This window comes from Ovis aries, chromosome 18 (assembly GCF_016772045.2).
Source record: "Ovis aries strain OAR_USU_Benz2616 breed Rambouillet chromosome 18, ARS-UI_Ramb_v3.0, whole genome shotgun sequence".
NCBI lineage: Eukaryota > Metazoa > Chordata > Mammalia > Artiodactyla > Bovidae > Ovis > Ovis aries.
The window spans coordinates 60,253,577-60,397,755 of record NC_056071.1 but is presented as its reverse complement, the minus strand read 5'-3'; positions in this window follow the sequence as shown (position 1 = coordinate 60,397,755).

Sequence of the window (144,179 nt, the reverse complement as noted above, 5' to 3'; positions counted from 1 at the left end):
TGAATCCTCCTGCAATGCAGGAGACACCAGTTCAATTCCTGGATCAGGAAGATCCACTGGAGAAGGGCATGGCAACCCACTCCAGTATTCTTGCCTGGAGAATCCCTATGGATAGAGGAGTCTGGTGGGCTACAGTCTATGGGATCACAAAGAGTCAGACACAACTGAGCTATGAAGCACAGCACAACACAGCCATCCTAGATGGTTTCTCCCAGGTGGTTTAAGTATTGGATAAAATATGGTGCTTAAATAGCATAACCAACTCGATGGAATGAATTTGAGCAAACTCCAGGAGATAGTGAAGGACAAGGAAGCCTGACATGCTGCAGCCCACGGAATCACAAAAAGTCAGGCATGACTTAGTGACTGAACACAAAGTATGGCTTAATATCCCTATCAGCTTCCAAGTCTTAGTATAGTACAGTTATGCTAGCAGGCACATGAAGTGGCAAGAGGTGGAAAGGAATTGTTCAGAACTATCAGAAGGAGCATTTTAGCCCAGTGGTACTGATTTTAGACCTCTGACTTCCAAAACTCTGAGAATAGCTTTCTGTTGCTTTTAGTCAGCAAATCTGTGCTCATGTATTACAGCAACCACAGAAAACTAATATCAGTATGTGTTAGTCCCTCAATCGTGTCTGACTCTTTGGGACCCCATGGACTGTAGCCCGCCAGGCTCCTCTGTCCATGGGATTCTCCAGGCAAGACTACTGGAGTGGGTTGCCACTTCCTTCTCCAGGGGATCTTCCTGACCCAAGAATCAAACCCACGTCTCCTGCGTTGCAGGCAGACTTTTACTGTTTGGACCACCAGGGAAGCCCCAATATATAGGACTATATTCTAATACTACAAATGAGGCTTTTAAATGATGTCATTAATGACTTTTCAGATAGAGTCTAGTCCAACTAATCAGAGTTTCTAGAAAAATCGTGTTAGCTGAAGATCTGGGTCCACTTCTCACTTCCCTTTGCGCAGTCTCTACCACCCATAAAATATCTGTTTATGGATCTCATTTCATATCTTTGAATCTGAAAATTGGGTACAACAATTCCCACCCTACTTTCCTCAAAATGATGTTACAAAAAAGTGCTGAAGCCAGCTGGGAAGTTTTCCTTGAGGACGTGACACTTGATGTCAGCTATAAAATTCAGACTGTCAGTAAAGGATAAGCACCCTTGCAAATGAAATATATTCTCTTGATTTCTCTATTTTTGCAGGATACTTAGCCTCACCTTCATGGTATATACATCTCATGATTGATTTTTGATTATTTATATATAATCTGTCCGATTTCAGGAAGCAAGTTGCTCCAAAACAACTCTTTGTCTATTTTATTCACCAGTGAAATTCCAGCACCTAAATTATGATAGGTGCTCAATAAACATTGGCTAAAGAGTTGAATGGATGAATGATCCATCTTCAGTTTCCATCAAAACTACAAGTATTCATACGTCTTCTTTTCTTCCAATTTTCTTTTCTTTCTTAAAAATCTTTAGCTCCTACATTTGTTCCTTATGTCTGTGTCTCTATTTCTGATTTGCAAACAGCTTCATCTGTACCATTTTTCTAGATCCCACATGTATGTGTTAATATATTTGTTTTTCTCTTTCATTTACTTCACTCTGTATGACAGTCTCTAGGTCCATCCATGTCTCTGCAGTTGGTACAATTTCATTCCTTTCCATGTCTGAGTCATATTCCATTATAGGTATGCACCACATCTGATCTAAATGGGAAGGAAAACCTAAAAAGAGGAGATGCATATATACACGTGACTGATTCACTTTGCTGTACAGTGGAAAATAACATAAAATTGTAAAGCAAGTATACCCCAGTAAAAATATATTTTTAAAAAAAAGCAACTTTAGTCCAATTCAGTGGTGAGCTCCCTGATGGACCCTAGGTTAACAGCATTGCGTGTCTGCTCTTGAAATGTCATAATGGAGTGGGAACGAAAGAAAAAGAGATATAAACAACAACAATAAAAATATTATGAGATTGGAGAGTGGGAAATGAATATTGACAAAAGACTTCACAGGGGAAGTGTGGACAGAGGAGTTTTGAAGACTGAAAGGGAGTATGGCAAAGAAGAGGAGGGCAGACCAGGCAGAGGAACGTGCGGAAGAGGAGACGCTCACAAGCAGTTCAAGCGCAGGAGAATGCAACGGCTCACATCAAACATGGTGGCCTGGAAGCAGCTCTATAGAGCTGCGAAGAGCTGCCAGCCGGGACCACATGATGCAAAGAAGGCTTGTCAGAGCTGGGATGGCGGAAGTTAGAAACACGGACTAGGATGATAAAGTGCTTACACCCCAGCTGTCCACTTCCAAGTAACAAAGACAATACCTCCAGGAGGCATGCAAAAGCCTGGTTAGACTTCCTGTCCCAACAAAACTATCAAAACATCCCTCACCATATGCAAACAATCCCAGTTAGGGTGACAGATTATGTGGTCACCCATTCCCAGGTGTATGCCTAAACTAGTTAGCTTCCTTGACCCTCTAGTTTCTTTACTGTGAAATCATCAAAATAAATAATACTGCTCTACAGAATGACTGTGAGGTTTAAATGAGACAATTTGCATTAGAAAATGCTGAATTCTTTGTAGCACATAGTACATGAACAATAAATGGTAGTGTTATTGTATACTATTTGGAAGAATCTTTATTATTATTATTATTATTATTATTATTATTTGTCTCCAGACAGTGTCGAATCATTTAAGACTTTAACAGAAGAGGCACATGGCCAGGTCACCCCTATGTGGCTTATGGATGATTCATTTGTCCAAACCTCATCAGAGACTTGTCTAGTTAATTTCCTCATAGCTTCATCCATCCACCCATCCATCCATCCACTGGTAAAATCAGAAAGCAATATGTCTTTACAACTTTTTATTAACCTGTTGACCTTGAAACAGCCATCAGCCTACTCTGAGCAACCCTTTCATGATTAATAAAACTACTAAACTTGCTATCACACAATGTTGTTGCAAAGATTAAACGAATTAATAATAAGACTCTTTGTGACCCCATGGACTGTAGCCTACCAGGCTCCTCTGCCATGGGATTTTCCAGGCAAGAGTACTAGAGTGGGTTGCCATTTCTTTCTCCAGGGGATCTTCCTAGCTCAGGGATCAAACCCGGGTCTTCCACGTTGTAGACAGAAGCTTTACCGTCTGAGCCACCAGGGAAGTCCTTAATAATAATCATAGTAAAACTTAAAACAGTGTTTGACACATGTTTCCTACTACTATTAACTTTTTTTAGAATAAGGACTCACATTTGTTACTTGCTAGATGCCAAAGACTTGGATAAGTTGCAGACTCCGTGAGCTCCAACTGACTCATCTGCAAAGATGGAGGTGACAGCCAAAATCATGGTAGGTTTGATCATTCCATGAAAACAGCATGGAGACTTTAGGAACAGAATAACTGCTCCTTTGCATTGCATGCAGGCTAAATTTCTTCAGTTGTGTCCAACTCTATGCAACCCTATGGACTGCCGCCTGCCAGGCTCCTCTGTCCATGGGATTCTCCAGGCAAGAATACTGGAGTGGGTCGCCATGCCATCCTCCAGGGGATCTTCCTGACCCAGGGATCGAACCCACATCTCTTATGTCTCCTGCATTGGCAGGCAGGTTCATTTCCACTAGTATACCCTGGGAAGACTCTCCTCTTCATTAGTAAGCCTTTATTCACTAGTAGATTTGCAAATTGCCTTTCTATCATCGCTCCCCAAGTTACTTAGACTTGACTTTAGAGATAATTTATATGTGTTTTTAATGCATTTAATAGAAGCCACCCAACCCACTTCATAATTTCAAACATGGTACCATGTGTAAAGAAGGTGAAGTCACTAGTCTCAATCTGCACAGAAAGTCAGTTGCTATGCTAGGTCTAGAACCCAGGTCCCCTTGTCCACAGTCTACGATGCTTCCTTTCTTTCTCACAATTTTACCTAAGATTTTACAGATGGAACCCCTTCCATAAATAACATGTTCTTGTGATAAGCTGGATCAGAGAACGCATTTGAAACACAACCATTTGTGAATATCCATTTCTCAAAAGTATGTGGAGGCCAACCATCCAGCCTTAAACTTGGAGAGAGCCCTCAGGTCTAGGTACAGCAAAGCAAGCTAAAAAAAAAGGTGCATAGGTTTCCTTCCACTACTCAGAAGCTCCCAACTCTATGTGAAAACGCTTATTTTTGGCTCCAGAAGTCTCTCTGGCTTCTAATGCTGCCGATCACCTCCCTCCTGGATTTCTAGCTTACTTGGTCAATACAAACAGAACAGCTGCCCAAGTGACGTGGAAACTTTGATGCTTTCTGTCGTTGTCAGCGCACAAAAGCACTTGGATTGACCTACTTCCGTGTGCCTTCCCTCTCCATTCCCCAGTAAGACTCTGGCTGTATTTACAGATTCTGGAAAAAAAAAAATGGATTTAGATAGTGCTTCCCTGGGGAGAAATATTAGCACTAATCCTTGTCTTGGAACAAAGCAGCCTTTCGATGGGATAATGGAGCTCAGACACCTCCCGCACCAGATCTGCCTTCCAGCCGTGGGTCCCAGCACAACAGCCACGTGTAAATCCATGCTGCTCCCTGGCAAGGGTCAATGTATTAATATCGTAATTTATGACACTTTGCCAATTATGTTATTTTTCTAGCTCCTCATTTCGTTACAAAGAGATTAAGGAATATTTTTCTACTAATCATGTACGGATGTGAGAGCTGGACCCTAAAGAAGGCTGAGTGCTGAAGAATTGATGCTTTGAAATTGTGGTGTTGGAGAAGACTCTTGAAAGTCCCTTGGACTGCAAGGAGACAAAACCAGTCCATCTAAAAGAGAATCAACCCTGAATATTCATTGGAAGGGCTGACGCTGAAGCTGAAGCTGACGGGCTGACTTCCCAGATGTTCTGGGTCAGCTCTCCTTTGCTCTCACACCCTAGGTCGCCCAGACTTCTGTTGCAGGCCCTTTGTCAGCCTGGGGTCTTCATTTAAGCTCTTCCTCTTTCCCTACTCCTCATGCCTTTCTGGTCATTTCTTACCCATGGTTAAAGTCGCAGGAGCCATTCCCCCAAAAATCTTCGCTGACCCTCTGCAACCAACACTTACATGTGCTTGTATTATTTAAGCTTCCCCAGAGAAATAAAACAATGTAATCCTAAAGTGACCAGTGAAGAAACTGAGGCACACTGATTAAACCTTGCCTGTGCTCACACAGGTAGTGAGTGGAGCTGGATCCTTGCTCCTGTTACACTATTTTTACACTCACTGTATCTCCTCTCACGGTCCTCATCTTCTGTCTCTCCATAGTAGTATCATAATAGTGTGAACCAGCTGGTACCTGCACTTATTTATTTATTTAAGTATCCATCCAATCCATCCATTCTTGTTGTTCAGTTGCGAAGTTGTAGCTGACTCCACAATCCCATGGACTGCTGCACACCAGACTCCTCTGTCCTTCACAATCTCCTGGAGCTTGCTCAAACTCATGTCCATTGAGTCAATGATAATATTTAACCATCTCATCCTTGGCTGCTCCCTGCTTCTTTTGCCTTCAATCTTTTCCAGCATCAGGGTCATTTCCAACGAGTCAGCTGTTTGCATCAGGTGACCAAAGTATTGGAGCTTCAGCATCCGTCCTTCCAATGAGTATTCAGGGTTGATTTCCTTTAGGATTGACTGGTTTGATCTCCTTGCAGTCCAAGGGACTCTCAGGAGTCTTCTCCAGCACCACAATTTAAAAGTGTCAATTCTTCAGTGTTCCGCTTGTATATATACATCCAATATATCCATTAAACACATCCATTCAACCAGTATATCCAACCAATCCATCTATTCATTCAATCTATCCATCTACCCTTCCATCCATCCAATCCATCCATGCATCCCAACCATCCATCCAAGCATCCAGCCATCCATCCATCCACTCATCTCTCCATTTCTGTCTATTGCCCATCTGTCTATCATGTATCTATTTATCACCTATTTATATTCTGACTTCCTCCAGAACTATCAACTCCATCCAGAGAAGGCTCCTACCTGTTTTGTTTACAGTTGTAGACTCATAGTTACTACAGTGCCTGGCTCAGGGCAGGCACTGGATAAATACATGCAGTGTGGTCCAGTGAATGAATGGCCTTGGACTGCAAGGGGATCCAACCAGTCCATTCTAAACGAGATCAGTCCTGGGATTTCTTTGGAAGGAATGATGCTAAAGCTGAAACTCCAATACTTTGGCCACCTCATGGGAAGAGTTGACTCATTGGAAAAGACTGTGATGCTGGGAGGGATTGGGGGCAGGAGGAGAAGGGGACGACAGAGGATGAGATGGCTGGATGGCATCACCGACTTGATGGACATGAGTTTGATGAACTCCGGGAGTTGGTGATGGACAGGGAGGCCTGGCGTGCTGCGATTCACAGGCTTGCAGAGTCAGACACGACTGAGCGACTGAACTGAACTGAACTGACTGAAGCAGGGAAAAGCTGAAGAAGGTCCCTGGACTTGAAGAAGTTGCAGAGGGCTGAGGAAAGGGACTCCATCGTCATAGCATGCTGAGAGACAGGCTGCTGTGGGAGTCAGAAGGGGGGAATCTGGTGTCTGCTGAGGTGGTTAGGAGGGATTCCTGAGGAAGAAGTCTCTTCACAGTCGAGTTGTGTCTGCTGACCAGTGCTGCTGACTGATATTGACTAGAGCCTCCAGGCTTTTTCACACATCTGTCTGAAGAAAGAAGGATTCAGGGGACACAAGGCCCGTCTTTCCATATTGGAAAGGCTGTCATTTATACAAAGGAGCTTATTCAGGCTGCGTGGCCCCAGGAGTCAGAAATCACAGATTTTGTCTCAGCACACAATCCACTTCTGAGTAGCACAGCAGTAGAAGCTTCTCACTGGCTTGTGGGGGCTCCCAGGCCCCGAGAGAGCTCAGAAGAAGGTTAGGGGGTCCCTTGTCATGGTTGAAAACTTGGAGACTCCCACACTGGGGACCAGTGGGGAGATGATCCTCAGAGTTTCCTTCCAACAACTCTAAAGCACTGTTTTTCTGGGCTATCAAAGGTTTACAGGGCACTGAGGTGCTATCCAAAATTACCTTTGTGTGTAATCTACATGGAGAAAGGTCAGATTCCCAAGGGGTCCACTGGGTTTGGGGAATGAAGTCACTGTTTGTGTTGGCCTACCACAGAGAACCCAACATGACCTACTTATGTTATCATCTTCAAAGGAACAAGAGACCCTTTCATGATTTTAAAAGTTGTAACAACATCTGTTGTGTTCTCAAACACAAACAGATATGTAATTTAGAAAACATAAGCAAGTCATAAGCCAGAAATAAATTTGTCCATAATCTTCTCACCTTGATAAGTCTATAAACCTTTTCACATATCTTATTTTATTCATGTATTTTATTCCAGTCCCCCTTTCTATGGTCATACATGCATAAATTTATTTTAATCCTGCTGTTTCTCTTTAAAAACACCGTGAACATGTTCCATGTCATTAAGTAACCTTCTGAGACATGATTTTTAATGGCTGCTTAGTATTCCATTTTATGAATTCTTCATGAACAAGTTAACTACTCCATTACTGGGGTATTTAATGTGCTCCCAAGTTTCAAGAGCATAAATAATGTAATAAAATTGCTTGGATACAGACCTTTCCCTCTCTCTGACTGTTTCTTTAACAAAAATTCCCTAGAATTAAACTTGCTAAGTCAAAAGGAAAGCCCATTTATAAGGCATTTGAGGGGCATATATCACCAAATTATCCTCAGGAAAAGCCTTAGCGATTCACAGTCCTGACAGTAGTATTCAAAAAGGCTTGTTTAGGATCTCACATAGAAATTTTTGCCTAGAAGCTTATTCTAGCTGCAAGGTGGACAAGGAAAGCAGACACTGATGCTGTATCAGTATAAAGCTGATACAGTACACAGACACTGATGCTGAGAAGCAAAATCCCAGTTCTGGAGACAGAAGGTCTGGGATCAAGTTATACCTCAGTTGCCTCCATAAGCCACTCAGCACTTCTGGGAGCCAGTGCCATCATCTGGAAACAATCATAAAAGGAGCATCATTGGAAAAGAATAAAAAGATTTGATTCTCCTGGTAGGACTTTTAACATGTTAGATGGTTCAGAGGAGACTTCCTACATCAAGGGAGCTAACGGTAAATGACTCATCAATCAAACAAACAGAACTGACTGGTGATGAGAGGAAGAACTCTGGACTCCAACTCTCACCTCAGATGTAACCCTGAACCTAGTGTTTAGCCTTCCTATGATCAGTTTCCTCATCTGTAAAATGGGTCCATAATAAGGATAAAGTCAGTTGGTACCTGTACAGGCTTCGACAGAGTGGCTAGTACCCAATAAGCACAGTGTTAGTGTGTTCAAAGGAATAAAGGAAAACTCTATGCGACACACCTTAAGGTCTTTACATTATACGACTGATTCCTCAGGACCACTCACCTTGAAACATCACTATTTTATTTTCATTTTCTGAATGAAGAACATCAGATAGTTCAAGCAAATTGTCCAAAAGTTGCAAAGCTAATACACAGAAGAGCTAACATTGAACTTGGGGCTTGCTATTTCACAAAAAATCCACTTTGCTTTGAATAAATGAAAAAAATTCCAACCGGGCACCCACTGGGTCCTGGGCATTATGACAGATCCTTTCACAGAAAGCATCTCCTTTAGTCCTTTGCAGTCTTTCTGTTTCTTCCTTTGTTAACTTATCAGGGTAAAATGTGCCTTCAGTACAATTCATCCCTTTAAATTACACTGTCCTAAGCAGTTTTTGCAAAAACATCCAGCCGTTAACCACCAACACATCAGGACAGAGAATATCTCTGTTCATCAATGTTTCTTCCAGCCTTAGCCTGAACTTCTGGCATTCACTGATCCGATTTCATTCCTGAAAGTATTGCTTTTCCTTAAATATCATATAAGCAGAATTGTATAGTACGTGTTTCAATTTGCTGCACGCATCAGTAATTTGTTCCTTTTCGTTTCTGGCACAACAACCTTTTGAGGTAAACACCATTTCTACCTGACAGCTGAAGAAACCGAGGTTCATGGGCATCGAGTCCCTTCCAACAGGTCACGCAGCCGTGGTGAAGCCTAGGTCTTCTTCCATATCCTGCAGTTTATTTACTTATTTATTATTTGTCTGTGTTGGGTCCCAGTTATGCACACAGGATGTTTTGTTGTGGCCTGTGGTCTTCTCTGGGTTTCCTATGTGGCTCCGTGGTGAAGAATCTGCCTGCCAATGTAGGAGACGCAGTTTCCACCCCTGGGTCAGAAAGATCCCCTGCAGGAGGAAATAGCAGCCCACTCTAGTATTCTTACCTGGAAAATTCCACATACAGAGGAGCCTGGTGGGCAACAGTATTTGGGGCCGCAAAGAGCTGAACACGACTGAGTGACTGCAAACACGAGTGGGCTTCTCCAGTTGAAGCACGTGGGCTTAGTTACCTCATGGCATGTGGGATCTTAGTTCCCTGACTAGGGGTCAAACCCATATCCCCTGCATGGGAAGGTGGATTCTTAACCACTGAACCACCAGGGAATCCCATCATATCCTTCAGTTTAATGCCGTTTAATACATTATTGTTTATATAGCAAATGGGCAAACAAATCTAGACAGCATGTTAAAAAGCAGAGACGTCACTTTCCCAGCAATGGTCCACATAGTCAAAGCTGTGGTTTTCCAGTAGTCATGTATGGTTGTGAGAGTTGGACCACAAAACAGGATGAGTGCTAAATAATCCATGCTTTCTAATTGTAGCGCTGGAGAAGACTCCTGAGAGTCCTGTGGACTGCAAGAAGACCCAACCAGTCAATCCTAAAGGAAATCAACCCTGAATATTCACTAGAAGGACTGATGCTGAAGCTGAAGTTTTAATACTTTTGGCCACCTGAGGTGAAGAGCCAACTCATTGGAAAAGCCCCTGATGCTGGGAAAGATTGAGGGCAGGAGAAGAAGGAGGTGACAGAGGATGAGATGGTTGGACGGCATCACTGACTCAATGGACGTGAGTTTGAGCAAGCTCTGGGAGACAGTGAAAGATAGGGAGGCCCAGCATGTTGTAGCCTTGGAGTTGGATGCGAATGAGAGACTGGACAGCAAGAGTGCTGCTGGGCACGCCCCCACTCCTTACACAGCAAGCTCTTGGAGACAGAGACTCTGCTCAGCTCATCGCTCTGTTCCATATCATGACAAGATACCAACCCAGGGTGTACACTCTCAGCAAGCATTTGCTAAATTGAAGGACATGGGCGGAGGAGAAGACATTTGAGAAAGTTTAAAAAAAATGGTAACAAGACAGCTGTGCAACACATATGTCAAAGCACTCTCACTTCATTGTGATGTAGAGAACGATAACACAAGTGGGGCCAGGTATGTCCATGTGTAACCCACGTGACTTCCTGTTACCTTATCAAAACTGTCTGCAGATCCCCAGTGATGAAGGGGGAAAGCACATGTGTCTCCGCAAGCGCCAAGAAAGTCCTCCCTGAGTGATGGAGTTCCTCAGAAAGGGACCTCAGGACCTGGTCGTGTCACAATTGCCCAGAAAGCTAAGACTATCAGATGCCACTTCTCTGGTGTGTCAGGGCCCCAGATGAACACAATAAGTGGCCCCCAGTGTCTTGTAGGCACCTGGCCAGGTAGGCATCCTTACCTCTAAGTAGAAATCAGTGGCGGTGAGACATCATGACCTGAAGATACAGACACAGTAAAACAGAACTGAAATTCAAACCAAGGTCAATCTTATTCCTCTCTTATTGAGGAGAAGGGGAGAGGATTCCTGAAAATGCCTGCTATGAATCTGTATCAATCCAGAAATAGTCATTTCACTGGAAGCAACCCAAATATTTATTGACAAATGAATGGATACACAAAATGAAATACTAGTCAACAACAACAAAAAACATTAAAAAGTGAAATTCTGACACACAGGCTACAACATAGATGAACCTTGAAGGTGCTAAATGAAACAAGCTGATCAAAAAGGGGCAGATATTCTATAATTTCATTTATATGAGGAAGCTAGCATAGTCAAATTCGTGGAATCAGAAAGTAGAATGGTGGGTGCCAGTGGCTTGGCAGGGGTTATGAAGAGACACTGTTTTAATGGAGTTAATGTTTGATATTTTGCAAAATGGAAAAAGTCTGGAGATGAGCTGTGGTGATCACTTCAGTCAGTCAATCGTGTCTGATTCTTTGTGACCCCATGGACTGCAGCATGCCAGGCCTCCCTGTCTATCACCAACTCCCGGAGCTTGCTCAAACTCATGTCCATCAGTTCGGTGATGCCATCCTACCACCTCATCCTCTGTCATCCCTTCTCCTTCTGCCTTCAATCTTTCCCAGCATCAGAGTTTGTCCACTGAGTCAGCCCTTCACATCAGGAGGCCGAAGTTTTGGAGTTTCAGCTTTAGCACCTTCCAATGAATATTAAGGACTTGATCTCCTTGCAATCCAAGGGATTCTCAAGAGTCTTCCCCAAACCACAGTTCAATAACATCAGTTCTTAGGTGCTCAGCCTTCTTTATGGTCCAACTCTCACACCCATATATGACTACTGGGAAAACCATAGTTTTGACGAGACAGATCTTTGCCGGCAAAGTAATGTCTCTCCTTTTTAATATGCTGTCTAGGTTGGTCATAGTTTTTCTTCCAAGGAGCAAGCGTCTTTTAATTTCATGGCTGCAGTCACCATCTGCAGGAAGATGGCTGCACGGTAATGTGAATGTATGTTGATGCCACTTAAAGATAGTTCAGATGATGACTTTTATGTCATGCATATATCGCTATAACTAAGAATAACTGTATAGTCCATGGGGTTGTGAAGAGTTGGACCCAACTGAGTGACTTTTACAATCAAAATCACAAGAATAATTTAAGTCATCTCAGACCATTGTACATTTTTTTCCTACTAATACATTTTCCCAGAGAAAAGGTTCAAGTCCTCGAACAGATACTATAGAATAGAATAGGCCAATAAAGATGGAGGACAAAAAAAAAATCTTTTTAAAAAAGGTTTAGAATTAAAAATGAATCAAGAAAGGGAGGGACAAATGAAAAGTATGGGGTTCATAGACTGAAATTGCTATACATAAAATAAACAGGAAATAAGGATTTACTGTATAGTAGAGTGCATTTCCTTCTCCAGTGCATGAAAGTGAAAAGTGAAAGTGAAGTCGCTCAGTCGTGTCCGACTCTTAGCGACCCCATGGACTGCAGCCCACCAGGCTCCTGCATCCATGGGATTTTCCAGGCAAGAGCACTGGAGTGGAGTGCCATTGCCTTCTCTGATAGGGATTTAGACTCAGTATCATATAATAGGGCTTCCCTGGTGGCTCAATGATAAAGAATCCATTTGTCAGATGTGGGTTCGATCCCTTGTCAGATGTGGGTCTGATCCCTGGTCAGGAAGATCTCCCAGAGAAGGAAATAAGAACCCACTCCAGTATTCTTGCCTGTAAACCCGTGGACAGAGGAGTCTGGAGGGCTGCAGTCCACTGCACCACAAAGAGTCGAACATAACTAAACAGCAGTAGCAACAATTTTGTGAGAACCTGTAATAGAATGCAATCTGGGTAAAACTGAATCACTAAGCGGTACATCTGAGACTGATGCAGTGTTATAAATCAGCCACCCTTCAGTGAATTAAAGAATGAGGACCTAATCCGACAACAGTCAGAAAACGAGGATCATGGCATCCGGTCCCGTCACTCCATGGGGAATAGATGGGGAAACAGTGGGAACAGTGTCAGACTTTATTTTGGGGGAGGGGCTCCAAAATCACTGCAGATGGTGATTGCAGCCATGAAATTAAAAGACACTTACTCCTTGGAAGAAAAGTTATAACCAACCTAGATAGCATATTCCAAAGCAGAGATATTACTTTGCCGACTAAGGTCCGCCTAGTCAAGGCTATGGTTTTTCCTGTGGTCATGTGTGGATGTGAGAGTTGGACTGTGAAGAAGGCTCAGTGCCGAAGAATTGATGCTTTTGAACTGTGGTGTTGGAGAAGACTCTTGAGAGTCCCTTGGACTGCAAGGAGATCCAACCAGTCCATTCTGAAGGAGATCAGCCCTGGGATTTCTTTGGAGGGAATGATGCTGAAGTTGAAACTCCAATACTTTGGCCACCTCATTCGAAGAGTTGACTCATTGGAAAAGACTCTGATGCTGGGAGGGATTGGGGGCAGGAGGAGAAGGAGACAACCGAGGATGAGATGGCTGGATGGCATCACGGACTCGATGGACGTGAGTTTGAGTGAACTCCAGGAGTTGGTGATGGACAGGGAGGCCTGGCGTGCTGCGATTTATGGGGTCGCAAAGAGTTGAACACGACTGAGTGACTGAACTGAACTGAATCAGACAAGGGCTTGCAAGTGAGTCCTGTGATTCAGTGGCAGATGGAGGGCATTCTCTGAGAGTGAACCGCACACTGCACACTTTCTCACATATGATCACATTGTGTTCACAAGAATACCCTGGAATCTGCACACTTAGCCTCCTTTTCAGATTCAGAGAGCAACTCTGAATTTAAGTAAGTTGAAAATTTTCGAAGGTGCCCAGCATCCTGCTGGCAGTCCCCCAAGAGCCATGAGGTGGGACCTCTACAGACGTTGGTGGGCCCTCGTCAGGCATTTAACGGAGATCATGTCAAGTGGTTCCTGAATCCTGCCATATTCCAGGCACCAATCTGGGGCCTGACGCAGCAGGGCTGGAGGCACACATTTCAATACCAAGTAGTCCCTGCTTGCAGAAAATTCATACTCTACTGGGAGAGGAGCTATCACACAGATGAAGGTATGATCTGACTGAGAAGGATGTAGTTATAGAATTGTGAATCAGTTGTGGTGGGAACACAGAGGAGAAAAGATTCCTTCTGTCTTGGGGAGCCTTAGAGGCCTTCAAGGAAGAGCCCAATTTGGGGTTCTCCTAAGCTTTTGAGGGTGTGGTTTGGACAAGTGGGAAGGCAGCTGGAGCTCAGTCACTCAGTCATGTCCTACTCTTTGCAGCCCCATGGACTGTACCCTGCAGGCTCTTTTGCCCATGGAATTTTCCAGGCAAGAATACTGGAACGGGGTGCCATTTCCTTCTCCAGGGGATCTTCCTGACCTAGGGATCGAACCTGTGTCTCTTGTGTCTCCTGTATTGTCAGGCAGATTCTTTACCATCTAAGAAGCCAGAGGAGCAGTTGGTTTGAGGCACAGGAAAGAGCCTGAGCAAAGGTTTTGGGGCCAAAGGAACATGGAATGGGGTTCTTGATGGCTTGGTTCTCTTGGCAAGAGCTGGAGTGGATGAGGCCTTACACAGCTGGCTTCCAATGGCCTCTTTGGGGCCCCACATGAAACGCTGCCTGTGGTCCATGGGAGCTGGTGGGGGAAATCAAAGGGGTGAAGGGTGTGGTCCAGAATGAGACTTCAAGTGAGAGGGAAGATGAACAGAAGGAAAGAGGTTGGAAGCTAAACAAAGATAGAGTGGCCGATAGGAGACAAAGCCACCACGGCTGTGCTGGCCTCCCCGGCTTGTGCGGGAGGAGCGGCAGGTGGGCTCCAAGCGACAGGGGCAGGGAGAAGCCCAGGTGCACAGAGCGTGGGCCTCTCTTCAGTCTGACGGCGCAGTCAGCCTGCTTATGCGAGGAGCTCGCTATGCTAAGCAGAAGGCCGTCTGTTTAGACTTTCCTTTTAATCTTGAAAGAGAAGAGAAGCAGTAGCAAAGGACTCCCTTGTCAGATCCTAATTCAAGTTGAACTTCTAAAGGCTCGGAGGAGGCATTTGTGACACCAAAGCTTTTCTAAGAGTGCTGAAATGAAAACTTGAAGGGGGTGAAAAAGAGTGTTCTCGCTTGTGTCTTTGCTTGCCTTGAGAGCCATAAGCTATAACTCGGTTCTGATTCTGTGATGAAAATGGTGTGTGATATTCATAGTCGTACTTGTGCGTATGATGAACCACGGGTGAGGGTCAGGCTGCCTCCTCTCATTGATGGGGTCTGAGCCTCGGAGTTTCAGGGACCTCACCAGGCTTCATGATCTAAGTGGCAAAGTCAGAAATGGAGGCAGGGTCTGCCCTTCTGGTCCCAGAAATGAGAGGCGGTCCTGGCCTCTGATGGAACAAGCCAGGAACTTCAAAATGCATCCTGGATTGAGTCCCGGCTTCACTCTTTTGGGAACCAAGTCATCTATCAGCTCTGATGCTCTATCTCCCAAGGAACCCAATATCATTGTTTTGAGGATTAAAGGGCCCCACACACACAGCATGGTACTGGACACCTAATGTAGCTATTTTCATGGAGTGGTAAGGGGACACAGACAACAAAGTGGGTGGTTCCAAAGAAACAGCCTCTCTGGGAATGGGGGGTCCTGGCTGGACCCTCCTTCCTCTGCCAGGTGACACTCCTGAAGCCTCCCCTCCACCAGTGTGCCAGGGACTGTGAAGACTGCAAGGAACAGACAAGGGGCCGAGGTCTCCGAGGTCTCTGCTCAGTAAGAAGCACCGCCTCCATCCTCTTTAGATTCAGAACAAGTGGAGAAACACGACAAGACAGACAACAGATCAAGGCCAACATATCGCTTTCATTACGATCAACTCAGTCAGAGGACGGAGCTCAGAGTAAAAGGCAGACGGGTCTGCTAAGAGAAGCTCAGAAAGGAATGCACTTTCACTACCGTCCACAGGCCCTGTGGAGCTGGAGGAATTCACTCATCCATGATAAGAGGCTGCGGAGGACCTCTGTCAGGGAAGCTGGGGAAAAGGCTGCTTAATGTACTCATTCCCATGTTCACTCATCAGTAAAGAGGAAACAGGAAGCCAGGAGGGAGGTGGTAAAAGGAAGGTTTCCTTCCCTGGAAGGAAACACAGGAAGGGAAGAGGCATCGCCCTGACTCCCCCTAAATGAGCATGTTCGCAACACAGTGGGCTTGAAAAACAAGCGTTGATCCTGCTGTTCCCGGAAGGGGGTCAACAGAGAGAGGGTATCTTACTGGTCCTCCCCACACTCGTGACCTGATGCTAACCCCTGCTCCTCTCTGTGGCTCCCAGGGCCCCTGGGAAACTGTTTAGATTTTGCTGCAAGAAGGCTCTGATATGGGTCAACAAGCCTTATTTCACTGAGTCTAAACTTGACTCATTTCTCTCTTCCTGTCCCAAGTGATCTCCAGCCAGACTGTGTCCCCATCAGAAGTTCTGTGTTGAGACAGAAGGAAGCAGGAAGACAGGCTCACAATTAAATGCACAATGGCACTCCACGTATCAAATGTCAATATCAGAGCTGCTCAGCTACAATATAAACCCTTCTCAATATCAGTTGGGAAGGTGTAGTTTGAAGATGAAATCCTCTGGCAAATCGAATCTCAGAGAAATGAAAGATTTCTTGGGACTTCCTTGGTTGTCCGGTGGTTAGGACTACATGCTTCTACTGCAGAAGGGCCACAGGTTTGATACTTGGTTAGGGAGCTATGATCTCTCATGCCTTGTGGCTCAGCCAAAAATACACACACACACACACACACACTCACACACACACACACACACACACACACACACACACACACACACAGGTATCAAAGATTTCTTTAATTTTAAAGATTTGGGGTTTTTGTTTCTTCTGAGTTAAAAGTCCAAAATTCAAAATGTTTAGGTTAAAGTGTCAAAATTTTTTTCCCTGGTTTCTTATACATTTCAGTCTAGATCTGAGGAGTTCTTTAATCTTGAGGGGAACTTGGGATTCCTTATTCTGTTACAAGCCTGGTTCATCTACTAAGTTAGGTGTGGTTTCTCCAAATAGTGCTTTAGTTTAAGATCAATTCTCTTATGAATTTCTGGTAATTTAAGTGTTGAGGAAACTAATAAGAGGAAGAGAACTGACAAGATTAGCATTATTCCCAAATGCTGAAAACATTCCCATCCCAACCCTAAAGTTTTTTTTTCTTAGTTATCCTGGGAAAAAAATGATGTTCCCAAACCTAACTCTCAGTGATACCAAAAGGCTCTTAAAGCTGCTCTGTGGAGGAAGGAGTAGAGGAAACCCTGCCAATTTGAGTCTCATCAAGTTTCCAGTCTAAACACATCGCTGTCTGCATCCCCAGTGGCAGGGAAGTAAACTCAAATGTGGAAGATCTCCCATCAGAAAATTTTCCATCAGCCTCTGAAGGTAGTCTCAAGGAGGAGTGTTCACGGCCAAAGTACAGCAGATCCCCCTGTAAGGCCATCCCCAGAGTGGAGTGGCCTGTATCCTCATCAGGAGTAGTGGTGTGACGTTTCAGATAAACCTCCAAGCCCACAAGGAGATACACAGGTCAGTCCTCAACACCCCTTGCTTTCCAGGATGCTGTCTTCTGAGTACACACAGCTGCATAGAAGATCAAATATTGGTTTGAAGATACTTCATTTAGCAATTTCTAATTGATCATATGGGCTTCCCTGGTGGCTCAGATAGTAAAGAATCTGCCTGCAATGCAGGAGACCCGGGTTCGATTTCTGGGTTGGGAAGATGTGCTGGAGAAGGAAATGGCAACCCACTCCAGTATTCTTGCTTAGAGAATTCAGTGGACAGAAGTAATGGGATACAGTCCATGGGGTCGCAAAACAGTAGGACATGACTGAGCGACTAACACTTTCACTTTTTCAATTGAGCATCTACTTGACACTAGACCCCGTGTTAGGTATGGAGGACTGAAAGATAATTAACACATGGGACTTGCCCAGTGAATCTCCTATTGGAATGAAGGTCACTGACCCTGCTTCTGCAGCTCAGTTCTTCAAGGAGGAAGTGCATTAGTATCCATTAGCCTTTTGAAGGTACTTGACACAGAAATAGAAACTCCATTTTAGGGAAGGGAGAAGAGATACACTGAAGGATAATCAGGGCCCCAGAGTATGGGCTTCTCTAGCAGTTCAATTGGTAGGGAATCTGCCTCAAGTGCAGGAGGCCCAGATTTGATCCCTGGATAGGGAAGACCCACTGGAGAAGGAAGTGGCAAACTCCATATTCTTGCCTGGAAAATCCCACGGACATAGAAGCCTGGCGGGCTTTAGTCCATGCGTGACAACAGATGGACACGACTTAGAGACTAAACCTCAGAGTATGGAAGGCCTCCTGGGTGGAGTTGAGGGACTTGACTTTACCCTGAGGCCCACAGGAATCTATACAGGGTTTAAGGAAATAGAGTAGACCACTTCTGTTTTTGACTTAGGAACCTCCCAGTTTAGTCTGAAATGTGTTCCTTCAAAATTCATCTATTGAGTCCTAATGTCAAAATATGACTGTATTTGGAGAAAGAGCCTTTACAGAGCTGATGAATGTAAAAAGAGGTCATTAGAGTGGGCCCTAATCCAACATGACTGATATTCTTCCAAGTCGAGATGATCGGGACACGAACAACACACAGACCGAGGGGCAACCTTTTGACGAGACAACAGCAGGTGGCCATTCTTAGACCAAGAAAAGAGACCTTGGAAAATACCAGACCTACCCACACCTTGCTCTTGGACCTCCAGCCCCTTAGGCTGTGAGAATATAAGCATCAGTTATTAAGCGTCCTTAGTCTATGCCATTTGTCATGACAACCCAGCAAGCTGATAGCTCCAAATTCCTGGGACTGGTGGGCAGGAGGGAGTTAAGGTAGGAAAGCCAGTCAAGGCCATGGAAACATTAACCAAGGTAAGAAACCATGGCGAGGTCCCTCCCTGGAGATGCAGAAATGGGAAGAAGGGGCAGACTGAAAAGAGATGCACAACGTAGACTTCCCAGAGTTTGGGGACCCATTTGATAAAAGAGTAGCAGTGGAGAGAGTCCACGGATCACTCCCAGGCTTCTCATTTGAGTGACAGGATACATAGTGGTTCCTTTTGTTGAGATATGTTCTATGGTGAATGGAACACCTTCCTACAAAAGTCTATGGTCCTATTGTGAAATCTGGTTTCAGAAGTATTAATATACCATGCAAAGTCAGGTTAGACCCCAAGATAAGTTGTCAGATTCTGTGCAAGAAATTTGAGTCACTTCCTCCCAGCCCCCACCCCTCATTCCAGATTGTGGGTTGAGATGAGTTCCCATTTGGGAGCTTGTCTCCCATTTGGTTTCCTGTGAGACTCCCTTCCTTGCAAACAGTTGGAATACCCTCGAAAATTTATCTTGCTGGTGGCTCTGCCTTGCATTAGCGTAGGGGGAAGAAGGGTAGGGGATTTAATGCTGAATGGCGATAGCATTAATTTTCTTAGCTAATAGCCAAGTGTCTCTAATCCAAACCAACTGAACTAATTGAATAAAAAAGAATGTTAACAGTCCTGGCTACTAGACTGTATTTAAAAGCAATTGTTCTCAATCAATCAATGCTGCCGGACTGTTTGATTTCATTAAAGATGTATTTGTTACCAAGCAGCTGGTACCCAAACAGCTGCTTTAGATAGGATTTCCACCGCTCCCCTAGAAGATGTACATCATTGTATTTGCACACTTCCAGCCACAAAGACTGTGACAAATGTCTGTGGCACAGGGATGAGACCTGCTGACTTGCCCCCGTTAAACATCCCAGAGGCTGAGGGAGAGGGGGAAGGCTTGGGGCTTTGCTTTCCAGAAAGCACTGAATCCTCTGGGGGGCTTCACAAGTGTGGGAATGGTAAACTCCATGCATAAATGTAAGAGTATACCCAGGTAACTTGGGAAGAATGCACTGTATTCTTCCAGCTGCTAATCCATCCATGCATTTATTCGGTAAACATTTCCAGTGAGCCTGCTTCTCTAAGAAGGTAGTAAAGATAGAAAGTAATAAGCATAGCTGACATGTGTTGATGGAGGGCTTTTTAATCACAGGTTCTATGCCGGGTGAATTACCCAGATTATCTTCATTTATCCTTACACAAGAATACCAAGACTCTACTTTTACTATCCCCTTTTCCAGCAGAGAAAAGTGAGACGCAGAGAGGTTACTCCCCGACTGTCCATCGTAGTGATATGTTTATTCCGTATCTTCTTTGCACTCGTCTCCCCTCCTACACTGATATCTTAGAAGGCTTTGGCTGTGTCTGCTACATGCGCTCCCTGGAGCCCGGGCCCATCACATAATGAGTCACAAAAGATAGTATCATTCAGACCTTCCTGCCTGGGCTCTGCACTACCTGGATTTAAAGCTCAGTCACGTCTCACCAAACCACTAGTGGTGTTCTTTTTGCTTTCATTTCTTCATCAGGACAGGTACATAGTAATAACATCTCATAGATTATTGCAGAGATTAAATGTCAGTGGAGGCTGTGCTTGGAGCATAGTAAATGCTTAACAAAAACGTACTATTGTGAGTACTATATCAAGGGTCCTACAAATCATGACTGAATGAAGAAACAAATGAAAAGCTAAGGCAGAGATCATTACAGAATATTGAGTAGAGATTTCTGTGATATTCAGTAGGTTCCTGTTGATTATCTATTTTATATAGAATAGTGTGTGTGTGTGTTTATCTCAAGCTCTTAATTTACCCCTTTCCCACATTTCCCTTTTGGTAATCAGAAGTCTATTTGTGAAATCCATGAGCCTGTTTCTGTTTTGTAAATAAGTTCATTCATATAATTTTTAAAATTAGATTTAAAAGTGATATCATGTGATATCTGTCTTTCTCTGTATTACTGCACATAGTATGATAATTTCTGGGTCCACTCATGTTGCCGCAAGTGGCATTATTTCATTCTTTTTAACGGCGAATATGCTGAAACTAACACAACATTGTAATTAAATCAATTATACATAGATTAAATGAACAAATAAATATCTTCAGAAATCCTATATTTGAATGGATCCATGTATATTATGGTTGAGTCCCTCCACTGTTCACCTGAAACTGTCACAATATTGTTAATCAGCTATCAGTTCAGTCGCTCAGTCAAGTCCGACTCTTTTGACCCCATGGACTGCAGCACCAGTCTTCCCTGTCTATCACCAATTCCCGGAGCTTACTCAAACTCACGTCCATTGAGACGGTGATGCCATCCAATTATCTCATCCTCTGTCGTCCGCTTCTCCTCCCACCTCCAATCTTTCCCAACATCAAGGTCTTTTCCATTGAGTCAGTTCTTCTCATCAGGTGGGCAAAGTATTGGAGTTTCAGCTTCAGCATCAGACCTTCCAATGAATATTCAAGACTGATTCCCTTTAGGACTGACTGGTTGGATCTCCTTGCAGTCAAGGGACTCTCAAGAGTCTTCTCCAACAACACAGTTCAGAAGCAACAGTTTTTCAGCGTTCAGCCTTCTTTATAGTCCAACTCTCACATCCGTACATGACTAGTGGAAAAACCATAGCCTTGATTAGATGGACCTTGGTTAGCAAAGTAATGTCTCTGCTTTTTAATACGCTGTCTAGGTATAACTAGCTATACTCCAATACAAAATAAAAAGTTCAAAAGAAAAAAAATACCATAAAAGAATAAAAAACCAAGTTTCCAAAAAAATTTACGATGATTTTAAAAAATGTTAAACCCAAAGAGTCCTTGGCTTATCAGAGAAAAAAAAAAACAAAAAACAGAATAGATAGACAGCCCAGGTCAAGGGAGTGAAAGATGGATCCCCAAGCATTGACCTGACTTAACTACAGGCCAACTTAACTAACTTAACTGACTTAACTGTAGGCCTGTAGGTCTGACCGTGTGGAAGGCACATTTGAGCCTGGTCTTTACTGTCTCCAACTAGACAGGGGCAGTTTCTCCAGGAGAAGGAGAACATCTGGTCTTTTTCTTCCTCCAAACCCACACCCCCAACTTCCTCCAGGAAGTCTTCTCTGATGCCCCCACTTGGAGTTCATCATGCCACCGCTGTCCCCTCCCACCTGCCCGACTGCAGGCTCTGTGCTGTCATCAGTGGATCAGGTGGCCCTGCAGAGCGTGGGCATGTGTGCCCCTCACTGGACCCTCAGTCCCTTACTGATATGACGTCCTAAATCTTCTTCCTCGGGTGTCACCTGCGGGGACCAAAACAGAGCTGTGTGTTTACATAATGCACAAGAAACAGCTGCAGAAACGAATCACTGATTCTCCAGTTGGCAGCAGCATCCAGGACAAAAAGCCCCAAACTCTCTGATAGAGACACAGAATCTACGGGAAAGATTCTACAGGGCTTTTTCAGAGCCGTGGCGGGTGGGAAAACTATGACTTTGGAGTCCAATAGAACTGCGCTCAAATACAACTATAGAACATTCTCCATCACCTCCTTCTTCCTATCCCCCCATTCATCCAAAGCAGCCTCTAATGAAGTCCTTTTCCACCATTGCCCTCTGGGAGGGCCTGGAGTCCCTCCTTCTGGCTCACAAGAGCTGGTGGTGCTCATCTCTCCTGGAATCCAGGTTTGGTGACATCAAGTAGGAAGCTTGAAATGGGCCACAAATTCCACAGAAATTGGGAGAAAGATACCAATCAGGGCTGTGTTTTTTTCTGAAAGCTAATTGTTAAATATTTGCCAGCATTTTCTGCTAGCTTTGCGGCTTGTTAATGTCATCATGGCTAATAATGAGGTTGATCAGCGATAAAAATGACAATAATAACGATCTTGAGTGCATTTTGCCCTCTGCTTTTCTTTAGAGTTCGTAAAACTTCTAAAATGCATGTTCAACATATATAAGCCCCATCAAGGTAGAAAACGCACTTATCTAGTTCCCTTCTAGGAAGTCTTAGTCTAGTCTCTGCTAGGCTGACCATGTACAGCTGGGCAGTTTGGACATCACAAGTCAAGGAATCAAAAGGAACTAAAATCCAGCTAGTTGAATCATGATCCTATTAAACTCTGTCTGCTCAAAGCTTTCATATTTGTCTAATTTCACCAAGTTCCAGCTGATCTATATGCTCTCTGGCACGTGAAAAATATTCTCTGAATAATTACTGCTTGAATGTATATACACATTTGGGCTACATGGCAGCCTATGAATTCGGTATTGTAAGCTCCATTTTACAAGTGAGGTACCTGATTTATGCAAGACCATCCTCTAGTGTCATGATTAAAAGTGGGTTCCTGGAGCCAGAGCGCATCCTTTTTCCTGCTCCAGTGCTGTGTGACAGTGGCCGGTGGTTTAACCTCTCTGTGTCTCGGGCACCAACCTCTGTTTTGTTTTATTTTTCCTTCTTCTTTTTTAAGGTTTTTTTTTTTAACTGGAGGATAACTGCTAAGTATCAACTTCTTAGGGTTGCTATGAGGATTAAGTGTCTTAATAAGCACTTTGCATATTAACTGACAATTATTTATGTGTAAGATTATGCTAAAAGGCTTTTAGGATGAGGAGGTTAGAGTATTTTTTGAGTACCTTGGAGAGGTTCCATTCTGGGACTTTATATTGGATTGGCCAAAATGTTCTATAACATCGTATGGAAAACCCTGAAGTAACTTTTTGGCCAACCCAAAATATGTGATTGTCTATTCTAAAAATAAGCCAATGTATGGTTAGCAAAGAGGAAAGGTTGAGGAGAGGGATAAAGTGGGTGTTTGGGATTGCTGTGTGCATGTAACTGTATTTAAAATAGATAGCTAATAAGGACCTACTGTATAGCACAGCCAAGTCTGCCTAATGTTCTGTAATAAACTAAATGGGAAAAGAATTTGAAAAAAGCATAGATATTCACATATATGTATAACTGAATCAGCTTGCTGTACAACTGAAACTGACAAAGCACTGTTAATGAACTCTATCTCAATATAGGATTTTTTTAAAAATTAAATTTAAAAATAAGTATCTAAATTGGACATCATTTTTCTCATTTACAAGTGAGGAACCATCAGGATAGTAAGTGGTTAAAGACTGCATAGTAAATAGTTATTCATCAGCATTAAAATCTATGTGTAGATAAACTTGGTAAATGTGCACGCTCAGTCGTGTCTGATTCTTTGAGACCCCATGGACTGTAACCCACCACGTTCCTTGTCCATGGAATCTTCCAGCCCAGAATGGGTTGCCATTTCCTACTCCAGGGGATCTTGCCAGCCCAGGGATCTAACCTAGGTCTCCTGTGTCTCCTATATCCCAGCCTGGGGATCTAACCTAGGTCTCCTGTGTCTCCTGTATCTCTTGACTGAAAGGCGGATCCTTTACCGCAGTGCCAACTGGGAAGTCCTAAAGTCTGTGCATAATCTTTCTCTATTTAAAGCGACATGGTTTTATTCTCAGTCTCGTAAGAAGCCAGTCACTCTGAGTACACTTATTTTCTAAAAAAACTAACTTTGTTGCTCGGTCACTCAGTGTGTCCAACTCTTTTTGACCCTGTGAAATGCAGCATGGCAGTCTTCCTGGTCCTTCACCATCTCCCAGAGACTGCTTAAACTCATGTCCATGGAGTCAGTGATGCCACCAAACCATCTTGTTGTCTGTCGTCCCCTTCTCCTCCTTCCTCCAATCTTTCCCAGCATCAGGGACTTTTCTAATGATAGCTCTTCACATAAGGTGGCCAAAGTATTGGAGTTTCAGCTTCAGCATCAGTCCTTCCAATGAATATTCAGGACTGATCTCCTTTAGGATGGACTGGTTGGATCTCCTTGCAGCCCAAGGGGCTCTCAAGAGTCTTCTCCAACACCACAGTTCAAAAGCATCAATTCTTCAGCACTCAGCTTTCTTTATGGTCCAGCTCTCACATCCATACATGACCACTGGAAAAACCATAGCCTTGACTAGATGGACCTTTGTTGGCAAAGTAATGTCTCTACTTTTTAATATGCTGTGTAGGTTGGTCATAGCTTTCCTTCCAAGGAGCAAGTGTCTTTTAATTTCATGGCAGCAGTCACTATCTGCAGTGATTTTGGAACCCAAGAAAATAAAGTCTCTCACAGTTTCCATTGTTTCCCCATCTATTTGCCATGAAGTATGGGACTGGATGCTCACTTAGTGTTTTGAGTGCTGAATTCTAAGCCAGATTTTTCACTCTCCTCTTTCACTTTCATCAAGAGGCTCTTTAGTTCCTCTTCACTTTCTGCCATAAGGGTGGTGTCATTTCTATATCTGAGGTTGTTGATATTTGTCCCGGCAATCTGGATTCCAGTTTGTGTTTCTTCCAGTCCAGCATTTCTCGTGATGTACTCTGCATATAAGTTAAATAAGCAGGGTGACAATATACAGCCTTGACATACTCCTTTTCCTATTTGGAACCAGTGTGTTATTGCATGTCCAGTTCTAACTGTTGCTTCCTGACCTGCAGGTTTCTTAAGAGGCAGGTCCAGTGGTCTGGTATTCCCATCTCTTGAAGAATTTTCCATAATTTGTTGTAATCCACACAGTCAAAGGCTTTAGTGTAGTCAATGAAACAGAAGTAGATGTTTTTTCTGGCATTCTCTTGCTTTTTCTATGATCCAACTGATGTTGGCATTTTGATCTCTAGTTCCTCTGCCTTTTCTAAATGCAGCTTCAACATCTGGAATTTCTCAGTTCAGGTACTGTTGAAGCCTCACTTTGAGAATTTTGAGCACTACTTTGCTGGTGTGTGAAATGTGTGTGCAATTGTGCAGTAGTTTGAGCATTGTTTGGCATTGCCTTTCTTTGGGATTGGAATGAAAACTGACCTTTTCCAGCCCTGTGGCCACTTCTGAGTTTTCCAAATTTGCTGGCATATTGAGTGCAGCACTTTAACAGCACCATCTTTCAGGATTTGAAATAGCTCAGCTGGAATTCCATCACCTCCATTAGCTTTGTTCGTAGTGATACTTCCTAAGGCCCACTTGACTTCAGACTCCAAGATATCTTGCTCTAGGTGAGTGATCACAACATCGTGGCTATCTGGGTCATTAAGATACATTTTGTAGAGTTATTCTGTGTGTTCTTGCCACCTCTTCTTAATATCTTCTGCTTCTGTTAGATCCATACAGTTTCTATACTTTATTGTGCCCATCTTCGTGTGAAATGTTCGCTTGGTATCTCCAATTTTCTTGAACAGATTTCTAGTCTTTCCCATTCTATTGCTTTCCTCTATTTATTTACACTGATCACTGGGGAAGGCTTTCTTATCTCTCCTTGCTGTTCTTTGGAACTCTGCATTCAGATGGGTATACCTTTCCTTTTCTCCTTTGCTTTTCACTTCTCTTTTTTCTTATCTATTTGTAAGACCTCCTCAGACAATGCTTTTGCCTTTTTGCATTTGTTTTTCTTGGAGATGGTTTTGGTGACTGCCTCCTCTACAATGTTACAAACCTCTGTCCATAGTTCTTCAGGCACTCTGTCTGTCAGATTTAATCCCTGGAATCTATTTGACATTCCCACTGTACAATCGTGTCTTATTTAGGTCATACCTGAATGGCTTAGTGGTTTTCTCCATTTTCTTCAATTTAAGTCTGAATTTGGCCATGAGAAGTTCATGATCTGAGCCACAGTCAGCTCCCGGTCTTATTTGTGCTGACTGTATAGAGCTTCTTCATCTTTGGTTGCAAAGAATATAATCAATCTGATTTTTGTATTGACTGTCTGGTGATGTTCATGTGTAATAGTTGACTCTTCAAATGCAGGAATGTTCTTGTTTTTGACCATTTTTTTCTCTTGAAAGAAGATGGTTCTCCAGAAAAATGATACTCCAGTATCTCAAGCATACGTCATGCACAGAGGTTTGTTTCCAATCCCATCCTCCAATAAAAAGAACCAGAGATATATTCTGATTCTGATTCTAGGAACGAAGCAAGCAATATACAAGATAAGAATGGAATACCTTGTGGTGTTGGGAAGTAAGGAAGTACTCAAAACCCAGATTAATAGGGTAAGTTAAACACACGCACACAACTGACAGATCTCTTTGTCATCTTTTCTAGCATTTTTCCCCTATCATTGGCTGTGTTCTAGATAGGAAGGGTAAGAGAAAAATTCAGTTCCAGTTAAGGCTATAAGGGCATTCCTAAGCATTATGCTGACCGCACTTTTAAAATCTCCCCTCCACCAAAATATGACATTTCAGAGTTGATTCCCAAATCCTCTGACCTGAGTTTAATAAGTGAGAACCTAAAGAGACCCTTGACGACATCAGTATATGTTCTTAAAGGACAGCCTTTTGCATGCACACGACTCTGCATCTCTCCCCTACTCGTCAGCTGGGAGTTGGCACCATGGATAAATTGGGTTGGACAGTACAAGCCCCAGCTGCAACACTCAAGTCAAACTGAAGCCCCAGAGAACACTGCAAGTGTTAACTTCAGAGAATGCATTTTGTTTGCACAGTTCTTTGCTTTCTGATTTTGATCAGGACTAGGATGAGAAACTTGATCTCTTGCCCCTGGTGAGGTGTCAATGACTTTCATATTTGCAGCTGCAGAAGAGTTTCTGATTCCTCAAACATCCTTCGAAGCCAAAGGTGACTGGGAGAAGATGGAGGTAAAGTCTGTACCTGTGTGTATGTCTCTCTTTATCTCTGTCTTTCTCTCTCTCTGTCTTTCCCTCTCTTCCCCTCCCTTTCTCTTTCTCCCCCACCTTCTCTCTCTTCATTTTCTTCTGTTCATCCTACAAATCCATAGTCCTTTTGCTCATTTTATCTTTCACGTGTGCCTTTGTGAGCATCTGAGTCCTCTAACTCTAAATCTCACTTGTCTGTCCGAAGAGAGATGACAATACTCTGCTGATGAAGTCTTCATAATGAATTAACACAACGTATTGCCCACTTAGGCTGTAGGGGCTCATATGAAACTGGTGTGCCCTCTTCTCTCTTTGAATCATGGTGTTTTGTGATCTCACCATCTCCCAACCAGTATGCCCAATTGTCCCACCAGGGTGATTGCAACTTCACTCACCCTCCCCTTTTTGTGTTCATAAAATATGCATCTCTGCAACTTTTGCGAATTAAGAAGAAAAAGCTAGAAAAGTCTATGCCTTCTGCCCCATTTGATTCCAAACTTAATGATCAGAGAAACTGTTCATGCTGCTTTCTTATTAAGCTTGAAGATGACCCTGCAGAGAAGTGTTTCCGGCCGTGTTTCCAGCGAGGATTTGGAGAGGTGAAGTGACTTGCCCAGGGTGATACCATGAGGCATGGTTAGAATCAGGACTCCAACCCTGCTGTGTCTGTCCCCTGACCCCTGCTTTTCCTACCTTATTTCACACTCAATGTCTCCATGGAACCTCCTTCTTTTAGGTTTTGTTCGAGTACCTTCTCTGCCGTCCAAGGTGCTGGCTGTGGAAGAATGAGCAAGGCATGCCCCTCAGGGAGTTCTGATCCAGAAAGGTGGAGTGGCCGGCAGTTGGAGAACAGCACTTTTCATCTTTGTGGATCACCTTGTCTCTGTCACAGCTACTCAATTCCACCTTTAGAGTGTGAAAAACAGCTGTATACATCATGCAAATGCTAGGTATAGCTGTGTCCCAATAAAACTTTATTTAGAGAGACAGTGGGCCAGAGTTAGACTGAAGCCCTTACTTTGCAACCTGCAGCCTGGATCATAGCAAGCATTATGATGGGCATCATTGCTAATATTTAGAATAATTTACATCTCACTTGGTAAGACTTCTGTCTCTGCCTCTGCCCTGCTCCCTTTCCGTAAAAGATGATTTGGGTGGCTACCTGCACTCTCGGTGTCAGTATACTCCGCACTCTTGTCTCTGCATCAAGATGCCTCACACAACATGAGCGTAGCAGGATATGACCATAGCATCAAGATCCCCCAAACATTGCTCCTACCATCCAACCTCATGGCCAAGTACCCCTGGAAGGATATTGCTTCCAGAACGCCTTGGTCCCAGCACCACATTGACCTGTCACTTTAAAAAATATCAGCTGTCCTCCTCCCTAACTGGCCCTGACGTTCACAGTGTGGATCTTGTCACTATGTCTGCTGCCCATAAAGAAATTATGAAAACATGATTAAGGGAGAGAAGTGGAGAGAAAGCCACTGTGGTTTGGGGGGAAAAATGTCAGCCTGCATGTTGTTTAAACTAGAAATACCCAACAGAGTCATGCACTTCGCAAAATAAACAGTGACAAATAACAGCTTCATAATCCCAAAAGGCTTGATTTGAAATTTTGCAAAAGTTCAGGAGTTCATGCTTTTTTTTTTAATTGAATTATAGTTGATGTACAGTGCTGTGTTAGTTTCAGGTATACAGCAAAGGGATTCAATTGTATATACATGTACACAAACACACACATATATTCATTTTTTCTGTTATAGTTGGTACAGAATAAAGTGTAGAGTTGCCTCTGCCATACAGTAGGTCCTTCTTGGTTGTCTACTTTATATGCAGTCATGTATATGCTAATCTCAAACTCCTACTTTATCCCTCTCCCACAACTTTCCCCTTTGGTAGCCGGTAGTTCATTTCTTATGTCTGAGTCAACTTCTGTTTTGTAAGTAAGTTCATTTGTATCATTTCTTTTAGATTCCACATATAAATGATATCACACAATATTTGTCTTTCTCTTCCTGATTTACTTTGCTTAGTAGGATAATCTCTAGATCCACCCATGTTGCCACAAATGGTATTGCTTCATTCTTTTTTGAGGTTGAGTAATATTCCATTGTCTCTCTATATATATATACATAGACATCAGATTGCTTTTATCCATTCAGCAATCAATGGACATTTAGGTTGCTTCCATGTCTTAGTTATTGTAAATTGTGCTGCTGTGAACATTGAGGTGCATGTATCTTTCTGAGTTAGAGTTTTCATCTTTTCCAGATGAATGCCCCAAGTGGAATTGCTGGATCATATGGTAACTTTTTATTTCGTTTTTTAAAGAACCTTCATATTGTTCTCCATAGCAGCTGTACTAGTTTACAATCTCACCAACAGTTTAGGAGGGCAGAAACTCATCTTGAAGGGAAGAAAAAGGAAGACTGGATGAACACCTGAGAATCACATGGTGTGTAAAAACATCTTATCTCTGCTTCTGTCACCTTTCATGAGACTTTCCTGCTCTCAAAAACTCTTGAGTGAAAGGGTGACTCAGTTCAACTCTTTTTAAAGAGAATTTACTCTCTTCTAAAACATATTCTCAAACATTTTATTACAATTTTAATTTAAAATGCAATTACAAATTTAATACAAGGGATCCATTAGAAATCATAAATAATAAAACAGCAGGCAAAATGCACATAAGTACAGTTATAAAGACAATTTAGTCTTTTTAAATCACAGTCTTTAGAATGAGCAGATCATAAACCTAACAGTTCAACTCAGGACTACAACCAAGAGAAATACTTAGATGAGCTTAGTATGTGGCAGAGTGTTCACTGTAGCAGTATTTATTTTAGATAACATTTTGAAATATCTGGAATTCCTGATAGCTGAGAACTATTTAAAATGATATACTGCATCCGTATAATGGAAGAGTTGATAGCCATTAAATATCATGTCTTATTGGACTATTGAGTGAACAAAGAAAATGCCCACAAAACAGATTATAGTATGACATCACTATGTAATTCCAATTCTAAACATTTTTTTTTAAGGATTATATTCCTATTGGTAGCTGGAGCTGCACCAAAATGCAGCAGTGATTTTTTTTTTTTCTGGTGGAATTCAAAACATGTTTAGTTTTGTAGTTTGCATTTCTGTATTTGTTTTTAAAAACTTTCCCCATGAGTATATTTTTTCTCTTAAATGCCAGGGAGAGAAGAAATAATAAATATTGTTGAAAGCATACAAAAAATGTAAAAGGGAAATAATGTTAACATCTTTAATCTGGGAAGAAGCCTTATAAATTCAGGAAAAGGCATTTCAATATATAACCTATAAAGAGAGTAAACAGAAAATACACTCACGAAAAAAATCCATAACCAAAAAGATCTTTAAGAAACTAGGAAACATGAATCTCTATTAATATTTATCACTGCCAATAACCCAACAGAGGCAAGTTGAACAAAAAATAGAGTACTATTTTTTAGCAATTATACTGTCAATATTGGAAAGTTTTCAATCAGGGTTGCTGAAGATGGATGACTCAGCTTCTCACACCAAGCAGATTAACATGTAAATGTGTCCGTCCTTTTATAGAAGGCAATCCATAGTCATCATGATGCATGACATCACCAGTACTCAGTTTTTCCAAATAATTTTACCTCCAGGAATGTTGCTGGAGGAAATAGAGAAGGATGCTTGCTACTTTATTTAGCATAGTATTTTCTTTGTAAAGATGAGAGCAATAGAGGTAGCAAACAGAGGGAAAATAGGGAAATAAATTGTGATAGAGACCCACACACAGGAGAAATGATTACATAGGTATCAAAATAATGTCTTCAGGAATTATATGAGGATATAGACGCATGCTTTTGTAATCAAATGAGAGGAGCATGATATCAAACGCTCTCTAACATGTTCAAATTTAGTAAACTCTCAGTGCATATGTATTAAAGAACTAGAGTGGAGGCTGCAGTGGGAACACTGGCTCTTGACATTAAGAGCAACTTTAACTCTGTATCTTCTAGATGAAAAATGAGCCCAAAGAAGAAAATGAGTGTTAAAAGAGACAAACAGAAAAGCGTGAAGGAAGGAAAGAAGGAGGAGGAGGAGGAGCAATAGAGGGAGGAAGAGGAAGGGGAGAAGGAGGCTGGGAGGGGGCACTGAGCGGGGAAGGAAGGAGCGGGGGAGGGGGAGGGAGGAAAAGAGGGGCCCACCCCCACTCTCTGCCTAGCCCTCACTTAAGAAAGTTCTTCGTGCCTTTATTTAAAGAGCACATATAAAGTATTTAATTACACACAGTACCTGCCCTGAGGTTCACAGTTCATCTCTTTCCACTCACCTTCAAGCAGCAGTTGACTCACTTTCGTACGTTTCACATGTAAATATTTCAGGGCAGTACTTGAACCTTCTGAAGACAGCATCATAAAGATCCAGGCTCCTTATCTCCTCCTCAGCACCATCAGTGTCAAACAGCCCCACCAACAGCAACCGTTGGCCAGATTTCCCTCATTCCCTTCTCACTGGACTTCCTCCTTCCTGCCTAGAACGCAGTAACAGGTGGACCTGACGTTGGAGCCACTTTGGTTTTCAGATGGAATTCTGAGTTCTTCTCAACTCTGGCTGAGTGTTGGGATACCTGGGGAATTCTTAAGGTCTCCTGATGCCGAGTTCCACCCAGACCTACTAAACCAGCACCTCTTACCCCGGCTCCCTGGCATTCATAGTCATCAAAGCCTCCAGGGAAACTCTGATGTGCAGATCAGGTTAAGAGCTGCTATGTTCTCACGGGCACCTGTCTTCCTTCAGAAGAATATTTCCATGGTGAGAGAAGGAACCCACCGTGAACCCAACCCCATCACCTACATTTGTCTATTGAGGACCCATGGTCCTATCTGAGCTCAGAGATCACCCCGAGGCACAGAATTATGATGTTATTTATAGTTCAGAGCATCAACTCGGAGAGGTTAGGATTTCCTGAACTCAAGTAGCATGTGCTGTGAAAAGTAAAGTAAAAATAACAGAACTCCCTGGATTGCACTCTGGTCTCAGCTGTGGGGTCTCAGAGGCATCCTCTCTGCTTTGTGCTCAGTGATCTCTGAGATCCCCTGTTTATGTCTCAGTGGTTCTTGCCTGGGGACACTGGCTGAGGACCCCATTGGTTGTCATCCCCGGGGGAAGGGGATGCTACAAGCATCGGGTGGATAAACGAAAAGGATGCACCTAAACATCCCTCCCCCAAGACAAAGGATGAACTGAACCCCAATGTCAAGGGAGACAAGGGAGAAACTCTGCTTTAGCTACAAGAAGTTAAGAGCATTTGAAAGACTCTTCCCTGACATGCTCAGACCAGAACCCAGCACCTGACAAAAGCCCAAGAAACACGCCAGCTCCCTTCTGTCCCTCCTGGGGGGCTCGGTCCTCTGTGGGGAAAGGGGTCCCCCTGGATGTGGGCAGGGAGCCCACATGAAGCCGGTTCTCTCCAGCATCCCTGATGGCAGTGAAACCCCACTGAGAAGCCAGCCTGGACAGACCGGTCCTTGGTGGCCTTTTTGCTTTATCAGCCACCATCCTCTAGGGCTGAACGGTCGAGTGGGAAGCTGCCCCAAGCCGGGTGACTCCCTGAGATGGCAGAGCTGCAGCCCAGCTTGCCAGGGCCTCACAGGCACCGTGAGAACCTGACTTTCCTCAGAAGAGGAAGCTGGGGGCCCGGGAGCCAGCTGCCCTTATCACTTCCTCTCATCTCTGGTCTGTTGAGTTGCTCACCTCCGAAGTAGGCCACCCTGCATGCAGCGGGCCTTGCTAGGGGAGGAACCAGCAGGACAGGAAAAAGCAGTTCTGCTGGCCTGGGAGAGCTGATAGCCAGACAGCCCCAGGGCTGCCCATGGGCCCCCGTCCCCCACCCCAAGAAGGAATCCCATCAGGTGCAGAGTCAGAGGGGTGGGACTGGAGGCTGAGCGGTCACCATGACAACACGAAAGGGGTCTTAGACAAAGGATCCCACAAAGTCTAGATATTGCGGAGCTGCTGCTGTAGCCTCAGACCCTACTGAGCCCTTTATGGAGCCTCTTGATGGAGAGAGACATGAAGATTGATTCTGCAACCACCCAGGCTCTTGCTGGACCCTGCCTCATCTGGGAAACTTTCCATAAATAAATGATCTGTTTCACTGCTGTGACGATGGTGGCTCAGATGGTAAAGCATCCACCTGCCAAGCGGGAGACCCAGGTTCAATCCCTGGTTCAGGAAGATCTGCTGGAGAAGGGAATGGCTACCCACTGCAGTGTTCTTGCCTCGGAAATCCCATGGACAGAGGAGCCTGGCAGGCTATACACCATGGGGTCAGGAAGAATCGGATATGACTGAGCAACTAAGCAATGACAGTGGAGCTAGAGATAGCACCCCCTCTCTCAGGGTTTCCAGAGCGACTGTAACAAAGGAGCATCCTCCCGTCCTCTGCTCCTCCCCCAAGACCCAGTCTCAGGAAGCCCTGGGGAGCAAATGATGACCCCGCAGTCTTTTCCCACCCACCCCACCCACCCAAATACGAAGAGGAACTGCGACTCTCTTAGACCTGAAACCAAGCATCTCTGCCCTCCTGCAGGGATGGAAAATAGAAAAACTTCCCTGCCTTCCCCAAGATCTTCTAGGGTCCTTTTATGGTCCTTGCACGCATGACCTTTGATGTCCATCTGCTCCTGAGTTGCTGGGGAGACATGCTGCTCCGAGCCCTCCCCTCTCTCTGATTCCCCAGCTCAGCCCAGATTCCTCGAGGCAGGAGATAAGCATGGCTTCACTGCGCATCCCCTCCCTTAGATCCTGCTCGGTTTGTAGTTCAGTTGCCATCCCTTTAACAAACTAGAGTTAACCTCTGACCTCCCATAGAAACTATCACCCCCAAGTCAGTCCTCTGACCTCCCAAGAAAGCCTGAACTGTCACACCCCCTTTTGTGAGGCTGGGAACGGAGGAGTCCCACTGCTGCTCTGCGTACATCTCAGCACTTGAGAGTCCACTGACATGCATACGGATGTGCCCGAGAGGAAGGCAGATTAGACGCAACACCCACCGGCAGCTTGCTCTGCAAACCCAGGTAGCACATTGGTGGCTCAGGAAAGGTCACCCTGCCCTGCATACGGGAGGAGACTCCCAGCCACACACCTGCTCCTCCTCAGCCCTGAACTCACCAGTGGGGTGTCGGTGGCTCCACCAATGATCTGTCTCTGTCTTGTTTTCATGCAGCCCTAATCTGAGTTGTAAATCCTTAGAGAATGTTTATTTACAAATATTAAAAATCTGATTTGCAAAGCAGCAGAGCTGCCCTCATATCTAGTTAAGCACACTCCTCTTTTTATTTTTCATATGAGAAACACAAGAAGGTAGTACAGGTCAGTTCAGTTCAGTTGTTCAGTTGTGTCCAACTATTTATGACCCCATGGACTGCAGCACGCCAGACTTCCCAGTCCATCACCAACTCCCAGAGCTTGCTCAAACTCATGCCCATTGAGTCAGTGATGCCATCGAACCATCTCATCCTCTGTTGTCCCCTTCTCCCCTCACCTTCAATCTTTCCTGGCATCAGGGTCTTTTCCTGTGAGTCAGATCTTCACATCAGGTGGCCAAAGTATTGGAGCTTCAGCTTCAGCATCAGTCCTTCCAATGAATATTCAGGACTGATTTCCTTTAGGATCGGCTGGCTTGATCTCCTTGCAGTCCAAGAGACTCTCAAGAGTCTTCTCCAACACCACAGTTCAAAAGCATTAATTCTTTGGCGCTCAGCTTTCTTTGTGTTCCAACTGTCACATCCATACATGACTACTGGAAAAACCATAGCTTTGACTAGAGGGTATTACACTTAGAGTTTAGTTTTGCCCAGCTCTGTAACTTACAAGGCTTGTGATTTTTCAGGAAGAACCAGAAAGTTACATTTTCTGTTTAGGTTCTAATTCTAGTCCTTCCTGGTTCATTGCAGGCAACCAATGGTAACAGCTCCCACTATTGAGTACTTTTGCTCAGTCGTGTCCAACTCTTTATGACTCCATGGACTGTATAGTCCGTGGAATTCTCCAGACCACAATATTGGAGTGGGTAGCCATTCCCTTCTCCAGGGAATCTTCCCAACCCAGTGATCAAACCCAGGTCTCTTGCATTGCAGGTAGATTCTTTACCAGCTGAGCCAGCAGGGAAACCTACATTGAGTACTTTTCAAGGGGTCCAAATGAAACACACAGAGAACTAAAGAATCTAATATGTACTGCATGAGATATCCATCCCTGTATGTGTTCATACAGATGTTGACAATGAAAGTAGTGCATACGATGGTGACCGAGAGCCTGGTGTGCCTTCAGCCTTCCTGGGTTCAAGTCTCAGCTCCACAGTGGACCAGCCCTATGACCTGGGTACATACATCCCCTCTATTCAAAATGGGAGTGACCATGTTAATTCCTGTTCAGGTGATGCTCCTGGGGGCTAGGGGCACAGCCTCCTGAGTCAAGCTGCTGTCATTGTTCAGTTGCTCAGTCGTGTCTGACTCTTTGAGACCCCATCACTCAGATCTCAGGCCTTGGCAAAAATCCTGACCCTCTCTGAGGCTTCATTTCCAAGTCTGTGGTATAAGGGTAACAACTGTGAACAAATCCTGGGATTACTTTGGGATTCAGATGAGGTCATGCATTCACTGGGCTTCCCTGGTGGTTCAGATGGTAAAGAATCTGCCTAGAGCATGGGAGACCCAGGTTTGATTCCTGGGTCAGGAAGATCCCCCGGAGAAGGCAGTGGTTACCCACTCCAGTATTCTTGCCTGGAGAATTCTATGGACAGAGGAGCCTGGAAGGCTACAGTCCATGAGGTCGCAGAAAGTCGGACAAGACTGAGCAACTAACATGTCTTCATACACTGCTCTTGGAGCAGTGCCGGACACACACACACACAGACACACACACACTGTCTAAGGTCAGCTGGGTGGATTCATGGGTGATGCTTAAGTGCACTTGGAACAGTGATGTCCCCGGTCAGGTCCAGAAAGTACCATCTGCTGTCCTTCTTGCAGAGCAGATTTTGTCACTGCAACTTCCATCTTCCACGTGCTTTAAGGTTCCAGATATATAGTTTTGGAACAATTTGAATCGTTCACAAATATATAGCTTGCAAACAACACACACAAAGTAGTTCAAATGACTCATACCCTGTCTGGTGGATCAGGGACAGGAAACCAGAGGAGATTTAAAGGCCGTTGTTCTTAGGAATCCTGCCTGCTGGTTGCCACAAGAGCCAGATTTAAGCTTGGACTAAAGGGGATCTTTTTACGACCTTTTATTAGCTTTCCACAGCTCAAAGGAGAAAGTGAAAAACATTTAACAAGACCTTCGAGGCCCCGGGTGATATGTGCCCTGCCCAACAATCTGGCTTCAGCTCCCAGAATGGTCTCTGTCATCCTCAGCTCCAACCATACCTCATTTCAGCTTTTTAAATAAGTCTAGGATCACAGAGTCGGACACGACTGAGTGACTGAACTGAGGATCACTCTTGCTCTGGGTCTTTTCTCATCCCATTCCCCTTTCTGGAGGGCAAATGAGTGACATATGTGTTCAAGTCTCCTTTCTTCTCCATGAGACTCTCTTATTAATTTGATACTTTGCTCCATAAAAGAAACATCTAAGGGGTGGCTCAGATGGTAGAGAATCTGTCTGCGATGCAGGAGACCCAGGTTCGATCCCTGGGTCAGGGAGGTCCCTTGGAGTAGGAAATAGCAACTCATTCCAGTATTCTTGCCTAGAAAATTCCATGGGTAGCAGAGCCTGGTGGGCCACAGTTCATACAATCACAAAGAGTCAGACACAGCTGAGCACAAACACATACACAAAAGGGGTTGGAGAAGCAGGTGCTATGTTGGCACCTGCGCTTCCGAGGTTCTGAATCTCCCTGAAGTCAAAAAAAAAAAAAAAAGGCAAAAGACACCAAAATGTCAGCATGTGCAAGGATCAGCCTCAGTGTCAAACTGTCCACTTTGAACATACGATCACTGCCAGAAATTGTGCCCAAAGGAGTCTGCTGTGAGGATTCAGTTCAGTTCAGTTCAGTTGGGTCCAACTCTGTGCAGCCCCATGGACTGCAGCATGCCAGGCTTCCCTGTCCATCACCAACTCCCAGAGCTTGCTCAAACTCACATCCATCAAGGCGGTAATGCCATCTAACCATCTCATCCTCTGTCTTCCTTTCTCCTCCTGCCTTCAATCTTTCCCAGCATCAGAGTCTTTTCCAAGGAGTCAGTTCTTCTCATCAGGTGGACAGTGTATTGGCGTTTCAGCTTCAGCATCAGTCCTTCTGATGAATATTCAGGACTGAATCCTTAAGGATAGACTGGCTGGATTTCCTTGCAGTCCAAGGGACTCTCAAGAGTCTTCTCCAACACCACAGTTCGAAAGCATCAATTCTTCGGCACTCAGCTCTCTCTTTTTTTAAAAAAATTTTTAAATTAATTTATCTTAATTGGAGGCTAATTACTTTACAAATTATGGCCCGACTCTCACATCCATAGGTGATATTCCCATGACATCAACAAGCCACTGAAAGCACTGAGAGCATTTTTGCTGGGACATGCTCTTCGCCACTGTTGGGTGCTGGGCTAGAACAGTCCTAGGAAGCTGCGCACATCACTTCCTTTATCCCTCCTGGAGACTCTAGGACTATCATTAGTCCTGTTTCACAGTTGGGGAAACTGAGGCATAGGGAGGCTCAGAAACAGAAGTGAAAATGACAAAGCAACACTGGAAAAACTGGGGCTCGAAACTAGATCTGATTTCCTTATTCAGCTACTGATTGATTTGACAAGTGTCTATTGAACAACTACTATCTGCCGTGCCTGGCTGGAGATCATGAAATGCGAACAGTGATCAGCAGACATAAGGAGACTATGCTGATGGAGCTCCTTATTCAGTTGGAGAGGCAGATAAGTTGTGCAAAAGTATACAAATGTGACACAGTACAGAAGAGAAACAAATAATTCATCAAGTCATTGTAAATGACTTTGGCAATGTGTATCAGTTAGATCTGCTGTGTAATAAACCAGCTTGGAATTTTCTGATCTAAGAAAGCAGCCACTTAGCCCACACGTCCTTAGGCTCACAGTGTGGGCTGGACAAGCTGGCGCTTCTTCTAGGCTGGCCTGGGCTTCCTGCTCATGGATCTGGGGACTCTGCTGTGCTGGCCTGACATGGCTGATGTATGATGACCTTGTCTGGGGTGACCAGGACCTCTCTGTGTTTCATCTCCTCCCCTCAAACAGGCTACTCCAAGCCTGTCTGCACTTTAGGCACAAAGTTCCAAGGGGACAACCCTGATTTCCAAGCACTTTTTAGGTCTTGAGTTTAGGTCTTTTTTTTTTTCATTGTATGTGAAAGTGAAAATCTCTCAGTCATGCCTGACTCTTCGATCCCATGGACTACACAGTCCATGGAATTCTCCAGGCCAGAATACTGGAGTGGGTAGCCTTTCCCTTCTCCAGAGGATATTCCCAACACAGGGTTTGAACCCAGGTCTCCCGCATTGCAGGTGGATTCTTTACCAGCTGAGCCACAAAGAAAGCCCAATAATACTGGAGTGGGTTAGTCTATCCCTTCTCAAGTGGATCTTCCCCACCCAGGAATCAAACCAGGGTCTCCTGCATTGTAGGTGAATTCTTTACCAACTGAGCTCTCAGGGAAGGCTATATGTACTATTATTTAATTCACTAAAGCCAGCCACATGGTCCAGCCAGAGTCAGTGTAGGAGGGTTCCAAAGGGCCTGAACACAGGGAAACTTTGACAAATCAGGTCTGTTACTCAAACCCATCAACGATAATGTTACATGGATACAGGAAGTTTGATAAGGACCTACCAGCAGAGAGGAAAATTTGTAGAACATCATGGTAGCTGCCCTGAGCAATGACATGTAACATGAACTGCTTTCTCCCATGGTCTCCCTAGGTCAAGAGAAGCTACCAGGCTCCCCAGAGGAAGGGGATGACCCAGCCAGGTCTAAGCCAGGCACGGTTTGGGCAGCACTTTGACAGTCTCAAGAACTGCTAATCAATGGGGACCCAGAGAGCATCAGCACCCTCCCTGCCCCCACCCCCCTCTGCAAAGTCAACCTCCCTCTAGCAGGGGCCAAACTGCACAGTGGTTTGAGTCTGCCAAGCAACACTCAGCATGACAGCCAGGGGTTAGGTTTCCCATATATTACAAATCAAAATTAAAGATAGATGGGTTGGGGGTGGTGCTTGGAGAGAGGGGGTAGCGGGAAAAGCGATCTGAGGTTTTTCTCTTTAACTTGGCAAATGCGAAGTTAAAATGTTTCTTTTAAGTCAAAACGACCATGTCATTCCACCCCCTGCCCTGCGAACCTGGTTCTGATTATTAGCTGAAGTGCAGCGCATGTCAAAGGCATTTCTGGTTCGGCCGCCAGTGAACACTGACCTCGTTATTCAGGGAGGGAAAACCAGGTCTGACGCCTCAGTGAGCCGCCTGGCTCTCGAGCATGGGGTCAAGACCATGTCAAAAGGTGTTCTTTCTCCAGGGCCAGGGCCCCATGGCTCCGCATCCCTGTGAGTTTCCCCAATCAGGCAAAACCACTGGACCATTCGTCCCCAGGGGCCTGGAACAAGATCTGGGATCTTGAGCTGCAGCTCAAAACGCAAATGTGGCAGTCCTCTGCAGGAACTGCCTTTTGGCTGCAAGAGGCGGAGGCGGACGAACCGCTCGAGAGAAGCAGCATCTCATGGATGTGTGGCTGTGATGAGCATCCTGGATCTGGGACTGAACTCCCCCTGGGCCCTTGGCTTGCAGCGTGGCTCCAAGTCTCTCACTTCACCTCTCTGAGCCTCACAGATCAGAGAGCCATGCTGTATCAATGGATCCTAGATCCACAGAGACACCGCAGTGGATGGGAACAGCATCAAGAATAACCCCTCGTGGGCATTGCCTCCATCATAACTGCCAGAGATCCGACACCCAGTGAGTCCTGGCTGAGGACCCACACGGCCCCGAGCTGAGCAGAGGCCTGACCAGATGGACAACATGTCCCAGGAACAGGGCCATCTCTACACAGCCCAGCCCGGGCAGGCTGTCTGCTGGACTGCCCTTCCTCCTGAAGTCCCCAGTGGACCTGCGTCCTGTGGCTGCTCTAAAACATGACCCAAAACTTAGTGGCTTAAAACAACACAGGTCCATTCCCTTACAGTACTGGGGATCAGGGGTCTAAAATGTAGGTGTCCACAGGCTGCCGTTCCTTCTGGAGTGTTTAGGGAGAATCCACTGTTTTGCCTTATGGCTTCTAATGGTGACCTGGACTCCACAGTTTGTGGCCCCTGCTTCCACCTTCAACCTTGGCTTCAGTCATCACGTCCCCTTCTCTCTCTTGACTTTTTGCCTCCCTCTTATAAGGATCCTCAAGATTACATCATCCTGGATCAATCACCTCCTATCTCAAGATCCTTCTCTTAATCACCTCTGCAAAGCCCCTTTTGCCCCTTTTGCCACATAAGGGGCATTTACAGAGTCTGGGGATGGGGCCATCTTGGTAGTGTGTGGGAGGGCATCCTTCAACCTACCTCGTCCAGCATCCTCTGGCAGCCTGCACGCCATCCTTCAGTGGGTCCTTTTGGAATCAGTTGGACCTTCCCCAAGCCCTGGCCCTGAGGACAAGTGGGGGGTTAAGATGGATTGTCATGAAAGGGCCTGGGCAGAAGTGGCCTCAGGGACGAACGGGCAGGGGCCTGCAGCTGGCCATTTATAAGGGAGGGATGAATACACTTGTGCCCCCAAGGGCAGGGCTGGCCAGGCACAGCTAAGGCAGCAGGGAGCTGTAGCCTCTATAGTAGGGGTTCTGCAAGAAAGCCAGCAGCAGTGAACGCCCTCTGCTTACTCAGGAATTGAGTGAAAAGAAAGAAGACTCAGGAGAATGAGAGGCGGCTTGATCAGAAGGAAAATAGACTGCCTGCCATCCCCTTACCAGGGTTTCTGAGGTGGTTCAGGGGTGAAGAACCCACCTGCCAATGCAGGAGATGCAGGAGACCCGGGTTCAATCCCTGGGTCGGGAAGATCCCTGGAAGAAGAAATGGCAACCCACTCCAGGATTCTTGCCTGGAGAATCCCATGGATAGAGGAGCCTGGCGGGCTACAGGCCATGGAGTCACAAGGACTCAGACCCAGCTGAACACACACGCAGGCATCCCCTTACTGGTGAGGGTAGCTATCTCTTGCACTCACTTTTGCCTTCCTAACAACTAGAGAGGTGGATAGACTTAGCAAATTGCTCTCAGGGCACCCAGTTAACTTTGAAAGTCAGAAAAGCAATGATTTTTAAAGTACACATATGTCCCCTACCATAGTAGAAACATATTTATGCTAAAATGTCTGGTTAAAGACATGGAATCTAAAATTAACTGATCGTCTCTGTTGTATCTGACAGCCCTACGCTAGCACCAAGTTGGCATGCTCATCAATGCTGTAGGAAAGAAAATGCCATCACTGTTATGAAAGAGAGCCTAGGCTACGGGCTTAGCAGAGGTTTCGAATTTAATTCTCAAAACAACCCTCCAAGGTAATCATGACTATGTCTAATTTATAGATCCAGCAACTTACCCTAGAGAGATGCTTTTCAGGAGAGCCAATCACTGCCTGACTTACTTCTAACCCAGGTGCTCCTGCAGTCTTGAGAAGTATGGGCTCTCCGAATGGATCTCTGTGCCAGTATTGGCAGTGAGATTTTGTGTGGCCGTGATGGAGCAGACCTGAAGTTTCCCACCTGCCAGGCCCTCTGAGCTCTTCCTGCCCCTTCCTGCTCCCAGAAAAATAGGAGCCCTCCTTGGTCTGCACTGTCCACCCCCAGGCCCTTTCAGGAGCCCCACAGCACAAGAAACCAAGGGGCTCCATGTAGCGAAGGGCTTCACTGGGAGCCCAGAAACCAGTTCATCCCCCTGCTGGCTCTGGCTTCAGAAACTTGTTCCAGGTCGGGCCCAAACTGCCTCTGAACATTCCTCGTGACTTTGTCCAGGTGGTTAGACTCACAGTGAAACCCAGGTGGAGTGGCCTAAACCCACTGTCAGCAGAGACACCTCCTCAGAGGGAGGGCTCAACAGTCAGACAGAGATGGGTCTTTCCTGGGAGCTGTGGTTTCCTATCGTGTGTGTGTTGGCAGCTCAGTCCTGTCGGACTCTGCGACCCCATGGACTGTAGCCTGCCAGGCTCCTCTGTCCATGGGAATTTCCAGGCAAGAATACTGGAGTGAAAAAAAAAAAAGAATACTGGAGTGGGTTGCCAATCCCTTCTCCAGGGGAATCTTCCCAATCCAGGGATCTAACCCAGGTCTCAAACCCAGGTCTCGAACCCAGGTCTCCTATACTGAAGGAAGATTCTTTACCACTGTGCTACCTGTAAAGCCCTGGTTTCCTCCTATGTTGGTACAAAAGTAATTGGAGTTTCGGACCATGATTTTTAAATCATAGCTAAGCTCAAACACATCTTTTTTATTAATCAAAATAGGAACCATTACAATCAACACTTTTTGCCAACGAGAAATAAGTCTGTAGTGTAAAAATCCATGATTCTGGATTCAGCAGACTCTTGGAAAGTGTTTCCTGCATCCTGCTGATTGTAGAAGCATTTTACCTGCAAAAAGTTGTCAAGATGCTTGAAGAAGTGCTAATCAGTTGGTGAGAGGTCGGGAGAATACGGCGGATGAGTGAAACTTCGTAGCCCAAGCCGTTCAACTTTTGAAGTGTTGGTTATGTGACGTGCTGTTGGATGTGATCGTGGAGAAGAACTGAGCCCTTTCTGTTGGCCAGTGCCAGCTGCAGGCATTGCCGTTTTCCGTGCATCTCATTGATTTGCTGAGCATGCTTCTCAGATGTCATGGGTTCACCGGGATTCAGAAGGCTGTAGTGGATCAGGCTGGCAGCAGACCACCAAACAGCAGCCTTGACCTTTTTTTTTTTTGGTGCAAGTTTGGTTTTGGGAAGTGCTCGGGAGCTTCTTCTCAGTGCAGCCACCGAGTGTGTGATCTTGGGCAAGTGACTTTGTTTCTCTGGGACTCAGGCTTTGCATGTGTAAAACGGGGATTCTTTCTCAAGTTCATGGAAAAATTCACTGAAACATTAACTGCAAATCATCCTTCCTTAAATAACTCTTTGTGTGTGTGTTAGTCATTCAGCTGTGTCCAGTTCCTTGTGACCCCACGGACTATAGCCACCAGGTTCCTTTGTCCATGGATTTCTCCAGGCTAGAATACTGGAGTGGGTTGCCAGGCCTTTCTCCAGGGGATTATCCAGATCCAAGGATCAAACCTGGGTCTCCTGCATGGTAGGCAGATTCTTTATCAACTGAGCCACCAGGAAAGCCTCACATTAGCAAAACGACACCCCTTGTGGGCTTGGAAAACAACACCCCTTGTGGGAATGTTCATTCATGTTGGTTAAAAAGAAAGGGAAAGGAAAGGGAAAGAAAAAGAGGCAAGAGGGTTTGGGAAGGGAGAGGAAAGAAAAGAAACAAAAGAACCGCCAGTTAAAGGGCATAAACAAATGAAAGAGAGCGGCCATGCCATGCTATTTTCAGTTTCTGCGATGTGTACATTCGTGGCGTCTGTGTTCCTCTTTTCCTCCTGCTGCCTATCACTGGGTTCTTCCTGATTGCTTCCAGGCAGATCCAGGGCAGAGAGCAAGTCGAGCCCTGGAGGCAGCCATTCCCCTGCTTCCAGAGCTCCTTTCTGTTTCTCCAGGCCCCCATGGGGGGAAATTACGACTCTCCATTTCTCAAGGACAGAGTCATTGAAATTCTCTGTCTGCATCCCAATTTTCCAGCTGAGAACTCTTACAGTTGTCGAGACAGAAAGACCCCAAATAGGCACTTTTCAAGATGACCATGAGTGTATAATTAGTCGATTAAAATTGTCAAGATGTTACTTTTGGTTAGTTAGGAGATGCATCAAACTCATTCCATTAAAAGTAGACTCTGTAATGCGCACACATATTTATGTGTGTAAGGATTTGTGCATGTTCCAAAAAGGGGTGATATGAAAACTTCATCAGGCACAGAGGGCTGACATGACAACTAACCATCTTGACCATCAGCCACTCTGGCTGAGCAGTGACCCTTGGAACGCTAGGAGCCAGCCAAAGCTCTCCTCTTCACTCCGAAGTGCCCTGGTCTTCCTCCTGACTTTCTGAGTCTCCCACCTCTTTCAGGAAGGGATGTGCTCTTCAGATCTGAGCAGTGTTCCAGCCTCTTTCTTCTTTCCTAATTGCTCACAGGCGGATACCAGGCCCTCTGCATATTATCTGGGGACACTGGGTGTTTGATTTATCCTGGCTTTGCTCATGCATGAGGTGGGAATCGAACTGACTGCTGCAAGGATGTGTTCTGCAAATTAAATGTGATCCAAGAATTTAAAAAATGCCGCCAGAGGAAAGGTATGTCATGCACATTGGTGGGATGTAAAAGTCTTGCTCACATCCAGGCCTAACCCCTTCCTTGCCTTCTACTCCATCTTGTTTGAGAATGCTATTGAGAGAAAGTGAAAGAAAGTGAAGTTGCTCAGTCGTGTCTGACTCTTTGCGACCCCGTGGACTGTAGCCCACCAGGCTCCTCCGTCCATGGGATTCTCCAGGCAAGAATACTGGAGTGGGTTGTCATTTCCTTCTCCAGGGGATCTTCCTGACCCAGGGATCGAACCCAGGTCTCCCACATTGCAGGCAGACGCTTTAACCTCTGAGCCACCAGAGAAGCCCAGCAGAAGCTAATTCTGGGACCTTGGGACACCTCACTGCAAAGCTTGAATAATTCAGCACTGTAACCACTGTCCCCTGCCCAACAGGAGAGGGGAACAGAAATAGCAGAGAACATTGGGCGGTCAGCTAGATCTGGGTTTGCATTTGGTCTCTGCCTTAGTAGATATAAGACCCTGGTACATCCTTCTTTGAATCTCAGCTTCCTCATCTGCAAAATGGGACTCATATTACAAATGTGCAAGTCTATAATGAGGGTTAGATGCAAAGAAAATGCAAGTATAAAGCTTTTAGTACAGTGTCTTGCGCAGAGTGAGAAGTTGCCCATTTTGCAGGATAATACTTTCAAAAATCACTTGAGGCACCCCCAACTACCATATACCACACACACACACACACACACACACACACACACACACACACGCACACACGGGTGCCCACTCACATCATACATGCTTCCTGCATTCTGAGGCCTCTCAGTCCAGTCCAAGCAACCAGATGCAAGGCACCCGCTGCACTGGAGAAGACCTGTCACAGCAGACCTACAGAACCAAGACATCAAAGCTTGCATTTGAGTTTCAACAGCTTTGGTGTCCATGGAAGTTGGAAGAAAGATTAGGAATGATGACTAGTCAAGTGGGACCAATTCTTGCTACCATCTCAAGATTTAAACAAAGAAAAAAAGTTTGTATGGGCTGTTATGGGGTGAATTGTGTTTCCTCCCCAATTTTTTGTTAAAGTCTTTATCCCACAGTACTGCACAAGGTGACTGTATTTCAAAGGGGTAATTACATTAAAGTGAGATCATCAGAGTGGGTTCTGGCTTCCCAGGTGGCACAGTACTAAAACAATCTGCCTGCCAGTGCAGGCAATGCAAGAGACCCTGGTTTGATCCCTGTCCTGAGATCATCTGGAGTAGAGAATGGCAATCTGCTCCAGTGTTCTTGCCTGAAAAAATCCCATGGACAGAGGAACCTGGTGGGGAAAAGGTGATCCCAAGGAGTTGGACACAACTGAGCACAGCATAGCAGGGTGGGCTCTCACCTAGTCTGACTGGTGTCTTTATAAAAAAGAGAGCAGGACACAGACTCATGTACAGAGGAGAGATCTTTGTGAAGCATGACACAAAGGAGCAGGCCAAGGTGAGAAGCCTCAGAAGAAACTATGCTTGCTAACGCTTTATCTTAGGCTTCTGGCCTCTCAAACTGAGGAAGTAACTGTCTGTGATTTAAGGTCCCCGAGTCTGGGATCCTTTGCTACAACAGCCCTGGAAAACTGATGTAGTGGAGAAGGTCTCTTTTACACCCCAGAGGACGGGTCTCATGCCCTGGTTTCCCCTATGGGCCGTAGATTATGAGTGAGGGCAGTGAAATTCCAAGATGAGTATGAGGAACACAAAAGTCAGGGAGACCTTGAGCCCCAGTTCATTTCTCCCTGGAGACAGTGACCCCTACACATTTGGGTGAGCGGAACATGACTGCAGGTGGGGGAGCCCTGCATCTTGTTCCCCAGAGATCAAATCGCCAACATCCATCAGATCATTGAAAAAGCAAGAGAGTTCCAGAAAAATATATACTTCTGCTTTATTGACTATGCCAAAGCCTTTGACTGTGTGGAGTGCAACAAAATCTGGAAAATTCTTAAAGAGGTGGGAATACCAGACCACCTGACCTGCCTCTTGAGAAATCTGTATGCAGGTCAGGAAGCAGCAGTTAGAACTGGACATGGAACAACAGACTGGTTCCAAAGAGGGAAAGGAGTACATCAAGGCTGTATATTGTCACTCTGCTTATTTAACTTCTATGCAGAGTACATCATGATAAACGCTAGGCTGGATGAAGCACAAGCTGGAATCAAGATTGCCAGCAGAAATATCAATAAACTCAGGTATGCAGATGACACCATCCTTACGGCAGAAAGCAAAGAAGAACTGAAGAGCCTCTTGTTGAAAGTGAAAGATGAGAGTGAAAAAGTTGGCTTAGAACTCAACATTCAGAAAACTAAGATCATGGCATCCGGTCCCATCACTTCATGGGAAATAGATGGGGAAACAGTGGAAACAGTGACGGACTTTATTTTCTTGGGTTCCAAAATCACTGCAGAAGGTGACTGCAGCCATGAAATTAAAACACTTGCTCCTTGGAAGAAAAGTTATGACCAACCTAGACAGCATATTAAAAAGCAGAGACATTACTTTGCCAACAAAGTTCAGTCTAGTCAAATCTATGTTTCTTTTTTTTTCCAGTATTCATATATACATGTGAGAGTTGGACTATAAAGAAAGCTGAACACCAAAGAATTGATGCTCTTGAACTGTGGTGTTGGAGAAGACTCTTGAGAGTCCCTTGGACTGCAAGGAGATCCAACCAGTCCAGCCTAAAGGAAATCAGTCCTGAATATTCATTGGAAGGACTGATTTTGAAGCTGAAACTCCAATAGTTTGGACACCTGATGCAAAGAAGTGACTCATTTGAAAAGACCCTGATGCTGGGAAAGATTGAGGGCAGGAGAAGGGGATGACAGAGGATGAGGTGGTTGGATGGCATCACTGACTCAGTGGACATGAGTTTGAGTAAGCTCTGGGAGTTGGTGATGGACAGGGAGGCCTGGCATGCTGCAGTTCATAGCACTGCAAAGAGTTAGGCACAACTGAGCGACTGAACTGAACTGAGGGTAGACGGATTACCACCGCCTGTCCATGTGCCTGGAGTGACAGGTCTGTGACTCTAGGAGCAGGTGGATCTGGAGAGGCCTCAGCGAGGTCAAAGAACACAGTCAGAAGATGAGGCCCCTGAGAGTGCAGGTGTCACAGCTCAGTTCAGTCGCTCAGTTGTGTCTGACTCTTTGCAATCCCATGGACTGCAGCACGCCAGGCCTCCCTGTCCAGCACCAACAGCTGATGCGCAGATGCCACAGTGATGTGCAAACAGGTAGGTAAGAACCACAGAGCAGATCCCACTAGCCCCATACCTCAGGGCCATTAACAGTGGCTCTCAGATACAGCTTTAGGGAGAAAAGAGAAGGACCCTAAATCCACTGCATTTGCCCTGAAGAAATGAGGTTTGGAGTTTTATAGCTAAGGAGAAAAGAGCTCCAGATAGAATGGAAGCTTAATGCATAAGGTGGGCTGGACCATGCCCCCTACCGTGAAGTGCCCATGTTGTGATCCCCAGAACCTGTGGATAGTTTGCCTTACATGGTGAAAGGGACTTTGTAGACATAATTCAGGATATTGAGATGGGAAGATGATCCTGATTTTCTGGGCAGATCTGATGTAATCACAGGGCCCTTGTAAGAGGAAGGCAAGGAGGCTAAAGGCAGGAGGGTGATCTGATGATAGGAAAAGAGTGATGTAGTCACCAAGGAAAGATGGTCTTCCCTATGGTTCCCAAGAGGACTAAATGAGCTACTTTGTCAAGTTCAGTGAATGGCTGTGCTTTACATATTTTTGGCTTAACAGACTAGACAGTCAGACCCCCAGAGGGATTTTAAACAACATTCTAGTTCAATTTAGTGTGACTGGCTTGACCAGAAACATCTAGGAGGCTGATGGGAAAATAAGCTGGAAGCGTCTGTTGATACTGTGTGTGGCCCCGTAGGTCGTGAATGAGCACAGACATCCAAATAAGGCATAATACTCTCCACTGAGGCTGCCCTGGGGGCTCAGTGGTAAAGAATCTGCCTGCCAATGCAGGAGACGTGGGTTCAGTCCCTGAGTCTGGAAGGTGCCCTGGAGGAGGGCATGGCAACCCACTCCAATATTGTTTGTTGTCTGGGAAAACCCATGCACAGAGGAGCCTGGTGGGTTACAGTCCATGGCGTCACAGAGTCCTACACAACTTCAGCAACTGAGCACCTCACACTCTCCACTCAGAAAACAACAGCGGAAGGCGAGTGTTCCCTCCTGAAAAGAGGAGACCAAAGGGAAACAGCAAGATGTGTTTTCCAGTTTGGTTGAGTTACATCTATTTTACTGACCACCTGGGACCAAGGACTCTGAGGCAGAAACACTCACCCTGGTGTCTGGAAGTCATAGAATTGCAATGGGACCAGTCATCTCCTGAAAGGACGCCGGACACTGAATTGTCAACTTGCACCCAGACCCAAGAGGGAGGGAGGTGCTGACTTTGGTTCCCAAGGTTGTTAAAGATGAACTACCATTCAAGGGCAATAGATAATTCTTGTCCAACAGAAGAGAACAGAAAGAGACAAGCCAGATATTTTTATGATCTTTGCAGTCACCTGAAATCTACCACAAATGTGTCACTTTATGCCACCCATTCTACAGCAAGGAAAATAAGAAATACAGAAATTGAAATCAAACAAGTAGTTGTATGTAGGTTATTTTCGAAAAACTTTACAACAACCCTGTAATCCCATACTAGGATCCCCCTTTCCCAGAAGAGGAAACAAAAGTCTAACGAGATGCAGTATTTTCCACACAGTGTCCCATCCATCCTTTTCAGAAGATGGATTCAAGCTAAAAAATGCCAGGCAGATACATTTTGCTTGAGTCTTACACAGAATGCAACACTTGATCCTATACAAGTCCTGAAATTATAGGACCCTTGGTTTTCCTCCTCTGGAAAGTGATGACCTCTTTGGGTATCACCTGCTCAACAAGTCTTGGGATGTGTGCTGATCATTTAAAATAAAAAGGATCCAGAGAAAAGCAGGAAATGCTGATGGCAGGACCACGGTGAGTGTACCCCACATGCAAAGCTTTGCAAGCAGAAGCAAGTTTAAGGCAGAAGCAAGTTTCACCTTTTTTTTCTTTCCCCAAGTTATAGAAACCCTTGCATATGGTTGTCTTTATTTTAATGTGCATGAATAAAAGATATTCCTGTGAACTGATGCCGTCCCCAGGCTTCTGAGATCAAACAGTTTTCTACTCCAGGTGAAATGTGGGGATGACAGATAATGTTGTCAATATGCTATATTTTTGTTAGGTTGAACAGACATGGCCAGAACAATCATTTTCATCATATATATGTGTGTGCCTTTGTGTGCATGTGTGTGTGTCTGTGTGTGCGTGCGTGTGTAGGGGTGGGGAGAGTATATAAAGCACAAGATTTAAGGGAAAAAAATCAATAAAGGCAGAATTTTCCATAAAACCTTCTGTGAGAAATGTCCCTCCCTCTTTCTCATGTTTATTAAAGGGAATAGAATTTGCTGACTCGTATAATGCAATCTAGAGTGATTACTGGAGGCACCCGAGGTGATTAAATAACCACAACATTTGGAAGTATCTGGAAATAAATATCCACATTCTGGAGCCCGTGCAGAGTCAGTGAGAAGGTAATGAAGTCATTCTGTGAGTGTCGGAGGCTATACCTGGAGCACAGACGGATGGCATGTGAACGATAGGTTGCACTTTGTATGTGGAATATGAAGTGCACAATGTATTTATAGCTAACAAGGCAGCATGAGTGGGGTGAATGCAAACTTTGGGGTCAAACAGATGCTGTATTTGATGGGCTCAGGTAAATAACCTAACTCTTCTAAGCCTAAATATTCTTATCTGTGCGATAGGAGTAAATACTGCCAGCAGAATCTGTTCTTTACATTATTGCAATTATTTAGTTAGTGTGGCAATAATCACAGTCTATCTTTTCTTGAGCATTCATACTAAGATATCTACTGAATTCATTCATGAATTTAATTCTCACTACAACTCCATGTTAGCATTTTTGCGGAGATTGGAAGAGAAATTCACAAAGCGTGGCTAGTGACATTCATCGGATCCAAGTTCCTCATAAGACGCATCATTGCTTTGTGTAGCATGGAGAGACAAAGACGTGCCGACAGTTTTCATTGTAAGATGCCATCAATCGTGAGATGCATTCCATTTCAGATTTTTTTAATTGCCTTAGAATCAATACATGATAGTTAATTGCCTAAATCACCAGTAATTGGTAGGATCAGGATACAAACCCAGAACTATAAAGACAAAAAGCTAAGAATTTGTCCGCATGTTCCAAAGACAGTGCCTGAACTCTCTTTGGAACAAGAACAAAGACAGTTTGCTCTCTGAAAGGATTTGAATCCACTTAAACATGGATTCCCCCCCATAAGCATAGTACCTGTGGCTTCATTTTGTTCTTATTGTTGTTGCTCAGTCACCCAGTGGGACATGACTGGGCCACTGTCTGCGACCCCATGGACTGCAGCACGCCAGGCCTCCCTGTACCTCACCACCATCTCCCAAATTCTGCCCAGGTTCATGTTCATCGCATCAGTGATGCTGTCCAGCTGTCTCATCCATCCTCTGAGTCCCTCTTCTCCTTCTGCGCTTGATCTTTCCCAGCATCAGGGGCTCTTCCAGTGATTTGTTCCCATCAGATGACCAAACTACTGGAGCTTCAGCTTCAGCATCAGTCCTTCCAGTGAATGTTCAGGGTTGATCTCCTTAAGATTAACTGGTTTGATCTCCTTGCTGTTCAAGGGACTCTCAGGACTCTTCTCCAGCACCATAGTTTGAAGTCATCAATCCTCTGCCATTCTGCCTTTTTACAGTCCAGCTCTCACAACTGTACGTGACCACTTGGAAGACTGTAGCCTTGACTAGATGGACCTTTGTCTGTAGAATATGTCTCTGCTTTTTGACACACTGTCTAGGTTTATCATCACGTTCCTGCCAAGAAGCAATCGTCTTCTGATTTCATGGCCGCAGCCAGCATCCTCAGTGGTTTTGGAGCCCAAGAAGAGGAAATCTGTCACTACTTCCACCTTTTCCCCTTCTATTTGTCATGCAGCAATGGGGCCGGATGCCATGATCTTAGTTTTTTAATATTTAGTCTTAAGCTGGCTCTTTCACTGTCCTCCTTCACCCTCCTTCATTTTACAGATCATTAAATTTCTTAAGTATGGGGGAAAGTTTATATTTGATTAGAGAGCACAATAGGTGGAATCAAAAACCTGGATTATTTTTTTTTAAGATTTTGTTCATCGTGGACCATGTTAAAAGTCACTTTCAACTTTGTTACAATATTGCTTCTGTTCTACATTCTGGCTTTTTGGCTTCAAGGCACAGCTCCTGGACACGCAATCAAACCCACACCCGCTACACTGGAAATTCAAGTCCCAACCTCTGGACCACCAGGGAAGTCCCAGAACTAGGGTTTGAATTCTGATTCTATCCTCATGCCCTGGAGTGAGTCATCTGTTCCTTTGTTTCTGAGGCAGAAATAACAAGAGCATGGATTTTCAACCACGAGGAGGTCTGCAGCCCTAACCCCCATATCTATCAAGGGCAAATGCACTTTATATTATAGGTAGTCATATTCCTATATGCTACCTAGAGTCATATGCTACCTTAGAGTATCTTACATACATGTGTGTGTTTGGGATTTTTCTTAAAATCATCATGAAAGAGGAAATAAATCAATTATGTACATGCTTTTGATCAAAACAAATTCTGGAAATTCTCTTGGGAATGAAAGGCAAGATAAGCTAGACTAACATCACCTGTGAGAAGAAGTTCCCCTGTGAGCAGGAGTTAGTGTCTCTGCTTCTTAGAACATATATAGGAGTAGATTCAAGCAATATATATACACACACACATATATAACATGTTTATGTATATGTATAATATATATTATATAAATATTTTGTATATAATATACAAATATATGCTTTATATATACATGCACGTGTATGGGTATAAATTTATAATGGCAAATTTCTCTTGAGATATACAAAATATTGGGATTGACTTGCTACATGAGGATGAAATTAAAGCAGACTCTGCAAAGTGGTGGTTTAAAACACGACCAGTTAGAAGGAGTAACAATTAGATTGACCAGATCATTCATATTCTAAATTCATGCCATTTTTAAGTGCCTATTGCTTAAAAACTTACTGTGCGTCAACAGCAAGGGAAAGCTGACCCTGCCCTCAAAATATCACAGAGCCTGAGTGTTACAGGTGGAGCTCTGGATGTGGTGATGCTAATTCCCCAGTTACTAAATCATGTCCACTTCAGGGGTGGTAGCCTGCAGTTATAACCCACATGTAGTTGAGAGCTTCGGGGTTTACCCAGAACTACTATGTAAATAGCAGCATTGCAGCATCCTACAATCTTCTGGAAAGTGAGCAGTGTTTGGTCCTTGTTTTATGGAGGGAGAAAGGGAGCCTCTGAGAGGTCAGAGGCTGGTCCAAAGTCCACATGGAGGGAAATGACCCCAAAAGTGTGGAGAAGCCCTTAATTGTTTGTGTCAAATTCTAGATAATCAAGGTAAGGAAACTGGCCGTTTTGGTCCTTTGAAAATTACTCACACTTATCAACAACTGTACTGAAAGGACCTTCCAAGCACAAAGAGATGTGAATGATCTCAGGTTTGCAAAATGTACTTACACACATGGCTTCGTTTAATCTTTCAATGTACCCCTCCTTGTACAGGTTGGAGACTGAGATTCAGAAAGGGCAACTAACTTAGCAGAAGCCACCAGGACAAGAAAACTGAGCATCTCCCTCCCAGTCCAAGCATCCTTCTAGCCCCATCACATTCCCCCTCTCAGATTGAGAGCATTTAACCATAGCCTCAGTAATCCTCACATTCAGGTTTGTTTGGTAGTGAATAAGAATTCACTATCAGTAAGGGCTGATACAAGTAAGATTCTCATTCTTCTAAGGGTTCTTTTAAGGAGAGAATAAGGACTCAGGAGATTTGACCAGGTATATTTCATGTTAGTATAACTTGAGCTAAGAGGGCGACTTTGGGAAGGACAGAGAAAATAGTATCTCAAGCAGAAATTCACTGGAACTCAGGAACAGAGAAGTCTAAGATAAGGAAGGAAGGATGGAGTGTTAATGTTTATAGGGAAGCCTCTCTGGTGGCTCAATGGTAAAGAATCTGCCTGCCAATGCAGGAGACGCAGGCTTCATCCCTGGGTCGGGAAGATTCCCTGGAGGAGGAAATGACAGCTCAAGTACTCTTTCTTACCTGCAAAATCCCATGGACAGAGGTTGCTACAGGGCTACAGTCTATGGCGTTGCCAGAGTCAGACACAATTTAGCGACTAAACAACAGAGAATACTCTCTGCATCAGGACCCTGGATAGATGCCATATGTCTTGGTCTCCACATTATCAATCAGTGAGGTGGCTATGAATCCAGGAGGTTAAATATCTGCTCCAAAGTCATCAGCCAAGATGAGCTGAGCTGTGTCTTTTGAGTCAAAATGACTTGCCTCTGTCCTCCTAACCAGACTGCCTCCGACCACTCCTGCCTCCACCCTAGGCCTTTAGAAAGAAGCCACTTCCTGGCCACACTGCTGGCATCTGAACAGGAGACAAGATGAGCATTGAAGGTCAGTTTCCTGAGGTCTCTGAGACTTGCTCTCCTGGGCCTTCAAGGGGCCTCACAAGGGAGGCTCTGATGCCATTTATGTCCCAAGCAATCCCTTACCTGAACCTATACCCCAGCTTCTGTCAGAATACCTCTTGAAGTGTTTCAGCTTCCCTTCACAAAATCTGGGAAGGGAGAAACTTTTGGATGTGCTTAGCTGAGAGCACTGGCAAATGAGCCTGGCCAGGGAGGTGGACGTCATCCTCTGCCTCCCCATCACAACAATGTCTTCCTTCTAAAATGAAATAGGTAGGCCTGTGAGAAGGGTTAGTTCTCCCCTTTAAAAGTAAAGTGAAGTAAAGTCACTCAGTAGTGTCCGACTCTTTGTGACCCCGTGGACTGCAGCCCACCAGGCTCCTCAGTCCATGGGATTCTCCAGGCAAGAATACTGGAGTGGGTTTCCATCCCCTTTAGTCTATATTAAATGTTGCGTGTAACAAATAAAATACAGAACATAAATGAGATGAGCCAGGTCCTGACACCCAATCAGATGCAGGAAACAACAGCAAGAGACACGGATGTCCCCACCCCTCCACTCCAGGAGACTAGAAACCCTGGGGCAGACAGTCTTGGCTTCTTGGTTCATAATGCCCTGAAATTTCATTCTAATGAGCCCAAGTACACAATTCCAGAAGATGAGGCGGCGAATCCAGTACGGCAAGTGAATCACAGTCTTGTTGTAGTCCTCTGTCTTTGTCTCTTTCTCTCTTGTTCACTCTCTACTGGCTAAAACTAAGCTAAATAAGGGAAGGCTTGATTTCAGAGGTACAGCAAACTGCAAGGCATGCCCTCCAGGAGGCCCATAGACTCAAGCTTCGAGGGTTCCTACACACGCTTGAGTCCTGCTCCCCTTCCTCTGAGGATGCCAGCTCTGAGGCCTTCCCAAATGCAGCAGAAGAGGGCTGTGCTACTGACCGAGCCCTGAGTTCAGAACATTTGCACATTCACAGTAAATCATCTTAGCTTCACTGCAAACGCTCTTACTGTCCCCAGGGCCCTTCCTGGTGAGTCAAAGGTCTCATCTTTCATTTGACAGCATGGCCCTTTGACTTTTGCTTTTCCAATGTAGAGAAATGTGTTTGTCTCTGGAAATCTAAAAAACATAATGCTAGTGTAGACCTGCAAATATGGTTCCTTCTATTTTTCTCCCTACTCTAAAAGTTACAAGGCATAAAGTATGGAACTTAAAAAACAAAAAAAAATGCAATAGTGTGAAAATAACTACATCTCAAAACCCAATCACACTTTTTACTCAGTGGGTATATTTGCCCATTTTTTTTTCTCTTGTGCATAGGGTCCTTTGTTTAGAATCCATGGATAAGCTTACTTGATTAAGCTGCAAGGTAGACAGTTGACCCTGGAACAATGTGAGGGTTAGGGACACCAACCTTCAACACAGTTAAAAGTCTGCATATAATTTTAATCAGCCCTTGTGATCATAGTTCCACATTTGTGAATTCAACCAACCTCGGATTGTGTAGTACTATAGTACAGACTTTATAAAAAAAAAAAAAAATCCATGTACAAGTGAAGCCATACAGTTCAAATCTGTGTTGCTCAAGGGTCAACTGTGTATATGTGTGTATATATGGCATGCATGCATGCTGAGTTGCTTCAGTCGTGTCTGACTCTTTGCAACCTTATGGACTGTAGCCTGCCAGGCTCCTCTGTCCATGGGATTCTCCAGGTGAGAATACTGGAGTGGGTTGCCACGGCCTCCTCCATGGGGGTTTCCTGCATTGAAGGTGGTCACCGGGGAAGCCCATGTGTATGCATATAATTTTTTAAAGTAATAGATGTTTGATGCAGAAACTGGTGAAAACAAAGTATAATGAAGAAAACTCCCAAAGTTATTGTCATTTCTGACATATAGAGTTAACGACCAAATATTAATGTTGAGATACTCATCCTTCCAATTTCTATTTTTGGATCTAAATGGATTTGCACAGATGAACTAGCTCACTGACAGTGTGTGTCTTGGAGGCAGACCTCAAGGCCGATGTCAGCTCTACAGCTGGGTGATCAGGAGCAGTGAGCTTCCCTACCTGAGTCTCTATTCCCTCGCCATCAAATGGGCACAGAGCCATCTACTTCCTCAATTTGACTGAGAACCAAGTGAGAGTCATTCACGGAAGATACATTTTTCAATAAGTGCTCTCATCATTGTGGGTATACTTATTGCTATAACATTGCATACAATGCAGCTCTGCTCAGACTCTATAAATACATTATATGTACAGTTTTCCATTTATTATTATATCAAGAGCATTGCTCAGTGTTTCCAGAAAAAAATCTTTGTAATGAAAAAGGCTTTGTAAAGTAACTTTAAGTTCTAAGTAGTCTTCTGCCAAGAATTGCCTATCTTACAGAATATTCAACTGCTTCTTCCTTTTTTTAAAAAACTTGTTCAACTATGAGGTTCTTAATCTTTCCTACCTTAAGTGAAAGTATGAAGACTTGTGCAGTCTTTCCCTCCCCTCCAATATTTACAGGATGTCTATCTATGGGTTCTTAGAGTAGAAGTGGAATCTTTATGTCAGACAACCTGGGAAATCGAAAGTTAAGGACACATCCTGTCCATTTACTTTCCCAAAATGGAAGCACATTTCTCCTCCCAGTGCAGTGGGTGAGGGGCTTAAGTCTCTGTAGAGTTTCTCCATCTACAGATGTAGATTTAATTTGCTTTGATGCCAGAAATCAGTCTCTCTGGGGCTTCTGGAGTGACTGATTTTACCCAGTAATGGCCAATCTCTTTGTTTAGCTTAACTGACAACATTAATCAAAATAGCTGCTCTGGTTTCATAGGCAAGGGCTGTCTGTGATGACTGCACGTGGCACTCGTGGGTTCACAAGAACAGTCCACGCAAAAGCCAGTGTTGCCTGAAACACCATCTCTGAAGGGTTCCTCGGGAGCCTAGGAAGGCACTCAGTGTGACGGCTTTTTCCGTTAAAATTCCCATGAAGCCCCTTGACAGAGGCAAAGTGTGATAGAGCCAATTCTCCATCCATCACATTGTTTTACTTCCTGGGCTCCCAGGAAGGCATTTCCCAGCTGCCCCGTGATTAGGCCAGACCAGGAACGTGGTACAGAGCTCTCCCCAGTGGGGAGTGAGCAGGAGAGATGCTCCTCTCTCTAAGGAAGTTAAGAGCAAGTATCTGTTCTCCACCACTCTCCCCCTCTCTTCCTCCCTCCATCTCTCTGTATCTCTGTCTCTCTCTGTCTCTCTTCCACATTGTGAACTGAAGAATTGGAACAGTTTTGTGATTTGTCCATTGCAACAGCTAGAGTTCCTTATCCCACTGTTAGCAGAATTGGTCTTCAAAGTTAAATTACCTGGGGGTTCTCAATCCCTTTGCCAGATCCTCACGTTGCGGAATCTGTTGTGGGCTCTACGACTTTTGCAACAATACAAAACCTTCTTCAGGATAATGTTCTCCAGTTTGCGGGCTGTCTGCTCAGTGGCTCTATGGTGGGCTAATGACAAACTTCTCCAAGGGGGCTATGTCACACACTGTGCATCCCAGGTCTGCTAACACCCTCTTCCAACAACACAAGAGATGACTCTACACATGGACAGCACCAGATGGTCAATACTGAAATCAGATTGATTATATTTTTTGCAGCTGAAGATGGAGAAGCTCTATACAGTCAGCAAAAACAAGACCAGGAGCTGACTGTAGCTCAGATCATGAACTTCTTCTTGCCAAATTCAGACTTAAATTGAAGAAAGTAGAAAAAACTGCTAGACCATTCAGGTATGACCCTTACGATTATAAATCAAATCCCTTATGATTATACAGTGGAAGTGACAAATAGATTCAAGGGATTAGATCCGATAGAGTGCCTGAAGAACTATGGATGGAGGTTCATGACATTGTACAGGAGGCAGTGATCAAAAGCATCCTCAAGAAAAGGAAATGTAAAAGGGCAAGATGGTTGTCTGAGGAGGCCTTACAAATAGCTGAGAAAAAAAGAGAATCAAAGGCTAAGGAGAAAAGGAAAACTATATCCGTATGAATGCAAAGTTCCAAAGAATAGCAAGGAGAGATAAGAAAGCCTTTCTCAGTGATCAGTGTAAAGAAATAGAGGAAAACAGCAGAAAGGGAAAGACTAGAAATCTCTTCAAGAAAATAGAGATACCAAGGGAACATTTCATGCAAAGATGGGAACAATAAAGGACAGAAATGGTATGGACCTCACAGAAGCAGAAGATATTAAGAAGAGGTGGCAAGAATACACAGAAGAACTATACAAAACAGATCTTAATGACCCAGATAATCACAATGGTGTGATCACTCACCTGGAGCCAAACATCCTAGAGTTCCAAGTCAAGAGTGCTTTAGGAAGCATCACTATGAACAAAACTACTGGGGGTGATGGAATTCCAGCTGAGCTATTTCAAATCCTAAAAGTTGACGCTGTAAAAGTGCTACACTCAATATGCTAGCAAATTTGGAAAACTCAACAGTGGTCACATGATGTGAAAAGGTCAGTTTTCATTTCATTCCCTAAGAAAGATAATGCGAAAGAATGCGCAAACTACCACACAACTGCATTCATCTCACACGCTAGCAAAGCAATGCTCAAAATTCTCCAAGTCAGGTTTCAACAGCATGTGAACCAAGAACTTCCAGATGTTCAAGCTGGATTTAGAAAATGCAGAGGAACCAGAGACCAAATTGCCAACATCCATTGGTGGTTTAGTTGCTAAGCCAAGTCTGACTCTTGTGACCCCTTGGACTGTAGCCTATCGGGCTCCTCTGTCCATGGGATTCTCCAGGCAAGAGTACTGGAGTGGGTTGCCATTTCCTTCTCCAGAGGATCTTTCTCACCCAGAAATCAAACCTGGGTTTCCTACATTGCAGGCAGATGCTTTACCTACTGAGCTACACTTGATCTTAGCCAAAAGGCCAAGAAGTGACATCCATTGGATCATACAAAAAGCAAGAGAATTCCAGAAAAAGCATCTACTTCTGCTTCATTGACTATGCTAAAGGCTTTGACTGAGTGGATAGCAACAAACTGGAAAATTCTTCAGGGGATGGGGATACCAGACCACATTACCTACCTGCTGAGAAATCTGTATGCAGGTCAAGAAGCAACACTTAGAACAGGACATGGAACAACAGACTGGTTCCAAACCAAGTCAAGGCTGTATATTGTCACCCTGCTTATTTAACTTACATTCAGAGTATATCATAAGAAATGCCAGGCTGGATGAAGCACAAGCTGGAGTCAAGATTGCTGGGAATAATATTAATAACTTCAGATATGCAAATGACACCACCTTTATGGCAGAAAGTGAAGAGGAACTGAGGAACCTCTTGACGAAAGTGAAAGAGCAGAGTGAAAAAACTGGCTTAAAACTCAACACTCAAAAAGCTAAATCACAGCATCTGGTCCCATCATTTCAAGGCAGATGGGGAAACAATGAAAGAGTAAGAGACTTTATTTTGGGGGGCTCCCAAATCACTGCAGATGGTGACTTCAGCCGTGAAATTAAAAGACACTTGCTCCTTGGAAGGAAAGCTATGACCAATCTAGATAGTATATTAAAAAGCAGAGACATTACTTTGCCAACAAATGTCTGTCTAGTCAAAGCTATGGTTTTTCCAGTAGTCATGTATGGATGTGAGAGTTGGACCATAAAGAAGGCTGAGCACTGAAGAACTGATGCTTTTGAACTGTGGTGCTGGAGAAGACTCTTGAGAGTCCCTTGAACTGCAAGGAAATCTAACCAGTCAATCCTAAAGGAAATCAATCCTGAATATTCACTGGAAAGACGCATGCTGAAGCTGAAGCTCCAATACTTTGGCTTCCTAATTGGAAGAGCTGACTCATTAGTAAAGACCCTGAGGCTGGGAAAGACTGAGGGCAGAAGGAGGGGATAAAAGAGGATGAGATGGCTGGATGGCATCAGCAACTCAATGGACATGAGTTTGAGCAAGGTTTTGGCGTTGGTGATGGACAGGGAAGCCTGATGTACTGCAGTCCATGGGGCTGCAAAAAATTGGATATGACTGAGTAATCGAACTGAACTGAACTAAACTAAACTGATGACTACCTGAACCTGTTAGTGAAGAAAGAACACGACATGGACAGATTCATTGGGCCAGGTCTTGGAGAGATGAAGCAAAAAAGACACCAGATGAGGAAACACAGGTTCTGGAAGCAACTTGAAGTGAAAATATTTGTATTTCAATGATGGTCTCTGGCTAACCTGAAAAGCACCTAGAAGGCTCTGCAAACCCACCCTCACCCACACATTCTGCCACAGGTATGGATATGACTTACTCACTGTGAGGAAAGTGGTCCCCAGGACCGGCATCTGTGCAGCATCCTCAGTGAAGGTGCCTGGATAGATTGTTTGAGAAGGTGCAGAGATTGCACCCAGTCACTTTCCATCCTGCACAGAGAAGCACCCAGAAGTGACTGTCCCTAAGTTGCAGATTAAGTGGTGGTTGGGTTTCAAGTCCTCCCCTGACTCCCAATGTCAGATCAGAAAAGTAGTGTAGGAAAAACTCGACAACATCCTCCAGTTTGAAAAGACTTTTCTTTATCAAGACTTTTTCAGAAGGTTCGATACCCACTGACTCCAAATGCCAGGTGTGTATTGTGCCCCTTTCTAAAAGAACACATAGAGCGTTCTTCTACACTTTCTGTCGGGGAGCTGAGCAAGAGTGACCTCACTCTGCCCCGCCCGCATGTGAGATGTGGCTGTGAACTGGTCCCAGTAGCTTTTCATGCTTGTTCAACCCAGGTTTGGGGGGATCACTTGGAACAAGGGCTGCATTCACAACTCGTGGTCTCAGGAGCTAGGTATCTGAGCATCTCAAGGCAACAGTGGTGGGATCCCTTCCACCTGCTCAGGAATAGATATGGCAAACTGCCCACGATGACAAATCAGCACTGACCTAGGTGCATCAACTCAGAGGCAGGAGCTTTATCTCTGGCCTTTCCTGTACATGACAATGAAGTTGGCCAGACGTAGTGAAAGGTCGGCATCCAAATAAAACCCTTGTCTTCAAAAGGCTGAAAGTTTTAGTTGAAGAGTCAATATGTAAACATGAGGGAAAGCTTATTCACATGGAATGCTAGAAAGAATGTGGAAGGAATCCAGTAAACTAGACATGATCCTTAGGGGAAGGATGGCCAGGGAATATCCAACAGACACACTTTTCTGAGCTTAGATATAGCTATAGGACCAACCATGACAAAACCGTCTGCTATGGCAAGGGACCAGCAGCAATCTAAATGCCCGGCATTAGGGGCCTGGTTAAATAAAGATGGCGCATGGGAATGTACTGCTGTTGTTACACAGAATGAAGCAGATATAAACGGATGCATGCATATAGATAAATGCAGAGCTTTGCTGGGCTCAGCGGTTAAGAATCCCCCTGCCAATGCAGGAGGTACACGTTTGATCCCTGGGTCAGGAAGATACCCTGTGGAAGGAAGTAGCAACTCAATCCAGTATTCTTGCCTGGGAGATCCCATGGACAGAGGCGCCTGGCGGGCTACAGTCTGTGCCTGCGTGTATGCAGTCCACGGGGTCACAAAGGCATTCGTCAAAACTTAGCAACTAAAACCAGCAACAGATATATACACGCAGATACATACAACTACTACAAGACAGGCTCCAAGTTACACTGCTCTGTGCATACTACAAGAACAAAGCCATGCCTGCACAATACCAACTCCCATATAAAATAAGGCAGAGCAGATTATCACAGATTCTCTCTTGAAGGTTATATAAGAAATTGGTTCTAGTCATTTCCCATGGGAGGTGGTCTGAGGAACTGGGATCAATGGTTAGAAGGAAATTATATTATTTTGACTGTGCACATGTTTTATTAAAATTGAAATTTTACCATGTGGTGTATTACGATTTTCAAACAACTTGAAACATCAGAAAAAAAGAAAATGATGTGAAACGTATTAACAAATATTAACTGAGGCTAACCAATGGATTAAACTGTTAAACTGTGAATGCTTGCTTCCTGACTGGCTCACCTTTGTCCCCTCGCCTCACCTCAGTTTGCTTCTCTGTCATATGGGTATGCTGATGAGTCAATGGTGAGGAGCAGTAAGACCAGCATGCAGAATGCTTGGCTGAGAGTCCAGCGGATGGTGGTGATGGAAAAGGTAAAAGTGGTGCCGGAGTTTGCTGCAGGGGATGAAGGAGGACCATCGGGAGCACACAGAAGTAGGTGCATTCTACAGCAAACTAGAATCTTGGAAGGTGGCACATCAGCTCCACCAGCAATTCAAAGCTAAGCCCACAGGCTGTGTTCATTTCCTCTCCTGGGAAAGATGCTCCGGACCTCCATTAGAGGTTGCTCTGGCACTCACTGAGAGTGTGTCTCTAGGGGTCTGGTACAGGGTGGATATTTAACTAGGACTCTCTGTGATTTTTGCCTCACCTCCTGCCCTCACAGGTAATAGGACTTGGTTCTCAGGATAAGAAAGAAAACAGTACTAAAATCTTCCCTCAAAGGGTCAGATTCCAAGGACCTGTTTGCTGCTCTGTCCTGCCTGGAAATAATTGCATGAGTGAAGTGGAACATGGAAGTCAGTGGTTCCCAAACTTGAAGCTGCATCTGAATTGCCTGGAGGGCTTGTTGAAACAGATTACTGCCCCCTGCTTGATGGCCCCAGAAATTTGCATCTCTAACACAATGATGCCACTGCTGCCAGTCCTGGGAGCTCATTTTGAGAACCACTGGTGGAGGAGACCTGGCCATAAAAGGCAGCTGTCCATAAATGGCTGTAAGAGCTTGACCAAATTACTTCTTCCTATGGAGTTTAAAATGTCTTTATATATTATGCAGGAGAAATTTGCATGGATCAGATCAGTTTTTGTTTTGTTTGAAACTGTATCCACAACAGCCATGTACATGTGTCAGAGGTGACTGGGGTCAGGGGGATAGCAAGTGAGGTGGACTCTGGCCTCTGGCCTCCATTCCGTGCCCCTGTTCTATGAACTGTATTGACACACACTTGGTGTAAATGTTGGTGGACGCCCCTCACCAAATTCGCATGTTGAAATTCTGAAGCCCAACATGATGGTGTTAGGAGACAGAGCTTTTAGGAGGTGACTGTATCACAGATGAGATTAGTGCCTTATAAAAGAGACCCCCTTCGGATGTGGTTGCAAGAAGTCTAGGATCAGAAAAGGGCCCTCACCCAACCATGCTGGACCTGATCTCAGACTTTCAGCCCCTAGGACCGTGAGAAAACAGCTTCTGTTATTTACAAGCCATCAGTCTATGGTATTTTTGCTATGGTAGTCTGAATAGACTAAAGTAAGTTAAGACTTGATTTGAAGAGAAAATTCTCTCATTTAAAAATGAGCAAGTCAAATCACTTGGGAAACTCTTGGCTTCATATTCTACCCAAGGTGACTTTAAGCGTGCATGACTCAGGTTCCAGGAGGATGGACCTTACCACTTCCTAGAAGGCCAAACACTGGAGTGCAGCTGACCCTTGAGAGTCTCTGTGATTCTGAGGGTCCTGGACCAGACAGGTGATGGACACAAGTGCCCTGGACGGTGTGGCTTCTCAGGGTTCCGCACAGACATTCACACAGAGCCGTCCACATGAGAGCCTCCAAGACTGGGCTTAATGCTCCGCAGTGGCTGTCTTGAGATGCTTAACCACTTGCCTTTGACCTTGTGGTCTGTAAGTGGATATGTTCATCCACCTTTCTGCTGTTCCTGTGAATACAGTGATCACCACGTCCATGAGCACAGAACCCCCGTGGACTCCTGGTGTGTGGGGGGTCACAGAGACTCCAAGTGATCCCAGGGTCATTGTGCTTCATCTCTGATTCAGAGGAGAAGGGCACAGAAGCTCCTAACCCCACAGGGCCACGCTTTCCATTCAAACCAAAATTGCCTTAAATGCAGAAAGAAGACAATAGCATTCTAAAGACTGGCACCATCCAAAGAACCTTATCACACTCTTTCTTACTCGTGGGACTTCTCTGTATTAGGTAGGCAATCACCACTGAAAATGATGACGTAGAAGAAAAAGGAGAGATTTCTCACCCTACAGTTGTTCTTTTCAAGTCTTCGCTACTCATCAGGGGATGGGATAGAGCATGTTTGCAGACTGTGCATGGAATAAAACCAGATGTGATTGTTTGCGCAGTGTTTCCACTGTTCTGTTAAGAACCAAATACATGTGTACAGAAGAACTACAAAATACAAATTGTGTATTTTTTTGGCAATTGCACATAAGAGTTACATGCTGCTACCTTTAAAACATGTACACACAGCTATATTCAAAATTGACAATCAACAAGGACCTGCTGTATAGTACAGAGAACTCTGCCCAGTATTCTATAATAACTTAAATGGGTAAAGAATTTAAAAAGGAATAGGTCCATGTATGCATCTAATCAAATCACCCCACTGTACACCTGGAACCAATGAAACACTGGTAAACAACTATACTCCAAAATAAAATAAAATATTTTTAAAAATTAAAAAATATATATCCCATGGGGAAACAACAAAACAAGCAAAAAAACTAGCACTCTACTGTAGAAAGATGATTTCGTAAAATCCATGCTAAGCATTTAGTTTCAAATTTACTCATAACATCATGAAAAATAAAAACTACTATGACAAGTTAAAAGTTTGCTAAAGAAAAGAAACAGCTTCGTATTTTAGTACCTTTAATGATATTTTTTCCTGCTTTTTGGGTGAAGCCCCGACAGTTTTATTTTGCACCAGACATAGCAAATTATGGAGTTGGTCCTGTCTTTAAGTTTACCAAGTTAAATACAGATCCTCAGAGATACAAAATAAAAGGAAGAAATCTTTACTTCCTTAAGAAGTCAGTTCTCCATCATGTCCCCAGCTTTGCACAGTTCCCGAGATTAGCCTTGAGAAGAATGTAGTAGGAACAGGCCTATGAACTGGAATTATTAAATCCTCATTCCTACAGTAAGTGAGGGCTAGACTCAGTCCTGGGACCCACAGGAACATCAGCACATGCAGCTGTGCAGGCTGTATCCTACACAACTCCAAAAACAACACGGATATTCTTACCCCTCACACAGCTGCACACCCTGACCATGGGAACTGGATTACTTGAATGGACTCCAGAGTACTGGCCTGCCCACCAAGCCCCATCCCTTCTTCAGGCCATCTTCTCTGAGGTCAGAATACTCTTCTCGAGCTTCTGATGCAACACCCCGACCCATGCTCAGACTGTCCTTTATCCATTGCCCCTAGGTTTATTGGGCTTGGCTCTAGATATGCCTCTGAAAAAAACAGCTTCTTTGCAAAGCAGAAATAGAGACACAGATATGTACAAATGTATGTACACCAAGGAGAGGGAGTGGGGAGCAAACTGGGAGATCGGGATTGACATCTATATACTATTAATACTATGTATAAAATGGATAACTAATGAGAACCAACTGTATAGCACAGAGAACTCTACTCAATGCTCTGTGGTGACTTAGATGGGAAGGAAATACCAAAAAGAGCGGTATATGTATACACATCACTGATTCACTTTGCTGTGCAACATTGTAAAGCAGCTATGAGTGAGTGAGTGAAGTCGCTCAGTCGTGTCCGACTTTTTGCAACCACATGGACTGTAGCCCTCCAGGCTCCTCCATCCATGGGATTCTCCAGGCAAGAATACTGGAGTGGATTGCCACTTCCTTCTCCAGGGGATCTTCCCGACCCAGGGATCGAACCCAGGTCTCCTGCATTGCAGGCAGACGCTTAACCTCTGAGCCACCAGGGAAGCCCCTATACTTAGAAACAATTTTTTTAAAAAGAACAGTTTCTACTGTGAATGAACTGCTTAGAACTAGTAGCGTCATCTAGTAACCCCCATGACTCACACCTGTCACCCACCACCAGCTTGATGACTTAGGAAATAGATGACATCTTTATCAAGTCCTTGATCCCTCTGCCCTCTTTGGTTTGTCCCCATCATCCCAGGAGTCTTTCACTTCCAGATTCTCTACTGACAAAGATCCACACCCTAAACACAGCCTACAGTTTTGATGCCTCTTGTCTCTCTCTTCCTTCCATTCCAATCAGCCTCAGCCCTTGAACTAGCAAGGTCCTCCTCCACACCTGCCTGCCTTGACAGAGGACCCCTGGTATGAATGGGGATGGAGTGTTCAGAACCATCATTCAGAACATCCCTGGTTCCTATCATTCCAATCCCATATTTGAGGGGTTCTGACTTCTTGGTTCCCGAAACTGTGGAGGTGTTAAAATACCCATCCCCAGATCTCACCCCTGAGATATCTCACTCTGAGATAGTCTAACTCAGAGTGTCCTCCCAGAAGACAGAATAAAGTTATAATTAGACACATTGACTCTAGCATCAGAAAACCTTCCTTGTCTCTGCCATCTGATATCCATGTGACCTTAGGGGATGCGTTTATATTTTCTCTTCTCTGTTTCCTTGTCTATAAAACTCAAATGAGAGTGATAATATAAACATCTTCCAGGAGGCACAGAAAAATTAAATGAGTTTATATGAGCAAATGTTTAGAGTACCACCCAGCACAAGGTGGACATTTAATGAAATTTTCATTGCGTCATTGTCATTGTTATCCAAAACATTTACAGATGTGACTTTGGCCTCTAGTCTGGTTCTCAGCGCCTAAGTATTCTTAGTAAAGAACTGCTTTAGCTTGGTCTTGGCCAAGCAAACCCAACCCTGACCCTGGCTTACTGGTATGACCATCTTGGCTAGATTCAGCCCCTCATCATCACTCGAAGTATCTTTGACTTAATTTTCTGCAGCTTTCCTGTCTACATCAGCAAGGAAATGCTTGCTCCTGATTCAAAATCCAACTGAAATGTCTAGTCCTTTCCTAAGTCTTCTTCCACCTACCTCTGTATTTTTGTGCTCCTAGAATTATTGATTCAGCACATTTTATCTTAACTACTGGTTACTTGCATAACTCTGGCTTATTATTATAAGACTAGCAATTTATTTTTCCTCTAACATGAGGTCCTAAAATGGCACATACAGTAGATGCTCAATAAAAGATATTTTTGCCAACAAATATCTACTATGTCCTTTAGAGTCTGATTTCAAACTCTTAGAGAAAACTCTGATTTGGCTTCTTTCCTGAGGAGCATAATTCTAACCCTTTTTCACCACAGTCCACATTTGTTCTTCTGCCCCTGGTTTTCATGTGAAATAAGAAGTGAGTTTCAAATGTGGCATGGAATGAAAGCCAAGCCAGAACTTGAGCCCCATGGATGAACTTCAAACAGGGACTTGAAACACACAAAATAAGAACCAGCTTTGCCAGGACAGGGTAGAAGATGCGAGGCACTTGGTGACTCCCTCAGATGTTCTGGAAATGCACTTTGATTTCATATATTTTGAATTAAATTGATTGAAATTCAAAGCTAAAGCCAACATACCACATTTCCTTTGGTCAGAAGTGAAGTGTGAAAATAGTGTTTTGAATTCTCGGTTGGATGCACAGCTCTGGGTTTGAAGTGTGACAGACTGTGGAGGTTTTGGGTTACTGGAAACTTCAACATTCCACTCGCCCAGTCTTCCAAAGGAATTAGAGAAATTGCAAACATGGAATTGTAGGGTACTGGAATATCAGAAGAGCACTGGTGTGGATTCCTCTAAGTTCTGTGAATTGCCAGTTATAGTCACTCCCACTGTGGCCGCCACAGCCACCTGGTAAAGTTCCTTATGGAATGGACACCAGAGTCTTTGCAAGCCTTAGGCTGTAAGAATTCCAGTCAGTGGGAATGCAGTCCCTTTCCACTGCTGATAGCAATACAGTTTAAAAAATGTATGCATGTTTATAACAGAATAGAGTTAGGGCTTAGTGTGATAAACAGAAGGAGCACTTCTAAAGGCTAGCGGCCTCTTAAGAGTAAACTTTTGTAATTTATCATGCTACAAATCTACTGAATTTTGATTTTTATAAGTACATGGCAATTGGTCATTGTATTCAATTTCAACTTTATGTTCCGTATTGCACTTGAAACCTTACTTCATATGACGGTAAGGAGCCATCTCCCTCTTCCTACCAAGAAAGCAAAGAAGTGAAAGTGAAAGTTGCTCAGTCCTGTCTGACTCTTTGCGACCCCATGGACTAATACAGGCCATGGAATTCTCCAGGCCAGAATACTGGAGTGGGTAGCCGCTCCCTTCTCCAGGCGATCCTCCCAACCCAGGGATCGAACCCAGGTCTCCTGCATTGCAAGTGGATTCTTTACCAGCTGAGTCACCAGGGAAGCCCATGAATCCTGGTGTGGGGAGCCGATCCCTTCTCAAGCAGATATTCTTTGCCCAGGAATCAAACTGGGGTCGCCTGCATTACAGGTGGATTCTTTACTAACTGAGCTATCAGGGAAGCCCAAGAAAGCAAAACACAGGATGAAATATAATGAATAAAATGTAAATATGCATACATTAGTTCAAAGGAAGAGAAATTTCCAGGTTTCAGAAATACAGAGGGAACTCAAAGCCATATATAAGCTGCTGCTGGCTAAGTCGCTTCAGTCGTGTCTGACTCTGTGCGGCCCCATAGACGGTAGCCACCAGGCTCCTCTGTCCCTGGGATTCTCCAGGCAAGAACACTGGAGGGGGTTGCCATTTCCTTCTCCAATGCATGAAAGTGAAAAGTGAAAGTGAAGTCGCTCAGTCATGTCAGACTCTTAGCGACCCCATGGACTGCAGCCCACCAGGCTACTCTGTCCATGGGATTTTCCAGGGAAGAGTATTGGAATGGGGTGCCACTGCCTTCTCCTAAATTATTCTTGCTGCTGCTGCTGAGTCGCTTCAGTCGTGTCCGACTCTGTGCGACCCCATAGACGGCAGCCCACCAGGCTCCACCATCTCTGGGATTCTCCAGGCAAGAACACTGGAGTGGGTTGCCATTTCCTTCTCCAATGCATGAAAGTGAAAAGTGAAAGGGAAGTTGCTCAGTCGTGTCCGACTCAGCGACCCCATGGCAGCCTACCAGGCTCCTCTGGAGTGGAGTGCCATTGCCTTCTCCGAAATTATTCCTGAGTAAACTATAAATAGAAAATAACTACAATGTACAACACTTTGTAACAACTTAAAAGGGCTATTTACATTTAGAGTATGTATTTTAAATATTATCAAAACAGAACTTAATATATCAACTTTATTAATTATATGTACATAATTTATACAAAAATGTTAAGGATTCCCCCCCCCATGGTTATAAGGACACCTCTGATCAACTTTTTTATAAGTAGCTGACACACATTCATATAATACAATTAGTTTTATTAGCCTAAAAAACTAAGTGAAATATAACCCCAAATAATCACCATCGACTTAGGAAAACAATTAAAATACTATCTGTTGTGTAGTCAACTATTTATTGAGCATGTCCTATTTTTCAGCACCAAAACACATTTATTACCTTACAGAAATCAAAAGAAAACCATCCTTCGTCTCTTTCTTAGTTGTCTCCCTAAGGTCATTACCATGTACACGTGCTTAGTCGCATCCAGCTGTTTGCAACCCCATGGGCTGTAGCCTATCAGGCTACTCTGTCCAAGGAATTTTTTAGGCAAGTATACTGGAGTGGGTTGTCGTTTCCTACTTGAGGGGATCTTTCCAACACAGGGATCAACCTGCATCTCCTGCACTGGCAGGCAGATTCTTCATCATTGCACCACCTGAAAAGCCATGGTCAGCACCACCTACCTATAATTTCTTTTAATAAAATACATGTAAGTGGGAAGGTATAAGAATTAATCTATTATTCTGGAATTTTAAAATGACATGCGCACATTTAAAGGTTCTACATTTTAAATAGATACAAGCTGTTAATTCCTAAAAAATTATTTTAAAAATTAACCTCATTAAAATTTTTGGTTTGTAAAAATAACTTTAATTGCAGGGTGTCAAGTTTAAATAACTGTATTATGATGGTCAGCTACATATAAGATACATACTCTTTCAAGTTTAAAGTACCTCTTCTAAGAATTAGGCCAATGGTTGATTCCTTATTTTAGTTCAACTGGAATAAAACCTAACAGGAGTATTTTCCGGTAAAATACAAAAACTATTAGTCGCTCAGTCATGTCCAACTCTTTGTGACCCCATGGACTATAGACCTCCAGGCTCCTCTGTTCATGGGATTCTCTAGGCAAGAATACTGGAGTGGGTTGCCATTCCCTTCTCCAGGGGATCTTCACGACCCAGGAATCAAACCTGGCTCTCCTGCATTGCTGGTGGATTCTTTACTGCTTGAGCAATTAGGGAAGCTGTATAATACAAAAAATTATAGCCAAAGGTCAAGCAACACAGAATTTAATACATATTGAGAAGAATCTAACAGGTAATAGTAGAAAATTCTAGCCAGCATCTACTTTTGTATAAGATTATCATACAGAAAACTTGTTCTATTAAAAGTATCATCTAGAAAGGGAAGAAACTATAAAGAAACAGACTATGTACGATCTAGTTAAGTGCCTTCTTTCTACAAATTAAGAGACTGGGACTCAGTCTTAATAAGTAACTTGTCCAAGACACACCTCAGTGGTACAATCAGGACTGATTCCGGAACCTGACTTCTAATCTGGGCTCCCATTTACCATATCTGCGTTCTCTCATTTTATGGCTAAATCATATTACTTATTCAGTATTTAAATTTGGAATATGTATATGCTAGAGCTGAAATTTTGGTGGCCTACAGGGCTCTGATATGTTTGTGGGTTTTAGTGAAAACTAGATGTTTAATGCCCACACTGGGGCAATAGATGAGGCCGTAAGCCTTCTGTTGTTGTCATTTAGTCGCTCAGTCATGATGGACCCTATGTGACCCCATGGACTACAGCACGTAAGGCTTCCCTGTCCTTCACCATCTCCCAGAGATTGTTCAAACTCAAGTCCATTGAGTCCGTGATGCCTTCCAAACATCTCACCCTCTGTCGCCCCTTCTCCTCCTGCCTTCAGTCTTCCCAACATCAATGTCTTTTCCAATGAGTCAGCTCATCATATCAGGTGGCCAAAGTATTGGAGTTTCAGCTTCAGCATCAGTCCCTTCAGTGAGTATTCAAGATTGATTTCCTTTAGGATTGACTGGTTTGATCTCCTTGCAGTCCAAGGGATTCTCAAGAGTCTTCTCCAACATCACAGTTCAAAAGCATCAATTCTTTGGTATTCAGCCTTCTTTATGGTCCAACTCTCACATCCATACATGACTACTGGGAAAACCATAGCTTTGACTATACAGACCTTTGTTGGCAAAGTAATGTCTCTGCTTTTTAATATGCTGTCTAGGTTTGTCATATATTTTCTTCCAAGGAGTAAGTGCTTTTTAATTCATGGTTCCAGTCACCATCTGCAGTGATTTTAGTGCCTAGGAAAATAAAGTCTGTCGCTGTTTCCATTGTTTCCCTATCTATTTTCCATGAAGTGATGTGATCAGATGCCATGATCTTAGTTTTTTGAATGTTGCATTTTAAGCCAGTTTTTCACTCTCCTCTTTTGCCTTCATTAAAAGACTCTTTAGGGGGCAATCCTAAGATGGCAGAGGAATAGGACGGGGAGACCACTTTCTCCCCCACAAATTCATCAAAAGAACATTTCAACGCTGAGTAAATTCTACAACACAACTTCTGAATGCTGGCAGAGGACATCAGGAACCAAGAAAAGCAGATCATTGTCTTCAAAAACAGGTAGGAAAAATATAAAAGAAGAAAAAAGAGACAAAGAAGGTAGAGAGGGAGCTCTGTCTCGGGAAGGGAGTCCCGTCCTGGGAAGAGAGCCTTAAAAAGAGAGAAGTTTCCAAACACCAGGAAACACTCTCACTGCCGAGTCTGTGGCAAGCCTTGGAAGCACAGAGGGCAACATAACAGAGAAGACAAATAAATAAATAATTAAAACCAACAGATTACAAGCCCAACGGTAACTCCCCCAGCAGAGAAGAAGCACAGATGCCTGCATCTGCCACTAGCAAGTTGGGGCTGGGCAGGGAGGTGCGGGCTGCAGTGCTTTTTAAGAATTGGGCCAGAATGTCCCTAGTGTAACCAGAGCGAACTAACTTGGGTGAGCATACCAGACTGTGGGATAGCTACCACATGAAAAGTTCTAACATAAGACACCACCAGGACCATGCACAGAACAAAGGACGGAACAGAAATAGCCAGCTGCAGACCATCCCTCGCTGGTGACAGACAGCCAGAGTTGTAAGTGCTGGAAGGGGGCAATCGCAGCCCAGGAGAGACTTTACCTACCAAACTGCAAGCAGGCTTCTTTGCTAACTAAGACTTCTTTGGATTCTGGACAGTCAACATCTGCCTGACAAGGGGCGCCAGCGGTACACCCAGAAAACTGAGCAGCAGGGAAAGGCAATAAGTCGCAGCGACTGCTCTCGCCAAACACCTGAGCTACTCGGTCCTGGGAAGGGGACAAAACTCAGGCCCAACCGAATCTGCACCTCTGAGGGCTATCTGAGAGCCGATCCTGAGCGGCTTAGACCGGGGAGGTGCATGCAGCCCAGGGCCGGCCTCAGACAGTTCCCGGTGGAGCAACGCAGAGCCTGAGTGGTGTGCACCATGTGCAGGGGCATGCCCAGCATGGATGAGACACTGCGAGCACATGCCAGTGTTATTTGTTTGCAGCATCCCTCCCTCCCCACAGCATGACTGGACAAGTGAGCCTAAAAAAAAAAAAAAAAAAAAAGTGTGCACCACCGCCTCTCTTGTGTCAGGGCAGAAATCAGACACTGAAGAGACCAGCAAACAGAAGAAGCTAAACAGAGGGAACCAACTTGGAAGTGACCCCACACTGCCCACAACACCAGAGAAAGTCCCAGAAATATCTTTAATATTTTTGCCACGATTCTCTTTTTTGTTGCTGTTGATGTTGTTGTTTGATTGTTTTTTCTTCTTTTCTTTTCTGTCTCCTTTTTTTTTAACTTTAAAAAATTTTTAAGTCCTCTATTTCTCCTTTAATTTTAATTTTTATAACCTACTAGCACTTTTCAAAAAAAAAGACCCTATTTTTAAAGCATTGTCATATATATATTTTTGTGGTTGTTGTTGTTGTTGTTTTAATAATTCTTGTGACTTTGTTTTTTCTTCTTCTTCTTCTTTTCTTTAATATTGTATTTTTGAAAATCCAACCTTTACTCTAGATTTTTAATTTTTGCTTTTTGGTATTTGTTGTCAATTTTGTACATTTATAAACCCAATGTTCAGTACCCAATTTTACCTGAGAGCGAGATTACTGGCTTGACCACTCTCTCCTCCTTTGGACTCTTCTTTTTCTCCACCAGGTTGCCTCTGTCTCCTCCCTCCCCTTCTCTTCTCTATCCAACTCTGTGAATCTCTGTGTGTTCCAGATGGTGGAGAACATTTAGGGAACTGATTACTGGCTGGATCTGTCTCTTTGCTTTTCATTTCCCTCTTTTATCCTCCTGGCCACCTCTGTCTACTTCCTCCCTCTCCTCTTCCCTATATAACTCTGTGAACATCTCTGAGCGGTCCAGACTGAGGAGCGCACATAGGAAGTGATTACTGCTAGCTTGCTCTCTCCTCTTTTGATCCCACCTCATCTCATTCCAGTCACCTCTAACTACCCCCTCCCTCTTCTCTTCTCCATGTAACTCAGTGAACCTCTCTGGGTGTCCCTCAATGTGGAGAAACTTTTCATCTTTAACCTAGATGTTTTATCATCAGTGCTGTATAGATGAAGAAGTCTTGAGGCTACTGTAAAAGTAAAACTGAAAACCAGAAGCAGGAGGCTTAAGTCTAAATCCTGAGAACATCAGAGAACTCCTGAATCCAGGGAACATTAATCAATAGGAGCTCATCAAACGCCTCCATACCTACACTGAAACCACGCACCACCCAAGGGCCAACAAGTTCCAGAGCAAGACATACCATGCAAATTCTCCAGCAACACAGGAACACACCCCTGAGCTTCAATATACAGGCAGCTCAAGTTACTCCAAAACCATAGACATCTCATAACTCATTACTGGACACTTCATTGCACTCCAGAGAGAAGAAATCCAGCTCTACCCACCAGAACTCTGACACAAGCTTCCCTAACCAAGAAACCTTGACAAGCCACTGATACAACCCCACCCACAGTGAGGAAACTCCATAATAAAGAGAACTCCACAAATTCCCAGAATACAGAAAGGCCACCCCAAACACAGTGATATAACCAAATGAAGAGACAGAGGAATACCCAGCAGATAAAGAAACAGGATAAATGCCTACCAAACCAAACAAAAGAGGAAGAGATAGGGAATCTACCTGAGAAAGAATTCCGAATAATGATAGTGAGAATGATCCAAAATCTTGAAATCAAAATGGAATCACAGATAAACATTCTGGAGACAAGGACTGAGAAGATGCAAGAAAGGTTTAACAAGGATCTAGAAGAAATAAAAAAGAGTGAATATATAATGAATAATGCAATAAATGAGATCAGAAACACTCTAAAGGCAACAAATAGTAGAATAATGAAGGCAGAAGATAGGATTAGTGAAATAGAAGATAGAATGGTAGAAATAAATGAAGCAGAGAGGAAAAAAGAAAAACGATTTAAAAGAAATGAGTACAATCTCAGAGACCTCCAGGACAATATGAAATGCTCCAACATTCGAATTATAGGAGTCCCAGAAGAAGAAGACAAAAAAAAAAGACCATGAGAAAATACTTGAGGAGACAATAGTTGAAAACTTCCCTAAAATGGGGAAGGAAATAATCACCCAAGTCCAAGAAACCCAGAGAGTTCCAAACAGGATAAACCCAAGGCAAAACACCCCAAGACACATATTAATCAAATTAACAAAGATCAAACACAAAGAACAAATATTAAAAGCAGCAAGGGAAAACAACAAATAACACACAAGGGGATTCCCATAAGGATAACCGCAGATCTTTCAATAGAAACGCTTCAGGCCAGGAGGGAATGGCAAGACATACTTAAAGTGATGAAAGAAAATAACCTACAGCCCAGATTACTGTACCCAGCAAGGATCTCATCTAAATATGAAGGAGAAATCAAAAGCTTTCCAGACAAGCAAAAGCTGAGAGAATTCAGCACCACCAAACCAGCTCTCCAACAAATGCTAAAGGATATTCTCTAGACAGGAAACACAAAAGGGCATATAAACCTGAACCCAAAACAATAAAGTAAATGGCAATAGGATCATACTTATCAATAATTACCTTAAACGTAAATGGGTTGAATGCCCCAACCAAAAGACAAAGACTGGCTGAATGGATACAAAAACAAGACCCCTATAAATGCTGCCTACAAGAGACCCACCTCAAAACAAGGGACACATACAGACTGAAAGTGAAGGGCTGGAAAAAGATATTCCATGCAAATAGAGACCAAAAGAAAGCAGGAATAGCAATACTCATATCCGATAAAATAGACTTTAAAACAAAGGCTGTGAAAAGAGACAAAGAAGGCCACTACCTAATGGTCAAAGGATCAATCCAAGAAGAAGATTTAACAATTATAAATATATATGCACCCAACATAGGAGCACCGCAATATGTAAGACAAATGCTAACAAGTATGAAAGGGGAAATTAACAATAACACAATAATAGTGAGACTTTAATACCCCACTCACATCTATGGACAGATCAACTAAACAGAAAATTAACAAAGAAACACAAACTTTAAATGATACAATAGACCAGTTAGACCTAATTGATATTTATAGGACATTTCACCCCAAAACAATGAATTTCACCTTTTTCTCAAGTGCTCACGGAACCTTCTCCAGGATAGATCACATCCTGGGCCATAAATCTAAACTTGATAAATTCAAAAAAATCAAAATCATCCCAAGCATCTTTTCTGACCATAATTCATTAAGATTAGATCTCAATTACAGGAGAAAAACTATTTAAAATTCCAACATATGGAGGCTGAACAACACACTTCTGAATAACCAACAAATCACAGAAGAAATCAAAAAAGAAATCAAAATATGCATAGAAACGAATGAAAATGAAAACACAACAACTCAAAACCTGTGGGACACTATAAAAGCAGTGCTAAGAGGAAAGTTCATAGCAATACAGACATAGCTCAAGAAACAAGAAAAAAGTCAAATAAATAACCTAACTCTACACCTAAAGCAACTAGAAAAGGAAGAAATGGAGAACCCCAGAGTTAGTAAAAGGAAAGAAATCTTTAAAATTAGGGCAGAAATAAATGCAAAAGAAACAAAAGAGACCATAGCAAAAATCAACAAAGCCAAAAGCTGGTTCTTTGAAAAGATAAATAAAATTGACAAATCATTAGCCAGACTCATCAAGAAACAAAGGGAGAAAAATCAAATTAATAAAATTAGAAATGAAAATGGAGAGATCACAACAGACAACACAGAAATACAAAGGATCATAAGTGACTACTATCAGCAATTATATGCCAATAAAATGGACAACGTGGGAGAAATGGACACATTCTTAGAAAAGTACAACTTTCCAAAACTGAACCAGGAAGAAATAGAAAATCTTAACAGACCCATCACAAGCACGGAAATTGAAACTGTAATCAGAAATCTTCCAGCAAACAAAAGCCCAGGTCCAGACGGCTTCACAGCTGAATTCTACCAAAAATTCGAGAAGAGCTAACACCTATCCTACTGAAACTCTCCCAGAAAATTGCAGAGGAAGGTAAACTTCCAAACTCATTCTATGAGGCCACCATCACCCTAATACCAAAACCTCACAAAGATGCCACACACACACACACACACACACACACACACACAAACACTACAGGCCAGTATCACTGATGAACATAGATGCAAAAATCCTTAACAAATTCTAGCAATCAGAATCCAACAGCACATTAAAAAGACCATACACCATGACCAAGTGGGTTTTATCCCAGGGATGCAAGGACTCTTCAATATCTGCAAATCAATCAATGTAATTCACCACATTAACAAATTGAAAATAAAAGCCATATGATTATCTCAATAGATGCAGAGAAGGCCTTTGACAAAATTCAACATCCATTTATGATAAAAAACTCTCCAGAAAACAGGAATAGAAGGAACATACCTCAACATAATAAAAGCTATATATGACAAACCCACAGCAAACATTATCCTCAATGGTGAAAAATTGAAAGCATTTCCCCTAAAGTCAGGAACAAGACAAGGGTGCCCACTTTCACCACTAGTGTTCAACATAGTTCTGGAAGTTTTGGCCACAGCAATCAGAGCAGAAAAAGAAATAAAAGGAATCCAAATTGGAAAAGAAAAAGTAAAACTCTCACTATTTGCAGATGACATGGTCCTCTACATAGAAAACCCTAAAGACTCCACCAGAAAATTACTAGAGCTAATCAATGAACATAGTAAAGTTACAGGATATAAAATCAACACACAGAAATCCCTTGCATTCCTATACACTGATAATGAGAAAGTAGAAAAAGAAATTAATGAAACAATTCCATTCACCATTGCAATGAAAAGAATAAAATACTTAGGAATATACCTACCTAAAGAAACTAGAAACTAAAGACCTACATATAGAAAATTATAAAACACTGATGAAAGAAATCAAAGAGGACACTAATAGATGGAGAAATATACCATGTTCATGGATCGGAAGAATCAATATAGTGAAAATGAGTATACTACCCCCAAAGCAATCTACAGATTCAATGCAATCCCTATCAAGCTACCAGCGGTATTTTTCACAGAGCTAGAACAAATAATTTCACAGTTTGTATGGAAATACAAAAAAACCTCGAATAGCCAAAGCAATCTTGAGAAAGAAGAATGGAACTGGAGGAATCAATCTGCCTGACTTCAGGCTCTACTACAAAGCCACAGTCATCAAGACAGTATGGTACTGGCACAAAGACAGAAATATAGATCGATGGAACAAAATAGAAAGCCCAGAGATAAATCCACACACCTATGGACACCTTATCTTTGACAAAGGAGGCAAGAATATACAATGGATTAAAGACAATCTCTTTAACAAGTGGTGCTGGGAAAACAGGTCAACCACTTGTAAAGGAGTGAAACTAGATCACTTTCTAACACCATACACAAAAATAAACTCAAAATGGATTGAAGATCTAAATGTAAGACCAGAAACTATAAAACTCCTAGAGGAGAACATAGGCAAAACACTCTCAGACATAAATCACAGCAGGATCCTCTATGACCCACCTCCCAGAGTAATGGAAATAAAAGCAAAAATAAACAAATGGGATATAATTAAAATTAAAAGCTTCTGCACAACAAAGGAAACTATAAGCAAGGTGAAAAGACAGCCTTCTGAATGGGAGAAAATAATAACAAATGAAGCAACTGACAAACAACTAATCTCAAAAATATACAAGCAACTTATGCAGCTCAATTCCAGAAAAATAAACGACCCAATCAAAAAATGGGCCAAAGAACTAAATAGACATTTCTCCAAAGAAGACATACGGATGGCTAACAGACACATGAAAAGATGCTCAACATCACTCACTATTAGAGAAATGCAGATCAAAACCACAATGAGGTACCACTTCACACCAGTCAGAATGGCAGTGATCCAAAAGACTACAAGCAATAAGTGCTGGAGAGGGTGTGGAGAAAAGGGAACCCTCCTACACTGTTGGTGGGAATGCAAACTAGTACAGCCACTATGGAGAATGGTGTGAAGATTCCTTAAAAAATTGCAAATAGAACTGCCTTATGACCCAGCAATCCCACTGCTGGGCATACACACTAAGGAAACCAGAATTGAAAGAGACACATGTACCCCAGTGTTCATCACAGCACTGTTTATAATAGCCAGGACATGGAAACAACCTAGATGTCCATCAGCAGATGAATGGATAAGAAAGCTGTGGTACATATACACAATGGAGTATTACTCAGCCATTAAAAAGAATACATTTGAATCAGTTCTAATGAGGTGGATGAAACTGGAGCCGATTATACAGAGTGAAGTAAGCCAGAAAGAAAAACACTAGTACAGTATACTAACACATATATATGGAATTTAGAAAGATGGTAATGATGACCCTGTATGCAAGACACCAAAAGAGACACAGATGTATAGAATGGACTTTTAGACTCTATGGGAGAGGGAGAGGGTGGGATGCTTTGGGAGAATGGCATTGAAACATGTAAGAAACGAATCGCCAGTCTATGTTTGATACAGGATACAGGAGGCTTGGGGCTGGTGCACGGGGATGATCCAGAGAGATGATATGGGGTGGGAGGTGGAAGGGGGGTTCAGGATTGGGAACTCATGTACACCCGTGGCTGATTCATGTCAATGTATGGCAAAACCAATACAGTATTGTAAAGCAAAATAAAGTAAAAATAAAGATAAAATTAAAAAGACTCTTTAGTTTGTCTTTGCTTTCTGCCATATGGATGGTGTCATCTATATATCTGAGGTGATTGATATTACTCCTGGAAATCTTGATTCCAGTTTATGCTTCATCCAGTCCAGGACTTCTCAAGATGTACTTTGCATATAAGTTAAATAAGCAGGGTGACAATATACAGCCTTGACGTAGTCCTTTCCCAATTTTGAACCAGTCTGTTGTTTCATGTCTGGTTCTAATCATTGCTTCTTGACCTGCATACAGGATTTTCAGGAGGCAGGTAAGCCTTTTAGAATAATTCAAAAGATAATAAGCCTGTCTGAGATTATTAAAGAGCTACTATAGTAAAATTAAAACCATAAGTAAAGAAAGGGATAGTATCATTTAAAAATGATAAGATTAGAAAAATAATTATATAAGACTTCTAGAAATAGAAATTATGGTGGCTAAAACTAAAATTTAAAAAATTAAAACAATTTTGTTTCCTATTAATGGTGCTATAGTTTGGTTGAGCTAACCCTAGAACCATAACAACTGTAAAAAACCTGAAAAAGAAAAAAACTCAAATATTTGAAAGCAATGGAGAGTTACCAAAAGCAAGTGAAAAACTGGAGGGAAGTCTGTTCCTGAAAAGCAGGAACCAAACTGGATGAGCCTGGTGTGTTTGTGACTTTTGGCCTGAGAGCACGATCCAGCCTGTGTAGGACAGGCAGGAGAAAGTTGTTGTCTTGCTGGCTTCCGGAGTAAGAGGGAAGACTCTAGGACTGCAAACATGGCTACATGGCTAACTATTAGTGAAGAAGATGCTAAAAATCAGAGTCCTCATTGAGCTTGCCTAAATCCTTGACTAACAGCTAAACTAGACACAGTTGAGAGATTCCATAGGCTCTGGCTCAAATAGAAGTGGAAAAGATTTTATCCTAAGAGCAGCAGAATTAGGAGTTTTATTCCAGCCAAGTTAATTGCTTGCTAGAAAAGAAATTTACACTTCTCACAAGAACAGAACTAAATCTAGTCTCTGCAGGGTACTTCTTACAGTAGCTTGGATACAGTCAAAAGATAGTAGACATGCAAAAGGCAAATGTGACCACAGACAAGAAATACACAGTTAACGTAAACTGTCTCTGAGGCAAACCAGGTTATTGAATTAATTAGCAAATACTTAAGTATTGATGTATCATCAGGATCCTATAGCCCACTTTCTTTGTTTCTTTTTCATTGAAGTATATTTGACTTACAATATTATTCAGGTGTACAACATAGTGACTTGGTATCTTTATAGATTATACTCCATAACAAGTTGTAAAATACTGGCTATATTTCCAGTACTTTTGAGCTGGCACTGGGTCTCTATCATGGCTAAAGGCCAGATCAGAGCCCAAGTTAGTTCCATTCTTTCCCTGGTTCCTGCACTTGCATTGGCAATGGCAATATCTGCTTTAAGGAGAAGCAGGGCCAGGGCAGGGGGCTCTGGACCTAGAGTCCAGGGTGGGCTGGGGTGCATGTTGGGGCCATCCTGGCAGGCTGGCCAGAGCACCAGGTAGATTTCACTTGTCTGCCTCTGTGCTGGGACTGAGAACAAGAAAATCTGTGTCTGTACTCTTCAAGAGTAGAATCTTTGATTCTTGTAACACTGCTATGAACCCCACTGATTTTCAAACCAGCTACAGGAGTTCATCTTCCCAGTGTTAGAGCCAAGGCTGGATGCCTACCATGGGGCTCATTCCTTGGGGAGGGTCTGCAAGCCTGTAATGTCTTTCTCCTCTTCAGGGCCATTCAGTAGTGGTGCAGGTCCACTACTCCTCGCCTCCTGCTAGACCTTGGTGGTTCTTTCTTTACTCCCTTCCTTGTAGAAGAGCCATTCTGCTAGTCTTCAGGTTGTTCTCAGTGAGAGTTACTCCACATGTAGTTGTAGATCTGATGTGTCCATGCTGGGAGGTGAGCTCAGAGTCTTCCTACTCAGCCATCATGATCCTTTTCTGAACAGAACTTATAAGAATTGGTGTTCTAAAAAAAAAAAAATGGTGTTCTGTGGCTTTTGCTATTTCACTACAATCTTCCAAGGACCAAAGCATTTTAAGGAATATTTTAATGGAACAAAACTCATTCTATCTTGCTGTTACCACCTGGGCCCACTGAACTCATTTCTAATTTAAAATGCATGGTAAGATCTTAATAATTCTATTTTTCTTATATCTGAAATACTTTTCTTGTTAATCATCCTTAGGATTATTTTATCATTATTAATTAATTATCCCCAATTATGTAAAAAATTCTAAAATAATAAGAAAATGAAAGAATGATGGACTAACCTTGAAGAATTATAATAGTGAAATAAATACTTGCTATTACATCACTTTTAAGTATCAATAATTCCATTAAATAAAACACAAGACACTCTAAATAAAAAGCAAAGGCTTCCAAATTGGACATAAAAGCATTATCAAATATACGTTGTCTGACAAAGATGATCTTTAGCTACAAGGGTACATATAAGATGAAAGGAAAATAATAGAAAAATAAATACCGTGAAAATAGCAACCATGAGAAAAGTGGAATGACTACATTAATATCAGACAAAATAGACAAACACAAGATATATTTTCTGAGAAAAGATGGGCATTTCACAATAGGATTCAATTTATTAGAAAGACCAAAAAATTGTCAACATCACGCAAAAGAAGTTTAAAATATAAATGCTTAAAGCATAACCAGGTAAAATCATCAGTAAGAATATAGCATATCTTAATGGAAGTACCAACCATGTGACCTAGTTTGCATCTAACTTCAGATATTATATTTTTTAAAAGTGTACATGGACTGTTCACCAAGATATATCAGATACTGGGCTAAAAATCAGTCTAAATAAATTTCAAAAGAACAAAATAATGTAGAACATATTCTTTGACCACAATAAAATTAGATATCAATATGAGATATCCAGAAAAGCCCCAATAGTTAGACATTGGTGGCTCAGACAGTAAAGAATCCACCTTCAATGTGGCAGGCCTGGGTTCGATCCCTGGGTTGGGAAGATCCTCTGGAGGAGGATATGGCCACCCACTCCAGTATTCTTGCCTAGAAAATCCCCATAGACAGAGAAGCTTGGTGGGCTTGCAGGGTCGGACATGGCCGAGCAACTAAGCACACAATAAAATTCTAAACACCTTGAGTCAAAGAAGCAAAAAGAGAAATTCAAAAATATTTTAAATTGAATGATAATAAAAGCACAACATAACAAAACTTATAGAATGCAACTAGAGAAAGGCATACATGCAAATTTATAACTTTAAATGCATATATTATTATATATAGCTTAAATATATTCATATAATAGTAAATAAGTGTACATAAATGCTAAATATGTCTATATATAATTTAAATGCTTATATTACATTATAGGAGAAAAGTTTACAATGTATAACCTGGGTTTCCATCAGCAGAAGTTAAGAAAGAAAAGCAAATTAAGCCCCAAATAAGTAAAACTAAAATAGAGATAAATGTGAAATTAATAAATTAGAAATGGATGTCAAATAAAATTTTAAAAAGACAAAATCTGTTTCATCAAAATTATTAAATAATCATTAAATTCCAATCAAAACTTATCTAAACATGTTAGAGAAAAATATTATCAATATTAAGAATAAATAAAGGGAAATTATTAGCGATACTGAAGACTTTAAAAGGATATTAAGAAAGTAGTATGGGCAATTTAAATAAAATGAACAGAGTCCTATCAAAACTAATGTAAGATAAATTAGAAACATGAATATGAATATTTTCCAAGTTGTTTTAAAAGACCAGCAAAAACATACTAATACTAAAAGTTGGGAATAAGTAACTCTTAAACCAATATTCATTATTAGTATAAATTTCTAAATCATCAACAAAAGATCAACATATTTAACCCTGTCATATGTAGAAAGAAAAATTACAAACATCTTGGTCAAAGACGTTTTTTCCCAAGAGCAAACTTTTAACATTTGAAAATCAATCATAGGTAGAGATAATTTCATTTGTCAAAAGTGAACAGTTAATCATGATAAAAACTCTCAGTAATGCATGAGTAGATGGGAACTTTCACAGTCAGATAAAGGGACTGCATGAAAAATCTGTAGCATCATACTAAATGAAGAAACTGAATATTTTCCCATAAAATTAGGAATAAGGTAAATATGATTCTAATCAGATAAATAAGGCAGGAAAAAATAAATAAAAGGTAAATATTAAGAAGAAAAAGGTAACTGTCTCTTTTCTTAGACAGCTTGACTGGTTAGAGAGTACTCAGTATCCTAATAAATTATGTACCCAGGTCTCTCCCATTGCAGGCAGATGCTTTACCATCTGAGCCACCAGGGAAGCCCATAAATAAATAAATAATCAAGTGGACTAAACACTTAGAACTAATAAAGGCTCAAAATAGAAGATCAATATACAATAATAAACTTTATATATACTAGAGAATTAACTTTTAAAACTTCATTTTATGTAATATAAAATACTTGGTAATGAATTTAACATAATATGTAAATAACCTCTACACTAATAGCCACCATAATTGCTGAGAGAAATTAAGAAAACATAAATAAATAGGTATACCATGTTCATGAACTGAAGTCTCAATGTCTCAATATTGTTAAGATATTAATTCTATTTAAATTCATACATAGATTCAGCACTATTGTAACCATAATTCAAGCTGATTTTTTAAAATGACAAGCAGATTATACTAAAATGCAAAGACTCTAAGATGTCCAAGCAATCTTGAAAAGTAGAACAAAGTTGGAGGATTTGACATAAAGCTTCAAGTTTTACCACACAGTTATTGCATTATTACATTAATAGAACATTAGTTAACACATCAGTTAATATATTAAACAAGACCATGGTGTTGACTTAAGAATAGACAAGTAAATCAGTCAAACAGAATAAGATATCATTTAGATTTTCAGAAAAAATATCAAAGGAATTACATGATGGATACAAAGTTTGCTTTTGTTTTTGTTTTTTTTTTCCCCTTAATTTTTGGAGGTGCTGTGCAGCTTGTGGAATCTTAGTTTCCTGACTAGAAATTGAACCTGTGTGCCTTGGAGTGGAAGTGCAGTCTTAACCACTGGACTGCCAGAGAATTCCCCAAAGTCTTTTTAACAAACTGAATATTCACATGGGAATAAAATGAACCTCAACACTTACCTGACAAAATTAATTTTAATTTAATGTAAAAGCTAAAACTATGACGCATTTAGATAGGAAAGCATAGGAGAATACTTCCATCACTTGTGAGGAGACAGAGTTTTCTTAGAACATGTGACTCAGTAACTCAGTAACAGTGAAGGAGGAAACAGACAGAACAGGCTCTATCTTGAAAGCAGGACTCCATCCTGGGCCGGACTGTGGACTTTGAGCTATATGCCCAGTATCTATGGAAACTACAGACCAACTGGAAAACCAGATGGAAGAGCCCCAGGGCTCATACCTAGATTCTCCGTCACCTAAAAGAATACCCTAATTATCTGTGTGACCAAATAAAACCATAAATTATATTATGCTTATTGGGGTATGACCACAGGCCTCTTGATAATTGTCCGCTGTTAACTACCTAGGCTTAAAGCATATGAATCATGGGTTAACTTCGATTTTATCTTTCTTTCCCTTTGTCCAGACTAGTTTCAGAGAATTTGGGGAGGTGGGTTTGAGCACATACACTTAGGGTATACAAGGTTTGCACAAAAACTAGTCAGAGTCCTTGGCTAAGAGGAGACTCTGCCTTGGGCCCGCCGGTGTAACAAACTGCACTATCTGCATTGTCCTTCTGAGTGAGTTTGTTTACTGGAACGCATGGCTACAACAACAGTAAAAGAAAAAACAAGAAGAAATTCATTTTATTATGTTTTTTTTAAATTCTGCTTATCTAGAGACACATTTAAGAAAATGAATGAGAAAGACTGCAAAATAGTATCTAACAGGAGGCTTTTATTCAGACTATAAAGAGTTCTTACAATTCAACAGCAAAAGGGAAAAGCTTATTTTTAAAATGAGCAAAAGTCATGGACAAACACTTCACAAAGAAACACATGAAAATTGCCATTAAGCACCTGAAAAGTTTTCTGTCTTTTTAGGCGTCAAGAAAATGTAACTGAAAGTACAGTAAGACGCCTCCATACTCCCACTATGAAGGCTGAAATGGTGGTGACTGCTGAAGTCCAGATGGTGCTCATGTGGAACGCAGATCTAGCAGTAATGTAAAATGACACGATCTATTTGAAAAAGGTTAGTCGTTTACAGTTTAACTATAGACCTACCTTTGACCACAATCCTAATCCTAGGGATTCGTCCAGTAGAAATAAAGACATAGGCCTTTAAACAAATGTGCGTGAAAATGTGAATAATGACTTTATTCATAATAGCTGAAAACTGCAGATAATCTGAATGTCCATAAGAGAAGAAAATCATAGTTTCATAAAATATTACTCAGCAAAAACTTTAAGTGAATTACTGGTGCACTCAACAATATTAGTGATGTTATAGTGAATGAAAGGAGTAGCCCACAAAACAAAATACATCATGTGATGTCATTTATAGGAAGTTCCAGGACAAGCGAAATGAGTTTATGGTGGAAAGTCAGAATAGTGGTGGCCTCCAGTTGGGAAATGAGAAGTGGGGATTTACTAGGAAGGAATACAAGGACATTTCTGGAGGATGAAAATGTTTTATGTCTTCGGGGTGTTATGGGTTTCAGGGATGTATTTATTTGTCAAACTGCCTTGAATTGTATTGTTCACTTCAAAGTGTGTAAATTGTATGTAAAAAGTTGTAAATAAATCTTGAACTTTAGTTAGTAGGTTTGCGTTTCACAGTGGTGTGGTTTAGCAATACTGAAATGGCTTTCTGTGTATTCTAAACTATAGCAAATGAGTAAATATGTTGAAGATAATTGGATGCACATTTCTTACTGCTGTGAATGAAGTTAAAAACATGGAGAGGAGGAAACCAGGTTCCGGCCTGTATTGTGTTGATTGAAATTAGAGGTTTAACTCAGATTTTTTTTAAGTAGATAAAGGAAAATATAGGTATTTATTTGTATTTATGTAAGTTGTATGTGCTTCTAATATACACATATTTGCACACATATATGTGCTTATTTTTTAAAACTTTCTTCTTTTCTTAGTGGAAAAGCAGATTAGACATAGCTGAAAGAGAATGGGTAAACAGAGGTTATTACCTCAATACCTCACAGTGTGGAAAAGAGAAATTATGGAAGAAAGATTACGGTTCATGGATGACAGCATTAGAAGGTCCAACAAATATTTAACAGAACTACTGAAGGGAGAGAAGAGAAAGAATCATCAAAAACAATGACAGATGAAAATAGCTTGAAAGTAATAAAAGACATAATTCCTTGTTTTGAGGGATAACACTGCATCTTGAACAAGAAGAGTAATAAATCCAGACTGGAGTGAGATGTTTGCAAAGCTTATAATAAAAATATATAAATTACATAAATTGTCTTACATATCATATATATATATTAGTATACACACTCCATCAACTCTCCAAGAGAAAGACAACATAGAAAATTTTCAGTGATTTTAAAAGATAATTCAATGTCAATAAGCCTGGGAAACAGACCTATTCTCCAGCAATCAGAAAAATGCAAATCAAACCAAGTGGCACCATTAAAACAGCGTACTGCTGTTTCATAACTTTGTGTGTGTGCTATGAGTGTTCAGTGATGTCTGACTCTTTATATCCCCATTGACTGTAACCCTCCAGGCTACTCTGTCCATGGAATTTTCCAGGCAAGAATACTGGAGTGGATTGCCATTTCTTCCTTCAGGAGACCTTCCTGACCCTGGAATTGAACCCGTGTCTCTTGCATTGGCAGGCAGATTTTTTACCACTGCTCCACCTGAGATTTCATAACATTAAGAATATGAAATTTAAATACTTTTTTAAAAAATTTTATTTATTTTTATTTATTTATTTTCTAATTTTTCTTTTTACTTTATTTTACTTTACAATAATGTATTGGTTTTGCCATACATTGACATGAATCCACCACAGGTGTACATGCATTCCCAAACATGAACCCCCTCCCACCTCCCTCCCCATAACATCTCTCTGGGTCATCCCCGTGCACCAGCCCCAAGCATGCTGTGTCCTGCATCGGGCATAGACTGGTGATTCGTTTCTTACATGATAGTATACATGTTTCAATGCCATTCTCCCAAATCATCCCACCCTCTCCCTCTCCCTCTGAGTCCAAAAGTCCATTATACACATCTGTGTCTCTTTTGCTGTCTTGCTTACAGGGTCATCATTACCATCTTTCTAAATTCCATATATATGTATTAGTATACTGTATTGGTGTTTTTCTTTCTGACTTACTTCACTCTGTATAATCAGCTCCAGTTTCATCCATCTCATTAGAACTGATTCAAATGTATTCTTTTTAATGGCTGAGTAATACTCCATTGTGTATATGTACCACAGCTTTCTTATCCATTCATCTGCTGATGGACATCTAGGTTGTTTCCATGTCCTGGCTATTATAAACAGTGCTGTGATGAACACTGGGATACATGTGTCTCTTTCAATTCTGGTTTCCTTGGTGTGTATGCCCAGCAGTGGGATTGCTGGGTCATATTTGACAATACTAAGTGTTGATGAGGATATGGAGAAAACAAAAATCTTCTATACTGCAGGTAAAAATATACATTGCCATAACCATGTTGAAGAGCCATTTGGTTAAATCTAGTCACTTGGAGATATGTGCACTCAAGGACCTGCTTTGCCACTTCTGGATACATTCATGCTTCCCAGAATAAATAGTCACAAAAATGTGAAGGGATATATGTGTAAGGATGTTCATTATAGTATTGTTTGTAATAAAAAAAATAAGGAAACTAGTCCATGTCCATTAAAAAAAGAATGAATAGACAAATAGTATATTAAACAGCAGTTGAATAAGGCATCATGTAAGGCATCATGTATCAATAGGGACAATTCTGAAATTTTTATTTAAACAATAAAGAGAGAGAGAGATGAAGACACTACATATAAAAATCATAAATGGAACACTCAACACAATATTCTGTATTGTATTACTACTTCTCTATAGTAAAAAGAGAAATCACAGTAACAGTAACAGAGTTCTGGAAAAGATTTTCTCAGGGAGGAAAGAAAAGAATGGGATAGAATGGTAGGGGTAGGGGAGTTGTGGAGGCTAAGGAATGGTCCTTTAACAAAATCTCTAATGTTTTATAACTCTCAAGAAAGAATATCTGAAGAAAGCAAAATTAAATATCTACATATATCAACTCAAAATTCTGGAGACTTCTGAAGATGGAGGAAGAGAAATGGGATCAGAGAGGGATCTAAGTAGACTTTGATTCTGTCGAGAGTGGTTAAGAAAAGTCAAGCGAAAAACAGTGAAATGTTCACATTTATGATTTCTAGGTATTGGATTAAAATATTGGTATGATATTCTTCTTTTTCATTCTTTTGAATTATTTCCAACCAAAATTATTTTTAGTTTGAATAAGGGTGACTTTTTCAAGAGCTTTCCATAATTTTGCATGAGTTCGTCTTACATCTATTCCTCATTCCAGATGACTTGGATTCCTTGCCTTTCTCAAGCTTTTCTTTTTAGCTTCAGTTTTAGTGGAAAGAGAAGAGAGGACATTTGACATCTTCACAGGGACATACCCCACACACAGATATACAGATTCAGTTCAGTTCAGTCACTCAGTCATGTCTGACTCTTTGTGACCCCATGAATCACAGCACGCCAGGCCTCCCTGTCCATCACCATCTCCTGGAGTTCACTCAGACTCACGTCCACAGAGTCCGTGATGCCATCCAGCCATCTCATCCTCGGTCGTCCCCTTCTCCACCTGCCCCCAATCCCTCCCAGCATCAGAGTCTTTTCCAATGAGTCAACTCTTCGCATGAGGTGGCCAAAGTACTGGAGTTTCAGCTTTAGCGTCATTCCTTCCAAAGAACACCCAGGGCTGATCTCCTTCAGAATGGATTGGTTGGATCTCCTTGCAGTCCGAGGAACTCTCAAGAGTCTGCTCCAACACCACAGTTCAAAAGCATCAATTCTTCGGTACTCAGCCTTCTTCACAGTCCAATTCTCACATCCATACATGACCACAGGAAAAACCATAGCCTTGACTAGACGGACCTTAGTCGGCAAAGTAATGGGAGCCCCCCCAAAAAAAACAGTCTGACACTGTTTCTACTGTTTCCCCATCTATTTCCCATGAAGTGATGGGACCGGATGCCATGATCTTCATTTTCTAGCATGTGAGCTTCATTTTCACTAGCATGTGAGCTTTAAGCCGACTTTTTCAGTCTCCTCTTTCACTTTTATCAAGAGGCTTTTTAGCTCCTCTTCACTTTCTGCCATAACGGTGGTGTCATCTGCATATATGAGGTGATTGATATTTCTCCCAGCAATCTTGATTCCAGCTTGTGTTTCTTCCAGTCCAGCTTTTCTCATGATGTACTCTGCATAGAAGTTAAATAAGCAGGGTGACAATATACAACCTTGACGTACTCCTTTTCCTATTTGGAACCAGTCTGTTGTTCCATGTCCAGTTCTAACTGTTGCTTCCTGACCTGCATACAGATTTCTCAAGAGGCAAGTTAGGTGTTCTGGTATTCCCATCTCTTTCAGAATTTTCCGCAGTTGATTGTGATCCACACAGTCAAAGGCTTTGGCATAGTCCATAAAGCAGAAATAGATGTTTTTCTGGAACTCTCTTGCTTTTTCCATGATCCAGCGGATGTTGGCAATTTGATCTCTGGTTCCTCTGCCTTTTCTAAAACCAGCTGAACATCATGAAGTTCACGGTTCACATATTGCTGAAGCCTGGCTTGGAGAATTTTGAGCATTACTTCACTAGCGTGTGAGATGAGTGCAATTGTGCGGTAGTTTGAGCATTCTTTGGCATTGCCTTTCTTTGGAATTGGAATGGAAACTGATCTTTTCCAGTCCTGTGGCCATTGCTGAGTTTTCCAAATTTGCTGGCATATTGAGTGCAACACTTTCACAGCATCATCTTTCAGGATTTGAAATAGCTCTACTGGAATTCCATCACCTCCTCTAGTTTTGTTTGTAGTGATGCTTTCTAAGGCCTAATTGACTTCACATTCCAAGATGTCTGGCTCTAGATTAGTGATCACATCATCATGATTATCTGGGTCGTGAAGATCTTTTTTGTACAGTTCTTCCGTGTATTCTTGCCACCTCTTAATATCTTCTGCTTCTGTTAGATCCATACCATTTCTGTCCTTTATCAAGCCCATCTTTGCATGAAATATTCCCTTGGTATCTCTAAATTTCTTGAAGAGATCTCTAGTCTTTCCCATTCTGTTCTTTTCCTCTATTTCTTTGCATTGATTGCTGAAGAAGGCTTTCTTATCTCTTCTTGCTATTCTTTGGAACTCTGCATTCAGATGCTTATATCTTTCCTTTTCTCCTTTGCTTTTTGCTTCTCTTCTTTTCACCGCTATTTGTAAGGCCTCCCCAGACAGCCATTTTGCTTTTTTGCATTTCTTTTCCACGGGGATGATCTTGATCCCTGTCTCCTGCACAATGTCACAAACCTCATTCCATAGTTCATCAGACACTCTATCTATCAGATCTAGGCCCTTAAATCTATTTCTCACTTCCACTGTATAATCATAAAGGATTTGATTTAGGTCATACCTGAATGGTCTAGTGGTTTTCCCTACTGTCTTCAATTCGACTCTGAATTTGGCAATAAGGAGTTCATGATCTGAGCCACAGTCAGCTCCTGGTCTTGTTTTTGTTGACTGTATAGAGCTTCTCCATCTTTGGCTGCAAAGAATATAATCAATCTGATTTTGGTGTTGACCATCTGGTGATGTCCATGTATAGAGTCTTATCTTGTGTTGTTGGAAGAGGGTGTTTGCTATGACCAGTGCATTTTCTTGGCAAAACTCTATTAGTCTTTGCCCTGCTCCATTCCACATTCCAAGGCCAAATTTGCTTGTTACTCCAGGTGTTTCTTGACTTCCTACTTTTGCATTCCAGTCCCCTATAGTGAAAAGGACATCTTTTTTAGGGGTTAGTTCTAAAAGGTCTTGTAGATCTTCATAAAATCGTTCAACTTCACTTCTTCAGCATTACTGGTTGGGGCATAGACTTGGATAACTGTGATATTGAATGGTTTGCCTTGGAGACGAACAGAGATCATTCTGTCATTTTTGAGACTGCATCCAAGTACTGCATTTCGGACTCTTCTGTTGACCATGATGGCTACTCCATTTCTTCTGAGGGATTCCTGCCCGCAGTAGTAGATATAATGGTCATCTGAGTTAAATTCACCCATTCCAGTCCATTTTAGTTTGCTGATTCCTAGAATGTCGATGTTCACCCTTGCCATCTCTTGTTTGACCACTTCTAATTTGCCTTGACTCATGGACCTGACATTCCAGGTTCCTATGCAATATTGCTCTTACAGCATCGGATCTTGCTTCTGTCACCAGTCACATCCACAACTGGGTATTGTTTTTGCTTTGGCTCCATCCCTTCATTCTTTCTGGAGTTATTTCTCCACTGATCTCCAGTAGCATATTGGGCACCTCATGACCTGGGGAGTTCCTCTTTCTGTATCCTATCATTTTGCCTTTTCATACTGTTCATGGGGTTCTCAAGGCAAGAATACTGAAGTGGCTTGCCATTCCCTTCTCCAGTGGACCACATTCTGTCAGACCTCTCCACCATAACCTGCCTGTCTTGGGTTGCCCCGCAGGCATGGCTTGGTTTCATTGAGGGCCTAGAGGAGCTATCCCATGTTGAAGGTCAGGAACGGCGGCAGTAAGGAGATATCCCTCGTCCAAGGTAAGGAGCAGTGCTGTGCCTTGCTGGAGCAGCCGTGAAGAGATACCCCACGCCCAAGGTAAGAGAAACCCAAGTAAGATGGTAGGTGTTGCAAGAGGGCATCAGAGGGCAGACACACTGAAACCATACTCACAGAAAACTAGTCAATCTAATCACACTAGGACCACAGCCTTGATATACAGATATGAAGTGAAAAAGAACTGAGTATGTATATGTATGGACGTGGGCTTCCCTGATAGCTCAGTTGATAAAGAATCCACCTGCAATGCAGGAGCCCTGGTTTGATTCCCGGGTCAGGAAGATCCACTGGAGAAGGGACAAGCTACCCACCCCAGTATTCTTGGGCTTTCCTTGTGGATCAGCTGGTAAAGAATCCACTTGTAATGTGGGAGACCTGGGTTCAATCCCTGGGTTGGGAAGATACCCTGGAGAAGGGAAAGGCTACCCCCTTCAGTATTCTATTCTGGCCTAGAGAATTCCATGGAATGTACCTATAGGGTTGCAAAGAGTTGAACACCACTGAGAGACTTTCACTTTCACTTTCATGTAAGGTAATGATAAGTTGCTTCAGTCATGTCCAACTATTTACAACTCTGTAGATGGTAGCCCACCAGACTCCTCTGTCCACAGAATTCTCCTGGCAAGAATACTGGAGTGGGTTGTCATGCCCACTTCCAGGGGATCTTTCCCACCCAAGGATCAAACCCAGGTCTCTTACACCTCCTGCATTGGCAGGCAGATTCTTCACCACTGACATTACCTGGGAAGCTCTTATACGTATCAATTCAAGTTCAGTTCAGTCACTCAGTCGTGTCCGACTCTTTGTGACCCCATGAATTTCAGCACGCCAGGCCTCCCTGTCCATCACCAACTCCCGGAGTTCACTCAGACTCACGTCCATTAAGTCCATGATGCCATCCAGCCATCTCATCCTGGGTCATCCCCTTCTCCTCCTGCCCCCAATCCCTCCCAGCATCAGAGTCTTTTCCAATGAGTCAACTCTTCGCATGAGGTGGCCAAAGTACTGGAGTTTCAGCTTTAGCCTCATTCCTTCCAAAGAAATCCCAGGGCTGATCTCCTTCAGAATGGACTGGTTGGATCTCCTTGCAGTCCAAGGGACTCTCAAGAGTCTTCTCCAACACCACAGTTCAAAAGCATCAATTCTTCGGTGCTCAGCCTTCTTCACAGTCCAACTCTTACATCCATACATGACCACAGGAAAAACCATAGCCTTGACTAGACGGACCTTAGTCGGCAAAGTAATGTCTCTGCTTTTGAATATGCTATCTAGGTTGGTCATAACTTTTCTTCCAAGGAGTAAGTGTCTTTTAACTTCATGGCTGCAGTCACCATCTGCAGTGATTTTGGAGCCCCCAAAAATAAAGTCTGACACTGTTTCCGCTGTTTCTCCATCTATTTCCCGTGAAGTGATGGGACAGGATGCCATGATCTTCGTTTTCTGAATGTTGACCTTTAAGCCAAATTTTTCACTCTCCTCTTTCACTTTCATCAACAGGCTTTTTAGTTCCTCTTCACTTTCTGCCATAAGGGTGGTGTCAGCTACATATCTGAGGTTATTGATATTTCTCCTGGCAATCTTGATTCTAGCTTGCATTTCTTCCAGTCCAGTTTTTCTTATGATGTACTCTGCATAGAAGTTAAATAAGCAGGGTGACAATATACAACCTTGTCATACTCCTTTTCCAATTTGGAACCAGTCTGTTGTTCCATATGTGTAAAGCCTGCTAAATAATTTGCTATATGTTGAGTAGACAGACGGGTGGATAGACAGACAGATAGATAGATAGACAGATAGATAGATACATAGATAGGCAGATGGATAGACTGAGCTTCCTCAGCTCTAAAATGGATGGTAATGATGACAAGAGCAGTCGAGTTGTGTAATGTTAACAGGTGATATAAACGAGCTCAGGAACTGAAAGTATAGCCTGATGCACGATAATCATTCATGAATAATTACTACTCTACATGTATCTTGCACCTGTTTCTTTCTCTGATCCTCAGTGCATTGGCTCTTCAAAGTCAAGCCATTTATGAATGCAAATCTGTGGTTATTTCTAACACCCCAAACAGTAAATACGTTGGAATTCTCACAACACTGACTATGGCCACCTTGGTTCCGGGAGGAGGCCAAAGCATATGACATCCCAGAGGGTGGCCACCATGGCCATTCCTGTCTCAGCCACTCACTTTTTGTACAGTCTTGGATGAGATTTGTCTTCTCTCTAAGCCTCAGTTTCCTCTTCTGTAAATGAAGACAATAATTCCTCCTGATCACATGAAGTTTAGAGAGTCCCACATGAGAAGAATCATATGAATATTCTTAGTCATCTCCTAAGAGTTGTAATTCCTCATTAGAATCCTGTTGTACAGTGGATCCCTAGCAGAGCATGGTCAATTTGTGTTTGGGTGTTCAGAATTTTGTAAACCTTGCAGCAAGCCTGTGGTTCAGTTCCTTAGACCCTGAGCTCTGGGGCCTCCAGTATTTTTTAATAGAATTACTGCCTTATTTAGGTGGAATCTAATTCTTATTATTTAAAGTGCTGTTGGCAGCTGACACATTGAGAAAATTATTAAAATATAATTTAAGTGGCATTTTGCTAGAGAAAAAAAACTCACTGTTGCTGTTCATAAGAGTAACACACAAAGGAGCATTTCTCATCCAAAATAAAACCCTGGGAAACTGTGTTTTTCCTCAAAATCTTTCCTCTGGGAATCTGTGTAATGATTCCTAATCATCAACTTACATTAGGGGAAAGATAACAAACGTAGATGAACTGCTAACAAAACATCACCCTGATAAGGGTCTCACCAAATGTGAGAAGATTCTGATTTGACTGGTTCTGAGGGCAGACGTAATACATCAAAGCCATGCTGCCATGCCTCCTGGACATTTCTCCTGGGATGTCACCACAGGCTCACCTGTCACAGCCTTGCTTGTCAACTGCCCCCAATGCTCCTTCTCGACTTTTCACTTCTCGCCAATCTCTGGGGCACCAACATGGGAACAGTACCATTTAGTGCCTCCTCCCTGACTTCCCAGGAGACTCGGGGCTGAGGAACTGGCCGAGAGAAAGGGCACACCCCAGATTCAGGAGCCACCATCTTTGCCGCCTCCAAAAAACACTGTGTGTGAGCATCCACCAACAACCACTTCAGACCTTGGAGCTGATCAGTACTGTAAAGACTAGGGCCCCAGGTCCTCAATGACAGAAGGGAGGCTTTGGGCTGAAAGTTAGCCACTGCCTGCTGATGTGTGAAAAGGGCCAGTGGGACTTCCCAGATAAGTACCAGGAGCCTGGTGGCAGGAAGTTGTCAGCTGGTAATGTTATGGGTTGAATTGTGTCCTGATCAAACAGTCAGTCCTAAAGGAAATCAACCCTGAATATTCACTGGAAGGACTGACGCTGGAGCTGAAGCTCCAATACTTTAGCCACCAGATGTGAAGAGCCAACACATTGGGAAAGACTCTGATGCCAGGAATGATTGAAGGCAGGAGGCAAAAGGGGCAACAGAGAATGAGATGGTTGGATGGCATCATCAACTCAGTGGAGTGAGTTTGAGCAAACTCCAGGTGATAGTGAAGGACAGTCCATGGGGCTGCAAAGAGTCAGACATGACTTAGTAACTGAACAAGAAGATCTAAGTCCCAGCCCCTTAGCATGTGACCTTATTTGGAAATAAGAATCAGTGCAGATGTAACTGGTTAAGATGAGATCACTATAGCGGTCTCTGACCCACTAAGACTGGTGTTCTTATAAAAAAGGGAAATTCAAGCACAGAGACCAGCATGCAAGAACGCCACATGAACATAAGGGCAGAGGGCAAAGTGATGCTTCTGGATTGCCAAAGACTGCCAGAAACCTCCAGGTTCCAGGGGAGAAACCTGTGATAGAATGAACTGACCTTGCAAGCACCTTCCTCCAAACTTCCAGCCTCTATGGCAGTGAGATGGTAAGTTTCTATTGTTTCAACCATCCAGAGTGAAGCCCTAGGAAACAAGTACAGCTGAACAGGGTGGGAGCAGCCAGCCAGCTCCAGCTAACAGCCCAAGCTTGACAGGCTCTACTGGACATTCAGGCTTGCCAAGACACACCAGAAATTTCTCACTGTGTGAAACCTCCCAATTTTAAAATGACAATTGATTCAAAAATTTTAAATCTATAACTCTGACCCTTCTACCACCCGCCACCAAAAAAAAAAAAAAAAAAATCTCTTCTAGCCACAAAGTCTAAACTCTGGACTAAATGACCTGAAATTCCTGTTCAGTTATGGAACTCTCTAAAACTATGACTTTCAAACTTCTTCACTGGGACTATTCTTCTCAAATGAATCAGTCAATGAAATAAATGCAAAATTGGAGGTGTACCGAGAAGTCCAGGTTACACACAAAGCAAAAATAGAGGGAAATTGGTGTGCATTGAACACTGACTGTTGCTGTAAATGGTTCTGCGCATTCTACACACAAACTGTCACTTAATCTATGCAAGAGTTCTAGGTGGTGGGTATTTTTGTTCCCTTTGTAGAGAGGGAAAAACTGTGTGACCAAAAAATGTGAAACATACAATATCACTAAGCTGTTTCCTAGCAAAGAAGCTTGTCTGACTCCAAGACATCTCCATATGGCAGGCCCCCAGGTACCTCTCAGGAAGCAAGGAAAGCATTGTGGGGAGTGAGGTCATTTGTGTGAGCCAAGGTTTGTCAGCTTGTTAGGAATGACATTGAAGATACAGTTGGCGTGCCCTTGAACCCTGAGCACTTCATGCTGCAGAAAGTCCTGGAACATTCCCCTGAGTGTCCTCCACCTTCCTGACTCCTGATCTGCACAGAACCCTCAATTCTCAATGTCCCTGTCTCTCTCTGCTTCTTACCGGTCACCACCACAGAATGGCTGGACCCCTCGGTGATGTCTGGGTGGGCCTTCACCCACACACTCCTTTCCTCTCCCCACTTTCTCGGTCCGCCATTGTCCTGTGAAGCCCCCTAAATCCCACTCTCCTATTCATGGATCACCCATGGGCAGGGAGCCAAGATCCAAGAACTTTTTCTGAACAGTTAAGTCCTGCCCTCCGATCAGTTCCCTTCCCCTCTCTCCCCCAGGCCTCTGTGCTTCCCCACCAGATCTGGTTCTAGGCTTTTCCCACATCGCATCTGCTGAGTTCTGCTTCTGGGCTGTTTCTTCATGCGTATTTTCATCTCTGTACTTTCTAATCAAATCGTCTCTGTACCAGCAGGAAAATCTGCTCTGAGAATCCTCAGTCTTCTCTACTAAGACCCAAAATCAGTTTAGTGCTTTTAGTCTTTACTGTACACTGACACATTTTGCTTTCATTGGGGGAAAAAAAGTGTTATTTCTAAAAGCTGGATTCTTGTGCCAGCTCTTGTATGAACTTATGGTGTGATATCAGGTCATCTATCACCCTTGTTGGACACAGATTCATTCCCTGTGATATAAGCAGAGTGGATGAGAATCAATCTCTCTGGTAGCTTTGCAGCCTCTAAGATGCTGTGATTCCACATACTTGATTTGAGCCCCCCTCCACATTCAGTCTATTGGCTCACTTGCAGGGGCATTAATTAGGCAGATACTCTCGTGGGTCACACCATGAGCTAGGCACATTTCCAGTCAACGGGGACAGAGATGCAAACAAGATAATCACATCACCTCTACTCATGGAGCCTGTAGCCTACGTGGAGAAAGTACCAAATGCATAAACAATCTTGATAAGGAGTGTGAAGAAATGGAATGAGATGGGGAGCAAGAAAGAGACCTAGATAGCAAGGAACACGTGAGAGAAAAAGGTGGAGAATGGAGGCCTGAAGGCAGGTAGGAACCACCATTGCAGAGGTCCATTGAAGACTCCTCCAGGTAGAGGTTGTCTGTGTATGTCTGTGTGTGTGTGCTCAGTCACATCCAACTCTTTGCAACCCCATGGACTGTAGCCCACCAGGCTCCTCTGTCTATGGGATTTTCCAGGCAAGAATACTGGATTGGGTTGCCATTTCCTACTCCAGGGGATCTTTCCGACCCAGGGATCGAACCTGCATCTCCTGCATTGGCAGGCAGATTCTCTATCACTGCATTACTTGGGAAGCCTGGCTACCAGGCAGAGGTTACAGCACTTAAAAAGACCCTACTGGATAAAATCGGCATGTTTAAGGCAAGAAACAAAGGCAGTGTGGCTGGGATAGACAGGGCAAGGGGAGAATACGGCAGGATAATCCGGGGTTCAAGGGCAGGGACAGCAGCCTATATAGGGCTCTGTCAATGAGGAGGAGTTTGAATCTTTCAAGTGCACTGAAGAGCTATCGGAGGATCACAGTTACGTCAATAATGCAATAAGGCAACAGCTCTCGCACAACGTCCTTACCGTAAGTTCAATGCAAAACATCACTTTCACTGGAAACCATCTGATAACAAAGTCCGGCCTGTGATTTCAGAGTAGGGAGTGACATCCAGGTGGACTTGACTTAGCTTCAGAGCACAGCTTTCCCCAAAGGATATGGAAATCATGCCCTTTTAGGGAATGAATAAACAAACTGCGAATGTCAGTTCAAGGAAAGAAAAGACTCACGAGGAACACAAAATAATGACTGCAGAGCCCCAAAGAGCTCTCCTGGGAAAGAAACGATGGAAGAGCGTTTCGGGAGTCAGTGAAGTTCAGTGGGGGTGCTCTAGAGAATGACATTTCAGCTGTAAGTAACAACCTTCTCACAGTCAGAGTGTCCCAGGTAAGAAGAGGAAAGAATCTCTGGGAGAAGAAGGCTCTGAATCTTGAAAGCAGTCAATTGATGGCCCGGAGACCATGGTGAGGCTTCAGGCATGGTGGGTGGTTGGACTGGAGGCTGTACCAGCTCCAGAATTCCATTGCTCTATTGCTTTCTCTCACTAGGAATGGAAAATCGGTGTCTTACTTATAAGGAAATTTCAAATTATAATTACAAATTTACTTTTCAGATAAAATCACACTGATCTTCTGAAATAGAGTTTGACTGGTTTTAAATACAGCTCATCTTTATCAGATTTAAACTTCCACCAAATATAGCCAAGACGAGGAAGGGAAGAATAGAAGAAGAGACCTTAGCCAAGAGTAAAAATGTGGAAATCTGCTCTTTGGTTGATGAATCTGTCCAAATGCAAAGCTTCATGTGAAGTTTCTCAAAATCATGGAACTATTAGCTCTGGCCAGAGTCAACCTGATAAGTTCCATGCACACACAGAAATGGAGAGTGAGTGGAGATGGGGCAGGGGGGACAACTCTTTATAAATCAATAAAGCCAGGCTTTTCCATCAGCTCCTGGAGGAGGAAATGGCAACCTGCTCCAGTATTCTTGCTGGGAAAATCCCATGGATGGAGGAGCCTGGCAGGCTATAGTCCACAGGGTAACAAAAAGATACAAATTAGCAACTGAGCACTTTCAACTAGCATTATCTCCATTGGCTGTTTTATATACTCTGAGCATCTCAAGACTGAAGAATTTAAAATTTTCATCCCTGATCACCCTTTTTCAATAGGAAATGTTTGGGTGTGTTTATTTGAGAAGCCACCCTGAGTTTCTACCCCAGCACGTCCACGTAGCAGCTAATCATGGCAGCAATGACTCTCTGAGCTTTAAGTTTTACAAAGAATAATAAAAGAAAGAAAAGTAGGATTTGTTCTGCAGCATAAACTCAAATATGAAAAGAAATAATGTGTGCAAAGTACTTAGAGCACATCATGGCCTGAAATAATAATAATGTTAGGTATAATAGTTAGCATATACATGCCATATATAGTCTTTTACAGATTCTGTTTTCTTGGGCTCCAAAATCACTGCAGACGGTGACTACAGCCATGAAATTGAAAGACTCTTGCTCCTTGAAAGGAAAGCTATGACAAGTCAAGACAGTGTATTAAAAAGCAGAGATATCACTTTGCCAACAAAGGTCCGCATAGTCAAAGCTATAGTTTTTTCCAGCAGTCATGTATGAAACTGAGAGTTGGACTATAAAGAAGGCTGAGCACTGAAGAAATGATGCTTTTGAACTGTGGTGTTGGAGAAGATTCTGAGAGTCCCTTGAACTGCAAGGAGATCCAACCAGTCAATCCCAAAGGAGATCAGTTCTGAATAGTCATTGGAAGTACTGATGCTGAAGCTGAGACGCCGATACTTTGGCCTCCTGATCTGAAGAACCAACTCTTTGGAAAAGACCTTGATGCTGGGAATGATTGAGGACATGAGGAGAAGGGGATGACAGAGGATGAGATAGTTGGGGCATCACTGACTCAATTGGCCTGAGTTTGAGCAAACTCTGGGAGATAGTGTAGGACAGAAGCCTGGCATGCTGCAGTTCATGGGTTCACAAAGAGTTGGACACAACTTAGCAACTGAACAACAACAATAGCCTTTTCAGTGTTTTTAAAACTCACTGAAGCGTCACTACCGGAGAAGGCAATGGCACCCCACTCCAGTACTCTTGCCTGGAAAATCCCATGGACGGAGGAGCCTGGTGGGCCACAGTCCGTGGGATCGCTAAGAGCTGGACACGACTGAGCGACTTCACTTTAACTTTTCACTTTCATGCATTGGAGAAGGAAATGGCAACCCACTCCAGCGTTCTTGCCTGGAGAATCCCAGGGACGGGGGAGCCTCATGGGCTGCCATCTTTGGGGTCGCACAGAGTCGGAAACGACTGAAGCGACTTAGCAGCAGCAGCAGCAGCAGCAGAAGCATCGCTATAGTCATGTGAGGAAGATACATTTGCGGATAGGGCCACTGAAGCCCAGAGAGGGAACTTGTTCCAGGTTTCACAATCAGTATATGATAGAGCTAGGATCTGAACTCAGAGCTGCGATTCTGAACCATTCAGGGGAGTGTCCCTGCCATAGCCCTAAGACATATTCATAGATACAGGTATAGATACATAGATATAGGTATGGAATGCTATAGCGGCATTAATACATGCATGGTATTGAATAGCATCACTACCTGTTCTGACTTCTTGCCTTCCTCCTCACCTGTACAGTGGGACCTGCCATGCTGCAGATGGTCAGTTTTCTAGAACACCATCTAAACATGCAGGGTTCTTTCCAAAGTTCTCCCTCTGCCTGTAGAGAAACACTTACGTTCCTCAGCTAAATTTGCAATTTGAACTGTTGTTCTCCCAGCCTCCTCTTCTGGGGCTCTATCCCAGTCACCCCAATTTCTCTTTCTCCCCCAAGCAATGTTGCTTTCTCATGCCCATGTGCCATGATGCCTGCTGCCCTCCAACCTAGAATCCTGAGTCTCCCTCCCACAAACACTCCACTCTTTGCTTCCTTCTAGGCAACCTCTGTGATGCTGGCCAGCCTTCAGGCCTCTTAATCTCATAACAATCCTACAGGAGAGATGCTGCTGGTTGTTAAGTGGGGAAAACCAATTCAGAGAAAGGTTGGTTCCACATCACACAACTAGAGAATGAAGCTGACATTCATTATTTTTTGGACTAAATGTTATTATAGTTGCTTTACAATGTTGTCTTGGTTTCCTGCTGTACAGCAAAGTGAATCAGTTACACGGATGCATATATCCCCACTGTTTTGGATTTCCTTACCATTTGAGTCACCAAGAGCACTTAATAGAGTTCCTGTGCTGCATACTAGGCTCTCATCGCTTATCTGGTTTATACACGGCATCTGTAATGTACACATGTCAATTCCGATCTCCCAAGTCATCCCACTCCTCCTTCCCTCCTTAGTCACATAAATTTGTCCCCTATATCTGTGACTCTATTTCTGCTTGGCAAATAAGTTCATCTCTACCATTTTTCTAGATTCCACTTGTAAGCAATATTATATGACATTTGTTTTTTCCTCCTTCTCACTGATTTCACTCTATGTGACAGTCTCCAGATTCATCCGTGTCCCTGCAAATGGCACTGTTCCATTTCGCTCCTCTTAGTGACTGAGCAGACTGAGTAGTATCCCATTGCATCTATTTGCCACATCTTCTCTATCCAGTCATCCTCTGATGGACGTTGAGGTCAGTTCCACGTCCTGGTTATTGTAAACAGTGCAGCTGACATTTAAACCTGCATCTTGCTAGCCTTATGACCCTCCCATCTCCATCACACAACCTCCCTAGTCTGGATAGGGCCTCAGGGAGTATTTTAAATGCTCTTTTAGCTAGTTTCCCTGACCCATGAATGGTGTTCCCTTCAGCTACATCTGATGTCTCAGCCCAGGCACTCCAGAATGTCACAGGCAGATGCAGCCACCGCCCTGGGAACAATCTCCCTGTCTGGCTACACTCTGCCCCTTCCCTACTCTCTGGGAAGGGTGCAGGCCATGCACGAAGTTAAGTCTAACTTGGGAAGTAAAAGAAAACAAAAGACGGGGGCATGTGCATTTTATCAGAACCAAACAAATTGTGGCTATAAACATTCCGTCGCCAGTGAAATTGCAGGCTTCTTTGAAGATCAGTGTCTGTTTTTTAATGTATCTATACTAAAAAAAAAAAAAAAAAAAAAAAAGCTGAACCGAATTTTCATTCAACCAGGATGAGGAGGAGTCTGAGGGAGAGGGAGAGGAGGACTGAACTCGGGAAAATGAAATGAAGGACAGAGAGAAAGGAAAACCTTTGTCCAAGATTAGCACATTGATTAGAAGCAAGTTTCTTTCAAGCAGCCCTCCCCCCAACACCATCCACAGCTCACAAGCCACCAACCACGGTTATTTCGTGGGGTCCCCTTTGCCTTTCTTATTTGATACGTTCAGATCAACTGCTGTGGTTCAGACAGTTTGTTAAGGGTCCAGGGAGAGAGCCAAAAAGACAGCTTCCTAATTGTCTGCAATCGGCTGTTGACATCTGGGAAGCACTCTATCTAGGTTTTAACCCTGTGTTGGGTTAGCCCCTAGATTCTCCCTGCCTCATCCTAACCTAACTTTCTGAGGCCCCAGAGGTGCCGCAGGAACTCCCTGCCCTCAGCTCCATCTTCAGACCCCACACCCTCAATCTAGTCCTTGCTTCCTCTGGACCATCTCATCCCAGCCCAGGGATTTCCATTTAGTTACAGGCTTATTTTTGTCTGTGCTGGGGCCTCACTGCTGGGCAAGTTTTTCTGTAGCTGCAGCCAGTGGGGATTACTCTCTAGGTGTGGGGCTTGGACGTCTAACAATCACTCTGGCTTCTCTTGATGGACACAGGCCCTAGGGTGTGTGAGCTTCAGGAGTTTTGGCCCAGGGGCTCCAGAGCACAGACTCAAGAGTTGTGGCACCCAGATTTAGTTCCTCCTCGGCATGTGGGATGTTCCTGGGCCAGGGATCAAACTCTCCTACATTGGCAGGCAGCTTCCTCACCCCTGAGCCACCAGGGAAGCCCCCCAGGGCATCGCTTACTCTCAAAACCCTACCCCTAGCTTTGATCAGTCTTTCTTGCTCCAGAACGTCTTCAACCGTATAACAGGCATTCCAGTCACTTTGATTCCTTTGTGGGTAAAAATAAACAGGAAAAAAAAAAAAAAAAGGACACGCAAATAACTCCTTTTAAACCAAGAATGTCAACAAGTGTACGTATAAACGAGGCTCAAAAATTTCTCTCTCCAGGCAGGATCTCTCTCTTGCTTTCTGCACTCCTGTGTTTTTCTGCTCTGTCCTTCTGTCCTTCTAGGTGCGACACGTGAATTTTGTGTTCGCCCTGGAATGTAAATGTCAAACACTGAACTCAACCTTGCACAGTTGAGAGCTGGGGACCAGTGGCAGTGTTATGTCTTCCAGTCTTCTTCCCACCTTGCTTCCTTCTAATTCAATACACATCATGGGGTTTCCCAACTACAGCCACCACTCTTCACTCACTGCACTATTACTGTCACTATAACCCCACGATTTCTTACCAAGTGGATTTATTCATGTAATGAGGTTTTTTTTTCCCCCATCTGCTTCCAAGAAGAATTTGATGTAACTCTAAATCAGAGAACTAGATACAGTTAAACTGGAAAATAATAGCAAAACATAAATAAGCAAAATAAAATAAGATAAAATGAAACAAATAAACTAAGATAAATAACACAAAAGAAATAAAATAATGGACACTTCTCCCAAGGAAATGAATGATTCATGTTGTTAAGCTTTGTAGGCTTGTTTTGTCACAAATTGTGCACTCCTCTGTGCGTATATCACACGTCAGTGCAAAGTTCACAACCAGGAAAATGAACAGAAGGGTCAAGATCCTTCAGAATTTGGCTCTGAGTGTCCCCTCTCTTGGGGTTATCCCTTAACGTGTGCTCTGCCCACTGTGCTTGACTTTGATCTTTGGAATGTACTCAAGGTCTGGTCTAAATCTTGCCTCCTTGGTAGAGCTTTCTGATCTCTTTTCTCAGTCAAGATTTATCTGCTGCCATTCATCCTCTCTCCCTCCTAACTGGCTGAATTTCCTGTCTTTCCCTCAAGCCTGGTTCTAGTTCTGAGTTCTCTACTTCAGTGGTTGGAACCATGATCCATCCAGAACTATAAACCAGAGACCTGGAAGATGCCCTCAATTCCACACTCCTCATCATTAACTGATCCAAAGTCCTATGGCTTTTATACCCTAAATATCTCTCAAATCTGCTGCTGCTGTTTAGTCACTCAGTCATCTGAGACTCTTTGCAACCCCACGGACTACAGCATGCCAGGCTTTCCTGTCCTTCACCATCTCCCAGAGCTTGCTCAAATTCATGTCCATTGAATTGTAGATGCCATCCAACCATCTCATCCTCTGTCATCCCCTTCTCCTCCTGCCTTCAATCCTTCCCAGCATCAGGGTCTTTTCAAATGAGTCAGTTCTTTGCATCAGGTGGCCAAAATATTGAAGCTTCAACATCAGTTCTTCCAGTGAATATTCAAGGTTGACTTCATTTAGGATTGACTGGTTTGATCTCCTTGCAGACCAAGGACTCTGAAGAGTCCTCTTCAGCACCATGATTTGAAAGAATCAGTTCTTTTGGTGCTCAGCCTTCTTTATGGCCCAGCTCTCACATCTGTACATGACTACTGGAAAAAGCGTAGCTTTGACTATACAGATGTTTGTTGGCAAAGTGATGTCTCTGCTTTTTTTTTTTTTTAATTTTTATTTTCACTTTATTTTACTTTACAATACTGTATTGGTTTTGCCATACATTGACATGAATCCATCACAGGTGTACATGCAATCACAAGCTTCCATGATAGCTCAGTTGATAAAGAATCTACCTACAATATAGGAGACCTGGGTTCAATTCCTGGGTTGGGAAGATGCCCAGAAGAAGGGAATGACAACCCACTTCAGTATTCTTGTCTGGAGAATCCCATGGATAAAGGAGCCTTGTGGGCTACAGTCCAAGGAGTTGCAAAGAGTCAGACACAACTAAGTGACTAATACCTATAACCTACCACCTAGGTTTGTCACAGTTTTTCTTCCAAGGAACAAGCATCTTTTAATTTTGTGGCTGCAGTTACCTTCTTCAGTGATTTTGGAGCTCATAAATAAAACTTGGAAATAAACAAAACTTGTCACTGTTTCCACTTTTTCCCCATCTATTTGCTATGAAGTGATGGGACCAGATGCCATGATCTTAGTTTTGTGAATGTTGACTTTCAAGTCAGCGTTTTCACTCTCCCCTTTTACCCTCATCAAGGGGCTCTTTAGGTCTTCTTTGCTTTCTGCCATTAAAGAGGCATCATCTGGATATCTGAGGTTGTTGATCTTTCTCCTGTCAATTCTTTATTAATACAGTCTTAATATGCTATATTGGAAAAGACTTTGATGCTGGGAGGGATTGGGGGCAGGAGGAGAAGGGGATGACAGAGGATGAGATGGCTGGATGGCATCACTGACTCGATGGACGTGAGTCTGAGTGAACTCCGGGAGTCGGTGATGGACAGGGAGGCCTGGTGTGCTGCGATTCATGGGGTCGCAAAGAGTCGGACACGACTGAGCGACTGAGCTGAACTGAACTGAATATGCTATATAACACTTTACTATGGACTATTGCATGGTTTAACCACTTGCTCATTGGGTCATATAGGTATTCCTAGGTTTTTTGTTTGTAAACAATACAATGTTGAACTTGTAAGTCATGCATTTTACTAAATGTCAGACACTGTGTTAGCTCTTTTCAAATATCCTATCCACCTATCTTTCCAAGCAGAGGTATTTTCATTACAGCACTCAGCCTTTGCTATGCAGGGAGAAGATTTATTTGTTTATTTAATTCACAACATAGTTCATCCTTTTAGTTCCATGCAATGACTCCCTTCTGTGAGTCCCAACATCAATTGGAACCTGTTTTATTAGAGGAAAGTACCAAATTTGCTATCACTACTACTACAATTAGCCATGACTACTATAATGCTCGGAGAAGGCGATGGCACCCCACTCCAGTACTCTTGCCTGGAAAGTCCCATGGACGGAGGAGCCTGGTGGGCTGCAGTCCATGGGGTCGCTGGGAGTCGGACATGACTGAGCGACTTCATTTTCACTTTTCACTTTCATGAATTGGAGAAGGAAATGGCAACCCACTCCCGTGTTCTTGCTTGGAGAATCCCAGGGACGGGGGAGCCTGTTGGGCTGCCGTCTATGGGGTCGAACAGAATCGGACATGACTGAAGCGACTTTGCATTATAATGCTTACCATGTGCCATGTATAATCCCATGTAATCATCATCAGCTCCTATAAAGCAAATACTCTTACTATTATTAACATTCATAGCAGTAGATTTTGTTTTATCAACACAATTGCCTATAAGCTTAGGGATGGCAGGCACTGATTTTAGTTTAACTCTGTTTGTCCAATAACCCTGGACATAGGAATGAGTATGCGACAGGATGTGTTAAATAGCAGTCAAAACATATAAGAAGTAACAATAGTGAAAACAAACTGACAATGTTAAGCAGCAATTTAATGTCGTATATTAAATAATCTTATGTAAGTTTCTTAACTTTTCTAATCCTCTTGTAAAATGGATAATTAGGAACATGTATATTAGACTAGATGTTTTCCAAGGGATAAAAGTTAATTACCTAGTGTCACATTTATTTACATTAAGAAAAAGAAAACCTAAGATCATGGCATCTGGTCCCATTGCTTCATGGCCAATAGATGGGGGGAAAGTGGAATCAGCGACATATTTTATTTTCTTAAGTTCTAAAATCACTGAGAATGGTGACTGCAGCCACAAAATTAAAAGATGCTTGCTCCTTGGAGGAAAAGCTATAACAAACCTATAACATACAGCATATTAAAAAGCTATCAGCACTTTGCTGATAAAGGCCTGTGTAGCCACAGCTACGGTCTTTCCAGTAGCCATGTATGGATGTGAGAGTTGGACCATGAAGAAGACTGAATGTTGAGGAACTGATGCTTTCAAACTGTGGTGCTGGAGAAGACTCTTGAGAGTCCCTTGGACAGCAAGGAGATCAAAGCAGTCCATCCTAAAGGAAATCCATCCTGAATATTCATTGGAAGGACTGATGCTGAAGCTGAAGTTCCAATACTTTGGCTACCTGATGCGAAGAGCTGACTCATTGGAAAAGACCCGGATGCTAGGAAAGATGGAGGGCAGGAGGGGAAAAGGGAGACAGAGGATGAGATGGCTGGATACCATCACCAACTCAATGGACATGTGTCTGTGCAAACTCCGGAAGATAGTGAGGAGCAGGGTAGCCTGGTGTGCTACAGTTCAAGGGGTTGCAAAACATCAGACACAACTTAACGACTGAACAACAAACGGCACGCTTTCCTGGGCACCTGCTATGTGATAGCCACTGGACTAGTTACTGGGTTTTCTGACACTGATAAGATAAAACTTATTCTGAGAATTCAGATTTTTCATGGCTCCAAAGAGTGAGATGGCACTCCATCCCCATCCTTGAATGTTTTCATTGAAGTCAGCATGAAAGAATATGAAAGTTTAGAGAGTAAGAAGGGGGTTGGGTTATTGAAAACTTTGAAATCACATTGTCAGTTGCCCTTCAAGGCTCATGAATGGTCTATTCCCTCTTACTCTGCTGCCACTTGTTGGAGATAACTGAATATATTCAAATCTGTTTAGACGTTTTGAATCTTGACATTATCATGCAGATTCTGTATGTTCTCCGGAACTTGGTTTTCATATTTTCATGTCTTTACCCAAGACTTCTGATGTAGGTGATGATATAGAACGGAATCGGGGAGATGGACCTTTTCCTCAGCTGTATTGTTCTTCTAAGCATGATTCTTCTGGTAAGGAAATTTAATCGCCCAAAGTCCACTTATCTTTATTTGCATATTTCAAAACCTCATTCACAAAGAGAAGATGCTAAAATATAACAAAGGGAAAAATAAAAACTATATCATCTACCAAAAAGTAAGATCTAAATAGCATCTGTTTTGGATAATCACATAGGTGTTAGAAGACAGTGAAATGATACCTTTTAAGGTTTTAGATAAATAGTTTCATACTCAGAATTTTACACTTAGTCAAACTATTAGTTAAGTGTGAAAATATAACATTTTTTGTTTGCCTATTTTTACTTTCAAGGACCCACATTTTGCTTTCTAAATCCCCCACCTGAGAGAGCTTCTTGAAGATACCTCCAGTCAAGCAAGCAAGACATAAAGAGGATAATATGTGGAGAATGCGCTGTGCTATGCTTAGTCACTCAGTCATGTTCGACTCCTTGTGACCCCACAGACTATAGCCACAAGGCTTCTCTATTCATGCGGGTTCTCCAGGCAAGAATACTGGAGTAGGCTGCCATGCCCTCCTCCAGGGGGTCTTCCCAACCCAGGGATCGAACCTGGGTCTCCCACTGGATTCTTTACCCTCCAAGCCACCAGGGAAGAATCAGTCAGTCAGTCAGTTCAGTCACTCAGTCTTTTTTGCAACCCCATGGACTGCAGCATGCCAGGCTTCCCTGTCCATCACCAACTGCTGGAATTTACTCAAACTCATGTCCATTGAGTTGGTGATGCCATCCAACCATCTCATCCTCTGTCATCTCCTTCTCCTCCTGCCTTCAATCTTTCCCAGAATCAGGGTTTTTTCAAATGAGTCAGTTGTTCACATCAGGTGGCCAAAGTACTGGAGTTTCAGCTTCAGCATCAGTCCTTCCAATGAATATTCAGGATGGATTTCCTTTAGCATGGACTGTTTGGATCTCCTTGCAGCCCAAGGGACTCTCAAGAGTCTTCTCCAACACCACAGTTCAAAAGCATCAATTCTTCGGCACTCAGCTTTCTTCACAGTCCAACTCTCACATTCATACATGACTACTGGAAAAACCATAGCTTTGACTATATGGGCCTTTGCTGGCAAAGTAATGTCTCTGCTTTTTAATATGCTGTCAAGGTTGGTCATAGCTTTTCTTCCATGGAGCAACCGTCTTTTAATTTTATGGCTGTAGTCACCATCTGCAGTGATTTTGGAACCCCCCAAAATAAAATGTGTCACTCTTTCCACTGTTTCCCAACCTACTTGTCATGAAGTGATGGGACCAGATGCCATATCTTAAAAGACTCAAATCCAAGGGCCACTGAAAGAAAAGGAAAACCAGGATGAGAGCTTTCCGTAGCCCAGCCAACCACATACTTGAGGAACTCAGAAAGGCCTCCAGAATGATGCATTTAAGATGTTTTAGAATAATGGAAGAGTGATGTGTTGGGTTTTCACTTATAAATTCAACTAAAGAGAAAACATGGGAGAGATGAGTAAAGTGATAAAGTAGAAGGTCAGTGGGATCCTCCTTGACAAGGTAAGACTGATGATACAGCTGAGCAAAAAATGGGAGGTGAGATAGGAAAGGGTTGGGGGAAGGGGTGGCAGGGAAGAGAGCAAACATTCTTATTATGCCACGTTAATTATGCAATACAGGCTTCACCGGTGCTCAGGGGTAAATAATCTGCCTGCCAATACAAGAGAAATGGGTTCAATCCCTCGACTGGGAAGATCCCCCTAGAGAAGGAAATGGCAACCTACTCCAGTACACTTGCCTGAGAAATCCCATGGACAGAGAACCATGGGGGGCTATAGTTCATGGAGTCACAGAAGAGTCAGATATGATTTAGCAACTAAACAAGAAAATTCTGCAATAGAAATAGAAGATTAATAGACCATTGAAACACAGGTAGCCAATAGATGAGCTAAAGTAATCATTCAGAATTAACAATGAAATTAAATGAATCAATGGGAAGTTTGGTAGAAAGTGATGTAGGTGAATGAAACTGTGTTTTATCACAGTAGGAAACCAGTAGATAACGTCTGATGTTGGAAAAATGAGAAATAAGACTAGAAGACCATAGTATTTCAAAGATTTAATAATAGAAAAAAGTAAAAGTGATTTCCTTTGGGGACTGAGCTTGGAGTGGAAATGGGGCCTGGGGACAGTTGCTTTTTATCATGAATTCTTGCATTCTTTGACTTTTTAAGAAGATGTAAAGAATAATTTAAATCATTTTTAAGGGGGAAAATATTATAAATATCTGAGCTTATTAGAGAGCTGCCTATGCAGCTTCCTTGTTGCTTTAAACACTGATCCATTTTATTTTTGTCAGGATTATCTGTGATTAAGTAGTCAGATTTCTTTCTTTCTTTCTTTCTTTCTTTTTTTTTTTTAAGAACCACAGCTGCCTCCCTCACTCCCTTCTGCTTAAGGGCTGAGAATAGAATTATATACAGCCTTTTTCAGAATTGTTTGAAATGGTTGAATCAAAGATGCAGAAAAAAAATGGACGCTTATCCCCAAAGCATCTTGGCTAAAGATCATACCCTCTTTTCTTTCACTAAAAGTCAGTAGCTTGGGGACCATCTTACTTAAACTTGCTTTTTGATTACCTGTGGGCTTTGTAAGCACTTCCCTGGTGGCTCAGCAGTAACAAATCTGCCTGCAATGCAGGAAATGCAGGAGACTGGGGTTCCATCCCTGTGTCAGAAGATCCCCTGGAGAAGGGGATGGCAACCCATTCCAGTATTCTTGTCTGGAGACTCCCATGGACAGAAGAGCCTGGTGGGCTACAGTCCGTAGGGTCTCAGAGTCAGACATGACTGAAGCAACGGAGTACACACCTGGGTTTCATCAGGTTAGCTGCTGAACACATAACAACCGTGATAGTAGTGATAATATTAAATAATTGCTCATTTATTGAATAACTCTATGGGTCAGACATTGTTCTAAGGAGTTTCAAATATTGTATCATTTTATCCTGATAATAGTCTATGAGGGCAGCTAGTATGGTGGCTGAACATAGATTTCAGGATCCACTGTCTGGATATTGATCCAAGTTAGCCATATATGCGCTTGTCATCTACAGACAACTTTCTTTTATATTGAAGTATAGCTGATTTACAATGCTGTGTTCATTTCAGGTGTACAATAAAATGATTCAGATATATATGTGCGTGTATACACGTATATATTCTTTTTCTGTTTCGTTTTCATTATAGCTTATTGCAAGATGCTGAATATAGTTCCCTGTGCTGTATAGTACACTCTTGTTGTTTATCTGTTTAATATATAATAGTGTAAATCTATTAATTCCAAACTGTTCCTTTATCCCTCCCTCCTCCCTTTCCCCTTTGGTAATCGTAAGTTCGTTTCCTATGTCTGTGAGTCTTTTTCTGTTTTGTAAATAAGTTTATTTGTGTTATGTTTTTAGATTCCACTTATAAGTGTTATTACATGATTTTTGTCTTTGTCCTTCTGACCCCACTTAGTATGATAATCTCTAGGTCCATCCATGATACTGTAAATGATGTTATCATTCCTTTTTATGGTTGAGTAATATGTCATTGTATAAAATACCATGTTTCCTGCATCCATTCAACTGATGAAGGATGTTAAGTTGCTTCCATGTCTTAACTGTTGTTCAACTATGAAGACTGGGGTGCATGTATCTTTTCGAGTTATGGTTTTCTCCAGGTGTATGTCCAGGAGTTAAATTGCAGGATCATATGGTAGCTCTATTTGACAACTTGCTTGTAACCCTTCTGTGACTCAGCTTCTTTCCTGATTCAATGGGAATAATAAACAGTACTTAACTCCCAGAGTTTCGGTGAGGACTCAGCGAGCCAATACATGCAAGCACTTCAAACAGCATCTGCCTGCCCCATAACAGTCAAGGAAACATAGTCATGGTAGTATTATCCCAATTTTATACCTAGAACCTGAGTCGCGGAAAGGATAAATGATGAAGCTAAGATTCTAGTCTGGAGGTCTGACTTAGTATTTTTTTCCCACTGTGTACCAACTTGGGGGTGGGAGGCAGTAAAGAGTTTATCTCCTGTTTGCTTTATTTACCTACTTAAGTGGCCAACACGACATTGAGATGAACCTGAGTTCTAAACCCAGCTGCACCCCGTTCCTGTAGCTCTGTGGCCTTGGTCAACTTTTAACTTTTCTAGTATTGTTTCCTCATTGGTGGTGGTGGTTTAGTTGCTAAGTTGTGTCTGACTCTTGTAACTCTATGGACTGTAGCCAACCCCCCACCCCCCGCCAAGGCTAATCTGTCCATGGGATTTCCCAGGCAAGAATACTGCAGTGGGTTGCCATTTCCTTCTCCATGTTAGTGGAGGTATAAAAGCTTCCTTTGCTGGATGGTTGAGAGGATTAATTAAGTTAATGTGTGGAAAGTACTCAAATTTCATTAAAGGTAGGATAACTCTGAACTGTGAAAGGAAGTATTAGTTAGTTAGTTAGTTAAGTCGCTCAGTCATGTCTGACTCTTTGCGACCCCATGGGCTGTAGCCCACCAGGCTCCTCTGTCCATGGGATGCTCCAGGCAAGAATACTGGAGTGGGTTGCCATTTCTTTCTCCAGGGGATCTTCCCAACCCAGGGATCAAACCCAGGTCTCCCGTATTAGAGGCATACGGTTTAACCTCTGAGGCACCAGGGAAGCAAGTAAATGTTCACATTCAGCTCTCCTTGCTGTCTTTTAAGTAGCTAATATGCCCCCAGCACTGTGCTTGGCAATTCCCTATATATGTATTACGTAATTTAAAGACTTATGGCCACCATTCCCTTTTTATAAGTGAAGCAGTGAAAGATTTGAGACTTATTGAAGCTTAAATAACAAAGTTTCTAGGACATAACTCAACACCTTCTGAATGGTGAACAGATGTTTAGATACAGGCCAATAATTGATTTTCAACTGTGAAACAAATTTTTCCTTGGACATGTGTCTGTGAATCACTAAATCAATTCTTAGTGAGAAGGTAAACTCATACTTCAAGAGAGTGATCTGTGATCTCACCTTTTGCCTATACATATACCTTACCTATGCCTTACCTTACCTATACCTTACCTTACCTATACCTTACATTCTGCCAAGTCCTTAAGCTGAAAATAGGCAATGTAGAGTTTTGCAGTTGAACAACTGCCCTCTCAGTTCAGGCTGATCACAACAGGCAGAGAGGTAATTTGCAAGGTTGACTTTTGCAGACGAGAAAACCAAGACTCATGGAGATGGAGACGTGTCCAGGACAAGCTGGCTAGTGGGCTAAGGACCCCAGCCCCCTCTGGCTCTTTTCCTGTGCTCCAATCTGCTCTATTCAGAGCCTATTTCTGGGAGTCCTAATGACACCACCCACAAACGGGCTCTCAGTGGGATGCCAGTGGGATCTCAGATTGGGATACACACATTCCAGTGTGTCATGGCTACTCACGGATCTGATGAAGAGAACGATCATAAGCAGCTTTGGGGATTTAATTATTTTTCAAGAGGTAAAAAGTGATTATGTTGATTTCATCCTGAAGCTCAAACCTTTGTGACTGTTAACAAGAAGCCAGCCCCGAACTGTAGGCTCTTACCCTTCTGAGGAGTGCCCCCTGCCTCTGGGGATGAGAAGGTGAGGGAAATGACCTCTGCATGCCCAAAGAGTCACATTTTGGGTTCTCATCGCTCTCCATTGTCAACAGAGAGTAAAGACAAAGAACAGAATCTCCTTTCTAAGGCAGAAGGCAAATCTAGTGTTCTCTCCGTTTTCAGTCTCAATATTGATACAGCCTCCTGCTTCTGCAGAACTCGGAGTCACAGAAAACATGTAATCTTCCCTGCCTCTAGTTTGTATGGGGCAGGGATAAATTAAAAGTCTTTTTGTTGTTGTTGTTGTTACTACAATATCAAACAGTACAACTTATTTCTGTAATCAAGGGCAGTGAGATTCACCTTTCGGGGGAAAAAGGAATTTTCTCTTTAGCCACAAATCTGTTTTAGATAAACATCATTGACCACCCACATGTAGAGATACTTTGTTGGGAAGATTACTCCTCCTTCCCCCTCCCCCCCACATTTGTGTTTTGGTAGCTAAGTACGGGGAGGGGAAATTCCACTAAGAAAGTCTATTGTTCTCAGGAGTTGTTCCACTTAGGACAATGCAGTCAAGGTTTGTTCCACTGAAGCATATTGCAGTTTCTATAAATACAACTAAATTCCACTGGAAGACATTCTGCAACCACAGTTTGGTCATATGCAGAACTATAGAACTGGGCACAGAGAATGGGGATCATATTGTTTCCTTAGAAGACTAGCTGATTATTAATCTTTGTGTTTTCTTATTGAAGGATATACATTCATTTTTTCAGTAACTGCTTACAAAGCACCTGTTATATGACAGTCATCATGCTAGGCACTAAAGATGTGATGGAAAATGGGACATGGATCCTGCCTGCCAAGGGTTTTCTCTATACGGGAAAGACAGGATTTGGAACCAAACATATCATGTATGAGCTACAGGATGGATAACAAGTATCTACAATTTGGAACACGTAAGTGTCAGAAAATATGATTTAATTGCAGACAAACATAATTTAATCTTTATAATCGCTTTCTGAAGGATGCAATATTGCCCACATTTAATAGATGAGGAAAGCAAATGCTCAGAGCGTTCAAGTGCCTGCCCATGGCCAACAGCTAGGATGTGGGGGATTCTGAACCTATACCTGTCTGTGTTCTTTCTTCTTTCAGGAAGACAAGAATAAGAATTGGTATGGTGTGTGGTGTGGTGTGTGTGTATGTGTGTGTTCAGTCATGTCCAACTCTTTGCAACCCCATGGACTGTAGCCCACCGGGCTCTTCTGTCCATGAGATTTTCCAGGCAAGAATACTGGAGTGGGTTTCCACTTCTTACTCTGGGGATCTTCCCGATCCAGCATCGGAACTCAAATCTCTTGCGTCTCCTGCATTGGCAGGTAGATTCTTTACCACTGCACCACCAGCTCAGTTCAGTTCAGTTGCTCGGTCATGCCCAGCTCTTTGGACCCCATTCAACCCCGTGGACTGCAGCACACCAGGCTTCCCTGTCCATCACCAACTCCCGGAGCTTGCTCAAACTCATGTCCATTGAGTCAGTGATGCCATCCAACCATCTCGTCCTCTGTTGTCCCCTTCTCCTGCCTTCAATCTTGCTCAGCATCTGAGTCTTTTCTAATGAGTCAGTTCTTTGCATCAGGTGGCCAAAGTATTGGAGTTTCAGCTTTAGCATCAGTCCTTCCAATGCATATTGCACCAGTAGCTGTCTCTAAGATTGCCTTCATATACAAAAGTTTGCATGTTGCTGCTACCAAAGCTGAATCTGTTTGTGTATTTATTGATTTAATGGAACACCTTCACAACAATATCCTTTTACTCTTAATGACATCAACATGTTCCTGTCCAAATTCATTGCTACGTATTTAGAAGCAACACAAATAGTTATCCAGGAAACAGTTAAGTAAACTATCAGTAATATGAAGGAATAACAAACAAGTATCTAAAATATTGTTTATAGAAAGTTAAACTTTTAAATAATTACCAAATAATGAAAATGAAACTGAAAGGTGCAAAATTGTGCATATGTGTGGGGTGGGATTCCCAGGATTCACAAGTGGCAAAGAACCCACCTGCCGATGCAAGAGACAAAAGAGATGCAGGTTTGATCCCTGAGTCAGAACGATCCCCTGCAGGAGGGCAGGGAACCCACTCCAGTATTCTTGCCTAGAGAGTCTCATGGACAGAGGAGCCTGGTGGGCCGTAGTCCATGGGGTCACAGAGAGTCAGACACGCCTGAGTGACTTAGCATGCACACACATGTGTGAGGGTATTCACAACATTTTGTGAAATGAATACATGAGTGAAAATAAATGAGGACAATGGCTAAAATATTAACATGAGCAGTTGGCTTTTGCAATGTATTTTATTTTTCCAAATGTTCTACAATGTATCTTTTATTGAAGTAATAAATTAAAGCACAAATCATTTTATCAAAGTCATGCATATCTGCCAAGTAGAGTCAATAAATCAGAGCATTTTCAGACTTAAAACCAGTCAGGAAGAGTCATCATCAGCTTTCCTTTTTCTTGGTTTTCCCCACAACCTCACGTGGTCTACAGCTGATACCTTTGATGGTACCAAATATATTGGATTTTGCAGTGAAATAAATGTATAGAATTAGACTTGCTTAGGAATATGGCTGAGAGACATATTATTTTAACCTTGAAAAAGACTAATTTAAACTTGAAGAAGTGATTTGAATTAACAAACTAATTCTTTCATGTTCTGTAACATGTGCTATATTCTGCTATTGCTGTTAGGACCCCTCACCTGACATTTAGGTACCAATTTCTGCTGTACGCAAGATAGGATAGTATATAAGTTTCCTAGGACTGCCATTAAAAAACACCACAGACTTTGTGGTTTTAGCAACAGATATTTATTTCCTCACAGTTCCGGAGGCTAGAAGTCCAAGAACAAGGTGTCAGCAGGTCGGGTTTCCTCTGAGGTTTCTGAGGGACATATTTTTTAATATATCAACATTATCTTTTATCTGTCTGTCTATCTATATCTGTGCATTAGCCATTCAGTCGTGTCCGACTCTATGCAACCCCATGGACTGTAGCCCGCCTGGCTTCTCTCTCCATGGAATCCTCCAGGCAAAAATACTGGAGTGGGTCACCATTCTATTCTCCTGGGCATTTCTGGGAAGTCCATCTTTACCTACATCTCTGTTTTTTCTTAATTTCAAAGAACAAGTAATTTGCCCTTTTTGAACTCTTAGTGTATTCCCACCCTGAACTTGAACTCTTGCATCCTGAACTTGATTTATTGAATCCTCATGGCAACCCTAGGAGGGAATTATTATAGCCATCCCCATTTTATGATATATGCAAGGTCACAGATTTGACCAGTGGCGGAGGGCTTCCCAGGTGACTCAGGTAGAGAATTCGCCTGCCGTGAAGAAGGCACAGGAGATGTGGGTTCAATCAACAGGTCGCAAAGATCCCTGGGAGGAGGAAATGGCAACCCGCTCCCGTATTCTTGGCTGGAGAAGGTCCATGGACAGAGGAGCCTGGCGGGTTATAGTCCGTGGGGGTCGCAAGGACGGAACCTGCACACAGAGCCAGGATTTACGTCCAGGCATCTTCATCCCCACTTACAGCAGCCCTTAGTTCTGGCAGGGTGTCTACCTCTTAGCACTGTCCCCAGCACACAAAGTGCACTCGGCACACAAGCTGGGATCAAGATTGCCGGGAGAAATATCAATAACCTCAGCTATGCAGATGACACCACCCTTATGGCAGAAAGTGAAGAGGAACTAAAAAGCCTCTTGATGAAAGTGAAAATGGAGAGTGAAAAAGTTGGCTTGAAGCTCAACATTCATCATGGCATCTGGTCCCATCACTTCATGGCAAATAGATGGGGAAACAGTGGAAACAGTGTCAGACTTTATTTTGGGGGCTCCAAAATCACTGCAGATGGTGACTGCAGCCATTAAATTAAAAGACACTTACTCCTTGGAAGAAAAGTCATGACCAACCTAGATAGCGTATTGAAAAGCAGAGACATTACTTTGCCAACAAAGGTCCTTCTACTCAAGGCTATGGTTTTTCCAGTGGTCATGTGTGGATGTGAGAGTTGGACTGTGAAGAAGGCTGAGCGCCAAAGAACTGATGCTTTTGAACTGTGGTGTTGGAGAAGACTCTTGAGAGTCCCTTGGACTGCAAGGAGATCCAACCAGTCCATTCTGAAGGAGATCAGCCCTGGGATTTCTTTGGAAGGAATGATGCTAAAGCTGAAACTCCAGTACTTTGGACACCTCATGCGAAGAGTTGACTCATTGGAAAAGACTCTGATGCTGGGAGGGATTGGGGGCAGGAGGAGAAGGGGACGACAGAGAATGAGATGGCTAGATGGCATCACAGACTCAACGGACGTGAGTCTGAGTGAACTCCTGGAGTTGGTGATGGACAGGGAGGCCTGGCGTGCTGCAATTCATGGGGTGACAAAGAGTCAGACACGACTGAGTGACTGAACTGAACTAAACTGAACTGTCTATCATAACACTAACTGCTCGGGGTTCTCAAACCTGGTTACATTTTCTCCTATTTATATCTATTTGCAAAATATGAAGAGTCATTCCATATGAAGATTTTAGGTTTATCAAAATGTGTTCAAATGCAAGAGATGGAAGAGCATATTGGTACTGGGTATTTCAAGGAGAATAGTCCAGAAAAATCATAAATCCGAAAATAATCCCCGAATAGAGAACAGAAAATATTGCGCACTCTGTTCTGTGTGTGGGCTTGCCCTTTTTCAAGGAATGTTTTCTGTGGAATCCAATGGGAATGCCGTTGTCAAGTTCTACAAAAGTACCCACTTGACACCCTTGACCAAGGTAGAGTCCAGAGTTTTCAAAGTGAACCAGGAGATTCCCCCTGTTCATACTACTTTCTTCTCTGGTCTCTCCTCCTGTCCTGTTGTTCATTCACTCAGTCGTGTGTGACTCTCTACGACCCCATGGACTGCAGCACACCAGGCTTCCTTGCCCTTCCCGGAGCTTGCTCAATCTCATGTCCATCGAGTCAGTGATGCCATCCAACCATCTCATCCTCTGTCTTCCCCTTCTCCTTCTGCCTTCAATCTTTCCCAGCACCAGGGTCTTTTCTAATGAGTCGGCTCTTCATATCAGGTGGCCAAAGTATTGGAACTTCAGCTTCAGCATCAGTCCTTCCAATGAATATTCAGGATTGATTTCCTTTAGGATTGACCGGTTTGATCTCTTTGCAGTCCAAGGGACTCTCAAGAGTCTTCTCCAGCATCACAGTTCAAAAACATCAGTTCTTTGGTACTCAGCCTTCTTTATGGTCCAACTCTCACATCCATGCATGACTGTTGGAAAAACCATAGCTTTGACTATATGGACCTTTGTTGGCAAAGTAATGTCTCTGCTTTTTAATATGTGTCTAGGTGCTAATCCATTCCTAATCCATGATGTCTCCCATACAGTCCAACCAAACCATGCTCACCTATTTCTCACCTCTGAATATGAACAGATTCTCTCAGCCGGCAATGATACTCATCCTCCAAGACACAGTGGATCCATGGCCTTTTCTGAAGGAGACCCAGACTTTGATCTCCCCCTTCTCAGAGATCTGCATTTTGCAATAAGGACACAACGGAACTGAAATTTTCAGAGATCATTCTGAAGCTCCCTTTCCTCAAACACTAAACCAATATCCCAAATAGAGCATCACCTCCTCCATACTGAGAAGCCTTGGGAGCAAAATCTGAGTTTGGGGCATTCTCAGTGCCCAGAGGAGGGTATAGCACAGCTAACCTCAGTAAAGGTTTGTTGGATTCATATTTGAGGGGTCAGATCAGTGAAGCAGCACTGATAACCCAACACAGTAAAATGAAGCAAAACAGGGAATTTATTAGAAGATTAGAGTAACATCGCAGAGCTGTTAGGAAGGAATTCTAGTCAATTTCAATGGCTGCAGAAAAGGACACATGGAGGATGCCTTTTTCCTCTTTCTTCTCAGCTCTTGTCCACATTTGCTCTTTGCTTTTTCTCCTCCTTTCTCCTTCTCCTCCCCCTCCTCCTCTTTCTCATCCTCTCCTCTTCCTTCTCCTTTCTCTACTTTTTCCTCCTCCTCCCCTCGCCTCTCTATAGCCCTCTCCCCTTCTTTTAAATTTTTCTTTTCCACTTGAAAAGAATACATGGCAGTTTCCACTTCAGCTGAAATCTTAACATAACCAAGACTCTGTTTCAGGCTTCCTCAACAAGGCTGCATGCTAGTTCTCTGTCTCTAGCCCTGAAAATCTTTGATTGGCTTATCTGGGGTCAGATAACCAATGTTAACCCAATAAAAATAGGCAAGGGCAGATATTGTTTTACCACTAAGGTGCGGCTATAATAACAGTAAAATTTTAAGAGCCAGGCTGGGCTGTTACTAGAAAGAAGTGGTAAGGAAAGAGTCACAGAGATGCCCCAGGCACACAGGTGCACACATGCAAACGTATACATTGCCCCATAGTCGGTCTGCCCAAGTATCTGTTGAATCAGTAATTGTACATACGAACATACATACTTAATATGCATTTCATCTTGAAGGAATCCGTATTTATAATGGCAACTTCTGTCTAGGAAAACATCCTTGGCTTTCTTTACCCTCAGAGAAGGAAAATAAATTCTCGTTGTGGTCCAAATGCCTGCTGGGGTCAAAACACTCTGTTATCTTCAACATATGTTTAATGGTATTTGTTTTAATGAAGAGCCCTGGCTCACCTCTGTCTCCACAGCACTTGATCTTGCACTTGGGGTGTGAGAGGTCACGCAGCGGGTTCTTGCCCTTGGTTTGGGTTCAGGCTCATGGGGGCAGGACTAGAGAAGAATGATAAAGGATGGGACCCAGCTTCCATTAATAGTCTGGCTGGGTTTCCAGCGCTGCCCTTTCTCAGCTTGTGGTCCTGCAGCATGCTTCCATCAAGATCTAAAGGGAAATGGTTACTTTTAAAAGGAATGTCTGTGTCTTAATAGCCTTCACTATTCGTAATTTGCCCATGGAGTCACAGCGGGAAGAAAAATGGTGCAGACCCCTTGGCATTGTGGTCGCCACTGCAGGCTCCTGAGCCAAACCCGCTGGTTCACTTCTGCCTTCTTTCCCCAGCTAACTTGAATGAATTTCCTCTCTACGTCTTGTGTGTACATGCATGCTCAGTCATGTCCAACTCTTTGCAATCTCACGGACTGTGCCCAGGCTCCTCTGTCCATGGGATTCTCCAGGCAAGAATACTGGAGTGGGTTGCCATTCCCTTTTCCGAGGATCTTCCTAAACCAGGGATCTAACCCAGATCTCCTGCATTGCAGGCAGATTCTTTACTATCTGAGCCACCATTAGGTCCACTCTGTGCCCTAGTTTACCATAAAATGAGCACAATAATCATACCTGGCCCTCAGGCGCACCCAGGGCTTAAGTGACTCTGAGAGGGTTAGCTCTCTGCCTAGAACGCAACGATGCTCAGGGATCAGGTTGATAAAGCCATCAACTCCCTCCCCTGCTGTCCCTGGACAAGCTTCCTCTAACATCCTAGTGCTGACAATAACCTACACCTCGTGCTGTGGGACTCCCGGAAACCCAGCCTCCCTGCCCAGCCCCCAGCCTGCTCAGACCTTCCAGCTCTTTCTCCTCTTGTGCCCTGTCTGCAGGCCTCACCTTCCCCGCCTCCTCTGGCTCTCGTGTTACCACGGCCCTGTACCAATCCGCCACACACACACACCACAGACACACCACACACGCTACACACAGACATCACACACACATACACACACACAGACCATGCACATCACAAATGCACCACACACACACACACACACACGACATGCACAAACAGACCACACATGCAATAGATCACACACAACAGACACACACATCACACACACACATCACAGACACACCACACATGCAGACATCTCACACACACATGCACTCCACAGACACACCACACACACACACACACACACACACACACGACATGCACAAACAGACCACACATGCAATAGATCACACACAAAACAGATACACACATCACACACACACCATAGACACACAGACACACCACACACACCACGCACAGATGTCTCACACACACACAGACACACCACACACACACACACACACACACACGAAACACACAAACACACGAAACATACAAACAGAACACACATGCAATAGATCACACACACAACAGACACACACATCACACCCACACAGAACACACATCTATAGACCACATACATCAACACATAGACACACTACACACTCACAGACCATACATCACACACATCACAAATGCACACCACAGACACATCACACCACATACATAGCACACTGCATCACACACACACACACACCCCATATATATACTATATACTGCACACCACAGGCACAGCACACAACACATACATCACACCACACTACCCACTACACCATGTCACAAAGGCACATCATATACACACACCACACACATATACACTACATATCTCACACCATACCACACACACATCATACACCATACACAGAGATGCACGTGTCACACAGGCACATAACACACACACACACACACACACGCACACACTCAGGTCCTTCCTAGGAATGCCTGAAATGGATGCAGATCTCACTGAAAGAGCAGGAGGAATTGGGTGAGCTCACCGCCCAGTGAAGAAGAGGTGCCTCCCACTCAGTGGTGCATGTCACGGCCCCGCCTACCCAGCTGTCACTCACACCCTCACAGGGACCGTCCACGTTCTCCCTCCTGCATCCCCAGCCACTGCGGAGGATAGCAGGCTTCTCCCCCTCTGAAGATCCCGGTCCGCCCATCACCAGGCTTTGACTGGAACCCATGGGAGGCCTGGGAGGGTCACCTTTCATGTCCTTCCATAGACTTTAAGTATCCTTCTGAGAAGTTTAAGTCTTGGAAAACTTCAGACTCTGGATTTTTCCCAAAGTAGCATCTCTTCTGTGTGTGCTCCGTCACTCAGTCATGGCCCGCTTTACGACCCCAGACCCCTCTGTCAATGGGGTTCTCCAGGCAAGAATACCGGAGCAGGTTACCATTTGCTTCTCCAGGGCATCTTCCCAACCCAGGGATTGAAACCGTGTCTCCTGTGTCTGCGGCATTAGCAGGCGGATTCTTTACCACTGAGCCACTGGGAAAGTCCAACATCTCCTCTAGCCCTACCCAAACATTTGCTGGGGAACTGGCCTTGTGACTGGTCTCCAATGTGGTCCCACCAAGCACAAAGCACCCTTTGCCCAAAACAAGTTTTTGCTACCATATGTGGGATCCAACAATTCAGAAAGATTGGGTCCCCGACTCTGAGCACTCTACAGCAATATGCACATCTAGAATGTTCTTTGGGGGTGAGAGGCACTAGCATCAGTTGAGATCACAGTACTGGCCAGAGGCTTTACATAAATCACTCTATTGCTTAATTATCTCAACAAAGCTGCTGGGCAGTTTTGTGAAGCTATCTTTTCAGATCTATCTATGCATCTATCTATTCAATACCTATCTACCTATTTAGCTATCATCTTTCTTTCTATCTACATATTTATAGAACTATCTGTCAATCTATCTACCTATTTACTTAAACATTATTTGTAACACTTTTGTTTCAGTTGTCTGTGTATCTCTATCTAGCCTACTTATCTGTTGGTCTAATAGATTACAGTTCAATTCAGTTCAGTCACTCAGTCGTATTTGACTCTTTGCGACCCCATGGACTGCAACACGCCAGGCCTCCCTGTCCATCACCAACTCCTGGGGTTTACCCAAATTCATATCCATTGAGTCAGTGATGCCATCCAACCATCTCATTCTCTGTCATCCCCTTCTCCTCCTGCCTTCAATCATTCCCATCATCAGGGTGTTTTCAAATGAGTCAGCTCTTCGCATCAGGTGGCCAAAGTATTGGAGTTTCAGCTTCAACATCAGTCTTTCCAATGAACACCCAGGACTGATTTCATTTAGGATGGACTGTTTGGATCTCCTTGCAGTCCAAGGGACTCTCAAGAGTCTTCTCCAACACCACACTTCAAAAGCATCAATTCTTCGGCTGTCAGCTTTCTTTACAGTCCAACTCTCACATCCATACATGACTACTGGAAAAACCATAGCCTTGACTAGACAGACTTTTGTTGGCAAAGTAATATCTCTGCTTTTTAATATGCTGTCTAGGTTGGTCATAACTTTCCTTCCAAGGAGTAAGTGTCTTTTAATTTCATGGCTGCAGTCACCAACTGCAGTGAAAAAAAATAAAGTCAGCCACTGTTTCCACTGTTTCCCCATCTATTTGCCATGAAGTGATGGGACCAGATGCCATGATCTTCATTTTCTGAATGTTGAGTTTTAAGCCAACTTTTCCACTCTCCACTTTCACTTTCATCAACAGGCTCTTTAGTTCTTCTTCACTTTCTGCCATAAGGGTAGTGTCATCTGCATATCTGAGGTTATTGATATTTCTCCCAGCAATCTTGATTCCAGCCCAGCGTTTCTCATGATGTATTCTGCATAGAAGTTAAATAAGCAGGGTGACAATATACAGCCATGACGTACTCCTTTTCCTATTTGCAATCAGTCTGTTGTTCCCTGTCCAGTTCTAACTGTTGCTTCCTGACCTGCATACAGGTTTCTCAAGAGGCAGGTCAGGTGGTCTGGTATTCCCATCTCCTTCAGAATTTTCCACAGTTTATTGTGATCCACACAGTCAAAGGCTTAAATGTGTTTACTACCATGGATTTAGGTTAAAAACCTTTAAATTCACATGTCTGAACCTCTTTTAAAGTTTAGTTTCCTTTCCTAAAATGTAAGGATAAAACTTTAAACAAAGAGAGATTGTGAGGTCAGAATGAGATGTATATTAAAGAATTTTTAAAGTCTAATTTCTCAAAACCAAACTGTTTTACCAATAAAAAATTGGTATCAGATGTCAATCAGTTCCAGATTTGTACCCCTACTTCTTCTATGTTCCTCATAACTGTCTAAAGACACAGAACAAATAAAAATTTAAAATAAAATAAAATCACATGGCAATAAATACAAGCCATGAAATAAACCCAGAGTCTATTGGGTACATCAGTACAGGCTGAGAAAAAGATCTGCCCAATGGGGTAACCTTGACACCCAAATTGTACAGGTTTAAGAAAACACAAGCAAGCAAAATTCAGACCAAATTTCCATGGATGAGCTATAATTTGCCTTTGGACCATCAGAAGTGAAACTCCCCTATCCAGAGTCATCTGTGAATGTTTGAAACAAATGATTTTCACAAATTCATAGGCAGAAAGGTTAGCAGAAGTTTCAAAAAGTTTAAAGCAAGCATCTTAGAGAAGAATAAAGTGAGGGTCAGAGAAAAGGAAGGCATTATCCAAGATCACACAATGGCTCAATGTAAAGAGTTAGATTAACTCCCATATCCACCCCAAGGGTGGGAGAGCATGTACGTACTTAGTGCTTCTCATTGGGTGCCGGGCTTATGTGTAATTGATTTTCTTCTTTAGTTTCTCAAGTTTTGAAAATGAATGTGAATTATATTTACACAGATTTGTTAATTGTAAATAAATCTGAGAAAAAATAGAAGTCTTAGATAAAAATATTCAAAGACAGGTAACCAAGTTGAAAAGATAACTTAAAACTATTGTATACAATTAAGAAAGCTAGAACATTTATTCTGGATATGTAACCTCTTAGCCACAATGTGAGCAGGAAAGGATAATTTATACAAACTCCCTGTCTGGAGGAGCAAACTAGTTTTGAAGGTGAATGAGGCTATGTTTTTCATTCTTTGTCAGTCCAGGGGAGAATAAAGAGACCCAGTGAAAGATTCAAAGCCACACAATTCTTATCTGGAAAGGATTTTCTCCTTTGAAGCTGGCCACCGGAAGCCTGGGGATTGTCATCACTGGAGGAGCTGGAGATTGGAAGAACAAGTGGTAGAGAAGTTTTTGAAAGGATTTTCATGTGTTAATGTTTGGGAAAAAGACTAAAGCATGCTCTAATCTGGAACACCCAAAGCGGACGCAGGAAGCTATTAAAGAGCCTCTGCGCTAAGCTGCCTCAGTCTTGTCTGACTCTTTGTGACCATGTGAACTGTAGCCTGCCAGGATCCTCTGTCCATGTGATTCTCCAGGCAAGAATTCTAGAGTGGGTTGCCATGCGTGCCTATGGCTCCATACCTTCTATTAGATGAGGCTTGGATTGTTGTAACAAACAGGTTTCATTTACACCATCATCTTCCTTAGCCTTAGCTTTTAGGATATGTTTTAGTGGAGATAAGTTCTTGAATTTCCTTTTTCATTATAGTAAACTGAACAATGGCCCACAAAGATGTCCACATCCTAATGTATACAACCTTTGCGTGCATTACTTTATGTGACAAAAGAAGTGTTTCAGATGTTATTAATAAGGATCTTGACATGAAAAGATTATCCTGGATTATCTGGGTGGTCCTAATGTAATGACAAAAGGGAGGGTCAGAGTCAGAGAAGATCAGGAGGGTCAGTATCATGATCAGATATGACAACAAAGCAGAGGATGGAGTGATGAACTTTGAACATTGGAGGAAGAGGCCAGAAATCAAGGAATATGGGTGGTCTCTAGAAGTTGGAAAAGAGAAGGAAATCAATTCTCCCTTATAGCCTCCAGAAGAAACATCAGCCTGCTGGTCTCTTGATTTTGGACTTCTGACGTATAGACTACCACAAATCATAATGTTATTTGAAGCCACTGAGTTGCAGTAAATTGTTACAACAGCGACATGAAATTAATACACTCATCATGTGATCACGGAAACCAAGACAGGGAGGGGAAATGAGGATCTGACTTCTTCTCTTGAGGCTTCACCCACTTGGGGAGTGCTGCACACTTTGTTTTAGGTTCTCCTCACTTGAAATGGACCCACCTTCAGATATGGGTTTCAGATATCCGATTTTATATAAGAGCATTAAAGGTCCAGAAATGGTAAACACATTGCATAAGACAATACAGCCAGTGAGAAACCCAGCTGGGACTGAGGCTCAGTGCAGTCTAGCTTTTTCTACCAAACTCCCCTGCTTCCTGTGAATTCTGTCCTGTATCAGCCTAACTGATAACCCTTCACTCTGCCAACAACCATCTGGGTCTTTGAGCTCTGCAGCTCCAGCAGGACCTGGGTATGAGGAGGCCCTCTCACAGTAGGAGAGAGTGCAGGGTGGGCAGTAAGTATTCAGCCACCTTAATGTTTGGTTGGAGGCTTCTGCAATGGCTCAATGAGTAAAGAATCTGCCTGCAATGCAGGAGACTCGAGTTCGATCCTTGAGTCAGGAAGATCCCCTGGAGGAGCGAATGGCAACCCACTTCTGTATTCTTGCCTGAAAAATCCCATGGACAAAGGAGCCTGGTAGGCTACAGTCCAAAGGTTTGCAAAGAATTGGACACCACTGAGCAACTAAGCCAGCAGTGTTTGGTTGGAGCACAGATGGTGGGGGAGGGGTGGGTGTGGTTTCAGATGCTGGGCCTGGGTTGATATGAAGCTGAACAGAGAGAGGCTACCCCTGTGACCTGCTCCAGCTCTGAAACAGGAGCTGAGATCAGCTGCTTTCTCTCGAGTGAATATTTAGAAAGATCATTTCCTCTTCTGAGAGGGAAACCTGACCCATTTCTGAAAATGCCTGTAACTCTATCTTTACAGCATTATAAACTAATGCCCACACTATAAATGCCACGCTTGCAGTCCGTGTAGGCTTTTTTTCTTAATCCAAAGGTTGCTTTTCTACAACTTGTTTTTCTTTTTTTTCCTAAATCAAAGTCTTTTTCATCTGTTAAATGAGAGCACCAATGCAGAATTCAGGGAGCTATTAGGAGGTCACCGTAAAGAAAGTCATACATGTGAAAATATTAGGAAAACTGCAATATGCCATGCAATTTTCATGTCCTAGTTGATTAATTGGTGAAAGCAAGATGTCCCTTGGACAGCAAGGAGATCAAAGCAGTCAATCCTAAAGGAAATCAATCCTGAATATTCACTGGAAGGACTGACGCTAAAGCTGAAGTTCCAGTGTTTTGGTTACCTGATGTGAAGAGCTGACTCACTAGAAAAGACCCTGACACTGCAGAAGATTGAGGGCGGGAGGAGGAGGCAACAGAGGTTGAGATTGTTGGATGGTATCACTGGCTCAATGGACATGAGTTTGAGCAAACTCCGGTGACAGTGAAGGGCAGAGAAGCCTGATGTGCTGCAGTCCATGGGATCGCAGAATCGGACATGACTTATAGACTGAACAGCAACAGGATGAAACTAGGGAAAATGAAATATTAAAAGGCATGAAGAGAGGCCTCAGGTCTCTCAAAAGCTGTCGAAGACCACCTGTGTCTCAGTCACCCACTGTCTGACTGAAGTGAAAATCACCGAGCCCTCCCTATACCCATTCAATGGTTGTATTTAAGGGAAGATAGGCAAGCAGCATATTTGCTTATTTCCATCTTCAGGTAATTCACACTAAGGCTTGAGGATCACTGTTTACCAAAGTTTTGAAAAATTACTCAGAGAAAATTACAAATTTCACCCAAGCCTTCTCAGGAGTCAACCCAAACATGGTCAATTAAATGTTCAAAAAAGTCATTAGCTAAGAACAGACCAATTCTTCAGGAAAAACTTTTTTTTCCTGGTTTAAAGCCTGGGAGAAATCTCTCTGTCCTGACATGCTCAGAAGATCAAGTATGCAGTGCATTACGGGCCGTGGATGGAAGGTTGGTGGGGCCACGGCAAATAGGAGGCAGACTGCACAGGGTGCATCATCGGGGTCTGCCTTCCAGAGCCGTGGTGTGGCTGAGCTCCTGGGGTGTGCAATATGCAAGCTGCTGGGAGAGGTACACTCGCTGATGGAGACCTCACAGGACTCTCTCTTTGACGTGACTGTGAAGCAAAGTTGCCTCACACGTGAGATGGGTCAGAGGATGGCCTTGGCCACTGATGCAGGGAAACAAGAGATGCAGCCACAGGAGACGCAGAGAAGCAACTCTAGTCTCTATACCTGACATCACCACCCTTCAGGTATCCTTGAAATATGGCGCCTCCACCAAGAGTTCCTCTTCCTTTTTCTCAGCCTGCTCCAATATTTAATGAAGTGCTACGTTTCGTCATTTCTTAGACATTTCTCTGTGTTGTTCTTGTTCAGTGGCTCAGGCGTGTCCAGCTCTTTGCAACCCCATGCATTTCGGCAGTCTATAGTTGGCACTTAAGAAGCTCCTTTTTAAAAGCCAGTTTCATTGCTATAGATGGACATACCATACAACTCACTCATTTGAAGGATGCAATTCAATGTCTTTTTAGTATATATACTTAAGGTTAGGTAATCATCCTTGGAATCGAACTTTAGAACATTTTTGTCCCTTTATTGAAAGAATTCTGCCCGTATTCATTGACAATCAACTCCCACTTCCCTCATTTGCATTCCCACCAGGCCTTCCTTTCTCTAGAAAACCACTGATCTACTCTCTGTCTCTGTAAATTTTCCTATTCAGGACATTTCCTATCAATGGGATCATATTATGTACTTATATATATATCACTACTTACATACACATATATATCACTTACATACAAAGATATATTTCTTACATACACACAAATGTATACCTATATATACCTATATATACTTATATAAGTATATGCATATGTGCTTGTATACTATATGTAAGTATGTGTACATAGGTACATATATACTTATATATAATGTATATGCACTTATCTATACATATGTTGTTGTTTAGTCACTAAGTTGTATCTGACTCTTTTGTGATCACATGGACTGTAGCCCACCAGGTTCCTCTGTCCTTGGTATTCCACAGGCAAAAGTACTAGAAAGGCTTGCCATTTCCTTCTCCAAGGGTTTTTTCCCACCAAGGGATCGAACACACATCTTCTGGACTGGCAGGCAGATTCTTCACCTCTGAGCCACCTGGGAATCTCTGTGCTTGTGTGTGTGTGTGTGTGTGTGTGTGTGTATTTATTTATTTATTTATAAAATCAGTTCAGTCTTCATTTCAGTCACTCAGTCGTGTCTCTCTGCAACCCCGTGGACTGCGGCACCCCAGGCCTCCCTGTCCATCACCAACTCCCGGAGTTCACTCAAACTCATGTCCATTGAGTCAGTGATGCCATCCAACCATCTCATTCTCTCTCATCCCCTTCTCCTCCTGCCTTTAATCTTTCCCAGCATCAGGGTCTTTTCTGATGAGTCAGTTCTTCACATCAGGTGGCCAAAGGATTGAAGCTTCAGCTTCAGCATCAGTCCTTCCAATGAATATTCAGGACTGATCTCCTTTAGGATGGACTGATTTGATCTCCTTGCAGTCCAAAAGACTCTCAAGAGTATCCTCCAACACCACAGTTCAAAAACATCAATTCTTCAGCATTCAGCTCTCTTGATGGTCCAACTTTCACATCCACACATGACTACTGGAAAAATCATAGCTTTGACTAGACAGACCCTTTTCTGGCAACACAATATCTCTGCTTTTTAGTACGCCATCTATGTTTGTCATAGCTTTTCTTCCAGGGACTAAGTGTCTTTTAATTTCATGCCTGCAGTCACCATCTGCAATGATTTTGGAGCCCAAGAAAATAAAGCCTGTCACTGTTCCCTTTGTTTCCCTATCTATTTGCTATGATACAGCCACAAAAATACTTGTATGTGAATGTCATAGCATCATTATTCATAATAGCCATAAAGTGGAAAAGATTACTTACACATCTACACAATGGATCAACTTTTCAAACATGATGCTAAGTGACAGATACTAGTCATACACACATGTACATATATATACAGTTTGTAGCATGTGCAAGCATTTCATTTCTTTTTATTATCAACTAATATCCTATTGTATGGATGCAAACATTTTATTTATCCAGGCAGCAGTTGGGATATTTAACCTTTTTCACTTTTTGGCTATTATGAATGATGATGCTGTGATGTTCATAGACAAGGATTTTTGTGGATGTATGTCTTTTATTTCACTTGGGAATATCTAGGAGTGGAATTATAGTAACATGATAACTCCATGTTTAACTTTGTGAGAAACTGCCAAACTGTTCCCCAAAGTGGCTGCCCCATTTTACATTTTGACCAGGGTTGCTGCCACTTCCTTGCCAACACTTGTATGTTGCTGTCTGTCTCTTTGATTGGAGCTGTCCCTGTGACTGTGAACTGGTACTGATGGTTTTAATTTGAATGACAGTGAGCATCTTTCATATGCTTACTTTCCTTTTCTATATCTTCTTTGGAAAGCTCTCTTTACAAATAGTCTGCCTACCTTTATTTGGCTTATCTGTTTTCTGTTGGATTGTAATAATTCATTATATAGTCTGGATGGAAATTCTTTACTAGATATACAATTTTAAAACATTTTCTTTCGGCTGTGCATAATCTTTTCACTTTTTTCACTTTGCAGCACACAGCATTTTTAAATTTTACTCATGTCCTTTTTAAAATTTTTCATCATTTTTGTCGCTTGTGCATTTGGTGTCGTACCTAAGAAACTATTATCTGATACATAGTGATGAAGATTTACACATATACTTTCTTTTAAAAGTTTTGCAGTTCTAGCCCTCACATGTGGGTTTATTATCCACTGTTGCGCATGTGCGTGTTGTCGGGGGGCAGGGGCATGAGGTAGCTGTTCAACTTCTCTCTCTTGACTGTGAATATCTAGTTTCTGGATATGTGGATACTCAACACCATCTGTTGGAAAAACTTTGTCTTCTCCACTGGATTGTCTCGGTGCCCTTGCCGAAAATCAGGGACCACACATGTAAGGGTTTATTTTCAGGGCTCTCCATTCTGTTGCATGAGTCTCTCTCTATGACTATCCATTCTTTTAGACCGAGACACACCATGGACCTGGGATTCTAGAGGCAGATGCATTCTATGGATTCCGGTTAGATGAGTAGAATCCATGAAAAATCCTCTAAATTATTCACACACTCGTGTGTTTAATTCCTCTTTAAAAATATTTTATGTATTTCTCCTTCAGTTTAGTCACTCAGTCATGTCTGACTCTTTGCAACCCTGTGGACTGCAGCACACCACGCTTCCCTGTCCATCAGCAACTCCCAGAGCTTGCTCAAACTCATGTCCATTGAGTTGGTGTTGCCATCCAACCATCTCATCCTCTGTTGTCCCCTTCTCCTCCTGCCTTTAATTTTTCCCAGCATCAGGGTCTTTTCCAGTGAGTCAGTTTTTCGCATCAGGTGCCCAAAGTATTGGAGTTTCAGCTTCAGCATCAGTCCTTCCCATGAATATTCAGGATTGATTTCAGAGGATGTTAGAAAGCAGAGGATATTAGAAGGACTAGGTCAGTCAGACCTTTCCTGCCTTTCAATATTTTTTTTAATTTTATATTTGAGTATAGTTGATTAGCAGAGTCATATTAGTTTCAGGTGTACAGCCAAGCAATTCAATTATATGTATATGTGTATCTATTCTATTTCAAGTTCTTTTCTCATTTAGGTTATTACAGAATATTGAGCAGAGTTCCTTGATCTATACAGTAGATCCTTGGTGCTTATTTATTTTAAATAGATCAATGTATATATGCCTTGTCTGTTTTCTTTATGCTTGTTCTCTGGAAAAAATACAGTCATTTCAAAAACCCTAACTCGGTTCATCTGGACTAAAAAAAAAAAATATATAAACTGGATTAAGTTTTCAAGTAGCCTCAGCAAACCTTCCTTCCCTCAGACCCAGGCCAGTGGCAGAGATTTACTTAGATAAACAGAGGAGAAGGGAGTGGCATGGTCCAGAAGCCTGTAAACAGAGAGCTAAGGCTAACACAAAGTGGTGAGCTGAGTCTCCGCACTTCCTGCAGGGTCTGGTAGGGGGAGTGGGCTCCTCTCCAGGTGGTACTAATAAAGTCAGGCTAGGATAATGGGATAAAAGCCCAGAAACATAAAAGCTGCCTGGAGGGGAAAGAGAAGAAGGGGATGGAATATGCCTTCATCCCCATGTTAACTGTTCCCGCATTAATCAGATTCAAGTATCTCAAATTGGACTTGTCTGCTCTTCCTGGAACTTTAAGGGAAGCCGCAATTCCAGAGTCAAAGATCTTGAAAGCCGGAATAGCCTCTTTAATCATGTGGTCGAGCCTCCCGTAGGAGAGGTAGAAAACGAGAGGCTCAGAAAGGGGCTGTGCCTTGGGAGAGGTTACAGAGTGAGCGGAGGCAAACTTGGTACCCTTGACCTTGACTTTCCTCAATTAGACCGTTGAGGGTTTGGGGCCTGTTTTTCTGGACTAGCTTCATACCACACACATTAGCACTCCAGAGAAGAAAAAAAGCAACAAACAAAAAGACACAAATGATAAGAGCATAACCTCATGGAGAGGCAAGGGTTATGAATCTAATGGGACAGGGCAATGCTATGGCGGCCGGGTGAGGAAGCAGACGTGTGGGATGGTGAGGCGGTGTGAGTCAAAGCCAGGAGAGTCTCCCCAGCAGGACAAGGGATGGCTTTGATGTGGTGCCAGGGGCACCAATGCCACGCTGTGAGCAGAGGTGGTTGGAGCTGAAACAAGGAGAGAAATCAGGAGGAATGGCAGCTTGGAGATGAGAGGTGCTGATAGACCAGATGGCCTGGACCACCCAGCTGAGATAGCCCAAAGAATCAACTCAGCATCAGTGCCAGGATGGTGTAAGGAGTTACGGGTTGACTGGGAACTCGACAGCTTTTACATGAATGAAGGTCTGACTGTTGCTCACCTGGTAAAGTATCCACCTGCAATGCAGGAGACCTGGGTTCGATCCCTGGGTTGGGGAGAGCCCCTGGAGAAGGGAAAGGCTACCCATTCCTGTATTCTGGCCTGGAGAATTCCATGGACTCTGTAGTCCATGGAGTCACAAAGAGGTGGACATGACTGGGTGACTTGTACTTGCACATTCATAGCAGAAACAGTCAAGAGTCCATAGTAGCATCCTTAGGAGGCAAAAGCCTACTTTGTTGTTGTTATTCAGACACTAAGTCATGTCCGACTCTTTTTGACCCCGTGGACTGCAGCACACCAGGCTCCTCTGTCCTCCATTATCTCCCAGAGTTTGCTCAAATTCATGTCCACTAAGTCAGTAATGCTATCTAACAGTCTTCTTTCACCCTCATTCTTTCTCAGCATCAGGGTCTTTTCCAATGAGTTGGCTCCTTGTATCAGGTGGCCAAAGTATTATTTAGAAAAAGGAACAAGAAAGTGAAAAGAGGTTTGGATTCAGATAGTCTTGATGAATTTCAAGGAATGAATTTCGCTTGTGTAAGCTCTTGTTGAAAGATAAAAGATCAGCTTCTTGTATCTCCAGTCATAGAAGAAGGTATGTGCCTATTCTCTGCAGCTACACTCCTGGGTCTGCCTACCAGCTATGGGATCTCAGCAAACCTTCAGTCTTCATTTGTATCATAGAGATGATAAAAGAACCTTTTTTACAGGGCTATGGTAACACATAGAGCACTTAGAATGGTCCCTGTGTGAACAGGAACAGGTGTGATGTATCATCTGATAATTGACACTGTATAATACTAAAAGCAGAACTTTACTGACACGACAGTATGGATGATTGCCAAACACTTAGGATAAACTTTTAGGCAATCCTCATCACAGTGAATAGAATGTGGGACATTTCCTATTATCTGCTTTTCAGCTGAGCTCCAAGGCCAAGAAAAACAGTGACATATGCCTCCATATTCTAAACTCCACTCAGTCTTGGGAGTACCCTGGATGCCTAGTGGTTAGGATTCCGGGTTTCATTGTCCTGGCCCAGGTTCAGGCTCCAGTCTCTGGTTGGGGAACTGAGATCCCACAAGCCATGCAATGTGGCCAAAAAAAAAAAAAAAAAAAAGTCTGTGGGTAATGATGCCAGTGGCTAATCCATGGAAAATCCAAACCATAGTGACAGACATAGGGGCCTCAGATGACCAGAATGCATAGGACTGAACCAGACCAACCATCAGTGAACAATTTGATAAAATACCACAATCTGTCGCTACCATTATGAGCCCATCAGCTACCTCCAGAAGGATAAGAATTCACTGGAAAGAGTGGACAGTAAAATCCTCTTTGCCAAGAGTTGTTGGCATGCTGTTTTCTCATCAACTTTAGCAACTGAAGAGAACATCAAAAGAATAGTTAGGGAAATTTGATATGTGTTCTTTGGATTTGGGAGTCAAAGGGACATTATCTCTTACCCAAAAAGTCTAAATATAGGAGACTGGAATAGCTTAGGGTGGCAGAGAAAACCCAGGTAACAGCCTTCACGTAAGCTTCCCCTCCACCCCCAGCAGTCCCTAGTAGGAGCTAGAGTTCCCAATAGAAAGATTTTGCTTTGGGCTATCCAAGAGAATGTCCTAAAATGATGAGAGGATCTTAGCCTCAAGATGCTAAAGGGACCCCTTACATGCTGATGGCTAAGAGACTCATGAAAGACCCACTAGAGAGGATATCACCCTCATCAGAGAACCCCCAATGGAGTCTCCAGCAGGACAATCTTTGAGGAACCCATGAAAGCATCTCAGAAGAAAGAATGACCTTTGGGTGCAGACATCAATGTCCAAGCAACTGTACAAAGCCCCAAAGGACATGACTGACACTGATTTCCCCTCTGTGCCCATCCTCTAATGTGACTCCTGACCTGGAAGAGCCAGACACATCTCAGGAGAAAGCAGAAAAGCAGGACAGGAAAGGGTTAGTCCTTCTCTGCTGCGGCATTGGAGGCCATCTGGCCCAAGCTAGGGATGAGACAGAGCTTTAGATGGGACAAGAAATGCCATGGGACTGGCGTCTCCATCTTAACCATTCAAAGACAAGGGTGAAACGTGAAGGCAAGAAACTGATGTGAAAGGATAAACTTGCTTCCTGGATGCACCAGACCCAGCCCAACTCAGTCACAACTTTTGACCTACAAATTGAGAAGACGTCTGCTACCTCCCTGGTCCAGAGGAGGAAGACAAAACTGGTAATCGCCAAAGACTTGCCCCCAGATTTCACAGATGCTGAGTCAGAACCGGAGCTCTGTACCCAAATCCATCTGCCTCCAGAGGTCGCACTCAAACTACCCGCCAGCTACCTACAGCAGAATAAGTGTTAATGGAATGATTTAAGACCCAAAAGGCCATGCACACTCTTTCCAGAACAGCTTCAGTTTTGTAACGCAGAACACAGCCTGTTTATTGATGAGCCCCTTCCTAAGTACCTCCCTCATGTTTATGAAATGATGTGTGGGTGCTGCCCCGTTTTTAATGACTCCTTATTTACATGGAGCACGTTATTTATGGAAGCAGAGATAGCGCCATTGCAAACCCATTAGAAGGCGGAGATAACAGGAAAGCATTGTGCGCTCCCAGCGAGGACAAGATTCTAATTACTCAGGAGCTCCTGCCCTCCTCGCCAGTGGTACCCAGCTCAATAAATAACACCCCGCGAGGAGATGGTGCTCCATGTAAATTGTGACTTAGTCCGCGCAAATTGATGGTTGGCCGTCAGAGAGCTTCCAGCATTAGGCAAGAAAGTGAGTGGCAGCCTGGGAATTCGGAGATCTGGCTCCTCAGCGATGCAGCTCTTTCCTCCCTGCGCACTTCTCAGAAACAATTAGCATTTTTTATTTAAGTCATAAGCTCCGAAGAAGAGATGTAGCTGGAGATAATAGCAGCGGTGCAATCATGGGGTGTTTGGAGGTGAATCTGTGGGCACTTGGCATAATGAGACGACCATCCTCCGATGCCAATTTCCATCGAGTGTTTCAGTGCTAATCACTTTTCCAAGAAATAATTCTGCTAGTCCAACGTGGAAGTCAAACTTCAAAGGCGAAATTGCTCAAATAACATTGGAATACATCAACTCTCGGGAAATGCTGGTTGTGGGAGCAAAGAGGCTGTCATTTTGGCTTGTTAAGGAGAGATGATTTGCTTTTAGGAAGGAGAGATGGGTGGTCCTCCTGATGTGTGAGGAATGGAGCTACACGATCACTCAGTGATTCTGGGAAAATCAACAGGGAAGGTGATGATTCAACACCCCGTTGCCCTTGCTCAGAAGGCAACAGTTGGCTTGTCCAAGCCAATAGCAAAATAATTCCAGGAAAGAGTAGAAAATTGTAAGACTCAGTGCTTTGATTCACAAAAGAGGGGAGGGATCCAAGTGTCCTCCTTCTAGCTATGGGAGAAATTACAAAACTATAGGAGTGAAAGTTCAGAAATATACCCCATCCAGCCCACCTTCCCCAAGGTCAAGCTGTGGAGACTCTCCCAAGAGCTGGCATCTGCTACTCCACCCAGAGAAGGCAGCGTGAACAGTGGAGTGACTTCAGGTTTCACAGTCCACTGAAAATGAATCTGGATTTTCCAGGTGGCCCAATGGTAAAAAATCCACCTACAGTGCAGAAAACCCAGGAGACATGGGTTTGATCGCTGTGTTACAAAGATCCCCTGGAGGAGGGCATGACAACCCAGTCCAGTATTCCTGCCTGGAAAATTCAATGGATAGAGAAGCCTGGTGAGTTACAGTCCATGGGGTCGCAAAGAATTGGACACGACTGAAGTGACAGAGCACACGTGTGAAAATGAACTTGCCTCGCATGATTGCTCCTTGTGTGTCCTGTGACTTTGGACATGTGACACAGCTTTCATTCATGCATGCCTCATTCATCACATCTGGGGGCTTTTCCAGTGAGCCAAGTTCAACGGAAGCACTGGAGTTACAGTCTGGGCTCAAGAAGCTCAATAGCTGGGGTACCAAGTCTCACTCAAGTCTTAGAACCTTTGCTATTTGATCATCAGCTCACAAGACTTGGGCTTTTCCCTTCTGGAAGCTCAGAGTAGCTTCCCTGGTGGTTCAGATGGTAAAGAATCCTCAAGCGATGTAGGAGACCTGGGTTCAGTCCCTGGGTCAGGAAGATCCCCTGGGGAAGGGAATGGCTACCCACTCCAGTTTTCTGGCCTGGAGAATTCTATGAACAGAGGAGCCTAGTGGGCTACAGTCCATGGGGTCCCAAAGAGTCAGAGACAACTGACTGATTAACACTTTCACTTTTTTCTTTCAAGCTCAGAGCTACACCCATGCCAATACAGGGCCAGGGGCCTTCATGTGCATTTTTCCGTGTTTGTTTCAGGATAAAAATTCAAAGGAAACATCACGAATCCCAATATCACAGATGTGGACTAATTTGAAGAAGGCCCCAGTACAGATTAATGGTAGAGTAGGTCTTCTTGTTAATGAAAGTAGGGGTCCAGATCACTCCCTACTCAAAAGCCAGGTTGGTGGAAACAAGAGTTTGCTTTATTTTGGAGGCTGGCAACTGGAAAGGAGGACAGACTACTGTCCACAGGCTCACTTTCCTGCCCCCTCACCTACAGACAAACAGTGGGCAAGAGGTTTTATAGGTGGAGGGAGGGGGCTACATGCAGTTCTGCCAAGAGTACAGTCAGCTCTGGCAGTCATCTTGAATTTGATCATGGGGTGATCTGATCAAGGCATTTTGATTGTTTTCTGTACAGTCAGTCTTCAGTCCCAGGGTTGGGTTGAGGCAAGTGCTCAGAATCGTGGCAGCTTATGTCATGTCTGGTCATCGCATAGTTGACTTCCTCTACTCAGTGGGGGTTTCAGTATCTATAAGACAGCTCACACAATAGGGCTCAGAACATTACATATTGCCCTTCAAGAGGAACTAAAGGTCCATGACTTTGCTTAATGACTTATTATTTAGTCTTTATTGGGCTGTTTTCCTTTTTTTCCCTATACTTTCTCACTTCTGTGATTCAGCTTAAACTGGCTACAGTTTTTCCATCGATAAAAGGCAAGCTGAGGACACAGTGGTGGGGAGGCCAAGACCATAGGGTCCTGCTCTGTCTCCTTCTGACTTTTTCTGAAGTCCTGTGAGTCTTGGCCGTGGCAGCAGGCAGCAAACAGGGACTCACGCTGCACCTGACCACCCAACAAGCACATCAGGTGGCACAGTGCCTGAGAGCCAAAGTTCGCCACACTCTCCTCCATCTGCTACCCATCGGTGACCCAGGTACCTTCCTATCTAGTCCTCACCTTCCTGCTCTTTAAATTGGTCTTGGGGAGACCCAGGGATGCTACCTCCAATTGTTCACACAAGTTCTTGATTAAAGGGCTACGTGAAAGTCGCTCAGTCGTGCCCGACTATTTGTGATCCCACAGACTATACAGCCCATAGAATTCTCCAGGCCAGAATACTGAGTGGGTAAACTTTCCCTTCTCCAGAGGATCTTCCCAACCCAGGGAACAAACCCAAGTCTCCTGCATTGCAGGTCGATTCTTTATCATCTGAGCCACCAGGGAAGCCCAAGAATACAGGAGTGGATAGCCTATCCTTCCTCCAGAAGATCTTCCCAACCCAGGAATCAAACCAGGGTCTCCTGCACTGCAGGCAGATTCTTTACCAACTGAGCTATCAGAGAAGTCTGGTTGAAGGGCTAATGATGGTGAAATCCAACCTCTCCCCTTGCAAAGCTCTTGCTTTTGCCTGGGGCCCAGAGAAAGGAGTGCTCTTCCCTTAACCTAGGAATCACTCCATGTGCTACTGAGTGTCTTATGGGGCCAAAAGTTCTCCACATCCCTTTCCAACTCCCTCTGAAATAGCCAAAGTGCACAATCCAGGGAGAGAGCGAATGGAAAGCTGTGAAAACACAAGACGTGGCTAGGCATATACCCTGAGAAAACCATAATGCAAAAAGATATGTGTACCCCCATGTTCATTTCGGCACTATTTACAATAGCCGGAACATGGAAGCAATCTAGATGTCCATCAACAGATGAATGGACAAAGATGCTGTGGTACGTATATAGAATGGAATATTACTCAGCCATAGGAAGGAATGAAATTGGATCATTTGTAGAGATGTGGATGAACCTAGAGCTTGTCATACAGAGTGAAATAAGTCAGAAAGAGAAAAACAAATATTGTGTGTTAAAGCATGTATGTGGAAGTTAGAGATATGTTACAGGTGAACCTTTTGCAGGGCTGGAATAGAGATGGAAACAGAGAGAATGGACATGCTGACATGGGGAGAAGGGGAGGGAGGGGTGAACTGAGAGATTAGGATTGGCGTATATACACCGCCATGTGTGAAATAGACAGCTAGTTGGAAGTTTGTGTGTAGATAGCACAGCTCTGCGGTGACTTAGATGGCTGAGATGAGGCAGGAGAGGTTCAGGAGGGAGGGGATATATGCTTACATATAGCTGATTCACTTCATTGTACCACAGAAACTAGCGCATTATAAAGCAAGTATACTCCAATTTTAAAAAGAAAACAAAAAGAGAAGAGAGGCCTATGCAAAACAGAAGGAAAAACATGAACTTCATCACTATGGTTCACGTGATGGGCATTAAAGAATCAGTTGAGGCAAAGCTTCATTGTAGAAACATTGCAGGCTTCCCTGGTCCTCATTCCTGTTGTTGTGAATTCAGACATCAGAATAACCCCTACCTCTACCACTGTTTACCAAGCCTTGTTATATGCCAGGCTGGCCTCTGTATGATGTCACTCAATGTGCGAACGATGTCATTCAAACTTTGCCAGCACTGACTTATCTCATTTTGCAGGAAGATAAAGGGGTTTTGGCTACTATTAAAAAGTTGGAAAGAAGTCTTCACACCTGGGCTGGAATGCAGGTTTCTCTAACCTGGAAACGCATGATCTTGATGGCATTGCTTGTCCCTTGACATCTCACATCTCTGCATTTCCATTGCCTCAACTTCAAAGTGAAAATAGCGCAACTCTTCCCCAATGATCCTTGTGATCACCACAATCTAAAAATCTCAGATTAGGCCTGCGTGTCAGTTCCAGCTTCCTTACTTTCTACCCCTGTGTCTTTAAACAACTGACCCTCAGCATCCTCACCTTTTAAATGAAGACTACGATAATCATCTCTAACTGAGAAAGTTGTTGTGAATATTAAAATAAAATGATACACACACACACAGACATAGGCACACAGCCCGTAACCCAGTGCCTGGAACATCATAAGTGCTCAATAAACCTGGGCTATTCTTAATACTTGGGAGTAGTTGAAGAAACATCAACATCATGTGAATTTGTGGTCCGGCTCCTTGCATGACGTAGGTGCCCAGCAATCACCCATGAGATGTCTTTCCCTGTGGAAGAGGAGAGGGGGGATTAGGAAAATGCATCCGTGGGACGGGTGGCCTGTGAGGAAGGAGGAAGCATTTAGGAGCCAGCTGGCAACAACTTCAGTGAGTCTGTGTTGACCTCAGCTCTGACTCACACATGTACTCGTTTTCTTTGGAAAACAAGTACCCAGACTTCAAAATGTTAACAATGCTTTTCTTTCTTTAAAAAAAAAAATAACAATAATTGTATCTACTAATTTATTGGCTGTGCTGGGTCTGTGTTGCTCTGTTGGCTTTGCTCTAGTTGCAGCCGGGGGGGCTACTCTCTAGGTGTGGGGAACAGGCTGCTCTCTAGGTGTGGGGAACAGGCTACTCCCTAGGTGTGGGGAACAAGCTGCTGTCTAGGTGTGGGGAACAGGCTGCTGTCTAGGTGTGGGGAACAGGCTACTCTCTAGGTGTGGGGAGCAGGCTGCTCTCTAGGTATGGGGAACAGGCTACTCTCTAGGTGTGAGGAACAGGCTGCTCTCTAGGTGTGGGGAACAGGCTGCTCTCTAGGTGTGGGGAACAGGCTGCTCTCTAGGTGTGGGGAACAGGCTGCTCTCTAGGTGTAGGGAACAGGCTTCTCATTGCGATGGCTTCTCTTTTCACAGAGCATGATCTCCAGGGCCCACGGGCTTCCGTGAGGGCTCAGCAGTTGTGGTTCCTGGGCTCTAGGACCCAGGCTCAGTAGTTGTGGCACACAGGCTTAGTTGCTTCTCACCAAGTGGGATCTTCCCAGACCAGACCAGGGATCGAACCCACGTCTCTGACATTGGCAGGTGGGTTCTTTACCACTGAGTCATCAGAGAAGCCTGAAAAGCTGGAACTGCTGCTCAGAAAACACTCTTCCAGGCAGTCCCCATCCATTCCCTTACCTAAGCGCAGGATCCAGGCATGAATAATGGCCCCCACTGGCTGCCTTTTGCCAGGATGCTCTACCTAGGAACCTGGGTGGGAAGGCATCCAGGTGGTTCTTAGCCCCTGGAGGCCTCTGGCTTTCCTGCTTCTTCCCACCTTCCCTTCACTCCCCTCAGATTCTGTTGCAGCCAAGAGGCCAAGTGTTGAGAGGCTGTCTAAAACACACATACACAGCCAACCCTGTAATCAACCAAAGTGGTCATTTGATCTATGTGGGAAAGCGTGCCCTCCCCTCGGCTCCCAGGCACCAGGAAGTGACACCAGCGGTGAGGAGGCCACCCCACTAATAGGAATAACTGCCATCTGTCCTAGGGTGCCTGCTGGTCAGCAGGCATTTCACACGCCCCCTGTTATTCGTCTTCATGGCAACCCCCTGAGGAAGGGCTCGCAGACTCTGTTTCACAGATGAAGAACAAGGGTCAGTGAGGTTAAGGAACTCATTCGTATTCTCCACGGCTAATAGGTGGTGAAGCTGGGATTCTAGCCAGGTGTGGCTGATGTGGGAGCCTAGCCCTATCCACTCGACCCAGGCGCTGACATTCAGCTTGAGGCAGTCGCAAGAAATATACAGGAAGCAAGAGGAATAGGTTTGCATCACAAGTAGTAAAGGGCCCCAGGTCCAGAGGGACATTTTTTTTTCCCCCAAGGCTTCAGAAAAACTCTGAATGTCACTTAGCAGTTGATTTTTGTCTTCCTTGGGCCAAATTCCAGCAAGTGTTTACTGAAGACCTACCATGTGCCAGGAACTCTGCTAGGTGCCTGATAAACACCATGTGGTGGATGCTCCTGTTCAGAATCCTAGAACTGAGTACCATGGACAGCCTTGACTGAGTGATGCTCACAAATCCCACATCATCCCAGAAGCTCATGTCCTTATTTATACTATGGATATCATCGAGATCAGAGATAAATATCAAGCATCTATTGACAACCCACTCTAGCATTCTTGCCAGGAGAATCCCACGGACAGAGGAGCCTGGCAGGCTACAGTCCATAGAGTTGCAAGAGCCAGACATGGCTTAGCGGCTAAACCACCCCCACCAGAGTGCCTAGGCTGAACGAGGTATGGAATCACTGCTACAAGTAGCAGTTGGTGTGGTTATCATTATTGTTTTCCTTGTTTGGTCCCCAGGGTCACTTCCCCAGATGGCTCTTCCTGTGTCCTCACCAGCCCGAGGACCCCGCCCACTTGCTTCTCTTCCATTATTAAGTGACTTGAGATTTGTCTGATTTCCTTTATCCCCAGCGGTGTCTGAAAAATAGGACTCACCATTCCTTTTTCACTCTTACCTTGATCTTTCCAGGGATAAACCCAAGGCCCTCTCACTTTAAAGAATGTTTCTAACTACTTGTCCTGATTACAGAAAGTGTTAAAATTGGTTCCAGGCAGAAGCACATCGGTTGAACATATTCCTGAATCCCTCTCTGAAGTGGTCCTAGCATTTTCCCTTCTGCCTTGGCTCTGAGTGGCCTGCTGCTCTGGGATTGATGTCATCCAGCTCATGAAAGCACTCATCTCTTTCTGATAATTTTTAAATGTAAACATACCGAAATAGAGGCACATAACGTTTCCATCATGTTAGAATTTCTACAAATCTTTACATAACCATGAAGTGAAAGTGAAAGTCACTCAGTTGTGTCCAACTCTTTGCAACCCCACG